Raw genomic sequence first — 123,168 nt, forward strand, 5'->3', positions numbered from 1 at the left:
TCCAATTCCACCATTTTCTTTCCTGCTTGTGTAAAAATATATCTTTATGCTCTTGATTGTATCTGTTGAAATAATTTAAATATAGGTCTGTTACATTAACGACACTGATGTCAGCCCCACAGATATGGAGGGAGGTATATACAAGTACACAGGCGTTAGGCGCATGGTGGGATAAACTTCAGGTCATCGGTTCCTGAGAATCGACCCTTGACCATTACGCTAGAGATGTCATGCGCCCACCGTCTGCGCTATGTCATGGAGGCATATGTTAAAATAATTTAAGGTATGCATTCCAGTAAGAAAATTTTCTGGACACTTTTTCCATATTTAGCTGGCTATTGTTTATCTTATAAAAATGAATCTTGGCTAATTCCATATCCTTGTCCAATGTTCAATGAGTTAGATCCTCTGATCCATAAAAAAGTAAATCAGGGAATGAATTACTTATAATTGTGGTTGGATCATGGTCGTGATCAGGTCGTAATTGATTGTGATCTCTCCCTGGTTTCACTGTCCCCTCAGGTTATAGTTTGGGTCGGGGTGGGTGACTGGAGGCCGCCGACGGTGGGCAAGTGGCCAGGCAGCCTAGCGCCAAGCGGGGGGTCGTCTCCATGTGGCCTCTGATCACCCGTCCCGACCCAAACTATAATCTGGAGGGGACGGTAAACCTAGGAAGGGATCGCAACCAATTACAACCGGATCACGGATACGATCCTACCGTAATTATAAGTGGTCCATCCCCTGGTCCACTTTTTTATGGACCAGGAGATCTGGACAACGAGTTAGACTAGGATAGTTGTGAGTTGATTAGATCTATAATTTTATAGGACCTTTTCATAGGCCCTCCTGGATATATATGAATGGAGAAGAGGTGGAAGAGGGAAGCTCCATTGTGAATAAGACTTTAGTCCCACATTGGGAGCTTCAAGGCATATTGGTTTGTTTATATTGATTCACATACATTGGTTATGTGAATAAATGCATGGGGAGAGACTCTCTCTCACGCATGGGTGCGCAGGGAGGGTGCGAATCCAGGGCCCAGATTACATTCAACTAAGTTGACTCGTGTGCGAGCACGACCTACGCGTGTCGAATGCATGACCGGTAGTGGTGAAGGCGCAGGAATCCCGTTCTGTTTAAATTTCCCTATACAAAAATTTACAAGAACAGAACTTTTCCTAACAACCCACAATTTCAATCAGACATGTGTTTGATCAATCAAGCAAGTTCTTGACGGATCAAAGCACACCTTGATGAAGTACAAGATCGCTGGCCTCGTGTTGGTTTTCAAGATCGATACAAAGAACTAGTTGTACCTTTCTTCGTAGCTAAAGACCTCTTGATCTTCTGCTGTATTCCTCTCCTCTTCTTGGACGTCGTGTGGGCGATGATCTACCAAGACAACATCACCCTCATTCTCTTCTCGATTTCCAAACCATCTGCTACAAAAGGAGGCTCTAGGATGGGGTACTTTCTTTTCTTCTTCCTCTTCTTCAAGCCACCGTCCACCAAGGAGTAGAAGAGGGGGGCGCCGGTCTTAGAAAGGAGGGGGTCGCCAGCCCTAGCAACGAGAGGGGTCGCTGGCTCTTAGCAAGGGAGAAGGGGAGGGGAGGGGCGCCAGCCCTATGTGAGGAGGAAAGGGAGGGGCGCCGACCACAAGGAGGAGAAGTGAGAAAATTATCTTTTAGGAGCCACCATCTACTCCTTTTTATAGGCTTGCCATCGGTTACAAAGAAAGAAAAATAACAGAATTATGTTTGGAAAAAAATCTCCCTTTCAATAACCAAGTTAAACCAAACCGGATGGGTGGATGCGAGGCTTTATATAGAGGCTACAACAAGGACCTAGAGGAGGAATTGGTTTAGGCCTCCTGATGGGCTTGACTTCCTGTGTTCGGCCCGAACACCCAACCCAAGTCCATCAATAATAACTCATACCACTAAAGGGTTATTATTGAACTACCGCACCAATCCCATATTACAATATGGACTCCTTATTATCATGAGTGCATTAATCTCCCCGTGTTTAAGATATCATATGTCCGTTAATTAATTGAGTTACTGATAATCCAATTAATTAACATCTGATTCCAAGAGTAGTACCACTCAACTTTATTATTATGCTGGACTAAGTCCACCTGCAGGGTTTACATGATAATCCTTATGAGCTCCTCAAGGGGACATCATCAACCTAAATAATTAGGACATAGTTTCCTTCTATAATCAACAACATATCATATAAACAGTATTATTTCCCAACTCATCAGACCTATTGATTTAATGAATAAATCTCACCCATTGATAAGTCAAAGAAATAAATACTAAGTATACATGATTGTTATTATATAGAAATTAAGACGCATATCCATAATAACAGAGGCTCTGTTCTTTTATATAGTCAGTCCAAATTGAAGAACATCAAACGGTCCTGCTCAATACACACATAGTGTACTAGTGTAATTTTATAGTTAAGACAGACTAATACTAAATTACACTACAACCGTTCCAATGGTTTGTCTCAATCCATCTTAGTTGTGAGTCACTATTTATAATTTATAAGGAATCGATAACATGATCTTCTATGTGGCACCACACATTATGTTATCTATAATATAAATTAAATGGGTGACATATATATATATATAATGCAAACATTTAACCAAACTGATTCTCATAAAATATTTCAAAATAGATGTTCATACAAAAGCTAGGCTTATAGTATAGATCCCAACAATCTCCCACTTATACTAAAAGACTATGATGCATAAATGCTGCCATACATCTGATTCCTATCCCCTCAACATGCCTATCAAAAGCTCTCGTCAGAAAGGCCTTAGTGAAGGGATCTACCAGGTTATCTATTGATATAATCTTGGCGACAACAACCTCTCCTCGTTTTACGATGTCTCGTATCAGGTGGTACTTGCGCTCAATGTGTTTGCTTATCTTATGGGCTCATGGTTCCTTCGAGTTTGCTACTACACCACTATTATCACAATAAATTATGATAATTTTAGGCAAACCAGGAATCACATCTAAGTCCATCAAGAATTTTCTGAGTCATACAACTTCTTTGGCAGCCTCAAAGGCTGCCACATACTCAGCTTCCATGGTGGAGTCCGAAATGCATTTCTGCTTAACACTCCTCCATGTTATGGCTCCATCTCCCAAAGTAAACACATACCCCGAGGTTGATTTACTACTGTCCCTATCTGATTGGAAGTCAGAATCCGTGTAACCCACGGGGAACAAATCATCTGCCTAGTAAACTAGCATATAATCTCTAGTCCTTCTCATGTACTTCAATATATGCTTTACGGTAGTCCAATGTCCCTGTCCTGGATTACTTTGATATCTGCTAACCATGCCCATGGTAAAATAGATATCCGGTCTCGTGCATAGCATCGCATACATTAGGCTTCCTACAGCCGAAGCATAAGGAACAACATCCATCTCCTCTATCTCCTTTGATGTCTTAGGACACATCTCTTTAGATAAAGGTACTCCATGCCGAAAAGGTAGAAAACCTTTCTTGGAGTTTTGCATGCTAAAATGAGCTAAGATAGTATCGATGTATGAAGCTTGGGATAAGCACATCATCCTTTTCTTGTGATCCCTTATTACTTTGATCCCAAAAATATGTCCACATTCTCTCAAGTCCTTCATATCAAACTGCTTGGACATCCATACTCTTACGTCTGACAACACTTTGACATTATTGCTAATGAGCAAAATGTCATCTACGTATAGCACAAGAAATACCACCATATATCCATCATTTTTCTTGTATATACAAGACTCATCTGAACACTGAATGAATCTATAAGACTGGATAAATTCATCAAACCATATGTTCCAAGATCTCAAAGCTTGCATCAGTCCATAAATAGACCGATTGAGCTTACATACAAGATGCTCTTTGCCCTTCGCAATGGATCCCTATGGTTGTTTCATATAAATATTTTCTTCAAGACTTCCGTTAAGGAAAGCTGTCTTGACATCCATTTACCAAACCTCATAATCCATATGAGTAGCAATAGCTAAAAGAATCCAGATAGACTTAAGCATGGCTACCGGCGAAAAAGTTTCCTCATAATTGATTCCCTCTTTCTAAGTATACCCCTTCGCAACAAGTCTCGCTCTAAAGGTTTCCACCTTTCCGTCTATTCCTCTTTTCCTTTTGTAGACTCATTTACATCCAATGGCTTTTACACCATTTGGTGGTTCTACAAGCTCCCAGACTTGATTAAAATGCACATATTATATTTCAGAGTTCATTGCACTTTGCCAAGATGCTGCATCTTTATCTTGGAGTGTTTTATCATATGTCCAGGGATCAGCTTCATGTTCACCAGGGATCATGTCCGAAGACTCTCAAAAACATGAATCTTTCAGGTTGTTTAACAACCCTCCCACTATGACGAGGCACTACCTGTAATTGTGCATCATTTGTAACACGTGTTGCAATTACTTGTAGTATCTTCTCTTGCACCGTTAGTACTAAAGTAGAAGTGTCCTCTCTTATTTCCTCAAGAACAATTTTACTCATGGGTGTGTGGTTCATTACATAGTCCTCTTCTAAAAATCGGGCATTGGTGCTAACAATGAACTTCTGATATTTAGGACTATAAAACAAACCACCTTTCGTTCCTCTAGGATATCCCATGAACAAGCAAACTTCTGTACGTGATTCCAACTTATCAGTGTCTCCCTTCAGCACATGTGATGGACTACCCTAAATCTAAATGTGTTTCAAACTAGGCTTATGCCCATTCCATAATTTTGTGGGAGTAGAGGGTACTGACTTAGAAGGTACCAAGTTCAGAATGTACGTCGTCGTTTCTAGAGCATATTCCCAAAACGAATTTGGTAATTCTCAATAACTCATCATTGATTTAACAATTTCCATAAGAGTCATATTCCTTCGTTCCGCCACACCATTCTGTTGGCGTGTACCAGGTGCAGACAATTGTGATTGAATCCCAACCTCTGATAAGTAACTCCTAAACTCTCTTAAGAGGTACTCTCCACCACGATTAGACCGTAGTATCTTGATACTTTTACCATGATGTTTCTCCACATCAGCCTTGTACTCTTTGAACATATCAAAGCACTCAGACTTGCGGCGCATCAAGTAAATGTACCAATATCTTGAATAATTATCTATAAAATAGACAAAATATTCGAAACCACCTCTTACCTGGATAGTCATAGGCCCACACAAATCAGAATGAACCAAGTCCAACACTTCTTTGGCTCTATACCCCTTTACCTTAAAAGGTCTTTTGGTCATTTTTCCTTCCAAGCAAGACTCGCAGGTCGGAAAGTTTTCCACTACCAATGAACCCAAAGGTCCATCTGTAACACCCCGCCCCCTCCTGCTAGTGGAGGCGGTGTTACTTTCTACAAACATAACGTACGTACATGAATTTCTAAACAGCGGAAGTAATCGTTCATTTTTTTTTATTTACAACTAATCATACTAGCATGCTCAGCATAGTTACAACTTAAAGAGTCATAATATCCATATCTTAACATAAGCATAAGTAAAGTGATCATGCAAGTCATCAACATAAAATAAGCATAGTTCATATCAATCCTAAATCAACATAAGTAGGTCTTTCTTTCTTAGCCAAGCCACCACCACACACATCTCCTGCCCCTACTGCTGCTCCTTTAGTTTATCTATCCTTTACCTTTATCTGTGGTACAAGGAAAGTAACTATAAACACACAAGGCTTAGTGAGATCCTTTCCTACTCACAAAAACCATATGTCATAACATAATCATTCAACATAATACAGTTAGCATGGACATACTGAACATCTAAACCACATATTTTTGTAAGAGTAATCATATCACATATCATAGCATACATGAACATCATATCATAGCATGAATGTAAATGGAATTCATACCATAGCATAAATGGAAATCATATCATGGCATAAATGAAAATCATATCATAGCATAAAGGAAACATCATAGCATAAAGGAGCATCATAGCATGACATATGAAAGCATCAAGTCATATCATATCATATCATGAAAAGAAATAAGCATCATGACATATCCTATCATAGCATAAAGAACATCATATCATAGCATAAATGTAAGCATCATATCATATCATTTCATAACCATACATGCAAGATGTCCTTTAAAACATGGGTAATGTCATGTGTAAGATGCTTTTCAAAAACATGCTTCATGTCATGGTGCAAGATGTCTTAAAAATAATATAATATAGTACTTGAAAATAATCTCAACATGAGGGGGCCCGGCTTAGTACCACATACATACATAAATGTGCGCATCCTAAGTAGACCCAAGGTAGCTAGTCTTGAACCTACTAGGAAACTAGGCCCGTAGCTCGACCTAGGGGCGCGTAAGGAGCCCACCCTTTACTAGGCCCGTACTTCGACCTAGGGGCGCATAAGGAGCCCACCCTTTTGGTACAAGACATACAAAGTAAAATAACATGTCATATAATCGTAGCATATCATGTTCATGTCATTCATAGCATATCATGTACATGTCATCCATAGCATATCATGTTCAAGTCATTCATAATTCATCATGTTCATGTCATTCATAACTTAACTTAGCATGAAGAGTGCTCTTAGTGCCACTTGATAGGGAAGCAACTCTTAGGCCTTTCACTTAGCATATCATATAGAGTGCTCTTAGTCTCAACACATAGGGAAGCATCTCTTAGGCCTTTACTTGTCATTTCATAAGCATACATACTTGAGCATATAGCACGTCATAGGAGATCTTTTAAATGCATGATTCATAAGCATACATAAATGAGCATATATCATATCATGGGAACATAATCATGCATGACACATAAGTTAACATCTCCTAAATCATATCATGGCATGTGAAACACATAAAGAGTCATAATTGGGTCTCAATCATCAATCCCTCATTGGTGGCCGAAACATGCAAGGGTCACCTAATTTTGTAAGCAATCATATAAACATATGAACCCTGAACCAATTTCATAACATTTATCATAAGGAACATTATGAGCATATTTAGTTTAGGTTCTAAGCTTCCTAGGTCCAAAATTTATGATGTGGCCGAAACATGCAAAGGTCTAAACCTAGGTTACAAGTAGCATATAAACATGTGAAACCTAACCAATCCCATATCATTTATCATAAGGACCAACATTAGCATATTTAATTTAGGTACTAAGTTTCATAAGTCTAAACTCATGATGTGGCCGAAAGTCATGAAGAGTGGAATTAAATTCTAAACCAACCACAAGCATAAGAAGATCATGGTAACTTCATATCATATCATAGGGAAGAACATGAGCATGTTAGAGTTGAGTTTAAGCTTGCCTAGGCCTTCAAACTTATCTTGGCCGAAAGTTCAAACATGAAAACCTAGTTCTAAACAACATGAAAACCATAAGTACATCAAGTTATCTTCCTATCATATTATAAGGGAGATCATAAGCATGTTAGTTTTGAGTTAAAGCTATCCTATGCTTTTGGACTTGTCATGGCCGAAACCCTAAGATGGGGTTCACTTAATTCCAAGTAACATACAAGCATGTAAACACCAAGGAAATATTCACATCATATCATAGGAAAGATCCTAAGCATGTTAGATTTGAGTCTAAGCTTTCCAAGATTTTTTTTTTTAAATATCTTCATGGCCGAAACCCTAAGGTGGGGTTTATCTAATTCCAAGCAATATACAAGTATGAAACACCAAGGAAATATGCATATCGTATCATAAGAAAAATCATAAGCAAGTTAGTTTTGAGTTTAAGCTTTCCTATACCTTTAAACTTGTGATGGCCGAAACCCTAAGGTGGGGTTTATCTAATTCCAAGCAACATACAAGTATGAAACACCAAGGAAATATGCATATCGTATCATAAGAAAAATCATAAGCAAGTTAGTTTTGAGTTTAAGCTTTCCTATGCTTTAAAACTTCTCATAGCCGAATCCTACCAGGACATCCTTAAGTTTTTTTTTTCTTTCCTTACCATTCAAGTTTATAGAAAAACCATAAACCACTTGTACCACAGGTGAGGGGATACTCACCTCCTTTTGCTTGGTCTTTTCTTAAGAGAAGGTACCCTTGTGGAGAAGAAGAAGAGAGCTCCTCCTTCTAGTATTCCTTTTTGCCCTTCTTGCTTGTAAGAAGTAGATCTTGAGGACTTCTTCTTGTGGTTTAGTTTTCTTAGGGAGAAAACTTAGTTGGATTTTGGAATTTGGGAGAGGGGAGGCTCTAGGTTTCGGCAATGGTGAGGAAGGAGGAAGAAGAAAGGAATAAAAATGGTACTCTCCTTTCTTATTTATCCTTAATGATAAAATAAAGGGAAAATGTCCTTATGCATCCCCCTTGATTCCTCAAATCCCTCTCCTCATTAACTCCCACGAAAATAGAAGAAAGAAAGAAAAGAAAAGAACACAAGGAGAAGGCAACTTATCTTTTGCTTATTCTTTTCTTAATCAAGAGAAGAGGAGGTAAGCTACTTGGTTTTCTCTTGTTCCTTTACTTAACTATCTTCTCACTCTTAACTAACATTTCCATTCTTTTCTATTCACATATTATTCATTACTCTAGTGGTTACCATACACCAACTTAATTCTATCATTTGTGGAAGGTTCAAGGTTCAATCTTTGACCTCACCCTTTCATTCATTTTTTTGTTTCTATTTCCATTTCTTTTTTTTTTCTTTTATTCTAAAAGAAAAATACTCATAGGTATAGCTTATCGTTTCGTGGGTGTTACACCATCGGCTATTAACTTTTGAATCCTACTCAAGTTAATATGACCCAACCTTATATGCCAAAGATATGTTTGGTTCATTTCCGAAGGTTGCTTTCTCTTATTAGAATTAAAAGATGTGTTATTAATTTCCATTTGTTGCATCGTGTGAGTTATTGGATTAAGAGTATGCAAATTTCCAACCAACGCACCAGAACAGATAACCACCCTATTTTTCTTGACAACAACTTTATCATCAAAAGAAACAGAATATTCATCCATAAATAATTTAGAAACTGAAATCAAGTTCTTTCTAAAACATGATACATAAAGATAATTTTTCAAAATCAAAGTTTTATTCCTATCAAAAAATAGATAAACATCTCCCACTGCAACAGCCACCACTCTGGTAGCATTGCTCATGTAGACGGTGATCTCCCCTTCATGTAGTCGTCGGGTTTCCTGGAACCCCTGCAATGAATTGCAGACATGATCAGTGGCTCCCGTATCTACACACCAGGTACTGGTAGATAACACCGCTAAACATGTTTCAACAAATAATGAATAAGATATACTTTTATTGTTCTCCTTTTTACAAGGACAGTCCACCTTCCAATGTCCAGACTGCTTGCATGTGAAGCACTTGCCTTTCGGCTTCTTCACACCTACCTGCGGCCCAGTCCCTAGAGGTTGAATCACTTTCTTTGCCAAACCAACTTATTTCTTCTTCTTTTTTCCGCCTTTCAGCTTAGAGGCAGAAACGTTTTCAGCAATGTGAACTTGAGAACTTTAACCAAATAGCCCTTCTATCGCTTGGAGTTCTGTCAGAAGTTCTGCCAACGAATAAACCATTTTGTTCATGTTGTAATTCAGGCAGATCTGCTCACAACTTTTGGGTAGCGTTTGGAGAATGATATCGACCTGAGTTTCCCTATCGATTTCAGCTCCAAGGACTTCCATCTCATTTAAATGAGTCATCATCTTGAGGATATGATCCCTTACGGGTATCCCCTCAGTCATGGTGGTCGTCATTAAGTTTCTCATGGTATCCTGCCTGGCAGCCCGATTCTGGTGTTCGAAGAGTTCCTTGAGATTGAGCATCATGTCATAGGCAGTGGGTAGGGTCTGATGCTGATGTTGCAGCATATTTGACATAGAAGCCAAAATGTAACACCGCGTCATCTCATCTGTCTTGACCTATTTCCTTTGTCTCTCTACCTCCTCTTCACTAGAATCCTTATCAGGCACGCTAGGACAGACCTCAAAAACTATGAACTTGTATTTTTTAGCAGTTAAGACAATGTCCAAGTTCCATTTCCAATCAATATAATTTGGACCAGTAAGTTTGTTTTCTTTTAAAATAACAGCAAGAGGATTGAAAGCCATTTTAAAATCTTGAGAATCACAAAATAAAATATTTGGTCAAAACTTTAGAATTTAAAATAATATTGATTCCTCAAACAATATAATTTAAATTCACCAACACCTCAAAACACTGTGAATTTTGTATGCCACGATAATGTGGACGTATACTAATTCAAACATTTGTAAGAGGAGGTTTTACCCATTAATTTTATTATCTTGTCAACCTAACTTTATGACAAATAAAATTAATAGTTGGTTCATCTTCGGTCACACAAATAATAGCAGTGACTCCGATGGGGAGGATACTATTAAATGCGCCTAAGTATATATCATTACTTGATACTTAGTTAATTAATTAGGATTGTGTTCCTTCAGATGGAGAAGATCACACATAGCTAAATAATTTCTTATAATCATCCATAGAGGAAGTTTGATCTAGTGATCCGTAAACAAACTCATCCGATATGGAGGAAGACACTTAAAACCAACGCGCAAGTTTAAATGCATCACTTACAACCCAATAATGGAGACCATAAAATTTATTTAAATAATCTCTCTCCTACTTAGTTATTTAAATTGAGGAATTTTAACATGCACACACATCACAGCACATAAAACCTGTTGGTGCAACATCCCTCAGGTCAAGGTTAACCTGGTTAACCAAGCTGAGTCTTGGTTTGGGTTTAGATGTTTGACAATAAGATACTAATTGAAGAAGAGTCAAGTAGGTCAAGAGTGATCGGATACTTGACTGGGAAGTCCTAACTGGGAAGTTAGGCAGAAGGGAAGTCCTGGTGAGTGAAGCCAGGCAGAAGGAAAGTCCTGGTGAGTGAAGCCAGGCAGAAGGAAAATCCTAGTGAGTGAAGCTAGGTGAAAGTCCTAGTGAGTGAAGCTAGGTGAAAGTCCTGGTGAGTGAAGCCAGGCAGAAGGAAAGTCCTGGTGAGTGAAGCCAGGCAGAAGGAAAATCCTAGTGAGTGAAGCTAGGTGAAAGTCCTGGTGAGTGAAGCCAGGTGAAAATCCTAGTGAGTGAAGCTAGGTGAAAGTCCTGGTGAGTGAAGCCAGGTGAAAGTCCTAGTGAGTGAAGCTAGGCAGATGAAAGTCCTGGTGAGTAAAGCCAGGCAAGGGAAAATCCAGATGGATCAAGAATGATCGGACATCTGGTGTTGGGAAGTCCAAGTAGGTCAAAGGATTGACTGGATACTTGGCACGAGGAAATCCAGATGGGTCAAAGGGATTGACCAGACATCTGGTGGAAGTCCAAGTAGGTCAAGGGAGTGATCGAATACTTGGCACGAAGATAAAAGTCCAAGTGGGTCAAAGGGATTGACCGAACACTTGGTGGGGAGTCCTAACAGGTCAAGGGAGTGACCAGATGCTAGGCATGATGTACCAACATGTTAAGATTGACCGGATGTTGGTTTGGGAGGTTTGGGACTTGGTTTGGGCAAAAACCAAGTGCTGGATCGATCAGTGGATCGATTCAGGCTCTGGATCGATTAGTGGATCGATCCAGACCTGTCCCAGCGAACAGAAAGCCACTGGATCGATCGGTGGATCGATCCAAGCTTTCCCCAGCGAACAGAAAGCCTTTGGATCGATCAGTGGATCGATCCAGAGGTCCCAATCGATCAGTGGATCGATTGGGACGCTACTGCTTCGCACGATAAGCGCTGGATCGATTCATGAATTGATCCAGGCATTTTTCCAGAGCACAGAGGCGCTCTGGATCGATCCGTGGATCGATCCAAAGCCTCCCCGATCGATTGGGAATAATCGAATCGATCGGGATCCGACCGTTGGCATCGATAAAGGCCGCAGGCGCACGATTCCTTTGGTAGTTCTTTACCGATTCATTCCAGCTCTCTCGTCAGCTCCTCCACAGCACTCACAAAGCTCAAATCGCCAGTTCTTGAAGGATCTTGGAGGCTCTCCAAGTCAAGAGGCGAATCAAAGCCAAGAAGAGAAGCTAGGGCTAGGGTTTTGTACTCATTGTAAGCTTGTAAGCTTGTATTTCTTGTATCCTTTCCCTCTCTTCTTGTATTGAGTCTTGTAGGGCTTCTCCGCCCTTGGTAGTTACCATAAAGGAGAGTTTTTACTAGTGGAGGGTGTGTGCGTTGGTGTGGATCCTTGGATTAGTCACCTCTTGTGAGGTGGATACCAAGTAAACCAACCGTGTTAGCGTGTGTGATTGTTTCTGTTATTTTCCGCTGCATATCCTTGAAGAAACAAGCAACGCCGAGCGACGAGCACGCGACGAGCACGCGACGAGCTATTCACCCCCCCCCCCCCTCTAGCTACTTTTGGTCCTAACAAGTGGTATCAGAGCGAGGCCGCTCTTCACCGAAATCATCGCCGGAAGGGTCAAGCATAACAAGAAGAGCTAGAGGGTGAAGAAGTTGAAGCAAAGTTGTCAAAGTCAAAGAAATTCAAAAGCTCAACTTCTACAATGGAATTTCGAGATGGGCTCGGATTCGACACGAGGGTGGCTCCTCCATACACTTCCACGAGCTTCGATTCTTGGAAATCAAGAATCGAAAATTTTCTTATGATGGAGATAGAGCAATGGTTTGCTCTTATGGAAGGCTTCAAGACTCCAACAAACTCAAAGGGCAAAGTTCTCAAGAGGAGCAAGTGGAGCCAAGAGCAAGTCCAAAGGTGCGAGGCCAGTGACAAAGTGACCAAGCTTTTGGTCAATTTATTGCCAAGCACCATCCTTTGCAAAATTGGAGAAGTTGAAGATGCAAAAGAATTATGGAGTAAATTGGCCAAGCTTCATGAAGAGATCCCCTCCACTGTACCTAACCAAGAAGAATCCAAAGAGGGTGACTCATTGGAGCAAGATCAAGAGGAGGACTCCGAAGTTGAGAGATGCTCAACTTCCGAAGAAGAGGAAATCCAAGAAGCTTCATCCTCAAGGGAATGCATCGAAGGGAACAAGGAGGGAGCATACTCCTTGTTTCATATTCAAGATGATGAAGCCTCCACCTCTAGGATTGAGGGGGAGCGATCATTGGTGACGCCGGATCAAGAAGAAGGAGAAGCCTCTACATCCGGGTCAAGAGACAAAGAGGAGGAAGAAGATTCTACCTCCACAAGTCAAGACAAATCAAATGGAGGGGGATCAAGGTTCAATCAAGAGGAAGCTTCCACCTCCGGATCCAAAGGAAAAGTTGCCACCCCTACAAGCAAAGGTATAAATATTTCAATTAATAATAAAAATCATATTATATGCTTTGAATGTAGGGAACATGGGCACTACAAGAGCAAGTGCCCTAAATTGGCCAAGAAGAAGGGCCAAGTGACACAAAAGGGCAAGGTGAAGCCCAAGGAGACCATCCCCAACACAAAGAAGAGCAAGGAGCATATTATATGCTTCTCTTGCAGTCAAAAGGGGCATTACCGTAGTCAATGCCCCAAGGGGAAGAAGATGGTCAAAGCTCAAGGAGGCACTAGTCAAGAGGGAGCCTCCAAGGTAAAAAGAAAGGTAACCTTCATTGAGCCTACTTCTTTAAATTATGGTAAAAAGCATGATAGTTCTAGGTTTTATCATTTTAATGCAATTTACCATAAGAATAGAAAGCATGAGGGCTTTAAGGAAAAGCATGTGGCCCTACATGCCAAAACTACACCTAAGGTTAGGAATGTAGGTAAAAATCTAGGCAATAACACTAAGGATTTAATGATAGAAAATCAAGTCTTGAGGTCAAGACTTGATAAAATGGAAAAGACCCTAAAAATGATGGAAAATATCCTAAAAGGGCAAAATGAGCAATACCTAGGGCTAGGAAAATCAAAGTCATCCAATGGCCATAGAGGTTTGGGATACAAACCAAAGGCTAAGAAGGATGTGCCCTCTTACCATAGAGTTCCATATAGTTATGGAACAAACCCTAGGTCTAGTGGTCAAGTCAAAAATACTAGGGAGGTCATCCCTAAGAGTATTTTTGCAATTAATGTGACTAAAACTTCTAAGAAGTCTAAGAAAGTCACTAACAAGGTCACAAGGGAGGCTATCCCTAGAGTTGACCTAGAAAATGTGACCAAGGCTTCTAAGAAGTCAAACAAGGTCACTAGGAAGGTATCTAGGGAAGTTATCCCTAGTGAATACCTAGAGCATCCAAGGAGCACCAATAGGTGTTGGGTTCCTAGGAGCATTTTCTCTACCCCATAGATGGGTTAGAGAGTGTCAACTCCGATTAGAAGGGTAGTTAACCCAACTTTGAGGAAATTGACACTCAAGGAGCATTTTCAAGGTTTTTGTTCACCTTTGAAAATGAAACGGACCTAGTGTTTACTCCTTGAAAGAGTAAAATGTGCCTATTGGTGGAAAATTTGATTTTATCTTAAAATGGCACAAATTGGGAAAACCATAAGAACTACCAAGTTGGGATTTTGGTATGTTCTTAGGAAATTTAAGGCGATCCGGGCCTTAATTTAAAGGTGCTCACTCTTGAGGGAAAATGGAATATGCCAACACTTGAGAAATATTTTAAATTTCTAATTGGCATAATTAATTCAAGAGATTAAAGAAATGTCAAGTTGGGTTTTGACATTTTCTTAAGGAAATTGGGCGATCTAGGGTTATACTTTGTGATTTAGCTGAGTGGTTAAGGATACTTAGATAGGTAATCTAGGTATATTTTATTTATGCTAAATCTTGCCATGATTGTTTGCCCATCATATGCCATGACATCATGTCTATTTTTGCATTCATGTTTTATTATGAAAAATCCAAAAATACCATGTCATGGCATTCATACATCATGTAGTTATAGGAATCTTTCTTTTGAAAGTTATTTTATTTTGATGTATGCCATAACATTATCATGCATTAGTCTAATTCCTTGTAATTAAGGACAAATGGCATTTAACAACACTTATTAACAAGTGACATCCTAGGTGGATGTCTAATATCTCTAAAATGCCTAGATAGATATGCATGATCCCTAGATTAGGGCAAAACCAAAATCTACATCTCACAAAGACTATAAGGTGACTTGTATGTGTTTTTAGTGCACATTAGATACAAGTGAGATGTTAGGATGATGAACAAAGCTCAAGATGTTGATTTAGTGCATTCTTTTGAGTTTTTAGGTTCATCAAAACACATAGTTATGTGTTTTCCCATCATTGGGAAAGCTAATGTACAAGTCATGTGCATTATGCCCAAGGAACATGATGGGATATTGTTTTTGAAAATGTTTTTAAAAATGATTTTGGAAAACCTTGGTGAAGGCTATCTTTTGATAGTGATCACCATTGAATAGTTAGACACAAACTTGAAGAAAACACTAAAGTTTTTGCAGGTTTTCAAGTTTGTGTCAATCTTTGAAAATATGATGTATTTTCATAGAAAACTATTTTTCCTTGATAGTATATGCCCTAAATAATGCCTACACAAAATTTCATGATTTTTGGATTTTTGTAGAATTTTCTAGGGGTTTCTGAAGTTGGCTGATTTGGAAATTCAGCAACTATCAGAGCTCCGATCGATCCATGGATCGATTGGAGTGCCTGAATCGATCCATGGATCGATTCAGAGGCTAGTCTCCCGCGAGCAGAAGCTCGCTGGATTGATCAGCCGATCGATCCAGGAAGTCTGAATCGATCAGTGGATCGATTCAGATAGGTTCGATCGATTGGAACCCAACTCCAATCGATCCAAGTTGCTGATTTTGGCTGGGAAGGCCTGATTTCAGCATCTTTAAACCTCTTTGAGTCTAGGTAACCATTCCAAACCCCTAAAATACATTTGTATACATACAAAGGGTGTTTTCATGTGAAAACAAGGATGGATTGGTTAAGGAAGACTAAATTGAAGTTTAGGTTGAGGTTTGTTTCAAATTTTGAATATTTGAACCTCAAAACTTCTAAAATTGGGTTTCCTAAAGTTTTGGGGATTCCAAGTCATTGTTGGTGCAATGACAGAAGTTACCACCATGTCTTTAGGGGGAGGGACTCTTTAAAGACATGAAAATTATTTTTCATGAACCTTAAAAGGTGGTCAACCTTCCGTTAAGAACATGCTCAAGGTTGAGCATTTGAACTTTAATGGGGAGTGGATATCCCCATTGTTAAACTGGCTTCAAGTGGATAATGCTCAAGGATGGGCATTTGCCTACATTGGGGGAGAATGTAGGGTTAAGGTTAATGAAGGGTATGAGACCTTCATTATCGTGTTGGTCACAACGAGTGAAGTTGTGAACAACGATGAGCAACTCTTCAGGGGGAGAGTTTTCAACAATGGGGCATTTGTTGAAGAGTGCCCAAAATTGAGGCACGGGTTGATGTGTGCTCAAAGATGGTTTTATGTGTGCCAATAGGGGGAGAATGAAAGGACTTATGAAAGGGGATAAGTTAGGCTTTCAGTACCTAAGAAGGAGTTTGCCCTCTTAGGGGGAGAATGAAGAGCTTAACTTATGCTTTCATTACCTAGTGGCATGAAGAATGAGGCTATGGGATTAGCCTAACTTACATGTGGGATTGTAAGTGTTATTGTGGTATTGTCAGACATCAAAAAGGGGGAGATTGTTGGTGCAACATCCCTCAGGTCAAGGTTGACCTGGTTAACCAAGCTGAGTCTTGGTTTGGGTTTAGATGTTTGACAATAAGATACTGATTGAAGAAGAGTCAAGTAGGTCAAGAGTGATCGGATACTTGACTGGGAAGTCCTAACTGGGAAGTTAGGCAGAAGGGAAGTCCTGGTGAGTGAAGCCGGGCAGAAGGAAAGTCCTGGTGAGTGAAGCCAGGCAGAAGGAAAGTCCTGGTGAGTGAAGCCAGGCAGAAGGAAAATCCTAGTGAGTGAAGCTAGGTGAAAGTCCTAGTGAGTGAAGCTAGGTGAAAGTCCTGGTGAGTGAAGCCAGGCAGAAGGAAAGTCCTGGTGAGTGAAGCCAGGCAGAAGGAAAATCCTAGTGAGTGAAGTTAGGTGAAAGTCCTGGTGAGTGAAGCCAGGTGAAAATCCTAGTGAGTGAAGCTAGGTGAAAGTCCTGGTGAGTGAAGCCAGGTGAAAGTCCTAGTGAGTGAAGCTAGGCAGATGAAAGTCCTAGTGAGTGAAGCCAGGCAAGGGAAAATCCAGATGGATCAAGAATGATCGGACATCTGGTGTTGGGAAGTCCAAGTAGGTCAAAGGATTGACTGGATACTTGGCACGAGGAAATCCAGATGGGTCAAAGGGATTGACCAGACATCTGGTGGAAGTCCAAGTAGGTCAAGGGAGTGATCGAATACTTGGCACGAAGATAAAAGTCCAAGTGGGTCAAAGGGATTGACCGAACACTTGGTGGGGAGTCCTAACAGGTCAAGGGAGTGACCAGATGCTAGGCATGATGTACCAACAGGTTAAGATTGACCGGATGTTAGTTTGGGAGGTTTGGGACTTGGTTTGGGCAAAAACCAAGTGCTGGATCGATCAGTGGATCGATTCAGGCTCTGGATCGATTAGTGGATCGATCCAGACCTGTCCCAGCGAACAGAAAGCCACTGGATCGATCGGTGGATCGATCCAAGCTTTCCCCAGCGAACAGAAAGCCTTTGGATCGATCAGTGGATCGATCCAGAGGTCCCAATCGATCAGTGGATCGATTGGGACGCTACTGCTTCGCACGATAAGCGCTGGATCGATTCATGAATTGATCCAGGCATTTTTCCAGAGCACAGAGGCGCTCTGGATCGATCCGTGGATCGATCCAAAGCCTCCCCGATCGATTGGGAATAATCGAATCGATCGGGATCCGACCGTTGGCATCGATAAAGGCCGCAGGCGCACGATTCCTTTGGTAGTTCTTTACCGATTCATTCCAGCTCTCTCGTCAGCTCCTCCACAGCACTCACAAAGCTCAAATCGCCAGTTCTTGAAGGATCTTGGAGGCTCTCCAAGTCAAGAGGCGAATCAAAGCCAAGAAGAGAAGCTAGGGCTAGGGTTTTGTACTCATTGTAAGCTTGTAAGCTTGTATTTCTTGTATCCTTTCCCTCTCTTCTTGTATTGAGTCTTGTAGGGCTTCTCCGCCCTTGGTAGTTACCATAAAGGAGAGTTTTTACTAGTGGAGGGTGTGTGCGTTGGTGTGGATCCTTGGATTAGTCACCTCTTGTGAGGTGGATACCAAGTAAACCAACCGTGTTAGCGTGTGTGATTGTTTCTGTTATTTTCCGCTGCATATCCTTGAAGAAACAAGCAACGCCGAGCGACGAGCACGCGACGAGCTATTCACCCCCCCCCCCTCTAGCTACTTTTGGTCCTAACAAAACCATCATCACAGCACACACAAACAACATATAAAGGCAATAAATATGAAAATAAAATTTTTAACTATTATGGCTTCATCCAACGTTGTCCTCCAATATGTCGCCAATGGATCAAGTCATCGCATCTATCTCGCTTCCTTCTCCGCCGCACCTCCGGTCCTCAAAATAGCACCACGAATAGCAAGGATACAAGCCGCAACAAAAAGAAATAAAAATTTTATATTTATCGATCTTATATTCCACAAAGGAATTTACATGTAATCTAGATCGAACAAATATAAAAATAATACGACAACCGGTCATATTTAATTATTACAATCATGCACACACAAACAACCTCGACATGCCCGAGGGTTCAAATCATGCACAAACACACAAAGCCATAATAGTTGAATCTAGTATGTCTACAACCACGGAGTTAATCTTTCTAGCACATCCTACTATTATCCTGCCTAAACTTATATATGGTCGTGATCAAGTCGTAATTGATTGTGATCTCTCCCTGGGTTCACTGTCCCCTCAGGTTATAGTTTGGGTCGGGATGGGTAGTTGGAGGCCACCGACGGTGGGCAAGTTGTTAGTATTAGCCCTAGTACCAATTATGAGATGATTGTAAAAAGCTCATTTTGTATCATATATCATTATTAATATAAAACAAAGTTGGTTATTATATTTATTTTAGTTCAGTGTCAATTGAATAAGTATAATATTGTCCTTGGGTAGTAGGTTCTTATCTACAGTATATTAATTGGTTGAATTGATAGTGAGATATTGTGTTGGACCCCGTGGTAGTTTTGATGTGATCAACCAAGTTTATTAGGTCCTGCTTTTGTGTTTGATCCCTGTGTCTGAGTGTGCAGGAGCTTAGGAGCACAGGAAGTCGAGCGGAAGACGCAGCTAGCGAGAAGGACGGCACTGGAAGGGAGCTGACGGGCTCGGTGCGTTCGAAGGATGAGAGAGCTGCGGAAGAGTACTCCGGTGGCCGTGAAGAATGTGCGCGGTGTTCGAGGGACGTTAATCCGGGATGGAAGGCTGCTCGAGGAGAAGGTTGGGAATTGGGTTCGAGTGAGCCCTATTCCGGTTGGCCGCAATCACCCAAAAGAACAGAGCTTCGGAAGCCAAAGCGAAGAAGAAAATGAGTCAAAAGAGGCTGGAAATTACTGTAGCAGGAAGTTACTGTAGCTTGAAGGCGCCTTGAACATGCATTGAAGGTGCCTTCAACATTGAAGGCGCCTTCAGTGCTTGTTGAAGGCGCCTTGAGCCAGGTCAGAATGACCGTTCGAGCACCGGATAGAATTCTATCCACTCACCGAGCTAGAGGCGCCTTGGACCTTGTTGGAGGCGCCTTGGACCCTCGGGATAGAATTTTCAGAGGCTATTTAAAGGCCCCTGGAGCTAGGAATTAAACAACAACTTCTACATTCAACTCTGTAAGCAATTCCTATCAATAGTTCTAAGTCGTTAGAGTGTAAAAGGCTTCTCCGCCTTCAGCAAAGGAGAATTTTCTTAGTGTGCTTTCTTACTTCCCTGGATTAACAACCCTCTTGGTTGTAACCAGGTTAAATTCGGGTTCTATTTTTATTTCTACCTTTATTTTATTTACTATTGCATTAATTGAGTTGAAGGAACGAGGAGAGTAGTTTTTATTTTTGTTTTCAGCAATTCACCCCCCTCTTGCCGGCCTCCGCTGCACCTACAGAGAACACTACTCTTAACTGTTCCTAGTCGAGCATTAATATACAAGGACAATATTAATGTGTTGAGACTAGCATGTAGGTCAACGGATGACTTGATCTCACAAGTCATGAATATAAGATATCATATTGACACATGCGTATATATTAGAGAATATATACTGAATGACCCACCATAAGAATGCTTCATGGATCGTTATATGAGTGTCATAAACATTCTCATGTGACTATTAGTATGAATAGTCCTTAGACATGAAGTCGCTACGGTTCCCTACATAAGGAGTTGTGTACTTTGGTATTGGCAAACGTCACCTGTAACAAGGTGGACAATAAAATCAATCACTGGGTATGCAATGAATTATGCGGAGGGATGTGAGTAATTTAGATGGGATCTATCCCTTCCATTTGACGGAAGCGAAATCTGTGGGCCCCTTGATTAGTAGGACACAAAGAAAGCATGACCATACTCAAATGAGTCAATATGAGATATTGAGCTTATTTGATTGAGTGTGTCTACTTAGAGATCAAGAAACACAAAGGTTGATAAGAGGATTACACAGTCTATGCCTTATTGATCAATCTAGATATCAAGGATAGATGGACCAAGTCATACAAGATAATAGCCACGGACAGGTTAGGTCGGATCTTAACCTTCTCATCACTTGGGTAGCAATGATGCCTTGCTAGATGTCACTCATTGCTTATGTATCTAAATGTTGATTTGGGTACTTTACCAACATTGCGAGAACCAATTGGGTCACACACAAAGAACAAGTAGATTTGGAGATGGGTTCATATGATGAATCATTGGATTAAGTCTAATTCGAATTGGACTTATTGAGTTGGACTCAATTAGATCTAATTGTTGGATTAAATCCAATTTAAACTAGACTCAAGGAGTAAATTTGAATTAATGAAATAGTGATTCATTAAATTTGAATTACATGAGCATTAATTGAGTAAGACTCGATTAAATTATACTTGAGTTAGACTCAAGTGAATTAGACTTGAGTTAGACTCAAGTGAGGAGACTTGAGTTAGACTCAAGTGAGGATTAATGAGACATTCATTGAATTTCAAAATTCAATGATACATTTGATTCAATTTTTGAAATTGAAATGAGGAGTTATTTGAAATGAGGAGTTACAAGTGTGTGGTCCTTAATGGAGTGTAAATGCTCATTAAGGCTATTAATGTTAATTAAGTGTTTTCATTGGATGAAAATACTTAAGTGTTTTTCTCTTCATTTTGGCTTACTTCTTCACTCTCATTGCTCCTCTCCTCTCTTGGCCGAAATCCACTCCATAGGTTGCTAGCACAACCTTTCTCCATTTTGTGAGTTTGTGAGACAAACGAACGCTTATTCGTGTGGATACCATAAAGGCGCGAACGTGAGATCGTGCTGTGATCCGAGCTGTCGGGAGTCTGTGAGCACGCACCAAAGGTATAATCTCTCATGTTAGAAAACTTAGTATATGTAGGAATTTTTCTTTCCCTTCGCATGGATCTTCTGGAGGAAATATGTTTTTCTGTTGCGCGTTTACGTGTTTAGCAACATATTTCCTTACACAAGTGGCTAGGCATCCTAGCACCAAGCGAGGGGCAGTCTCCGTGTGGCCTCTGATCACCCGTCCTGACCCAAACTATAATATGGAGGGTACGGTGAACCTAGGAAGGGATCACAACCAATTACGACCGGATCACGGATACAATCCTATCGTAATTATAAGTGGTCCATCCCCTGGTCCACTTTTTTATCGACCAAGAGATCTGAGTTAATTAGATCTATAATTTTATAGGACCTTTTCATAGGCCCTGTTGGATATATGTAAATGGAGAAGAGGTGGAAGAGGGAAGCTCCATTATGAATGAGACTTTAGTCCCACATTGGGAGCTTCAAGGCATATTGGTTTGTTTATATTGATTCACATACATTGGTGATGTGAATAAATGCATGGGAAGAGGCTCTCTCTCACGCATGGGTGCCAGGGAGGGTGCGAATCCAGGGCCCAGATTGCATTCAACTAAGTTGACTCGTGTGCGAGCACGACCTACACGTGTCGAATGCAGGACCGATAGTGGAACAACCAACGTTTTGCTACGTAAATATTTTTGCTATTTGTGTAATAGATGCATTAAAGCAAGATTAATGTAGAATCAAAATAGCCGAAAGAAACGCTGACGTTTCGCAGCTCGGGGGCGTAATGATCATTAATCGATCATTAACATTGTTGTTCATCTGAGCTCCTATATAAGAAGGTTACGATCATAGGTGGAGTCACGAAAATACACACAAACAAAAGCTCTCCACCTTCATTCCCCTTCTCCTCTGTCGTGCAACTCCTACTCGGCGAAGTACCTGTGATAGCAGCCGGGTACAACTCAGTTCACCATGACCGTCAGTGCTTGGTGCGCGTCATAGTTAACCGTTGTATCTTAGGAAACAGACTCGTGTGTGAGCACGACCTGCGCGCGCCGAATGCAAGACCAGTCAGGGCAAAATTTACCCAAGTGGAACAACCAACGTTTTGCCACATAACCCTTTATGTTGCTTGTGTAACAGATGCATTAAAGCAAGATTAATGCAGAATCAAAATGGTCGAATGAAACACTGGCATTTCACAGCTTAGTGCGTAATGATCATTAATCGATCATTAACATTGTCGTTCATCTGAGCTCCTATATAAGAAGGTTGCGATCATAGGTGGAGGCACGAAAATACACACAAGCAGAAACTCTCCACCTTCGTTCCCCTCCTTCTATGTCATGTAATTCCTGCTCGGCAGAGTACCCGTGATAGCAGTCGGGTACCACTCAGTTCGCCGTGACCGCCAGTACTTGGTGCGCGTCACGGTTAACGGTTATATCCTGGGAAACAGACGACCCGAGAAAACTTCAAAGCATAGCCGGAGGTGGGCGAATATGTTTCAAGGAAACTACGACTCTTACAGGCCTTGGTCCATTCGCCCGTGTGGATTCTTAGGCTACACGGTTTCTCTGGTCGCTCAGCCTGTCTGCTCGCCCAACCGGCAACTCGCTCACTTGCTCAGCGTCCTCGAACCCGCTCGGCGTCTCTGTCTGATCGTACGTTTGCTCGGTCGGATGTTTGGCCTTTTCGCTTGACTGCTCACTGACTCGGTAGCAAGTTCCGCTTGGCCGCTCAGCTGCTCACTTACTCGGCAGCAAGTCTTCTCGACAGCAAGTTTCGCTCGGTCGCTCGGTTTCCCACTCACTCAGAAGCAAGTTCCACTCGGCCGCTCAGTTGTTCACTCGCTTGGCAGCAAGCTCGCTCGGCCTATCTACCCGGTTGTCCTCCAATTCACTTAGCATTTTTGCCCGGCTGCTCAGCTCCTCACTCGCGCGCCCGCAAGCTTGCTCGGCTTCTCTGCCCGGCCAGCCACAAGCTTGCTGGAGAACTGTTTGCTCGCTCGGTCAATTCGCCCCGCCGATCTCTCTCCTCGCTCGGCCGCCCATCCGCTCATTCGGCCGCTCAGTCTCTCTGCTCACCCGATAGGTTGTAAGACCGCTCGGTCTCTTGGGTATACGCCCATTCGGTCGCACACTCTCTCGGCTACTACGCCCGGCCAACCTCAATCTCGCTCAGGAGCTCGCCCGCTCAGTTGCTCACTCGCTCAGCCGAACATCCACTCGTCTTGATAGCTCGCTTGGCCGCTATGCAGTCTGGGTGCAAAGAAGAAGCAGAAACCAGCCCTTGCTGGCAACCTGAGATTATCCGCTCAGGTCATCTCAACAGATAAGTTGAATTTATTTTGATAAATTTAAATTCAGTTAATTCCCAAATATCGCAGGCAACCTATTGTTTTGTCCAACAGCCCTAGTATTATTAGATGGTGGAATTAATATCCATAAGTAACTTATGGCGACCTTGACATGCTAAATAATTTTTTTTAGTGTTGTTTTGATGTTGGGACCATTTTTCACATAGTTAAGGAGTTTGCCTCCATGCACGGAGTGTATCTGCTTCTCTACTAATGGAAATCTTTCTCAAATTAGGGATCGTGCTCCTCCACCAAGACAGAGCAATTCTGAATGATCATACTCCGATTCTCCTAGTCTTTGCAAGGTATTAACATCATGTTGTGTACACACTCGTGTTTAACACTTCTTCAATGTACCACACCACTCACAGTTCTAAATCAAGAAGTCGCAATCCTGTAAGGTAAAATGTTTTCACATTTGTACTTTCACCATTCAATTTTGTCCATGTTGGCATAAAGAAAATGACAGTATCTTTGACATGTTAGGCCGCACAAACGGATATGGGTTGTACTGGGCTCTAGCCCAGCCCTATTTCCAAGCCATTATTTATTTATTATTAATATTTTTAAAAAAAAAAATTAGGTTTCTTTCTTTCCGTATCAGAGTCATGGTCTAGATCAGATGTAATGTGGAACAAAGTTGTGGGTGGGCCTGGAGTAGGTCAGGTTGACCGGATGCTCACGGGGAGGTCCGGAGCGGATCGGATGCTCACGGGGAGGCCCGAAGCATGTCAAGAGTGACCAAATGCTCGCGGGGAGACCAGACCATAAGAGTAATTGTGGTCTTTCGTTTGAGGTTCAATAAGTCCCACATTGGAAAGAGATGGTGAAGATCATGGGTTTAAAAGGATGTAGGATATCTCTATTGACATGAGGGCTTTTGGAGAGAGCCCAAGAGCAAAGTCATGAGGACCTAGGCCCAAAGTGAACAATATCATGCCAATATCATTCTGTATTTTCAGGAAAGATTGTGTGTTCCTGAATCACATTCCGTGAAGGAAGACCTACTCCAGGAGACACGCCGGTCCAGATTTGCGATTCATCCTAGTGGTACACTCATGTATAGGGATCTGAGACGTTCATATTGGTGGGTTGGCATGAAGAAAGATATTGTGGATTTCATTGCGCAATGTCTTGTGTGTCAGCAAGTGAAGGTCGAACATTAGAGGCCAGCTGGTTTGCTCCAGAAGATACAGATACCAGAATGGAAATGGGAGCTTATCACGATGGTTTTCGTTGTGGGGTTGCCTAAGACACGGAGAGCGCATGATACGATTTGGGTAATCATTGATCGATTAACGAAATCTGCTCATTTTCTACCAATACGTAGGTCAGATTCATTGGATCGACTAGCAGAATTGTATTGTAGCGAGATTATCAGACTTCACGGTGTACGCCTAAGTATTATTTCGGATAGGGATCCACGGTTTACTTCACGGTTCAGGCAGAGTCTACAGCAGGATACAGATTTACGATTTAGTACGACTTTCCACCCCCATACAGATGGTCAGTTAGAGTGTACCATACAGACGTTAGAGGACCTACTAAGATCATGTGTCATGGACTTCGGAGATAGTTGGGAGGATCATTTACATCTAATAGAATTCGCCTATAACAACAGTTATCATTCAGCGATACAGATGTCACCTTACGAGGCGTTGTATGGCAGAGCATGTAGATCTCCCACCTTATGGGAAGAAGTTGGGGAATCGCATATCTTGGGGCCATAGAGCATTCAGTGTGATGCAGAGATGGTTTGTACTATCAGGCGCAAGATGTCAAAAGCTCAGGATCGACAAAAAGTTATGCAGAGACGGAGACCTTTGGGGTGCATTTGGTTGGAGGTTATCCTTGATAACCTTGGTTATTCATCCAAGGTTATCAACGAAAACTCTGTTTGGTTTAGGTAATCGATGATTCCCGAGTAATGTTCTGACACATTAGTAAAAGGGGAATGCAACTCGAAATCAGAAAACCTTGGAAAAACTGAGGTTTTTCTTGATTCCTGGATTAACAAAAAAATTTTACCAAAAATACCCTCTTATAAGAAAAAAAATATAAAAAAAAAAAGAAAAATGTAAAGAAAAAAAATTAATAAAAAACAAAAAAGACGTAAACAAATAAAAAATAAAAAAGACGTAAAAAATTTAAAAAAAAACAAAAAAGAAAAAAGACAAAATAAAAAAGAAAAAGAAAAAAATAAGTAAAAATAAGTATAAAAATTAAAAAACACATAAAAATGTGGGAAAAACACATAAAAACGAAAAGTAAAAATAAAATAAAAAAACACAAAAAAAAAATATAAAAAAAAAGAAAGAAAAAGAAACGTAAAAAAAAAGAAAAAAGAAAAACGTGTGAAAGAAAAATGAAAAAAAATATAAAATGATTGTTTTTTAAGGGAGGATAATACAGTAAAATATAAACTAAGTTATTCATTCACATTTTTAAACAAATAAATTTTGATTACATTATCTAGATTGAATCACACAATATTTGATTATATTTTATTCCTCCTAATCTTAGTTATGTGATTATCTAGTAATCATATAATCAAGGTTATATATGATAACTTGAACCAAACACACCTTTGGAATTTTCCACAGATATTATGTATTCTTACGGGTGTTCCCTACTAAAGGTGTTAAAAGGTTTGGGTTGAAGGATAAATTAGCTCCTCGCTATATTGGGCCCTTCCAAATTCTCAAGATGATAGGTGAGGTAACATATCAGCTGGCGCTACCACCATCACTCACTGGGTGCATGATATGTTCTATGTGTCTATGTTGACGAGGTACGTATCGCACCCTTCGCATATTCTCACAGATGTATCGGTTGCATTTCAACCAGATGTATCTTATGAGGAGGTTCCTATATGGATTTTGGACCGCAACGAGCGTCGATTGCATAATAAGACGATCTAACAAATAAAGGTTAGATTGCAGCACCATTCGGATGAGGAAACCACTTGGGAATTGGAAGATAAGATCCGGACTTGATACCCGTACTTATTTACCGAAGGTGTGTAAAGTTTATTTCAATAACTATAATGAGTTTATATACTATTTCTTACTTTTAGTGGGTAGTCGTAAGTTTAGAGATTAAATTTTTATTTGTAAATGAGAACGTGAGATATACAAATTTATTAATAAATATTATCTTGGAATAATTTATGAAATTTTTAAGATTTTTTAGAAATTTTTTTTTTTTTTGATTTAAATAGATGTCGTATGAGCCGTTTAAAACCTACGTAGCTATAAAGAGCTCATCTCACGGGAACCCAAAACCCGATTTCTTTTCTTCTTTCCTCTCACGCGAGTAATCCATCGACGACAAAGCTCTTCCTCCTTCTCCGATCTCTCCCTCACCGACGTCATCTGGGGAATCGCCGCCAGATATCGACGGTACCGGCGTTGTCCAGGCCATCACTGCTGAGCGGTCACCTCTGGCCTTTCTTGTTCGCGATCGTCGGCGGTTCGGCATCCTAGGGCACCGCCGTGTTCTTGACTCGTGTCGTCCCCAGCAGATCAACCACTGGCGTTCTTCTTGTCGACGTGTTCTTAGAGTAGCGATCTGTACCATCACCGAGAAGCGATCAATCTAGGTATGCTTCGTCTGAATTTATAGCTAGCTTAATCTATTTTTTTTCTTTATTTTTTTTTTCACTGCTGCCTAAAGAAAAAAGAAGCTATATTGAAATTATTATTATGTCTTATTATCCATTTGAATTTTTGTTTCTTGCACTCATTTTTGTCTTTTGCACTCTAGTCTTTAAATTGTGAACACCGGTGTGATCTTAGTTGGGCATCGCTTTATTACTTTGGATTTTAACCTCAGAAAAGTAAGTTCTTTTATCTTTTTCACACATTGTTTGTAATTTTGTTATTTTCTAGTATGAGTTGTGATCAATTTCTATATTCATGCTAAATATTATGATTTATATATTATTGTAATGTAATGAGATGGGTAATTAAGGATCATTTTTCTAGTTATAATCAATTAAGTGATTTATATGTTAATGGTTTACTTTGAAGACATTTTGTATAAACTAGGATAGATTTTTTTATTATTCCGGTTCCCTTTTTCCTTTTTTTTTTTTTTTTTTGCAGTTATAAAGGATGGTTGAAGACAATTATTGGAATTCAGCCATAGAGATTATGAAAAACTTTCAGTTTGCATATGAGCAGACTAAAAAATTGGAGCAGAAGTTAAAAAACTTTGAAAAAGAGCTGAAACTGAAAAATATAGAGATGGAAAAGAAAAATTAAGAGCTTCAAAAACTCAAAGAGATGCTGAAGGGGAAAACAAAGGAGAATGAAGATGCTGAAAACATTGGTGAACGATCTCCTCTTCCTCCTAGGAGGCGGTAAGTCAATGAAATTTGTTCACACTTGTTTAGATCACACATAATTTACTCATTGGTTAAACTTAACCATATATAAACATTTACCCTTTTTTTTCTTCCTTCAGCCAAATATCTTATAAAATTACTATAGGATATCCTACTTTTTGTCTAAATCAACAGCACAATTTGTTGCAACTAGAACCCCAATTTTTCTTTCCAGTCAAGCAGTGAATGTAACCTTTTAATGTTTATACAAGTTGAACAAGAATTTTCTCTCTCCTCAATTCTTCATTATTTTGTAATGTGAGGAATCCTTAATCTAATTTCTACAACAATTTCTGCTTATCTGCACGAGATAGTCCGTTTATTTGGTATTCATGTCATGTTTGCTCCTGGAAAGTTCATTTTCATGCATAGCATTTCTAAATGAGAGGCCTGAAATTTTAGCTACTCTTCTGTGAGTGAGGTAGTTTTCTATTATTTTCATGATGGAAAATTTTGTCAAACTGAAGAATCATAGTATATGCCTGATTGACTGTTTTGGCATATTCTTTATGTTTATTTCATAGAAGATTTGTTGTTGAGTTGCAGTTATGCTGCTACTTAACAATATCATTGGCTGGGAAACTACCAGAAGAATTGGAGATGTGAGTTTCTCCCTTTGGAACGAAGATGGGAGCTGAAGAAGATGGAAGGACGAACAGGAAGAAGAGAGGAAAAAGGATTTGTATCTTGGAGGAAGAGAAGAATATTAAGTGCAGTGAGAATCTAAAGAGAATAATAGCAGTAGAGGGAGAGATGAAGGGAGTAGAATGAGAAAGTGGGAAGTTAAAACTGGAAATGAGAGCAGGGGAAGATCAAGAAGTGAAGTGAACAACAGAGGAGAAGAGGAGGAAGATCCAGAAAAGAGAGGAGGAATAAGAAGACAAGGAAGGCTAAAAGGATGAAAATTAAAGTCAATCAATTAAATGTTATAACGGACAAAAATGCTTAGAGAATTACCAGGATAGTGAGAGGTCAAAGAGAGAAACTGGGAGAAGAGGGACGACATCGGATAGATCCATTGTTTCCACCTGACATCCTTGCTCAATACAATCGACTCACTTGAATAAGAATTAGGCCAAAAGAAGCATCCTAAACAGCACCAATTAATATTAAGTGCAGTGCGAATCTAAAGAGAATAGTAGCAGTAGAGGGAGAGGGAGAGACGAAGGGAGTAGAATGAGAAAGTGGGAAGTTAAAACTGGAAATGAGAGCAGAGGAAAATCAATAAGTGAAGTGAACAACAGAGGGGAAGAGGAGGAAGATCCAGAAAGGAGAGGAGGAATAAGAAGACGAGGAAGGCTAACAGGATGAAAAGTCAATCAATTAAATGTTATAACGTACAAAAATGTTGAGAGAACTACCAGGATAGTGAGAGGTCAAAGAGAGAAACTGGGAGAAGACTCATCCTTGCTCAATACAATAGACTCACTTGAATAAGAATTAGGCCAAAGGAAGCATCCTAAACTGCACCAATTAATACCCATATTAGCTATCTGTTCCCTAATGCTTCAAGTCATCAACCATAAATCTCTTCCATGCCTTTTAAGAATAAGCCTCAAGTTGCTAGCTGTATCAATCCTATCCCACCATTGAATCAGCAGACATGATAAGGATCCATATTTATACTATTTTTAACATTATATTATGCTATCTGCCAAGGTCTAACACCATCCTCGATTTTTTACATTTGGGCTTGAGATTGGTATTGGTGGTTTTCCTTGCCTTTTAACATTATTTTATTAATATGATTGGCACTAACGATGCAGTTACTTGAATTTTTGGAATTCCCTTGCATCCAAAATTGTATGCAGGTGTAACTTCTGCCTGTACTCTAATCAGATTATTCAAGTTTATTCTCCTTGCCCTCGTTGGCAAATATGGCCAGTTTTGTTAAAAGTCTGTGCCAAGAAATTAATCCATACACCATAATTTACAAGAAGTTACATGATTACTGAAAACTTGTATAAAGAGGCTACATATTATACTCAACAAACATAAAATTGTGTGATAAGGAAAAGGAAATATTGCATAAATAATATGCTGACATGCTCTAAATTATATCTTTTTTTTGGCTATATATATCTAATTTTGTAACAATTAAAGTCTTAAAAGTATCATGTTAGCGTATGATCATTTCCTCAATGGAATTTCTTTTTCAGATCACCTCCTAGGCACGGAAGGAGCCCATCAAGGAGGTCACCTCCTCTACATCGACATCATAGCCGTTCGCCAATGAGGTGATCTCTACATTCTAATTCTAGACCAATATCTCTCACAGGTTTTGGCAGTGCTTCCCCTTTCCCTTTTTGAACTTGCATGTATGAACCCTCTTATTCTTCATTGCTAATTTACAATTCCACCATTTTCATTCCTGCTTGTGTAAAAAATATATCTTTATGCTCTTGATTTGATCTCTTGAAATAATTTAAGGTATGCCATATTTTGGCCAGTATGAAAAAGTCTTGGACATTTTTTCCATATTTAGTTGGCTATTTTTTTTATCTTATAAAAATGAATCTTGGCTAATTCCATATCCTTGTCCAATGTTCATAGTGTTAGTCTAGGGCTGCTGTGAGTTGATTGGATCTACAATTTTGGTAGGACCTTTTAATAAGCCTAGTATCACTAGATGGAGGAATTAATATCCACAAGTAATTTTAGTGTCCTTTTGATGTTGGATCCATTTTTTCCCACATAGTCCAAGGAGTTTGTCTCCATATACCGAGTGTATTTGCTTCTCTACTAATGGAAATTTTTCTCAATGTAGGGGTCGTTCTCCTTCACCAAGGTGGGGTAACTCTAAAGCATCATACTCGGGTTCTTCTAGTCCTCACAAGGTATTTAACAGCATGTTGTATACACACTTGTGTTAAACACTTCTTCAGGATACCACACCACCTCCAAATCTAACTTCTTCTGTTTTCCAGGGAGCTCGAAGAAGAACAAGAAGTCGCAGTCCTAGAAGGTAAAATGTTTTCACATTTGTACTTTCACCATTCAACTTTGCCCACATTAACATAAAATGACAAGAGTAATTTAAATTTACTTACCTAATGGAGAATATAGTTTTTTCCTCATATTTCCCCCTGGAAACTGAAAACTTAGTGAAAAGATGATATTTTGTTTTATCATTTAACACTAGGAATTGATTGTTACATTTTAGGCCTGATAAAGGTAGAAGCCACAGCAACAACGGGAGCAACCGCTCTCCTCTGCGTAGAGGCAAGTAACCACATTGCAGGGACAGTGCTTTGCTACATTTCTATCTGGTTGATCATCGTGGAACCTAGACCTTGAACTGTTGTTTTTTTTCCCCATGAAAGACCGTGTTTTTAAGCTGAGCATTTCTCCTTGTTTTCTTCTTTGGATATCTCCAATGAATTTCTATCTGGGTTTTTTTTTGTTTTAGCATTACCTTGTTTTCATTTTGCCCTTACAGCAAAGGTATTGAGTATGACAATGAATGCATTTGATGTAATTTCCTTGACTCTGATCATGTAATTTTGATTTAGTTAAGTTCTATTTAGTTGTTGCTAGTGTAGGATCATAGTGCACGTAGGGGGTGGTGAATTACATGATTTTAAAAATAGTCCTTTTTGAAAACTTAATAAAAAGTGCTGCGGAAAAGATAGAAATAGAAATGAAAAAGAACGAACACAATCACTTGAGGAGTTACTTGGTTCTAAGCCTTTGGTGATTTCTACTCCAAGATCCAGGTCTCGTGTACTTATCGTTAGATGATCTACTAATGATCTCTTTTGGAACCTCTGGAAGAGGAAATTAAGTATAATAAAATCGAAGATAAGTATACCAAAATACATTTTCCTTTAAGCAGTAATTAAATACAAAAATATTCATTACCCAACACTTTTGAAGATAGTCAAATCGAGCTTGGTGTTGGGTGGCTTCTTAATAGTAGTCGGGTGTAGCAACGTTGCAGTACACCGGGAGGATGAAGTCGAAGCTATTGAAATCTCGAAAGATTGTGTGTATGAGTTGTAAGTGAATTTTGTCTTTGAGCATTGGTCGAACAACCCTTTTAAAGAGCATTACAGGTGCCTCCAATCCCACTAGAGGTGCATTCAACCCTTTAAATTTTATCTCGAGTAAGTCGTTCCTTATCGTCGCCGAAGTCTTCTACGTTATCCGACTGAAAGCGCCTTCAAGGCTCTCCAAGGAGCCTTCGAATGTCAAGCTCAAGGTGCCTTCAAATGCTTTGAAGGTGCCTCCGCGCCCTCCCGCACGGATAATGAGGTGAGCTTGCTCTAGAACTTGAGTCTAGTCATTCGATTATACCTCCTTCGACTAGACTTGAATGAGAGGCTAGTGATATGGGTTATAATAACCGGTCCCAGGAGATGACGTGGAATTAGGATTATAATAAGGGAGTTGAAGGTAGGAGATAGCAAGATTGGTTATCTGGTTTTGCTAATCACCCTATATCAAAGGTCTTGGAATTACGCCCGGAAGTCCCTTAAACAGAGTATTTGATTAGGTTAACCAGTTATAAGCCCGACCAAATATGAGTATCAAGCTTTACAATAAAGAAATAATATACTCAGTTAGTTGATTAGACACTTGTTGATCGAGTAGAAGGTTCTGTGTATACATTCAGTCAAGTTAAGCCCGGACGAGCTCAAGGGCACTTAGCCTTGTATGGAGTCTTTAGAATGCGATCGGTCGAGTGAAGGCAGAATGAATATAAAACTCTATGTGTACGCTCCGTCGGACAAGATCCAAACGAGTTAAAGGCATTTAGCCTTATATAAAGTCTTTAGCATGTGATCGGTCGAGCGAAGGCCGAACAAATATAAGACTCTATGTGTACGCTTAGTCGGACAAGATCCAAATGAGTTAAAGGCATTTAGCCTTATATAAAGTCTTTAGCATGCGATCGGTCGAGTGAAGCCCGAACGAATATAAGACTTTGCATATACGCTCGGTTGGACAAGATACGGACGAGTTAAAGGCATTTAGCCTTATATAAAGTCTTTAATATATGATCGGTTGAGCAAAAGCCGAGCGAATAAGGTCTTGTGTATACGCTCGATTGGGCAAGACCCGTACAAGCTTAAGTGCACTTAGCCTTGCCTAAAGACTTTAATATATGATCAATCGAGCAAAGGTCGAGCGAATAAAAGGTTTTGTGTACGCACTCAGTCGGGTGAAGCCTGGATGAACTTAAAGATGCTTAAATAAAGTCCTTAATATATAATTGGTCGAACAATGGTTAAACCAACAGGAGGTTCTAGTAACGATCGATTTAATGACCGGTCAAAATGAGTTTCCTAGAAGATATTATCAATGGATGAGCGGTTTAACGACCAATCGAAATGAGTTCCTCAGAAGATATTCTTAATGAACAACCGGCTTAACGACCGGTCGAAATGGGTTCCTTAGAAGGCATTAAGTCTTCATTCTTAATGAATGAGCGTCTTAACGACCGGTCGAAATGGGTTCCTCAGAAGGTATTCTTAATGAATGACCGGCTTAACGACCGGTCGAAATGAGTTCCTCAGAAGGTATTCTTAATGAACGACCGGCTCAACGACCGATCGAAATGGGTTCTTCAGATCTTAATACATGACTGACTCATTGTCTGGCTGAGATGTGCCTAACAACAACAGTCGACAGCGTTCCGATGATGTGGCACAACCTATCGAGGAATATTCTCTAATAACCCACCTCAGATGATAGTAAATTACAACAAACTGAATGATGATGGCAGCAAGCGTTCGTGGCTAGCTTCAACCATGATATGTTAAAGAAACGACAAAAAAAGGTATATCTATGGATAACTAAAAGATTCCTCGAAGAATTATGACAAAAAACACCGACTGTACTTTCTCCTTCACCTAACAAACTCTAACAATTCTGGGATTGTTGGTTGCTACTCGGAAAACCTAGAAGTTCCACTGTACAAAAATTTTGTACAAAGGTCTGAACCTTTTCCTAGCTACCATGTGTTCTTTTAAATTAAATTTTGGATCGCCTGCGGAACTTAACACGTTTGATCCAAAACTTAATCTATTTGTTCTTTTAGGTTTTGACTTGGATCTCCTGTGGAACTTAACACGTTCGACCCAAATCACCTTAAGTTATTAATTCCATTAAATATTAATTTCCATAATTGGTTCCCAGTACTGACGTGGCGAGGCACATGGCCTTCTTGGATATGGGAGCAACCACCACCGACTAGACAAAACCTTTTATAGAAAGCTAATATTTAATTTCCTAAAATAACTTTAGGTTAACCGAAAAGAACAATCAAATCACAAGGGAAAAAAAAACAAAACAAAAGAACACAACTTCGAAAAACATATTCGAAATACTAGAACGTAAGCCTCTTGTATTTGGTATTATTTCCATAAATAACTAGCATGATGCGGAAAGAAAAATTACTAGTTATACCTTTTAGAAAGACCTCTTGATCTTCTACCGTATTCCTCTTCTAACATCGGATGTTGTGTGGGCAACGATCTTCCGAGATGAGAACCACCAAGCACCTTCTTCTTCCTTACAAGTTTCGGCCATCAAAACTTCTCCTAGGATGAAGAGGTTCGGCCACCACCACCATGCTCCAAGGGATGCTAGAAAAGAGGCTTCTTTTCTCTCCTTCTTCTCCTTCTTAGATCCGGCCACCAAAGCTATCTCCACCATGAGAAGGTTTCGGCCACACAAAGGAGAGGAGAGGAAAGAAAGGGCCGGCCACACCCAAGGAGAAAAGAGAGGAAAAATATAATAGAGCCGTTCACTTTGAAGCCTCCTCTATCCTCTCTTTTATAATCCTTGGTCTTGGCAAATAAGGAAAATTTAATAAAAACTTCCTTAATTCTTTTGCCATTGAAAAGGAAAATTTATTTAATTAAAATAATTTTCTCTTTTCAAATTATAATGGCCGGCCACTCTTCTCCCCAAAACAAGGAGAGTTTTAATTAAACAAAAATTAAAACTTCCTAATTTGTTTCTAGAAATTTATAAAAATTTCTCCAATAATTTTAATTGGTTAATAAAAAGAAATTTTATAAATTAAAATCTTTCTTTTAAACATGTGGATAATTTCCAAAAAGGAAAGTTATCTCTAAAAATTAAAATCTCCTTTCAATCTACAAATAAGGAAAGATATTAAATATTTTCTTAATCTTTTGTAGAAACTAATAAAAGAGAATTTTTAATTTTTAAACTTTCTTTTAAATCATGAATATAATTAAAAGGAAAGTTTTTACCAAAATTAAAATCAACCTTTTAATCTACAAATAAGGAAAGAGATTTTAACTCTTCTCTTAATCTTTTGTAGAATCTTATAAAAGGAAGGATTTAAATTTTTAAACTCTCTTTTAAATTATATTATCCACATAAGAAAAATTTTAAAATTAAAATTCCTTTTTATTTAATAGGGCCGGCCACATGAATTCACCCATGAACATACCCATGGCCGACCCTAGCTTGGTCTCCAAGCTAGCTTGGCCGACCCCTATAGGATGGGTAAGAAGGTGGGTATGCGGTGGGTATAAATCTCTATATACTAAAGGCTACGATAGGGACCGAGAGGAGGAATTGGTTTTGGTCTCCTGATAAAATTAAGCATCCCGTGTTCGCCCCGAACACACAACTTAATTTTATCAATAATAATTTATTCCACTAAAGAACTATTATTGAACTACCGCACCAATCCCAAATTACATTTTTGGGCTCCTTCTTATTATGAGTGTGTTAGTCTCCCTGTGTTTAAGATAACAAATGTCCACTAATTAAGTAAGTTACTGACAACTTGCTTAATTAATATCTAGCTCCAAGAGTAGTACCACTCAACTTCATCGTCATGTCGGACTAAGTCCACCTGCAGGGTTTAACATGACAATCTTTATGAGCTCCTCTTGGGGACATTCTCAACCTAGATTACTAGGACACAGTTTCCTTCTATAATCAACAACACACACTATAAGTGATATCATTTCCCAACTTATCGGGCTTATTGATTCATCGAACTAAATCTCACCCATTGATAAATTAAAGAAATAAATATCAAATATATGTGCTTGTTATTATATTAGGATTAAGAGCACACACTTCCATAATAACTGAGGTGTTTGTTCCTTTATAAAGTCAGTATAAAAAGAACGACCTCAAATGATCCTACTCAATACACTCTAAGTGTACTAGTGTAATTATATAGTTAAGATAAACTAACACCTAATTACACTACGACCTTCCAATGGTTTGTTCCTTTCCATTATGGTCGTGAGCTACTGTTTATAATTTATAAGGTACTTATAACATGATCCTCTGTGTGTGACACCACACACCATGTTATCTACAATATAAATTAATTGAACAACTACATTTATCATAAATATAGACATTTGACCAATGTGATTCTTATTTCTAGATAAATGTTTATACCAAAAGCTAGGCTTTTAGTATACACTCTAACAGGGACCACCTCACGATCGCAGAGGTTGTGTGAGGTGGTATAAAAAGAGGGATCCTCTTCACTGGCAAGGTACAGAAATTCTGCATCTGAAACTCTAATTCCACTGCTCTGTTTCTTCTTGGACTCGCCTTCAAAAGACTAACTTAAGTATCGGAGGGTCTTGCCAAGGATCCCCACCCCGGACTTTGGTCACTGATGTTTTGTCGGCTCGTCTTTGTGTGTGTAGATCCCTGAAGGAGTGTTCATCGTTCGTCAGAAGATCCTCTAGCACCGTTCGGAGCACAGCGCGCCATCTCAGATTTTCAAACAGGATTAGTCCACATTAACATACAAAAAATGACAAAGTAACTTAAATTTACTTACCTTATGGAGAATATAGTTTTTTCCTCAAATTTTCCCTCGATAACTGACAACTTAGTGAAAAAAATGATATTTTGTTTTTCTATTTAACATTAGGAATCGATTGTTACATGTCAAGCCTGATAAAAGAGGAAGCTCCAGAAATAACAGGAGCAACCACTCCCCTCTGCGAAGAGGCAAGTAACAATTTATTGCAGGGACAGTGCTTTGCTACACTTTGAAAGTTGAAATAATTTATCTCACTACAAAAATTTTTTGGTTTAACGACGGAATTTTTCATCGCCAATCTGTTGGTATATCCGCTTTCCGACGGAATTCTGACGGGAAAGCATATGTTGGAATATTATTTATCGGAACGAGGAGTTCCAACGGAAGTCTAATTTCTGTCGGTATTTTTCCGACGGAATATTTGCTCCATCGGTACATACCCGTCGGGAACACTGTGTGCCGCAGCCAGCATTACAGATGGAAACGATAGTTCCGTCAGTCATTATCGACAGAACTACTATTTCCGTTGGTAATTACAAACTAGAATTATATAGTTGATGCACTTTCTAGGAAATCGTTGCAATATATAGTTACTGAGATATTGTTGTAGTAATGCTTTTATGAATTTGTCGTTTAAAACTAGCTTTGTAGTGAATTTTCTAGGTGTTGATGCCGACAATCTTGCATCGATGGCAATCTGGTGGAAAAGGGAGAGATAAGATTTGTGTAGTTGATGATGACTAATACTTTGATGATATCCCATGAGACGTTAATTTAATTTTCAATACCTTGGTGGTCATTTCTTCACTGCTATAGTAGACTGGTAAAAAATGTATTGCAATTACATAGTGCTTAGTTTAAAGTTAGTTTCATAGTTAAATTCTTAAATTTCAAAAATAGAATAATTTTTTTTTGAAAAAAAAAAGTTTTCTCTAAAAATATGGTATGAAAACTTTAAGTGCTAAAAATTTCATGATTTTTTTCAAAATTTTAAATTTTCTCATAATTTTTTTGAATGAAATCATCTAGGATGGACTCAATTTTATGTTATAATCTTAAAAATTGATATGTATTTTTCATTATACATATTTTTATGTGAAAATATGGCAGCCAAAATTTTTGAAGTTTATAAAATTTTAAATGATTTTTTGAAAAATTGATATACCCAGGGGAATGTTCAATTTTGAAAATTAATATTTACAAATTAAACTCCAAAATTAACTCCAAGATTATTTGGATGTCAATTTTTGATATTGTCAAAGGGAGAGAAGTAGGTTAAATCATGACAAAGAAAATTGGAAAGTTGACCTGGGGGAGAATGAATGCAAGGGGAACCTACATATTTGTTGTACTTGATTATAAAGTAATCTTTATTTTCTTGTTCATTTATCCTTAAATAATTTTTTCAAATATTAAAAAGAAAGAAAGTGATTGTTAATACCTCGAGCGGTTTGGCTATGATTTTAATTGTTGAACAAAAAATTTAAGTAAGGCCTTAAATTATGATTTAATGTGTGCTAAGTGCATAGGAACTTAGTAATATACACAAATATATTCGATAACGAAGGGTTCACAAAAGAACAAAGAAGGATGGTATGAGACACTTGAGGGACCAAAAAAAAGTAACGAATGTAGGTACATATGGAGTAAGCGAGAGAGAAAGATAACACGGGAATGGAGCCGATAGGCTCAATGCACCTAAGGGAAGAAAAGCTTGATAAAATAGTACACCAATAAAGCAAGAAGAAAACATGAGAAGTGAACTAGAGAAGTTGGTGCATCCAAATGACGAGAAGCTGAGTAGAAGCCTACATAAGGTAAACTGTTGTGAAATGGGAGTTAAGTGAATTTATACTTAGACAAAGGGTAGACCTCAACCTCAACCTAGGGGAACCTAGCCTTAGTAGGCTAGAGTGAAAGTTGTGAACGACCTAAACTATGGGCAATCAAAATATAGGTTTGGGCAACTAGAGCACACTATAAGCGTGCGTTTGGTTAAAAGTTGTCGTTGATAATCTTGGTTATTTATCTAAGGTTATCAATAAAAATCTTGTTTGGTTTAGGTAATGAGCGATTTCCGAGTCATTGATGTATGTCTAACACGTCGTGAAATGGGGGCATGCAATTAGGAATGGGACAACCTTGAAAAGGTGAGATTTTTCTTGATTCTGGGATTAACAAAATTTTCTCTCCAAAATGATCCTCCGATATTTACCCCTTGGGATAAAAATACTTCTAAAAATTTATTAAATGACAATCAGACCATACTTATTCCCAATTTTGTCGACTCATGAAGTCACGATCGCGGAGGCGTCCCAACTCGCGAAACCCTAGCAGAGTCTTTCTCGTCCTGCGAAACCCTACTTTGGCATTCGAAGGCATCCCCACTCCATGAAGAACCCTAGCGGTGTTTCACTCGTGAAGGCGTCCCAGTCACAAAGGCGCGACTTTCTCGACTCGCCATCATGAAGAACCCTGGCGACATCCTTCATAGGTATATATTTTGATTAATAGCAAGATTTTGGGATTTTGTTTATTCAACACAGAGCCATTTTTGTCTGGTTGGTCGTCGTGGAACCTAGACCTTGAACTGTTATTTTTTCCTCATGGAAAAAATGTGTTTTTAAGCTGAGCATTTCTCCCTGTTTTCTTCCTTGGATATCTTTGTCGGGGACTATTTGTTTTAGCATTGTCGTATTTCCATTTTGCCCTTTTATTGTAAATGTCGTCGTTGCCAACAGGAAAGCACACTATTAGTTATCATTGAGTATATAAGATCAAAATTAAATCTGATAGATCTATCGAACGATACAAAGTTTGTCTTGTTGCTAAATGTTATTCTTAGGAGTATAACATGGATTATGAGGAAACATTTGTTCCCTGATCTTATCCGAGGTGTCGAGGCAATGGATGCTGGGGGGACATGTCGCTCCCATTGACCGCTGGTGAACTTCGAGCTGGAGGATCCTGCAATCACAGCAGCGTCAGTGCCGAGCCAGGGAGGGGCTCCCCAGCAATAACCCTCCGATGCTCAAGTCAGTCTTCATCGATGTATAAGCAAAGAAGCGGAGAAGCAGAATAATAGTACAACTACAGTAGAAATTATGCATACCTCAGTTAAAGTTTGGTGCTCCTTATATAGGGCTATCGGGAGCGCATGTGAACACTTTTCGAGGCGTGCACTCTTCCCAAAGCTTTCCCTGAAAAGACATGTCGGGAAAGCGTCTCTAGCACCATACCTCAATGACCCGAGCATATCTCTGACATGACAGTGGAAGCTTCTATTGTACGATCCTCTGCCTAGCCATGCCGCCAACCATACCTTCTGTCGGTGGCGCGCATTCCCACAAAGATATCGGCTTATCCTCCTTTTGTCTGTTAGTGGGCCGAGCGGGGTGGCCACTCGGCCTGCCCTCAACTAAGTGAAGTGGTTGTTCGGCCAACATTCCACTGTCTGAGCTCCATTGTTGTATCGAGCTATATCTAAGTGACTACTCGGTTGCACTCCCGTTTCACCGGTTCTGAGGTTTGACTTAAGTCCGAGCGAGCTAGCCGCTCGGCATGTGCCTCGCTAGCACATGATTTTTTTAGAGTCGGAAACTTGGTATGCGACCGAGCTGTGGTAACGTCGGGTTGATATCAGCCTTGCTATCCTTCACCCCGGTCAGACAAGTGGATTGTCCGACCGGCCAGCGACACAGGGGCACTGACCGCCTAGACTTTGACTTCCACCGTGGCAACACCCCTCTGAGGGGTGGACCCTTTTCACCGGATTACTCCCGTTACAAAAATGATGATTGTTCGTACTCTGATTGTTGTTGCTTCTTTTTGTTGATGGAGAATATCTCAGATGGATGTAGAGAATACATTTCTAAATGGTGATCTTTATGAATAATTTTATATGACACCTTCTCCTGGTATTTCACATCAACCTGGTAAAGTTTGTAGGCTTCGTAAAGCGCTTTATGATCTCAAACAAGCATCTCGTTCTTAGTTTGAGAAGTTTTCTACAGTGATTATTTCGCTTGATTTTCATCTTAGTAATCATGATTCAGTATTATTTGTCAGATGTACGAGTGTAGGTCATATTCTTTTATCATTATATGTTGATGACATGATTATTACTAGTGATGATTCTGATAGAATTGCTTCCTTGAAGTTTGAGTTGACTTGTTATTTTGCTATGAAAGACTTGGGTTTACTACGCTACTTTCTAGGCATTAAGGTTGCTTATTTCTCAAAAGGTTATCTTTTATCCCAGTCAAAGTATATATCTAATCTATTTGAGCATACTCATCTTACTGATAATAGAGTCGTTAATACTCCTATTGAGACTAATGTTCAATATTCTCCATCAGATTGCTCACCTTTGGCAGATCTTAATTTGTATAAAATTATTGTTGGAAGCTTGGTTTATCTCACTATGACTCGTCCAGATATTACGTATGTTGTTTATGTGATTAGTTAATTTATCATTGCACCAACTACCATGCATTGGGCTACTATTCTTCATATTCTCAAGTATCTTTGAGGTACTCAATTTCAGAGTATTTTATTTCCTTCTACTTCATCTCTGGAGCTGCATGCGTACCCTAATGCTGATTGGACTAGTGATCCTAGGGATCGCAAATCTACCACTGACTTCTACGTTTTTCTTGGTAATTCTTTCATTTCTTCGAAAAGTAAGAAATACGATGTTATTTCTAGATCTTTCATAGAAATTGAGTATCGTGTCATGACCTCAACTACTTGTAAGATAGTTTGGTTGTGTTAGTTGCTCGCGGATATGAGTATCTCTCTTCATCAACCTACTTCGTTATATTGTGATAATCAAAGTGCTATTCAAATTACGTGCAATTTAGTTTTTTATGAGCAGATGAAACATATTGAAATTGATTGTCACATTGCTCATCATCATCTTCAGATTGATATCATTACATTACCTTTTGTTCCTTCATATCTATAGATTGTCGATATGTTTATCAAGATACATTCCGCTTCACGCTTTCATTTCTTAGCTGACAAACTCTCAATACTTCTAGCTGTAGCATTGTGAGTTTGAGTGAGAATGTTATATATATATATATATAGCTTTTAGGATAATTTGATATTTTCCTTTTTATATTTAGGGTTTCTTAACTTAACTATATAAGGATTTATATTCTATATTTCTGATTATGAATTTTGGAAGGGGAGTCTTGGCGTAACGATAAATTTGTTGTCATGTGACCAAAAGGTCACGGGTTCGAATCTTGGAAATAACCTCTTGCAAAAAGTAGAGTAAGGCTACGTACAATGGATCTTTCTCCGGGACCCCGCATGGTGAGAGCTTCGTGCACCGGGCTGTCTTTTTTTGAAGGGAAGCCTTGGCGCAATGGTAAAGTTGTTGCTTTACGACCAAAAGGTCACGGGTTCGAATCCTGGAAATAACCTCTTGTAAAAAGTAGAGTAAGACTGCGTAAAATGGATCCTTCCCCGGGACCTCATATAGCGGGCGCTTTGTGCACCGTGCTGCCTTTTTTTATTTCTGATTATAAATTTTAGATTCAATAATATGATTTTTTTTTTTCTTAATTTCTACAAAAGCAATGATAAAAAAGATGGAATCCATCCCTTTAGCAACTCCATAAAATCTGTTTGAAATTATGGTTAACTATTATAAGGGAAGATTTTTCATTCGGTTTTATTGAAAATTGACCTTTTGCTCATTATAGTGAATTTTGTCCTATAGTAACCAACTCAATTTTACATTAAGGCTTTAAAAAAAATCCATGTGAAGACTATTGAGATGGTTATTATTTATATCAAAGCACGTGCATTGTGACATATTTTTTTATTTGATGGAATAGATTAAAGTTTTACGGCCTTTTTGTCCGTCAAATAATTTTGACTTAAAACTGGATCAAATTGGGATTGCTACTTTCTCTCACACAGACCACACAAAAAAAAACACGCACGCACATCAGAAAACCATCAACCTGATGGTCTTCCTCATTATTCAATAACATTGGAAGAAACTAAATTAAAAGTCAAAGTAAGTCAACATGTGTAAGGATATTTCTATCTATTTTATCGAGATTCAATCACATCTAAGCACGTACTCAAGGTTTATTATAGGATGGAGTCATGGAGATATAACAATGAAGAGAGTATATACCTCCCAGCGCCCTCGTTAATATATCTCAGGATCAATATGGAGAAGATAAATCACGAATGGTTACTAGTCTTTGGAATAGTGACTAGCACATAAGGGAGACATTTACTTCAGCTTTGCCGAGATTTAAACCTCAGACCTTATGATGGTAACACCTCATGTGTTAGTCACTAGACACATCCGAGGGGACGTTTTATATGGAATACATGACCATCTAGCCTAAAGCATTTGAGAGATTATTAGTTATGATAGATAGTAGAATATATATATATATATATATATATATATATAAAAGACAATTGTAAAAACAAGTAGCTATCTTATTGTATGACCCCTAGTCATAAATGAGATAGGACATCAATTTCATATTACGACCAATACCTTACTATATTTCAACAGAGCAATGATGCATACAAGAAAAAAATATCAAGAAAATACTCAAAGATAGACATATAAATTCATAATCCACTATTTTACTTTTTATGTATCTATTATTATTAAGTATTTATTTGAGATTCTTTTCCTAAGTATATCATTTTTCATTTCTACAATATGAAAGCAATAAGCAGGGGTGAAACTAGAAATTTTTTTATAGGGGGGCTAAATCCACGTTGCGCAGGCCATCCGTCATTGCCGTCGCATGCGCAGGCGTGCTCCAACGTGTCATTTTGGGTGGAAAGAAGGATGAGGAGGGGACGGGAGGTGGAAGACCTGAAGCTCAGGTTGGCTCCATTTCTCCACCAACACCATCCACTTCATCACCTCCTGTATAAAAGTCCACCTGAGAAGAAGATTGAGGATTGCAAAATCAGCTCCCACAATTAGAAGCCACCATACTAGACGATTCCGACAAACTCGAGGAGGAGGAAGGGGGAGGGGGGGCTTTCCCTTGTCGATCCACCCCTGACAGTAAACGATCTCACACTTATAAACATGTTAATATTTAAACAAGCGCCTAGGTAAGATATTAGAGAATAAGCCATTAGATATCAACTAGTATCTATCTTACATTATATATTACAATTCTATAACACGCAAAACTTTGAAAACTAATCTATTCAACATAGATATATTTATTTTTCGATTTCAAAATTTTATTTAATTAAAAATAAAAAATTGCAAATTTTATTTTCTTTTAAGAATTAGGTTTTAGTTATGTATTTAGTTCTTTAAATATTCTTTAGTTTACTTATTTCAAAAAATATAAAGGCATTCCCCTATTCTTTTTATATAATTTTTCTATTCATTTTTTTTGAATATGGAGAATATTGATCTGCTTTAACAACTAAAAAGATTATATTAATATATCTTTTCAATTTTTTTCTATTAAGAAAAGGAAGTAAAATAAAAATGAGAGATTTTTTTTTTTTTTCACAATCGACACAGCTGAAATATCTGGAGGATTTAGAACGTTGTTTATATTTTGAAGGATTCGAATTAGGGTTCGTGCATTCGCCCGCCTTGCTCACTCTGCCTTTTAATTTTCTCCGGCAACTTCTACCTGGAGGTGAAGATGAAGCCAATGAGCTCGCCGATGGAGGTTTCGCACCACCACCCCCACGAAGATGCCGATCGTGGCATGTCGGAGGCCATATCTGGGCAACCCCAGCTCGCCTCTCTGTCGATCCCCGTCGCAGATGAGAAGGTCCTTGTGTCGGGTAATCACATTAACCTCCTCCTCCTCCTCCTTTTACAGGCTTGGATATTTCCCTCCTTGATCCGATTTTTTTGGATACGCAGTCGAGGTCTGCTTGAAACCATCGAGCACGGCACAGCCCGATGATATACGCACTGCAGTAGAAAGGTCCTCTTTCACTCTATTCTGCATTAAGTCGGCATTTCCAAAGGCATAAGCCTTATTTTGTTTTTTTTTTCCTTGAAAGTTCAAATTGGATATTTTGAGCTACTTATACAAGCGAGGCATACTAGGGCCCTTTAATACGCTAATATGCCTTGTGGATAACCTCACTCATTTTACCAGGGGAAAAAAAAAATATAATGTGAATGGAATTGTCAGCTGATTTGAGATTTGCAGTTATGAGAGTCATACATTTTGTCCAAATTAAAGTTTTTGATGAACTAAACAAATTGATCAATATTTCACGGTAAATTCCTGCCTGACCTTCTTTAAAGATAAATGATATTGTTTAATCTATATGGATATTGCTAAGTTGGTTCATGAAATTTTGACATGGAGTCTTGGTCTCACATTCATGGTAAGAGTTATGCTTTGATCCAGTGAAGCTTTTTGGTTAAAAAATGCATCAGCAGTTTTTTTCTTCACTTCTATCACGTAATGGATCTGGATAAATAAGTATGAAATCCATAAAAGTTTACCAAAGAGTTCATATGCCCTCAAAATTCTGAAAGTAATCAGCGTTATAGATAGTGCATTTACTGATTCCTACTTCTTATTTCTATGTAGTATATTGATGATAGCTGATAATTTACCCAGACCTTTATTTGTCTATGGTCTGCACCTAATGTTTAATTCTCTCATCTGCGTGACCTGATCTTAGAGTTGTTTGGTTTTCATTTTTTTCTTAAATGCTTAGTTTTTGATACGTATGACATAACTTGTTGCATTTTCTGTGAATCAGGATGCTGGAGAAGAGGAGCATGACGTATGTGGATGGACCCATTCCAGTGCCTACTGATGATCTTTTTCTTCTTGAAAATGTTAAAAGAATCTTGATTTGTGATACAGGTTGAACAAGTAATCAGAAGACTCTTAGAATTTTCTTTAACTTTTTCTTGATTTCTTGAGTTCTAATGTATATCTATTCTCTAATGTAGATGAATGGGTGGAGAATCATAAGGTCCTACTGTTTTGGCAAGTCAAACCAGTTGTGCATGTTTATCAGGTATTACTTTCCTGTTGGCCTTTTGATTTGTTTTTCTCTAATGAATTGACATTATATGAGAAAAAATGCATAGCTATCAGAACCGGACCAGATATCAAACCGGAAAAGCTCCAGATTATTCATTGGTTGAATCAATGGGTGGTCAAATTACCTACCAAACTAGAAACTGACTTGGTCAAGCTAACTGGAACTGAGAATCAGGAACTAAGAAATTAATTGATATAAATATATCTAATTTCTAGAACATAAAAAATAAATATTGAATACATAAACTAAAAGTGTGCAATTTTGAAATCATACTTACTACAGGCAACTTGAAAATTAGTTAAGAAATCAAATGAAGTTGTAAACCATACAGCTCAAGTATAAGGAATTTACAACTTTCATTAAAGATTATTATTACAAAATAAGACAAGTTATAAAGGTATATTAAGCTATGCATAACCATCCTAACATCTTATACATCTTAAGTTTATTTCCATCAAAATATAACCATTAAAAACCATCAAAACCCTACCTAACCATCAAAGTATTGATGGCACCCCAAGGTAGTTTTAATGTGATCAAACAAGTTAAGTTATGTCATGTTGTGTTTAACCTTGTGTCTAAGTGTACAGGAACTTAGGAGCACAGGGCGTTGAGCGAAAGACGCAGCTAGCGAGAAGGACGACACGGGAGAGAGCCGACGGGCTCGATGCGTTTGAGGGACGAGGTGCTGCGGAAGAGTATACCGGTGGACAAGAAGGGAGCGTGCGGTGTTTCCGAGGGATGAGAAGCTGGAGCGGAAGATTGCTCAAGGAGCAAAAGACGTAGTTGTCCGAGGGATGAAAAGCTGTGGAAGAGTATGCTGGCGGACGAGAAGGAAGCAAGCAGTGATTCTGAGGGACTAGAAGCCGGAGCGGAAGTTTGCTCGAGAAGGCCGGAAGTTGGGTTCGAGTGCGTCTTATTCTGGATGGTCGAAATCTCCTAAGTGAGCGGAGCAGAAGACCCAGACCGAGGCGAACGAAACCGAAGGAGGCCTGAACCAAAAGTCAACAAAAGGCTAACTTCTGATGCTCGGGGTGCCCAAATCAATCCGGGGCCGGACCAGTCCGGGGCGCCCGGACCAGTCCGGGGCGCCCGGAACCATTCCGAGCGGCCGGAACCCGATTTTTATCCAGAGCGACGCAGCTTTTGATTGTTGCGTCAGGGATAGATTTCTATCCCATTCCAAGCGCCTGGAACGCTTCCAAGCGCCCCGAGCTGGGCTATATAAGTAGCCCTGCTCTCAGAAGCTAACAAGAAGAAGAAATACTCAAACAACACTTGTGATTCATTCTAGTTTTGTTTTGTTTTGTAATTGAGTACTTCAACTGTTGTAAGAGACTTCTCCGCCTCAAGGAGATTGTTTACCGAGCTCCAACTTCCTTGGATTAACAACCTCCCTGGTTGTAACCAAGTAACCCTTTCGTGCCTCTTTTCTTTCAGTCATTTATTTTATTTATGCAAGTGTTAGATTAATTAAGCCGTAAATTCGAGAAAGGTTTCTTTTATTTGTCAGGGTTATTCACTCCCTCTAGCTGACCGCCAACAGTCCTACAAGTATCTCAAGTATCAAAACGTAACTATATAAACCATCAAAACCATTTTAAGTATCAAGACATTACCATCAGACCTTACATAACCAAGAATTTTTGGACCATAAGTAACCTTCAAAACATAATTAGCATAATTCACATACAAACCAAGTTACAGAGTTTTCATAGTTTACAAGATTGTTTGTTGGAACATTGGAACACTAGTTTGGCTGTTCCATCTTTTGGAGACAAGCCCACGTTTGGAAACTTAGAGACAAAATTGGCAATTGCTTGAGACTTCTTTGGAGCTCGTAGTCTATTTTTACTCTAAAACTTGCTAAGCTTGATTGACTAGTTCAGGAATCTCTCAATTGGTATGGCTTAATCAAGATATACTGTAATGGTTGATCAGTCATGATCTCTGTGGCATGAGCCTGAAAGAAATACTGGAGCCTCCAAGTTGCCATCAACAGAGAATATATTAATTTTTAAAGAAGAAAGTACCTTGTTTTGATGACTTTTAGTACATGACTAACAAGTAGATAGAGTTTTGTACTTGCTTTCTTTCTTTACTAGACTGAATTTATCCCCAAGTTTATAATTGTTAAGTATAACAAAGGAAATCTCTGTTAGAAGGACATTAACACTAAGGATTGGGTCAGATAGTGCTGCTACTCAACGGAAGTTTTATCACAAGCTTTGTCTCAGACAAAAACCATCTAATTCTTTGCTTTGATGCTCTCAAAGGATGGCAGCCACATTTTAGCTGATTATAAAAGGAACTGGTTCAGCACAACCACTTGCAGTTAGACTCTACTTCTTGAATGTTGGTTGGGGTCTATGTATCTTAAATTGGTTGTATCTTGAAGGGATTGGCTTCAGCCCCCTGATAAATTTGTGAAAACTTGTATTGAAGGCATACTTCTCCAGGTTCAACCACAGAATATCTCTTCATCTCAAATGTTCCTTAAAGATCTTCTACATGGTCTTTGCCAGCTTTTGCAAATCATGTCATTTGACTTCCCATATTCCTCTTATCTAGTCATGGAATAACAACTTTATTGTCCTTTGATATGTATAACTGACTTTTTCAGACCGAAACATCACCTTGTATTAATAAGTTTCAGGGCTAACTGCAGTTGAAGTTTGCTCATCCCCCTTTAGGATTTCATATACAAGCCCTGCTAGATTGTTGGAATCGATAATACTATCTAGCATATTCGTGTCAAGACAGGTGTTCTATATCATCAGTAATTGAACCTGAAATGGAATCATCAAAATCAATACACATCATAATGCTTTAGATTTAATGCACATCATGACGCTTCACAAATTTTAATTCTTATCATTACTTTTGATTTCACAACACATTATTATTATTATTTTTGCTCTTGTTACATTTTGGATGAGGATTACGTCCCTTAGATGTTCAGCTTTTCAATTAAGGTTGAAATATTCAGATTTCAGATTTATTTTCAACATGGTTTTCCCATGCATTTATTCTAATAGAGTAACATATTTAGCTTAGTGAAGAGGGGCCAGGAGAGGAACCAAGCGGAGATGATATGCTTGCTAGCTTCAATGAGTGGATTCTACCAGCAAAGGAATTTGATGGATTGTGGCCAAGGTTCATGACTTCGACCATTTTATTGGTGTCTTAGCCTGCTATGTTTAAATTGAATTAGATAGTCATTGTTTCCACAGCTTAATTTATGAAACTGGTCTCAAGCAGCGATTGTTGCGATATGCTGCAACTGCACTTTTGTTTACGGAAAGAGGTGTAGATCCTTGCCTTGTGTCATGGAATAGGTGAGCAAATTTCATTTTAAGATACAGAATATAGCATTGTGTTTCGTTTCTTGTTAAATTTTAACTTGATCCGGCTTCAAAACACGGAGTGGTAATTTATATGAAGGTTCATCTTTCATTGGAATGCCTTTTTCCCAAATATCTTAATAGGGCTGAATTGACCCCTTTGTTCATTCATTATTACAAATAAGACCATCATGCTAGTGCTGGTCATGGTTTATTATTGCAGAATCATTCTGCATAATGACTAATGAGGTTGGAACTTCTACTTTTATTACTGTTATATACTATGGTTTCTGTTTTAATGATCCTTATATAAAATTATGCAAGGAATTTATTCTATTCCATTTCCCACCTATGAAAGTTATTTCAAATAAATCAAACGTATTGAAAAAGAAACCACCTAGTTTGTATTTAAATAAAGAAGTCAATGTTGAACTGCTAATATTTATTATGATTCTTCCATATTTAGAAAACTAAATTTCAAGCATAAATAGCAAAGTCTAACATTGTATATGAAAAGACCTGGCGTGACATGCCTCTTAATGTCAATCTATGGTTGTCAAAGTCAATATTGTTTTGGGTATTCCAAAAATTAGATATTGACCTTCTCAGAAAAATTAATGTTAGAATAAGTATAGGGGTAGTTTGGTCTTTTGGTTCATTTCTTCTTTTCTATATAAAGGCCTAACTCGTGGTTCCTAAAGACACGAGATTTTAGGTTTTACTTTGTTCATGGTATCAGAGCCAGGTTAAAACCCTAAACCTAATTTCCTTATCCCTCCCGCGCCAACCCTAACTTCCTTTCTTTGCGCCGCTGCGTCACTGCCGCCGCTACCTCACGACGCATCTACCCAGCAACGCCGCAACCTCGGCGACGCTTCTTATCTCTCGCCGCGCCTCTCCCTCGTCAGCGCCGCGCATCTCCCTCGCCGCGAGCAACTCGCTGCGCCCGATCTTCCTCCGGTCCCAGCCAGCGACGACAGCGCGAGCTTTCCCTCGTCGCGCCTCTCTCGCAGCACCTCTGCGCTGCCGCCGCCTTCTGTTCTCTGTGCCGCCGCCGCCTTCTGTTCTCACATTTATTCTCACACGAAGCTAGGGCCCGCCCGCGAGCTTTCCCTGCGCCACCTCCTCTTTCTTTCTTCTCTCCGGCCGGAGGCTTCTTCTGCTCTCTCGCGAGTTGCGCTGTGCAAGGAGAAAAAAACGCAATCTTTTGGCGATCCGCTGCTGGTACGCCTCCCACCAGATCCTTCCCGACGGCGAGTTCTTCCCCCGAGACCAGAAGAGGGTTCTCCAACCAGTACTCTGCCCCCCCGCCCGTTCTCCTCCAACCAGTACTCAGAACAGATCCGTTTGCCGCTGTTGGTTCTCCTGCAAAAGCCTTTCCAAAACAGATCCGTCTGGTTCACAGCTCTATTCATGGCTGCATCTGGCGCCCCAAAGCCAGATACCTCAATCTTTACCAACCATATAATTGCACCTCTTTCTTCCGAGCAGTTGGATGATAAAAATTATATCTCTTGGGCATCTCACATTGAGCTTTGGCTTGTTGGACAAGGTTATGAGACACATCTCACTCAAACTGAAGAAGATGTTCAAGTCGCCGATCGTCCTCTGTGGAAGAAGGTTGACGCTCAGTTATGTTGTATTATCCGAGCCACCATCCATTCATCTCTTAGGAATGTCTTTCGTACTCACAAAACCTGCAAAGCTGTTTGGACACAAGCTCAACAACTCTTTACAAACACATCTCGGCGACTCTATCAAGTTTGTGAAGATCTCATGACCATCCTGAGCGCCCATCAGATTAAGGATTCAATGTCGACGTATCTGGGTTCAGTGTCTAGCCTTCTTTGTGACTTCAATGAACTGCTCCCACCTGCGGCCGATCCTGTTGAAGAGCTTGAAAATCGGAAGAAATTTTTTATGTCTTTGGCTTTATATGGTCTGCCCACATATTATTCTCATGTCCGTGACCAGATCCTGGGCAGCCCCACAGAAGCTACCATGGAAAATACTTGGGCGACTCTTCTCCGTGTCCCGACAAAAGTCTTGACGATGCCTTCTTCTGTTCCTGTCGACTCGTCAGCTTTGGTCTCTCGACACAAAGGACCTCCACCTCGCAAGGGTGGCAAAGGACGCCCTTGGTGTGATCATTGCCACCGACCGGGACACACGATTGATAAATGCTGGAGTTTACATGGTCGTCCTCCTCGTGTTGCAAAGATTGTTCAGAGTTCTGTTGCTCCTTCAGCTTCCACTTCACAGTTAACACCTGATTCGACTTCAACACCTTCTTATACTGACTTTCTGAAATGGTTTGAGGATCGACAGGCTTCGGGTTCCACTGCTACCATTGCAGACGCTGGTACTTCCTTTGCTGGCATATCTCATTCTTCGGGTCCTTGGGTTCTTGATTCTGGGGCCACCGATCATATCACTGGTAATAAATCCCTTTTTTCCTCTCTCACTACTTCTGGTAATTTACCAATGGTCACCATGGCCAATGGTTCCCAAACTCAATCCCAGGGTATTGGTATTGTTCATCCTTCTTCATCTCTTTCAATTCATAATGTTCTTTATGTTCCCGGCGCTCTTTTTAATCTATTGTCGATAACTCAACTTACTCGATCTCTTGATTGCGTCATTTCTTTTACTAACACGTCTGTTTCCTTACAGGACCGGAGGACGGGGAGGATGATTGGCTTCGGATGTGAATCTCATGGCCTATATCGGCTTCAACAACCCTCTTTTGTTGGTTCGGCGGCGGCATCTCCACTTCTTATCCATGCTCAGTTGGGACATCCAGGTCTTAATAAGTTGAAACAGTTACATCCTAGTCTTTCTCACTTAGAGTCTTTATCTTGTGTGTCGTGTCAATTAGGCAAGCATGTTCGTAGTTCTTTTTCTCCTCGTATTGAAAGTCGGGCTATGTCTCCTTTTGCTTTGGTTCATTCTGATGTTTGGGGTCCGAGTCGTGTTTCTTCTACAATGGGGGCAAGGTATTTTGTTACTTTTATAGACGATTTTTCCCGTTGTACATGGTTATATCTAATGAAGGATCGTTCAGAATTATTTTCTATTTTTGAATCCTTTTTCTTTGAAATAAAAACTCAATTTGGTACTTCCCTTCGAACTTTACAAAGTGATAATGCATGCGAGTATTTGTCTACTCAGTTTCGTATCTTCTTGACATCTCATGGTGTGCTGCATCGCACGTTTTGCCCTCATACCCCTCAACAGAATGGGGTTGCAGAACGCAAGAATCGTCATCTCCTTGAAACCACTCGGACTCTTCTTCTCCATTCTCATGTCCCTCATCAGTTTTAGGGTGATGTCATACTTACTGCGTGTTATCTCATCAATCGCATGCCTTCATCCACTCTTCAGGGTAAAATACCTCATCAGGTACTTTATCCACATCAGTCTCTTCATCCTTTCCCACCTCGGGTCTTTGGTTCTGTATGTTTTGCTCATGCTCTTGATCCCGACATTGACAAACTCTCTCCTCGGTCTCATAAGTGTGTCTTCCTTGGGTACCCACGGTCTCAGAAAGAGTACAAGTGTTATTCCCCTACTCTTCGTCGGTACTTCATCTCTGCTGATGTCACATTCTTTAACTCGGTTTCTTTTTTTGGGCCTTCCGCTTCACAGGCCGAGGTTTCTCCCTCTCCACCTGCACTAGTAACTATCTTTTGTCCTCCGGAGCCGCCTCTATCACCTCCAGCCTCATCTCCTCCTTTGCAGGTTTATCAGCATCGTCCTCGTTCTGCTTTGCCACCGACCAACACTGACACTGCCGTGGGCACATCTTTGGAGCCAAGTCCTTCGCCATTTCCTCCGGTCTCATCTCTTGACTCTGATGTTCCTATTGCACTTCGAAAGGGTATGCGCTCCACTCGTAATCCTTCTCCTCACTATGTTTCTTTGAGCTATCATCGTCTTTCTCCATCCTATTATTATTGTCTGTCTTCCTTGTCGTCTATTTCTCTTCCAAAGACTACAGGTGATGTCTTTGCCCATCCAGGATGGAAACAGGCTATGCTTGATGAAATGAGTGCCTTACAGAGCAGTGGGACTTGGAACCTCGTTCCTCTACCTCCTGGGAAGTCAGTGGTTGGTTGTCGATGGGTGTTTACGGTGAAAGTTGGTGTAGACGGCACTGTTGATCGGCTTAAGGCTCGTCTCGTTGCTAAAGGTTATACTCAGGTATTTGGATTGGATTATGGAGACACTTTTTCTCCTGTTGCCAAGATGTCTTCTGTATGTCTTTTCCTGTCTATTGCTGCAATTCGTCATTGGCCCCTTCATCAATTGGACATCAAAAATGCATTCTTACATGGTGACCTGCTTGAGGAAGTCTACATGGAGCAACCTCCGTGTTTTGTTGCTAGGGGGAGTCTTCTGGACTTGTATGTCGCTTGCGGAAATCTTTATATGGTCTCAAGCAGTCACCCAGAGCATGGTTCAGTAGATTTAGTACCGTAATTCAGCAGTTTGGCATGAATCAAAGCGAGACTGATCATTCTGTTTTTTATCGCCACTCGTTTACTGGTTGCATCTATGTAGTGGTTTATGTTGATGATATTGTCATCACAGGTAATGATCATCTTGGGATTTCACAAGTAAAACAACATCTTTTCAAACATTTCCAGACAAAGGATCTTGGCAAACTCAAATATTTTCTAGGGATAGAAGTGGCACAGTCTAAAGATGGGATCATTATATCCCAAAGGAAGTATGCAATGGATATTTTGGAAGAAATAGAAATGTTAAACTCAAAGATAGTCGACAATCCCATGGATCCTAATGTCAAGCTCCTACCAAATCAGGAGAAGCCTTTTTCAGATCCTGAACGGTATAGGCGATTGGTAGGGAAACTAAGCTACCTTACTGTCACTCGTCCAGATATCTCATTTGCAGTGAGTGTAGTAAGTCAGTTTCTTAGCTCTCCATGCAAAGAACATTGGGATGCAGTGACTTGTATTGTTCGATATATCAGGGGTGCACCAGGAAAGGGTCTTCTATATGAAGACAAAGGACATACTCAAGTCGTGAGATATTCTGATGCAGATTGGGCAGGATCTCCCTCTGATAGAAGATCCACTTCTGGATTTTGTATATTTGTCGGAGGTAACCTTGTTTCTTGGAAAAGCAAAAAAACAGAATGTTGTGGCAAGATCCAGTGCAGAGGCAGAATATCGAGCTATGACTGTTGCTAGTCAAGAACTTATATGGTTAAAACAGTTGATTCAGGAATTAAGGTTTGGAGAAGTTACACAAATGTCACTCATATGAGACAACCAGACCGCTATGCATATTGCCTCAAATCCAGTCTTCCATGAGAGAACAAAGCATATTGAAGTTGACTGTCACTTTGTCAGAGAGATAGTCATATCTGGAGAAATATCTACTAGCTTTGTCAACTCAAATGATCAGCTAGCAGATATATTCACTAAATCACTTAGAGGTCCTCGGATTGACTGCATATGTAACAAGCTTGGTGTATGTGATCTATATTCTCAAGCTTGAGGGGGAGTGTTAGAATAAGTATAGGGGTAGTTTGGTCTTTTGGTTCATTTCTTCTTTTCTATATAAAGGCCTAACTCGTGGTTCCTAAAGACACGAGATTTTAGGTTTTACTTTATTCAATTAAAAATAAAAAAAAAATGATAAAATGAAATAAAATTGAATAATTAGTGTCCTGTCCTCTTGCACATCACATAATAATCGATTAATCATTATTAATAATATCAAATGATTATCCGATATTGATTATTTAAAATTAATTCAGATGGGTATAATATAATACTAAATTAGTAATATTAAGAATAATCATATATCAGTTGTAAATAATTAATATATCATTACTGATAAATTATTTTTATACATAATTTAATTATTATTTATCTAACTCATAGTTAAATACTAATAATAGTTATACAATTAGTAATATTCTGAATTTCTATTTTTTTTTTAAATTGGTAAATTTTATTTTTTAAATGTTTTAATTTTTTTATTGTTTCTGAAGTTTTGTTAAATTTTCTAATTTTTTTTGCATTTTTAATTTTTTATATTATAATAAAATTTAATATAATTATTTTGTCAATCAATATTTCAAATTTTTTTTTATTATAATTCAATGTTAATTAAAATATTGATGATACTAATACTGCAGATTCATTTGTTATTAGTACTATTAATCAAATAACTTCTAACTAGTTATGTATTTTCAAATATCTTAATATCTATGTATTATAGCTATCTTAACAATTAATACACATTATTTATTGCTTGATAAAGTTAATAATAATTAATCAAACTGTAATCATTACTAGCCCCTAATTTTATTATTATCTATATTTAATATTTTATGTTAATTAAAAATAAATAATATAGCCTTAATACTATTTAAATATTACGTTTTTTGAATTGCTACCAATTAGTAGTATTTTTATAGATATACCATTAAATTACTATAATTATACAACTAAATTTTTATCATGTCGTTATTAATTATTTTTTATTATGTGTCCATAAGTTTATTTATGTTTTATCAAACAAAATATAAAAACAAATTGATATTTAATGCTAAATGTCTTTATCAGATGATCATAAATAAGTTTCAAATATAATTACATCTGTACTCATAAAAATATGTGTCCATTTCAAACAAAATTACATCATCAACAGATTCTTGGGTTTGAACTTGCTCTAGCGTTGTAGAATTTAAAAACAAACTATGTTCTTATTTATAGAGTATCAGAGAGGGACTTATTTTCTTGTTAGTCATTCCAACGTTCTACTTGTGAAAGTTGAATTGATTATAAATGTAAATTATTATAAAAAAGAAAGAGATATATAGTTTACAAGTGACTAAAGTTAAAAATTTAAATTTAAATGATTGTAAGCATTTTTTATTCTGAAAATTGAGGTGTTCAAATTAGATATAAACATAAGAATAAACATGTGTGAGCAATCTAATTGATTATTAAGTAAATAATTATTACAATAAAAATTTAACTAAAAGCTACAATTATATTAAGTAAAATTAACCTTGTTACGATACAACAACAACTAAGCCTTATCCCACTAGGCGGGGTCGGCTATATGGATCCTTTTACGCTATTGAGCTCTATCTCCTACTATATCATCATCTATACTTAAATAAATTTTATCTTATTTTATTGTTGCTAACTAAGTCTTTTTTGGTCTTCCTCTTCCTCATTTGATATTCGTGTTTGTCATAGTTTCACATCGCCTAACTGGAGCACTTATTCGTACATGCCGTACTATCTTAAACGTGTCTCTCAGAGTTTTCATTCAATAGATACAACTCCGACTTTCTTTTTAATGCTCTCATTTCTTATTCTGTCCATTCTTGTATATTCATACATCTACCTTAATATTCTCATCTCTGCAATTCTCATCTTCTGCTCATGTACTTGAGTCATAGTCCAACATTCAGCTCCATATAACATAGCAAGTCTAATTACGGTTTTGTAGAATTTTTCTTTAAATTTTAGAGGTACTTTACGGTCACATAAAACACCCAACGCTCTCCTCTATTTCAACCAACCTGCTTGTATTCTATGTAAGACATCTCTCTCAATCCCCCATTTCGCAAAAATAATCTTTAATATCAAAAGCTCTCGGTTCTGGATAACTCGTCATCTCCTATCTTAACAATTGTCTTATTATGTCTAATATTGTTAAACTTAAATTCCATATATTCTGTCTTTATTCTACTAAGCCTAAAATCTTTCCCTTCTAGTGTTTCCCGCCAAGATTCTAGTTTAGCATTTACTCCTTCGGTGTTTCATCTACTAAAATAATATCATCTGTAAATAACACGCACTATGGTACCATGTCTTGAATATGTGCAGACATAATTGTTATGATCATAATTTGATTAAATAAATATAAAAATTGTATTGCCATGACATGACAAAAGGGCAGCCCGGTGCACGAAACTCCCATCATGCGGGGTCCTGGGGAAGGATCCATTATACGCAGCCTTACCCTGCTTTTTGCAAGAGGCTGTTTCCAGGATTCGAACCCGTAACCTTTTGATTATATGATAGCAATTTTACCGTTGCGCCAAGGCTCCCCTTCATTGGCATGACATGACATTTATCAAAATGGCATTATTCCTGTTAAACACCAAAATTCCGACATCATTCAAGATTTTAAACCTTAAACCAAACTCACTTCTAGACTTGCTTTTTTTTAATTGCCTTTTTTCAGTTTGTTGGTTCTTATTGCAGTTGTTGCAGTTTTTCTCTAGAAACCTTCAATGTAGTTGTAAATGTCATGTGGACCTTGAAGAATGGTCCTCTTCCTACTATTATTTTTGTGCATGTACAGTGGTGCACATTTGGAATTGTGAAACACGGTTCTTCAAGTGGATAATGACATTTTAGGTTGCAGCTTGATGCTTCACTTAAGTAGTTAAATGCAGTTAATCTCATTTGGAGAATAGGTGTTAATTCCAAGTTGTTGTTTTCAGGAACTCCCCTTTGTGGGGCTATGATAATAGTGCGGACAGAGGTCTCCTGGTCCTCTATGTGATAGCCCTACTCTTATTTTAGGGGGAACATGGTTGTAGTTTCTAGAACATGAGGGAGATGCTTACTTCATCAATCCTTCCTAGACAATGGGGATAAATCTGGGATTAGTTAATAATGAAAGCGGATGTCAAAGATAATTTAGTCAGTTAGCAACATTAGACATGTAGCTATAAGGCGGAAGAAAATTAATTCCTACACTTTAGAACTAATCATGTTGTTATATACTCTATGGATAAGCTACCAGTTAATCTCCATGATTGGTTGTTTTGCATGTTGTGTAACTGTGAAGTCATCAGCATAATCGTTTCAAAAGCATCACTTACAAAAGAGTTGGAAGTTTACTCGTACTGAAATGTGTGTTACAGGATTGTCCTTTTACATGGGCCTCCAGGAACGGGCAAGACATCTTTGTGTAAAGCATTGGCTCAAAAGCTTTCTATACGTTTCAAGTCAAGGTTTGATGGTGTAACAACTCATTTTATGCCTATTGCTCAGAGTCTTTGGCTATGCTGATATTTGAGTTGATGCTACCAATTCCTTGTAATAAGGTATCCCTTGTGCCAGCTGGTAGAAGTCAACGCGCACTCATTATTTAGTAAATGGTTTTCAGAAAGTGGGAAATTGGTATGTTCTGTCAATTTCATTAAAATGCATGTCTGTCCATAATTTTTCATAGAAATTATTATATATACAGACTGCATTTGGAGTATAAATATCAATTCAAAAATTGTCTTTTCCCTCATTGCTTTAATGAGGTGATTTTCAATTAGCTTTTCTTGGTACTCTTCCAGGTTGCTAAGCTTTTTCAGAAAATTCAGGAAATGGTGGAAGAAGAAAATAACCTTGTGTTCGTCTTGATTGGTTAGATTCGTTTTTGTCTATTTACATCTTCTTTTTGATACTTAGCAAGTTTTGAATGATCATTCATCAAATTATTGTTATCCAAGGTTCTAAAAGGTATCATTGATGGCATGTCATCTGAGCACATGTGTTGCTATTAGAACCATATTTACAATTGGTGTTGTGCATAGAAAAGTATTGTTTAAATAATTTTAATGACTTAATCATGATAAACAATGTGATGAAGTGGGTTTGCATCTACTACCTACTGAATAATAAACAACAATTTGGATTGAAATTTCTAACATCTACCAATATGACATTAAGCAAATATATGCATATGAAAAAGTTTATAAGATCAGTGCACCAAATTGTTAATTGAGCATAGCGCTCATATGTTTTAACTCTCTCTCTCTCTCTCTCTCTGATTTTATTATTGCTTTATTAACTTGATTATGCACCAAAATCAATTATCTTCATGTAGTCTGTTCCTTCATACCCAATGTGGTCTTGACTTATTTGCATGGACGAGGTGGTATAATTGAAAATAGCCATATGAGGTTGCATGTGGTTATGCAGCATGCATAATTTATTAATCATGCTACTTCATTGTAGAGCATATAACGTGCTATGTCATACATAACATGTTGGCTACATGAATTTACTTTACAAAATAATATTTTGGTTTGCATTTATTTTATGATATGCATGATGAACATACTTTGGAATCCTAAACTGGAACTCCAGTCTTTCAATTCAAATAAAATCAATTTAACAACTTTATCAAATAAACTACAGTAATCTAACTAGGCATATTTCAATTTCTGTCTCACATGCATATTTTGTTTCTTCATTATGATAGTAGATATCATCATATTTTTTATACTAGGGAGTCACAATAATGTATCAGAAGCAAAAACAAGCACATCAAAAAAATCCATGTGTTGTTGACCCTTCATTTTAATTATTGGTTTTTGTTGGGTAAAAATGGATAGATGTTATACAATGTTTTAACCATCAGACCTTTGTTTTATTTTTAATGCTTCATCCTGCCCATTACAATCTTCAGTGTGTGCACATAACATATTTGCATCCTTAATTTCCTTAAAAGTCACCCATCCCAGGTCTTGTTACTCTAATAGTAATGTTCAATCTCCAACTAATGGCAGTTTACTATACACGTCCATTATTTTACAAATTGTAACACTCTGTATGGGTCATAATCAGTAACTTTCTTACCACTTGTTGAATACTCAATACTCTTATTCCCTTAATTAAATCTTACTCCAAAACTGTTTTTTTTTTAATGTGTAGATGAAGTTGAAAGTCTTGCAGCTGCTAGACAAGCAGCCTTGTCCGGTTCAGAACCATCAGACTCCATACGGGTGATACTTAAGAACTTGATTTCTAACACTTCTGGTTTCCAATATTGGGTCATCATAGCTCTGATGTTTTCTTTTCTTCCTTCTATTATGTGCTACTTACTTATATTACCTGTTGTATACCAGGTTGTGAATGCATTGCTTACTCAAATGGATAGATTGAAATCTTGGCCTAATGTGATAATTCTGACTACATCAAACATAACAACAGCCATTGGTAACTGGTTCATGTTTTTTTTCTACATTGGTTGGATCAGCAATTATATGTTATGAAGTGACACTTGTGAATTTGATTATATACTACCTTGAACAATTTGTGTTTTTTCACAATTTGCCGTAAACCACTTGATGTTTCCTTTGCACAAATTAAACATCATCTGTCAACTACCCGCCTGTAGAAACTTTATTAAACAATTCATGGCTTGCTGCAATATAACTGCATCATAGACCCCTCTAGAAACTAGGGGAGAGAATTGCTGCAATGAAGGCCCATGTTCCTTAAAAGAGAACCAAGTAGATAGACAAATGCAAGTTCTCATGCATTTTTCTCTCAGCTAAAAATACTTAGATACAATTAAAATAAATGTGAAAGAATAGACAGTTTTGTATCTTGTGATGTTGCAAAACAGTTCACATTTACTGTGTGAAAATTAACTTCATGCAGGACTGAGAATGATTAGTGTATTAATGGGTACAAGTGTAAGCTCAAATTGTTTTGCCTGAAGCTTCATGAATTTCAGAAAATTGGTGACTGATTTAAGTGATTTCGCTCTTGGCAAATTCAAGATATGAAGAATTTATACTATGTGCTTCTGGATTTTGATATCCATGCAGAACACATGTCATGAATAATGATACATGGGGTCTGCAGATCATGTTGGAACCCCAAGGTGTTTTGATGTGATCAAACAAGCTAAGTTAGGTCCTGCGTTTGTTTAACCCTTGTGTCTAAGTGTGCCGGAGCTTAGGAACACAGGAAGTCGAGCGGAAGGCGCGGCTAGCGAGAAGGACGGCACGGGGAGAGAGCCGACGGGCTCGGTGCGTTCGAGTGACGAGGTGACCGCGGAAGAGTACACCGGTGGACGAGAAGAACGTGCGCGGCGTTCGAGGGACGAGAAACCGGGAAGGAAGGCTGCTCGAGGAGAAGGCCGGAACATGGGTTCGGGTGAGCCCTATTCCGGAAGGCCGAGATCACCCAAACTAGCGGAGCCGGAGCGAACAGACCCGGACCAAGACGAGCCGAACTGAGATGAGCTGAACCGGAGCAGAGAGCCTGGACCAGAGTCAACTTTGTTGACTTGATAGGTTCGGGCGCCCGGATCAATTCCGGGCGCCCGGGGGTTCATATTTGACCAGATCGAAGCTGATCGCGAGCTGACCGTTGGGGGATAAAATTTATCCCCCCGGGGGCGCCCGGAACCCCTTCCAGGCGCCCGGACCAGTACTATAAATAAAGTACTGATCCGTACATTCAACAAAATGAACTTGTAATCAATTCCTTCCGTGCTTTCAATTCTGTTCTTTTCATTTGTGCTGTCAACGTTGTAAAGAGGCTACTCCGCCCAGAGGAGAATCAGATAGTGCGCTTACATTCCTTGGATTAGCAATCCCCTGATTGCAAACCAAGTAAAACTCTGGTGTCTGCTTTTCTTTACTTAGTCTCTTTTATTTATTTATTACAAGTGTTTATTATATAGTTGAAATCTGAGAAAGGTTCGAGTTTTATTTTGTAGGGCAATTCACCCCTCCCCTCTTGCCGGCCTCCAAAGGGACCTACAAGTGGTATCAGAGCCAAGGCGCTTCAGGAGGACTAACCGCCGATCGAAGCAACAAAGATGGCCGGACCAAGCATTGTTCCACCAAAATTCGAGGGGAACTTCGCAGACTGGAAGCGTCGTATGGAGGTATTCCTAAAAACAGATTTTGAAATTCGGTTTATTATGAAATATGGTTTTGTAGCTCCAATAGATAAAGATGGAAAAGAAAAAGAAGAGAGCGATTGGACAAAGAAGGAGCAGAATGAGTCGGTAGCAAACAGCCGTGCGGAACATCACCTGCTGAGCGTGTTACCGCCTCAAGAGGTCAACCACATCGGAAACTATTTATCTGCTAAAGAACTTTGGGAGAAGTTCTTGGAACTCCACGAAGGCACGTCCGAAGCAAAGCTCGCTAGAAGGGACATCCTCCGCAACAAACTGATGAATATCCGTCTGGAGAAAGGTGAGAAAGTAGCCGGTCTACATGCAAAGGTAAAAGAACTAGTTACTGGTCTCGAAAACCTTGGTGAAACGGTAACAAACCGGGACACTATACGCTACGCGCTCAACGCGTTTCCAAGAACTCCGGAGTGGACATCAATCGTCGATGCTTACTACATCTCAAAAGATCTGGAGGTAAGTACTTTAGAAGAGTTGTTTTCTACCCTTGAATTACACGAAACTAGATATGCAGAGATATCAAAGGACACAACTCAGACTATGGCGCTGAACGCAACCAATAAGGATGAACCTGAGTTAGACTCCGAAGACGATCAAGAAGCGTACATGGTAAAAAACTTTAAAAAGTTTTTTAGATCTAATAAATTTAAAATGCAGAATCAAAAAGGTAGAAGAAAGGTACGGTGCTATCAGTGTCAGAAGGAGGGACACCTAAGGGAAGACTGCCCAGAACTCAAGAAGGTGAAAATGAAGACACCCAAGAAATACAACCTAAAAGCAACTTGGGATGACACTTCTTCATCTGAATCAGAAGCTCAAGAATATGCGGGGATTGCACTGATGGCAAGCCACGAAGGACAAAGTACATCAGAACCCAGCATTGATGAAGGGGGGGGCGACCTCAGATGGAAGTAGCGAAGCAGGGGGAGATTCAGGCTTCAAGTCTGATATGGTAAGTGAGGTATGCCTCTTACCCCCTGATGAACTTTACTTTGGTATCAAAGCTATGACTAAATCCATGTATAAATTGGAAAATAAAAATGCCAAATTAGAAAATGAAATTTTAGAAACAAAGAGAATTTTGGCAAAATCATGTCTTATAGAGGATTTTGAAAAATTGAAAATTGAAAATGAAAAACTAAAAGAAGAAATAGAAAGATTGAAAAAATCTAATGGTTCAAATATTTCTACTTTTAGAAATTATAAATGTTTAAATTGGTATTATAGATTTCATCAAAGTCAAATTAGAAATATATCAAAAATCTATATACCTAGGAAATACTTGGTTAATCCTGTAGGTAGGAACCTCTATTGGGTTCCAAAAACCTATTTAATTTAAAATTAAAAATTAGACTTAGCATTTTTAGCAAGGAAATTAAACAACTAATTTCTTTATGAGGTTTTGTCTAAGGAAGTGGTTGTTGCTCCAATAACCAAGAAGGCCTAGTGCCTCGCCACGACCTGGAAGCCAAGTATCGAAATGAAAAGTTTAATTGACTAACTGAAAAAGCATTAATTTAAATTACTTGATGCTTTAAAAGAGTTATTCAATTTGTGTTAAAAAATATTTAATTAATTTTTTTTAAATTTTTTTTATTATTTTAGAAAATTGACTTAGAAATTTTTTTAAGTTATCTTAGAATTTTGTTTATGATAATATTGCCTTATAATTTTTTAAAAATTGACTTAGAATTGTTTCTTATGAATATTAACTTAGAATTTTTTTTAGAAATAATTTTTGGGGATGCTGAGATAAGTTTCAAACTTAAAATTTTTTTAACACTTATGACTATTTTATCTGAAAAATGTTTTACATAAATTTTTTTTTTTCGAAAGGAAAATTATTAAATTTTTTTTCTTGGACATTATTAAATATTTTACACTTAAAGTTTTTGTTTGAATTTACCTTAGACTTATTTATAACCCCAATTTTTATGTGATCAAAGGGGGAGAAGTATGTTAAGTCTAGGGGGAGGTACTATAATTTTTCAATTGAAAAATATTTGGACTTATTGGAATATAAATCGTTTTTATTGCATATGGTTACCCTAACTTAACTTGGGTTGCTCACATCAAAAAGGGGGAGATTGTTGGAACCCCAAGGTGTTTTGATGTGATCAAACAAGCTAAGTTAGGTCCTGCGTTTGTTTAACCCTTGTGTCTAAGTGTGCAGGAGCTTAGGAACACAGGAAGTCGAGCGGAAGACGCGGCTAGCAAGAAGGACGGCACGAGGAGAGAGCCGACGAGCTCGGTGCGTCCGAGGGACGAGGTGACCGCGGAAGAGTACACCGGTGGACGAGAAGAACGTGTGCGGCGTTCGAGGGACGAGAAACCGGGAAGGAAGGCTGCTCGAGGAGAAGGCCGGAACATGGGTTCGGGTGAGCCCTATTCCAGAAGGCCGAGATCACCCAAACTAGCGGAGCCGGAGCGAACAGACCCGGACCAAGACGAGCCGAACTGAGACGAGCTGAACCGGAGCAGAGAGCCTGGACCAGAGTCAACTTTGTTGACTTGACAGGTCCGGGCGCCCGGATCAATTCCGAGTGCCCGGGGGTTCATATTTGACCAGATCGAAGCTGATCGCGAGCTGACCGTTGGGGGATAAAATTTATCCCCCCGGGGGCGCCCGGAACCCCTTTCAGGCGCCCGGACCAGTACTATAAATAAAGTATTGATCCGTACATTCAACAAAATGAACTTGTAATCAATTCCTTCTGTGCTTTCAATTCTGTTCTTTTCATTTGTGCTGTCAACGTTGTAAAGAGGCTACTCCGCCCAGAGGAGAATCAGATAGTGCGCTTACATTCCTTGGATTAGCAATCCCCTGATTGCAAACCAAGTAAAACTCTGGTGTCTGCTTTTCTTTACTTAGTCTCTTTTATTTATTTATTACAAGTGTTTATTATATAGTTGAAATCCGAGAAAGGTTCGAATTTTATTTTGTAGGGCAATTCACCCCTCCCCTCTTGCCGGCCTCCAAAGGGACCTACAGATCATATAAACATATAGAAATATCCCTAAACCTCTTTGGCTCTTTCTGTTCTGCTGCATAAGGACTAGTTGCTTCCATACGCCAATCCATGTAAAACTTCACTCTGTTTAACAATAGAAGTCTATCATACTATTCCTGTAAAAAAAATTCATATTTGTGAGCTTACCTGCAAAAACACACCCTTGGAGTTGAAAATGTCACCTTCTATTTTTTGTACAGAAATAAATTTAAAATGTATTGCATATTGATTATTTGTTACAAAGCATATCTCAAGGTTCTTTTCTAGAAATACTAAAGATGTGGAATACTGAGCTCATTCTACTTTGTTTTATAGATCATAGTAAAAGTTATTATGGAATCTTTTATGATCCTTATGGACCTTTCCAAACTAAGCAAATATGTACTTCTGTTTATACCTTTAGGGGTTGAATAGCATTTACAAAGTCATTCAAAGAAAATAAAAGAAATGAGGGCATGATAGATGGTTCAATAACTAGTACCATTTCTTGTCTGTCTAAGAATGTTATGGTCACACATCTGATGTTTTATGAAACTCTTCTTAATTTGGGTGTTAAAGCCAGAATTTGGGGATCTGGAGATGAAACACAATAACACATATAACGAGTGATCGCATCAGGGTTCATATTGGTGATCCCCTATCCAATTTGGATGCAGGTCCTATATATATGGTGCATATGCAATGGCATGGAGGATTATGTCTCCATTTTTTATTTTTTTTTTGTACATTTGAGAACCAGACGAGTTACTTTCTTTGCTAATAAGCCTTGTATGTTGACAAAAAAAAATGGTGAGGATGATCTATTTATCCTTTGTAGCTGGTCTAGTTGTGTAAATATTGCTGGAAGCAATAGATTGGAAGCATAGAACAAACTCCCAAATTATAGTCTGTTTTCTTGTGGATTTTTCTTGTAACATAAGAACTAGTTGAACCTAAGGTTTGTTTTTGCTGAAGTTCTTGTTAACAAAATGCAGTCATGGCTCAAATCAACTGGTCTAGGTTTATCCTTGACAGTAGAGGAATGAACTAAATAATCAGTCAAATTGGATGGTCAATGCAAGTAATTCTGTAACTACTTGTCAACAACTACTCGTTCTTGCTATGTTTGATAGCTTAGACATATTAACTATATGGTTTAAGTTGTTTAGTGGTTTCCACTGTCAAATATATAAGCTCACCTTTGTTTAGGTTGCAGATATTGCTTTTGTTGACCGAGCGGATATCAAGGCTTATGTAGGCCCTCCTACACTGGAAGCACGATATGAAATATTAAGGTCATGCCTAGAAGAATTATTGCGAGCTGGGATTGTTTCATATCCTCCTCAGGTACAATTTTTAATTTAAGATCTCATAATGCATAAAATTTTACATGGCATATGCAAGCTGCATGAGCTAGCATCACCATAAAATCAATATTCATTGTGGAAGGGCAGTGTCCATATGCTACCATGGTTGAGAAATTAATTAAGTGTTTAACATTAATTTTATTCATTCAGAGAATGTTTAACATATCTCAGGCTTCTCTAACAAAAATCGCTTTTATAGGAAAAGTTCTTAGTTAGCATGGTCTTTGAAAAAAAAACCTAAGGTGTTTCAATAAAGCTGAAAACATTGCTTAAACTTACAAAAAATACTTGCTCTATTAATCAGGAGCCATAATTCTTCCACAATTTTTTTCAAATTAAAATATTAATTATTTGGCTACTTGTTTATCTTCCAATTTTGTTCTGTTAATTATTCTCTTTGTACTAGTGAAGTCATAATTTTGATGTCAAAGAGCAACACACTAGAAACAACTCAACATCATTTAATAGTAGTATTCCTGGCCCCGCAAGTTGACACAGTTGCTAACTACATGAGTGATTGTTCCAATAGGGGGTCAATTCCCAGCGGGTACAAAATACCCTGTTGGGTGCCTAACCTCTCCATGTAAAGGACCGCTGTGCTAGGGCAAAATCCCCCTTGTGATTTACCTGCTCGTATCTAGCCGGCCAACGATAATAGACCGCCTAAGTGAGCGTTATCACCTTTTGCTCCAATAGTAGTATTCCTGGTTGTGGAACCTTGGTGAGGAACTAGGAGCAATTATTGACTAAATGATGAGATGTTTGAAGTTATTAGTTCCAAATGAATAACTTGTTCTTTTTTTATTTTGGCTTTTTAATATGTATATATCTTTGTTATTAGAGTCTTGAAGAGAATGCATCATACTTATAAACCTTGATTGACTCAACTGTTGGTCTAAAAAAATGAGAACCCAGATTCTTATTGGGCTAGTTTCTCTCAAAGATTAGATATAAAAAAGGGGGAAAAACGGATTTGATACTTTAATCTCAACTACATAAGGCAGAAGGATATATTTGACTTTTGAATCAATGAATTAATTAGTAAATCTTTTATATAATGAAAATATAAAACATCAAAATTTCATCCAATATTACCTATTACCTTTGACTCCTATAATCATTAAACTCACTTGTCGGTCATCTCTCCTAATCTTAATTTGGCAGTCCTTGCCATTGATCTTTGATGCCCGACAAAATAACAATTATTCTAGAGGCTCGTTTTCATAGAGGGATTTCAAAGAAGAAACAAGAAATCGCCAAAACATAGAGACGTCGTCTCTAGGTTTAACCGAATAAAATTGATTCAAAACAAAAAATAATGACCTAACATCAACTAAACAATTGTTTAAATAGATATAAAACCCTACAACAACAACAATCAAGCCTTATCCTACTAGGTGGGATTGGCTATATGAATCCTTTTACGTTATTGAGTTCTATTTCCTAATATATCATCATTATACTTAAATAAATTTAATCTTGTTTTATTGTTGCTAATCAAATCTTTTTTGATCTTTCTCTTCCTCGTTTGATATGTGTAGTTTATCATAGTTTCACATCGCATAACTAGAGCATTTATTGGTCTAAGTACATGTCCATACCATCTTAAATGTGTCATTCGGAATTTTCCCTCAATAGATGCAAGACTTTCTCTCTAATGCTCTCATTTCTTATTCTGTCCATCCTCGTATGTCTACACATCCACCTTAACATCCTCATCTCTGTAACTCTCATTTTCTGCTCACGTGTTTGAGCCATAGCCCAACATTCAACTCCATATAACATAGTAGGTCTAATTGTGATTTTGTAGAACTTTCCTTTAAGTTTTAGAAGTACTTTACGGTCATATAAAACACCCGACAATCTCCTCCATTTCAACCATCCTGCTTGTATTTTATGTAAGACATTTCTCTCAATCCCTCTATCGTTTTGCAAAAATAATCCTAAATATTTAAGGCTTTCGGTTTCGGGCAACTCGTCATCTACTATCTTAACAATTATCTCATTACATTTAATATTGCTAAACTTAAATTTTATATATTTTGTCTTTATTCTACTAAGCCTAAAATCTTTCTCTTCTAGTGTTTCCCGCTAATATTCTAGTTTGGCATTGACTCCACCAAAAAGGCAAAATCTTTGAAGCCACCGAAAAGGATTTCACCAAGTAACCAATTATAGATCTCTAAACGAGCTTCGATTTGATATATTAAGGTCACGTGGTTCAACCAAGTCAAAAGTTATGGCCTCTTAAAACTTGGATCCTCCTGCATTAATCTTCCATCATTATTCTATATCCTAGGCCTTTGGTGCAGATTGTTGGTCCATTGTTGGTCCTCCATTCTTTTAATCCTTGATGCAATCAAGTGTAGGTTCTCTATGCTACAATCCCCACTCATGTATTTCACAGTCCACAACCACATTAAGAGCACTAACAAACTACAAATTATAGAGTTTGTGATGTGAAATATGTTTATATGACACAACATATTAGTCTTCTTCATTACTTAAATATATGATTTATGAATAGAACAAATAAATTTGCAGTTTAACAGTTGAGCGAGCATAGTCATTCCAACCAATGGATTAGCTGGGTCAATGTTTGGGTAGACATGTGGTTCAACTAATGAATCAACCGGTTTGACCTCTAGATCAGTGATTCAAAACTTGTCTTGTTTAATTTCCAGTTTGATTTTTATAACTAAGGGAACATGGAACACAAATTTTCTGTTTTGCTATATGGTAACCCGTTATTGCATCAAACTTAGAGAACTGTGCTTAATGGAAGGTGTCAAGATCTATGGCATTCACTACTACAACAGTAGAACCACATTAATCCATTAGTGAGGTGGGTAAATTTGCATATAAGCCTGAAGTGGATGGCCTTGAACATTTTCCATTAGCAAGCAACAATCTAAGTTCATAACTTTATTTGCTTGGGTTGTTAAATGGCAGCCAATTTTTGCCACTTGAACTTGACATTGGTGAGAGTAGTGATGTGCAACTTGGACTCATAAGTGCAAATCCTCATGTCCCTTGTATATTGCATGAGATGTTAGTCCTTGATGAGCGTTGTGAGATAGGATTGCCTTTTTGAAAGATGAGCAACTGAGGTAGAGCATGTGGTCATGGTTGTGGTTTTATGGCTGCCACAGATAAAATTCCTTGCAAACCAAAGTCGTAGTCCTTAAATAAATGGGAGTGGTTCTTTTGAATCATAACCATTTATGTATGTGCTCCTTGACGTAGATATAATCATTTTGTAAGAAGATCTCAAGTCAATTGTGTGATGAGAATATTCCTATTGCACATGCTATAAATCTTTCTCACTTTAAGTTATGAACCATTCAGAGTTTTTGACATTGTCTATGAAATCTGTTTAACAACCTTTAATAATAACAAATTAATAATCATCTTTACCTAATAATATGACTATTGATTAAATGATATCATCAAACATTAACTTAATAAGCAATTTTTAAATCACAATATAAATTTTAACCAAAACTAACATTACCCTAACTAAATTATTGGCCACACAACCTTACCTAGTTATCAATTAAATTAATGAAGGCATATCACCTATTAACTTAACTAAATTAATATTTCTTCCATATTCATTTCATTCCCCTTTATGTTGCTCCATCTTGAAACTCTTCTTCCACATGCTCATGCAACTCCTCCATTCTGAGACTACACACAATGAGAAATCAAAGAACAACAATGGAAGGATGGGATGATCGTAATCAGGACAACAATGTCCATTAAGCTCTCTACTTTCATCACTAAATTGAATGGAACCTGGGCTGGGACTCTCCATGTTGTTGGCTTCATCTCTTATTCACTTGATGTATTTGAAAAGCTGTTAACGTCATTCTGGTTTCAATAATAGGTTTTTCCTCTTGGGTACATTAAATATGCTTCAGACGTCTGTCTGACTTCTCTTTTGGCAAGATTCTAGTCTCACTTGCCTCTGTGCAAGGTTCTTTCTCTCTCTTTTGATATTATTTAAAATTTTAGCAAAGGAATTTGTGGGGTTGGCCTTTCTACTCACGTCAATGTTCCACCTTGTTCCGCGACTAAAGATGTTTAAATCGTTTTAGGTGTATCATGGAATAATATTATGCGAAGGGGAGTCTTGACACAACGGTAAAGTTGTTGTCATGTGACCAAAAGGTCACAGGTTCGAATCCTGGAAACAACCTCTTGTAAAAAGCAGGGTAAGGTTGCGTACAATGGATCCTTCCCCGGGACCCCGCATAACGGGAGCTTCGTGCACCAGGCTGTCCTTTATGGAATAATATCATGCCTTAATATAATGTTTAAAAGTGCCCACCAACTGCCCGGGCTAGCTTTTATTGTATGGTTTTGGTTCTCCAGGTTTGTGTTGGTGCTCTGCTGTTAAGCTATTCAGCACTGAAAGAGACACTCCATACATCTCAGATGGATGAATCTGATGGGCCCTTTGACCACTCCAGTCTACTTCTTGATGCTGCAAAAGCATGTGAGGTAATTGAATGTTTCTTTATTGGTAAGGATTTATATAAAAATTCCAATTAATTGTAATATCTATTACTGAATTGTCCAGGGATTAAGTGGAAGAGGTTTGAGAAAGCTGCCTTTCTTGGCTCATGCAGCTCTTAAGGACCCATATAATTGTGATTCAAATAAGTTTTTGCTCATGTTAATAGAAACCGCAGTGCGAGAACTTTCTGAATCGAAAACATAATCTCTCATCTTCAACTTTGTGGATAGTTGGCAATGACAGAATGTCATTTCATGTGATAATTTTTGCTCAGTGCTGTGCCATCTTTACATTACCAGAATAGGACACTCAAGACAGCTGAACCATAAATGTACTGGAAAAAGTTTTAGATTGATCTCAATTGAGTATGTTGATTATCTTGTATCAAGTTTGTTATGATTTCATCAATAATATTGCTGGAAATATGTAAATAAGCAGCATGGCTACAATCTTCTCAATCTATGCAAGATGCAACACTGGAAATGTTCTTCATTTGGCCAAATGAGTTGTTCATTTGCAGGTAACTAGTTTATACGACTGGAACCAACACAAAGGGAACTGCTGAGGTTGGAATGGGTTAACCTTGTGATGAGGTTCGTTTTCATCATTTAGCATTGGAAGTTCTCATGCATTACACCTGCCTCGATTAGAAAATTGTGTGCTTCATGGTCTCTCTGTTTGCCATCTCTTTTTCCACAGAGATGTCAAACAGGGTTGCTTGATGGTTTATTATTGTACCCTCTCTTAAAAGCGTCCTTTGTCATTGTTGAACTTGCTAGCTCAGAATTTATTGCCATGATCAGTAGGAATTTTGATGATAGAACTCCTATCTGTTGCTTGAAAATTGCAACCACAAGTAGAATTTGTTACTTGCTCTCATCTATCCGAAGAGTTGTTTCTCGGGGAAGTTTCTTTAGTTGGTATCTCTTGTTGCCTGCCTCTCTTCTTGGTACATTGACTTCGATGGGATGGAGGTCAAAGGTGGTGAAACTGCATAAGCATATTACCAACTCCCTGCAGACTCCATGAACACAGAAGTAATATAAACAAAAGTCATTACCTCTTCATGTACATGGGACCATAACAAGTCCCTGAAGGAAAGATGTAGTCTTTTATGAACAGGAGACCATAACAAATATAAAGTGGCCTGCCAAAGAAGACTAGATGGTCTGTAGTACGAGTTGTCGATCTCACACAAGTTGTTACCTCTTCAGGACCTACTATAGGAGATCCCTTGCTTGATGATTCAGAGTTTGCTATAGGCAAGTTGTTACCTCTTCGCACAAGTTGTTGTTCACACAACTTGGAATTCCATTCGCCATAGGAGTTATACCTTGTCTGGGACGTGTGGCACAAAAAATGATTAATCAGGTTGGGTAACATCGAATATGGGTTGATCGATCTGGTCCCATGGAAATTTCCCATCAACTATCAGGATAAATCGGGAAGCGCTTGTAGCGGACAGCCTAAGAGTTTAGCATTTTTTAGTCACGTGTCTCATTTAGAGAATTTTTTTTTATAAATTCATCGTAACTGAAACTCGAATCGTGAATATTTAGATAATAATTTAAATATCTTGTTGTTGTATCATAGCGCCGGAGGCATAGGACGTGTGGAACAAACATTGATATAATGTGTTTGCATACAGTGGATCCATTGTTCACTAATCCGTTATTTGTTGCTCTGATAGCTGTCAAGATGCTATTTTTTTTTATTTTAATCTAGATGTCCAAATCAATACTGACCCAATAAATCCTGAAGATGATTGGCCCTCCTCCATAGTTGGCCTGATAAATCCGAAAGTGCTTATGACAGTACATTGGCAGCTGACTTCCACAGGCCATTCATTGCTGTAGGGTTGCATGTGTCCCGAATTGAGTATTCGAATCGTGTATACCTCAACAAAGTTTTTTCTATCAAATTAAGTGTCCATGCCTGTCGCAATCAAGGACTGATTCATGTTGCTCTAAGAATTCACATTGAGACCTTACTGCTACATCGTGCTCATGGAGGTAGCTACTCCTCTATTGGTTGTATTTGTTGTATTCACACTGCTACATTCAACCGTAGACAAACAATTGGATTATTAAAAAAATCAAAGCTTGATGTGGGTTTTTTGTGGTTTTCATACACCAAATTTTAACAAATTACATGCATGGTATGATTTCAAGTTGACGGATCCTAATTAACTATGAATCAATCAATTCTCATCCTAATATTGGGATTTAATCCTTAATTATAAGTTGATTTCTTACCTTCTAATGGTCTCATGAGAATTAATAATTACGCATATTCAAGATTCATGTACATGTATTTTTTATGAGCTTCGCTAGTATTGGAGCTAATATCTTCATTTGATCAAAATAGACAATCCTTAATAATTTTAGATTTTAATTTCTCATTCATTTGAAAAATTAATTTATGATGATTTAACTAATTAGTTTTAATCAATTTTCAATAGCTATATATATATATAAAGCAAAAGGTTTATCATTTTTATTTCCATTTCTATATTAAGAAAGCAAAGCTTGACTATATATCCATTTCCCAAGTCTTTTTAAACTCACTTGGTGGAATTTGCTTGACTTCTTTTCTTGTTTTATTGGTTGACTGGGAGCATCGACCTATTATTATGCTTAATTATTATTTCTATCTCCTTAATTGTATATATATTAAAAAAGATGCATGGTATATAGAGAACTTTAATTAAAATACTGCAAAGCTTGAGATTCAACCACTTGGCTATTCCATATACTATTAGAACTAAATATCGAAGGTTAGTTAACATACAGTAATATAATAAGATACCAGATTTAGGAGATGCTATAATCATCCATATTTGTTGATTTATTCTGATGACTAATAAAATTTTTTTATACTACCGAACATTTACTAGAACTAGAATAATATTGAAGGTTAAGTTAACATTAAGTAATATAACAAAATACAAGTTTTAGGAGATGTTATGATCATCCATATTTTTTGTTTATCTTGATAATCAATAGAATTTTTTTATAAGACTAGATCGGTTAATTCTAAACTTAATCGGATTATAAGAGTTGAATATTTAGATTATCGAAGTTTTAAACTACACAAAGTATGGTACGATGGTAAAACAGTGGGGCTCCTTTGCACACAGCGATAGTTCCCATCTCATACTGGGCATTGTTGTAACTAGTGACAAACTAGGGTCCCCTCCAAAGTCTACCTATGTTTTTTGAATTTATTCTATAGGCTTGTAAAAAAAATTTTAGGGTCAAATTAATTATTTTTAAAATTAGTCAGAATAGTTAGATACATATTATAAAAAAAGTTTTAAGTCCAAAATAAGAATAGGAAAATATTTATGGTTCATTTGTTAAAATCAAAGAACTAACAATTTAAGGGTACCTCCAATGGGAGATTTTTAAAGAGATTTGTGAAATAAAAAATTTGAAGAAAAAAACTCACTTATTATGAATGCAAGATTTGAGATTTTAATGATGCATTAAAAAGTTAATAATGTAGGTATAGAAAAAAAGTTATAGGATTTTTTTTTATTGGGAAGAGAGCAATATGCTTTTGATATGAAATTGAGACGGTATACTAAAGACTGAAAAAAAGTCGTTCTGACTATTAAGAGTTAAGTATAATATTCTTATAAAATGTCTCTCCTCACCGTACAAACACATTCAAACACTTCAAGTGCGTCGAGAAGACTGTTGAGATAAGCTGCTACATTTATGAATTTGTGATGACCTAAGTCACAGGTCTGTTCATTCTGAAAGATGGATGAAAAAAAAAAGATAGACTGCCCTATAGTTTTAAAAAAACATAATCAAAATGATATGTAGACGGATTCTAATTGCTATGAACTAATTTTTAATCATTTTCCCATCCATTAGGAAATTGAATAGAATTTTTATCCTCCATCTTAAACACTCATAGTAAACTCGGAGTGATAAACTCCCGAGCTAACAACCACCAATCAGCCAAACTCGCATCGCAAGTCACTCCCGTGGCTTGCCATGAATCGCGATCACAACATCAACGATCAAATCATTAATTGTTCACTATTTGATTGGGATCATCTCGATCATGATAGTTGCAAACTCGCGGCCACAATGGGCACTAGTTCATTGCCCGGCCTAAAATCACTCCCAATCTATTCACAAATCATAGCCACTAGCACACGGTCATGGTATTAATCATGAGCTCCAACTTAGCCTTGAATCCAAGCGACTATGACCAAAAAAAAAAAAGGAATAAATTGAGAAAACTTGCATAAAGTCAGATGAAATAATTGAGAGGAAAAACAAAAACATCTAGAACCAAATCTAAAATAGTCATGGGCGCACACTTTGTCATGTGTCCGATTGCGTTAGGAATGGATGCAACTTCCACTCACCTTGCCGTCCCTACCACACCCCAAAGGTCAATACGCTTTAAGAACAATACATCACTTTCTGGAAAAGGCAAAAACAAATGGCCAACCCAATTTTGGCCACACGATCGAAGCCGAAATGAGGTTAAAGAGCCAAATATTCCTTTGACTACTATTTCTCTTTTCCATTTGTTTTTCTTTTCCTTGTTAATGGACAATGGTGGTGGAAAATTCAACTTAAATGGGTCTTCCTCCTTCCCTATGGTCAAATTTGAGAGGAGGGGTCGTTTTCAAAATCACACTCCTTTCTTTTTCTTCTTTTTTTATTTTTTACTCTTGTCTTAACCACTCTAATGGTGGTAATGATGACCCATTTATTTTTCTCTCTCTTTATTTAAACTAAAATTATTTTAATATTGATTCAAGCTATTACAATATTAATTTAAATTATTCTTAATTTGATCAAAATGATTTAATTTATCAAAATGGGTAATTTTGACCAAGACTACTATGATGTGGAGTGACTCATTGGTCGAAATTATTTGATCATCAACTTGGATTAAAACTTTTATATTAGAACAATTTTATTTTAAGTTGTTTTAAAATTTAAAGTAAATTTGACTAAAACTACTATAATAACATTGGACAAGGATATTTTTAAAATATGAGATGCATTATATATATATATATATATATATATATATATATATTTAAATAAAACATCATTTTGGTTTGATGATAATAGAAATAAATTTTTTTTTTTTTTAAATGTTTACCCTAAAACTACTTAAGCATATCAACTAATTAGCTGTAAGAAAACTAGGTCCGTCCAATGATGGAGAAGTTTGCAAAAACGAGTAAGTCTTAAGTAAAATAGAAGGAAGGTTAACTCCCATTAATAGTGGTGTAATTAATCTAATTCTATATTAGAAAACCCTATTCCTTATACAAAATAAGAGATAGATGCCCCGTGAGCAAGGTGTCGTGGTAGTTAAGACCTTTCAGTGATAAATAAAATATCTAGAGTTTAGGTAAATAAATGTAACTAAAATTATTAAACCTTTTGATATATAAAGAAAAAAAAGGCCCATAGGCCCACCACTCGGAATTGCACTCGCATTTGCCAAACTACCTCGTTCCTCGCAATTTCTCGATTAGCCGCCTCCTCCCTGCACCAGTCGTCCTCTCCACTTCCGTCGACTCCTCTCTTTGCTTCTTCCTCTCTTTCCTACACTCTTTCTGCTACGCCGCTATAAGATCGGGAAAGGGAGGAGGAAGCACCAGCGTAGCCCAAGGCAAAAAGAGCAACAGCCATGGAAGCGGTGGCTTTATCTAGTAGGTTCCCCAACGCCGCTACCTGCCCTACTTGCAACCACAACCCTATTTCTCACCTTCTGCCTCTTCCGCGTTCCGCCCGATGCCGCCCGCACCTGCCCGCTCGGCCTCTCGCCGTCCGCTGCCTTCACACCCCCAACCCCATCCCTGCCGCCCCTCGCCCCTGCTCCGCCGTGGCCTATGACCGCGCCGCGCCCCCCACCCCAGTCGGCCACCGCCTCGGCCTCCTCGTGGATGAGTTCCGCTCCCTTCCGGAGTCTCTCGATCGCGTCAAGCGCCTCCTCGCATGCGCCTCCTCCCTTCCGGCCTTCCCCGAGTCCGACCGCGTCCCCGCCAACCGTGTCATGGGCTGCACCGCCCAGGTCTGGCTCTCCGTGGCCATGGATGGCCTCGGCCGCATGAGGTTCGCCGCCGACTCCGATTCCGAGATAACCAAGGGTTTCTGCGCCTGCCTCATCTCAGTGCTCGATGGCGCGCTGCCCGAGGAGGTGTTGGGTATGACGCCGGACGATTTTGGAGATCTGAACGTGGTCGGGTTGTCGGTCCGGGCGCCCTCGAGGGTTAACACGTGGCACAATTTGCTGATTAGCATGCAGAAGAGGACCAAAGCTTTGATCGCTAAGGAAGAAGGTCGCCCGCCAGTTGAGCCATTTCCATCCTTGATCATTGGCGCTGATGGGATCGAGGCCAAGGGGAGCTACGCCGAAGCCCAGGTGAGCAGTTTTTCCGCCAATTGTAACTGACATGTTCACCGATAAAATCTTACCTTAAAAGTGTTCCTGTTTTTGTCTGGACATGATTCAAGTTATTTATGTTTCTCCTGTATGTCGTTGTGTAGATTGGACGCCATGGTGTTTCTTTTACTCATGCGAGTTAGGAGTTACGTTTTCATAAAGTTATTTCATATGCTGTTTGCGCATATGCCAGTTTTGCTTGATGACTGTTTTTGGTTTCCATTTGTTAGTGAAAATGAATTGGTAAAGCCTTTCATTTGTCATCGTCATTGATGTCGTTCCAATTCATTGTCAACCTAGATTACAGTAGCATAATTAATCAATGTTTTTTGATCCAAAATTGTTCATGGCCATTAAATGAATACTATACCTTGGGACCTGCTTACGTGCATAAATGTGTAGAATCAAACTAGCTATTTTTTGTATATGTGATTTTTTTTAATGATTTTTCAAATGTTTTTGTATGGCGTCCGTAAAGTTATATCTTTTTATTTGACACATTTTCTGACTCATTATTGGGTTTGCAGTTGATCTCTATATGCAAAGTCCTTTCAGTTGGCTTTTCTTGAGTTTGCACAGTGGTAATTTATTATTGGATATCCTTGATTGCTACAGTGGCATTCGCCTGCTTATTCTTCTTTCGATCAACAATGTCTTGAACTTTATTGCCCTGTCTACTCTGAAGAAATGGAACAGGAAAACAATGGATTGCTCATGAGTCAAGACACTTTCCTCTATTTACTTCACTTAAAATTAAAGAAAGGACGGATCTAAAATCTGTCCACTGATTGATTTTTGCGTATTTTAGTGTACATCCAAAATCAGATAGAACAAGTTTTATTTCTTTTCTAATAAAAAAACTCCAGCAAATCAATAGTCTGAACCTCTTTCGACAATTCCAAAACCCCCACTAAGTTTGTGAACTTGTGGTAAGCTCTAAGCTCAAAGACTAGCCACGAGCTGTGGCCTTGTGATTCGCAGCTGCGGCTTGGCTGCGAACTTGCGGTCGCAGTCTAGTTGTGACAGCTGCAACTTCCTTGTTTCCCCTTTCCTCCTTTTCCTCCCTTCTTTTCCCTTTTCACCATTGATCCTTCTCCACCGATACTCGTTTCTCTCTTCTATCCACTCTCTAGGGTAAATAGAGCCTATATGGCACATCCAGAATTTATTAAATATAGATGTTTTGCATTACATTTGAATAATATTCATAACATGAATACAGGGAAGTTGTAGTTGGGTACCTGCGGTTTAAATGCTCATTGATATTAGAATGTCTTCTACAGCTTGAATGCCCCTTGATATTATAATAAGTTTTCTACAGTGCATATCTTAACTTCAGCTGGCAAGTGAGTAACATAATCCTTACTGTCATTTATTTTCACAATGCAAAGGGACTAGTAGAGTAAGTCTGAATTTTTTGAATGTGTTTTGGAAAGTATTATGCAAGTCACATATAAAATGTGAAATTCACTCCTACTCAATTAATAAAATTTTTCTTTTGATATTGGCATTAACCTCTCTAGTACACTCAATAAAACTCTTACAAATTTAGATGGGTGGAAAAATTGGTAGAGCAATTAAATCACTAGGTTGACGAATTTAGATGCATAAACAACTTCAAAATAACATCTACAAGTTGATCTATTATAGAATTCTTGGAAGTAAATTCCACAATTGACAATTAGAATCTCAAATCCACTAAACAACTAAATGGCCTTCCTAAGCTAGGCTATGGCATAATAAATGCATATACTAACTTAAGTGTGTACTAAATAAATGTGATTATTAAATTTGACGTTCCTATTGACTATAAATACTAATACGCGCAATCTAACAATTTTTTATTGAACCATTAAGGTATATGATATGTATTCTAAGTTTTTCATGAGATGATGTGTCATTTTGGAAAATCTATGGATGATCACCATAATAGAATCTTGATTTTGATTAGTTCTATATAGCCCTAAAATAAAATTCACAGTAGAATGTGGGAAGATATGATTTTGTAACCATGTATATCTCTAAAAATTAGGTTGCAAATATTCCATAAATCATGAAAGAAATTATGATTACGTAAATTATGGGTTATGATAGCATAGTTAGATTTCATAAAAAATTGATTAGTTTATTTTAGAAAAGTTGAGTTTAGGATTGTAAATGAACCAAATGTTCATGAGCAAGCTTCAACTCGATAAGAGCTTGTTTATGTTTGTTTAATATATACAATATCAATTAAATGAACAAGTTTGAACAACTCATTAAACTAAATGAATAAGCTCGAACACGTATGTGTAGCTCGTTAATGTTCATGAATAGAGCCTTTTGTGAATAATGTTTATAAACAATGTCCATGACTATAGTTTGTGAATCATGTTCATCGATAAAACTCTTATTAAACTTGCAAATAAACAAAAAAAAAAACCTCTCAAAATAGACAAACAAATATCAAACTCACTAACCAACTAAACAAGCTTAAAAAATATAAAAGTTTCAAACCATCAAACAAACTCGAATTGAGAGCTCGATAACATCTAAACAAGCAAAGCTCAAGCTTGTAAAAAAAGAAATCAAGTCAAGTTTAAACAATCATTTCAACGTCTTAGTTAATTTTACGCTTAACTTGGCTTGGTTACGTTATCAAACAAGCTTTAACAATCCAAAGCTTGGTTCGGCTTGGCATATTTACAACCCTAGTCATGTTATTAATTTATAAAAAGGATTAGAATTTTATTTATTGGATAAGTTTTGAGGTAATATAATTTGCAATTTACGGCAAGGTTCCAGAGCATTAGGTTTAGTTTTGGATTTCCTCCTTCAACCTTTATCAGTGTTCTTTTGTTTTGTTTTGTTTTGTTCTGATTTCTAAAGACAAAATAGAATATTTTTCATAATTTTTTTTACCAGCCTTCATGGCGTAATTCCTTTCTTTATTCTTCATCATTGACGGTTTATCTTTTTTGGACCACTTACAAAAATGCCAAAAGTTGTAGAAACAACTGCTACTGCACGATTAGAGGAGGTCGTTCGATCTCAATAATTTGGAGATAAAATATCCAGGTTGCTTATAAATTGACTGAAAATAACTATCTCAAGTGGTCTTAGCTTATTCGTACTGTGCTTAAAGGAAAAGGAAAGTTATGTCATCTTATGGGTATAGGACCAAATCTCGGAGATCCTCTGTTTAACGTATGGGATGAAGAACATTCAATGATTATGACATGGCTATGGAATTGAATGGTTTATGAGATTAGTGAGACGTGTATGTTCTTGGCAACTATTAAGGACATTTGGGATGCAATGCAATAAATATATTCAAAAGCAAGAGATGCTTCTCAAGTATACAAGGTGAAGTTGAAAACAATAGGTGCTATACAAGACAGTATATGCCAATTAATAGAAAAACTTATGAGAAGAACTAAATTTTCTTTTAAGACAATCCATAATTTAATTAAGTGGAATCAAGATTTGTGGTATTTTTTGTGCTTTAATGAAGTGGTTGCACTGGTTCGAGGGGAGGAAAGCAGAAGAAGACTTATGCTCAAATCTCAAAGCACGGGAAGCTCCACTATGGTAGCTAGTGGTGCAATAATTCAACCACAAACACGGAAAAAAACTCAATTTCCTAAAAGTAGAAGACTTGAACAACTAAAGGCTCATCATTGTGATAGTTTATGGTGCACCTATTGTAAAAAAGACACACTATACTCATAAAGGAGAATAAATAAGGATCAATGTTCAAATGCATATTACAAATACACAATAAAATGAAGTACCACCAAAAGAGTTGTATGGACCCAACAAGAGGTTGAGAGGCTGAGCTCTCTTATTGGTAATTTAGCAAGCTTTTTGGTACTTGTACAATGGTGTACTCAGGTAAGTTTTCATCCGCTATTGAATTAAATGTCTTTGATATAACCCTTTTCAAACCCTTGGATCATGGATTTAGAGCTACTAATTGTATCACCCACTCATCAAGTGTCTTTTCCATTTACTCTCCAAATCAAATAGCCACGACCGATGGTTCTTTGACTAAGGTAGCAGGTGCAATAGATGCCAACATAAGCTCATTATTAATCTTAAGAAAATGTTTTTATGTCTCCAAATTATCCACAAACCTTATCTTTATCTAAAAGCTTAAGATTTATGTTCCAATGTGATTTTTCATTGTAGTTATTTTGTATTTCAGGACAAGAATTCTGGGAAATGATTGGACATGCTTAAGAAAGAGATGAGCTTTACTATCTTGAGACACTGGGTCAATCAACATTACCTTTCTTGCCTCTTTAGCTTCATAACTTTATTTGTCTAATAATGATAAGATTTGACTTCACCACCACCACCGACTTGGACATCCATCTTTTAGAACCATTTAAATTTTGTTTCCATCTTTATTCCAAAGTATAAATGTTGAGATTTCTATTGTGAAGTGTGTGAATTTGCTAAATACGAATGTGTGTCTCTTCCATTTTCCTTTAAGTAATAAAAGAAGCTCTTTTCCTTCTTTTTTTTTTTAAATCTCATTCATAGTAATATTTAGGGTCTACTAATGCTTATGGAGCAAAATGGCTTGTGTCCTTTATCTATGATTGTACTTGTGTTACTTAGATTTTTTTTACTGAAACATAAATATGATGTTAATAATATCTTTCCAATTTTTTATTCTGTGATTAAAAATTAATTTGGAGTTAATATCAAAAGATTTAAAACAAATAATGCTAGGAATTATTTCAATCGAATCCTAGCTCCTTGTTTTTTTTAATAAAAAGAATAGTATATGAATTATCTTGTGTTAATACATCACAATTTAACCGAATTGTAGGAAACAAAAATGATCATCTCCTACAATCAATCTATGTCCTTTTATTCTTAAAAAAAATATGCCTGAATCTTATTTGGGGACATACTTTTGATGGTTGTTCATCTTATAAATTGTTTGCCTTTTAAAATCTTGGATTCAAGAGTCTAAGGGAAAAGACTCAACATTCTATCCAAATATACATACTAAAGATAATCCATCTCTTGAATATTTGAGTGTGTCATTTGTTCATGTACATAGTTAAAATAGAGGAAAGCTAGACCCAAGGGCATTAAAATCCGTATTTATAGATTGTTCCTTAGTTTAAAAAGGGTACAAATGTTATCATCCTCTATTAAAGAAGTTCTATGTGACGACAGATGGAGGATGTTATTTTCAATCAACAATATATGTCTTACTTCACCACACTTAATCTTCTTCAAAGGTAGAATTCTATATTAGAAGATAATGACGACAATTTCTTGCTCGAGTTGTAATTACTTCCGATGTTTAAGTCAATGTCTGAATTTACTCCAAATTTGTGTCATATCTATTCTGTGTAGATTCTGAGAATAAGTTAACAATTTTTAATTCTTTATTGCAAGTTGAAACTTAAATCTCATGTAGGTGATGAGGACCTAAACCTTCCCATTGCTATTAAGAAAGGACCTAGAGAGTGCACAAAACAACTTTTATATCACCTTGCGAACTTTTTATCTTGTAAACATTTTTCAACATCACATAAAATCTTCTTGGTTAATGTCAACATCATTGTCATACCTAACCCCATATCCGAGGCATTATCCAGTGAGAAATGGAAATAAATTATGAATAAAGAAATGGAGGCATTAGAGAAGAACAAAACATGGGAATGAGTAAAGTTGCAAGTAGCAAAGAAATTTATAGGGTGTAAATGAGTATACAGTGAAATATAGAGTTGATGGATTAATAAAAAGATACAAGGCAGGATTGGTAGTCAAGGGCTATATTTAAACCTATGGGATTAATTGATTATGTAGAGACTTTAGCTCCAACTGCAAAAATGAATACTGTTACAATTCTAGTGTCATTGACAACTAATTATAATTTGGAGTCATAATAATTTGATGCTAAGAATGTATTTTTGCACAGAGAACTGGAGAAAGAAATTTAAATAATAGTCCCACCAAGATATAGAAATAATTTGGATGCTCATATAGTATGTAAATTGAAAAAGCCTTGTATGGACTTGAGTAATCACCACCAACATGGTTTGGCAAATTTGTGAAAATGATCATCATGGGGTATACAGAAAGTCAAGAGGATCACATATTATTTATTAAACACTTTTCTTCAAGGGGAGTCAAATTTATATGATAGTCCCACCAGAGTATCGCAATAATTGGATGCTTATATAATATGTAAATTGAAGAAAGCCTTATATGAACTTAAGTAATAATTGTTGAAACTGATTGTAAGAGGGCACATCATTAAATGGACTCCAGATTACATATGATGACTGTGCTGGTCCAGTATCATATTGAATTTGACATTTATGCTATGCCTTTTGGGTGTGCATGTAGGCACACCCTTACCCAGATGGATTTGTAGTGCATGTTTTCCAATATTTAGTGTTGATCTGTGCTTGTGAAATATGGGTACTTTCTATTTGTGAAGTTGTAATTTCTGTTATTTTAAATTTCATCCTGTCCTGTTTTCTAGTAAAAGCTATAATATGTTGTGCTGTTCTTCCATTGACATAATTGGTAATTTGAGAATTTCTCATCCATCCGTAGCCTTAATTCCAGGCAATGTTCTTATCTCCTGATGGTTCAAAGATCCAAGAATTGGTGAATGTGCTAAGAAAAAAGAAAATTGGGGTAGTAGCACACTTTTACATGGATCCAGAGGTTCAAGGCATTTTAACTGCAGCCCAAAAGTTGTGGCCCCACATTCACATATCTGATTCCTTGGTAATGGCAGATAGTGCTGTTAAGATGGCAGAAGCTGGATGTGACTATATCACAGTCCTTGGAGTGGACTTCATGTCTGAAAATGTTCGTGCAATACTTGATCAGGCTGGTTTTGAGAAGGTAATGTGATTTTCTTTAGTTGTTTTAAATGAACATTTGTGCAATAATCCTAATATAAATATGGTTTTGATTTCCAAACCTGTATACTGCATTCCGATTCTTCAAACTAATGTTAAAATCAACAGTGGCTGATTATGTTTATGTAGAGGTTAAGGGAAAAATTAGGGTTCTTCACCCATAGCAGTAAATATTCATTAATGTAAAATTACACTTTAAATCTTATAATATATCATATTTATAATTAGATTCTTAATAACATAACAGTTGATTATGCTTTGGCAGAAGTTCAACAACAACAACCAAGTATTTTCCCACTAGGTGAGGTCTACGTCATTGGGTTCTACGTCTACTATATTATCATCTATATTTAAATAAATGTTATCTTGTTTTATGTTGCTAACTAAGTTTTTTTTTCTTCCTCGTTTGATGTGCGTATTTGTCATACTTTCACATCACTAAATTGGAGCATTTATTGCCGTCTAAGTACATGCCCATACTATCTTAAATATTTCTCTCTAATGTTATCATTTCTTATCCTGCTCATTCTTGTATGCCCATACATCCCCCTTAACATCCTCGTCTCTACAACTCTCATTTTTTGCTTATGTGCTCGAGCCAACATTCTACTCCATGTAACATAACAGGTCTAACCGTCATTTTGTAAAACTTCCTTTTAATTTTTAGAAGTACTTTACGATCACATAAAACATTCGGCGCTCTCATCCATTTTAACCATCCTACTTGTCTATGTAAGACATCTCTCTCAATCCCTTCATTCTTCCATTCTTTTACTAAAATGATCCTAAATACTTAAAGCTGTTAGTTCTAAGTAATTTGTCATCTCTTATCTTAATAATTGTCTCATTATATTTAATATTGTTAAATTTAAATTTCATATATTCTGCCATTACTCTACTAAACCTAAAACTTGCCCGGATTCGAATTTAGCATTTATTCATTCACGTGTTTCATCTAACAAAACAATATCATCTACAAATAACATGCACCATGATACCATGTCTTGAATATGTCCAGTGAGTTTGTCCATGTAAAAAGATAAGGACTTAAAGTTGATCATTAATGTAACCCTATCTTTATAGGTTAATCCGCCTGAAATCTTCACTCTTGTCATTACATCCTCATATATGTCTAATTATTTCAATAGATGTTACGCTAACATTTTTTTTTTTTAGAATTTTTCATATAATTTCTAGGTCAACAAATACCATGTGTAAATCTTATTTTTGTTCCCGATATTTTTTAATTAGTTGCTTGAGAAGTTATATAATTTCTATTGTCGACCTTCCAGGTATGAATTCAAATTAATTTTCGGTCATCGTAGTCTCTTTCTATAATTTTTTTAAATTATTGTTTCCCAAAGTTTCATATTCTTCATCTACACTCAGTGATTTAAATTTTGTGAGCGGAATTTACCGTTTTGCCTGTTGATCGACACCATATCACCATCGCACCGTGAGGTTGTTGTGACCATGCGATGACCTTGTGAGGTTGCGGAGGGTGCTATGACCCCTGCGGCAATTCGCGACCGTCACCTTGGGGGCGCAACACATGGCAACATTTTTTTATTTTTTATTTTTTATTTTTTAATTATTTTTTAGGCAGGTATTTCTTTTTCTCCATTTTTTTCTTTCTTATTAATTTTTTTTCTTTTTTTTCTTTATTATTTTTTCCACTGTCAAAATAAACAAAGATAAAAAAAAACCTTTTAAGGTAAATAGAGGAAATACAAAACTTCTTCACCTCTTTAAAGATGATTTTCCTTTTTCATAAACATAGAGAAAAAACTTATTAAAGAAGCAAATTATTAATAAAGTAAAAAAAAAATAAATATATTTCTAATTTTAAAAAATATATAACTACTAATGAACTAAATTATTTTATATATAAATTGGATTTAATTTTAAATTGATCTAAATAAATTTAAATTAAATATAGCTTAAACTATTTGATGATCTTCAATTAACCTAAATCGACTTTTACTTAATAGGCATCAAACATTTCACGAGATAATATTAAAACTTAAACTCAAAATTCAACATCTCAAATATAATTTAATAATAAGCATCTATAGCGACCAAATATTAATAAAAATAATTTTAATTAATGTATTTTATATTTTAAAAGTATCAAACTTGTATCAACACGACATATTACGGTACTGAAATTATATGCACGGTATGATAAAAAAAAAAAGGGCAGTCCGGTGCACGAAGCTCCCGCTATGCAGGGTCTCGGAGAAGGATCCATTGTACGCAGCCTTACCTTGCTTTTTGCAAGAGGCTGTTTCCAAGCTTTGAACCCGTGATACGGTACCAAAATCGTATCATTCCGGATATAAATTGAAATTCTGGCACGGCTTGAACTTTTAAACCTTATCTACACTATTGCTCTTTACCTATATTTATTATGCATCAACATAAAATTATTTCTTATACCTTATATTGTATGATATTTTAGATTCTTAATAAATTCCTTTACAAGCATTCTTAAAGATATTATGAAAATCTCAGTTTGGTAAATGTACTCAATTTTTGAACCATAAGAGTTTAGTTAGTAAATCCATTTTCTTGTTGAAATAACAATCAATCTCAATGGATTTTTAGAAGAGCTACCAATCATGCTCCTCTATGACTAGTTTCTAACAAACCAACAACTCAATCAACAATTAAAAAGGAGTTTGAAGGATTGCCTTAGTAGGAAGCTATTGATGATGCATATATCCTTAAGGCTTCACCCGCAAAAGCCTCACCCATAATGAAATTGCAAGTAAGGTTTCACCCGCAAAAGCCTCACCCATAATGAAATTGCAAGTGTGTCCTTTTGCCTTTCTACAATACAATTTTGCCATGGTTCTCCAACCATCAAATATTGAATCATAATGCTGCCTTGTTTGCGAAGATACCTGACAAATGAATCTAATTTCTTTCCCATCCTTGTATACCTACCACAATACTCTCTTCCACAATTTACCTCACATTTTAAACCTTTATATATACCTGCTTGATATTCTACTACTTCTTGATAAATGCTAAATGCATTTAGTATTTCAGGTGAATGTATGTATAATCATCAATCAATGTGACAAAGTATTTGTGATCATCTAAAATGGAAGTGTACAATGAACCACATACATTAGTGCGCATGATTTCTAAAATATCCCTAGTTCCTTTGGCACTTTTATAATGGTTTTCTTACTCTTGAGCAATCTATTTAAGTATTGAAGTTAGAGAAATATCTTTAAAGACACCTCCATTTATTAACTTTATTCTATTGATGGAGATATGTCCAAGTATCTAGTGTCACAATATTGACGAATTTCATTGACAATGCCACATTTATTACCATGCAACGTAAAACCATAGTTTAAAATATCATACCAATTCGAGTGAAACGATCAAAGTATCATTCTGATAAATTATCGGAATTCGATTGTAGTTGGTACAGACAATGTATTATGGGTCGTTGTATCATTATGTTGGAGAGTTTCGCTTCATACTAACACTCAACGCTCTTTGCCACACTAAAACATAGGGCCTCCTTCTACCTCCAATTTTCCACCAACAATACTAAAATAGTATCCGTCTAGTTAAAGAGTATCGTTCTAGTTAAAGTTTGAAACAATGGTGGCTTGAGAGCTTGAACTTTGAGTAAAACAATTATCCTCAATAGGAAAATTCAAATATAAAGAGAATAAACTATTTACTAAATCTAAGAAATTTCACTACTAACTTTAATAATAAAAAAAAGAGTTTCTATGGTTTGCTCAATAGGGCATTTATAATCACTATCTAAAGAACAAGCTGCTTTGGCCACACTCATTCTAAAGACATTATAATTTAGCCTCCTAAATTAAAGAGATTAATGGAAATACCTCATAGAAATTATGCCTAAATGCAAATCAACATTTATATAGTTAATTATGGCATTAAAATGTACATGCCAATTTACTTAATGATTTGCTTTATGACGAACGGTTTAATAATTTAATCTGTGAAACTGAATTTATGAAAACATGACTATCAAATAAGTCTTATTAACACTAAATTTTAAATAAACGATAAATTAGGCTTTAATACTGTGCTAGTTAATAAATAGGAATTTAATTAATTTAAAACTTGGCTCTGTTTGATTAAATCTTTATTAATTTGATTGATCTAATTTTGCTAAGAAATTGGTAGTCCCAAAATTACAATATTTGGTACCAAGTCAATCCCTCACATTGGATTCAATCATTTAAGTTAATTTAATCATTTAAAATTTAGTTGATTTAATCAAGTAAATTATTATTTGGGAGGCACTTTCATGGAGAAGTTGAGAAGGTTCCATGACATTTCATAATGCCAATGTTCCATTTACCTTTTAATCCAAACATTTAATTAATTAACAAGTCTCATTGATGCCTATATATGTAATCAAACTATCTTATTAATCAAACCTTGATTACTAATTCACAAACATCTTAATTAATTAAAACTCAATATATCCCGTGGAGGCATCAACATGATCGGGTCTTTGCTTGGCGGAGGAAAATAGCAAAGAAGCAATGACAACGACCTCTGATGTCAAATTTAAATCCTCCTTGGAGATGTTCAATTAATAAATCATTTAATCACTGGATATTAATGATAAAATTGAAGGGAGCCTTGGCATAATGGTGAAGTTGCTGTCATGTGACCTAGAGGTCATGGGTTTGAGTAGCGAAAATAGCCTCATGTAAAGTAGGGTAAGACTGCGTACAATAGTCCCTTCCAGGACCTCGCATTTAATGATAAAATTAATTAATTAAAATTCAACTAACACAAGGATTATAAATATTTTTTTGATCAAGCAATATTTATTATTCTATAAAAATTCTTAATAACTGAAGTCATAAAACTAAATAGATTGTAACATGATCAAATGCAAAATATAAAATAATTTTAATCATAAAAAATCTTCATGCTATCATGTGATATGGATGTAGCTTTTTTCTAAAAGCATTAAACATGCATAAAACAATGTCTCTGATCCCACTAAAGAAATAAAATAAAATGTTTAGCATGATTTAACAAATAAACTAGTCTGCATGAATCTAATTTGCATAAATTAAAGGTGTTCCTGAATCTATATGGCTACCTTATGAAATTGACATGGAAGAAAAGAAATAGTAGATGGTAGACATGTTCTAATTCCTGAAATCCTTAATTTCTGAAATCATTGATGGATCACAAGCTGAGAACACATCAATAACTCATCCCTCTAGGGTTTGGGAACCCATATTTATACTAGTCATATTCTTTCTTATTCCATCATTACTAAAGAACAGGTCAATCGGTAATAAAAATTCTCCGATAGGAACATTTAATTGTCTCATTAAAATGTTTGACAGCTTTCATAGCCAATTTCAGGCATCTTATGATTTTTCCCAAGGATAAATTGAATTTCACTTATTAGTCTTATTTTCTGGAAGACTTAAACCTGTGTAGGTTTCATACAGGTTGGTGTCTACAGAATGTCCAGCGACATAATTGGTTGCTCTTTAGCGGATGCAGCAGCTAGTCCAACATATATGCATTTTCTGGAGGCAGCATCAAATTCACCTCCTTCGTTACATGTGATTTACATAAATACTTCCTTGGAGACAAAGGCTTATGTACATGAGCTAGTGCCAACAATCACTTGTACTTCATCTAATGTTGTCAAGACTATATTGCAGGTTGGCAATCCTTGGAACACATTAGTCATTTTTCTGATTAATTAATCTCATGTTTTTATGGAAAGATTTTTAATTAGTTTTAACAATTTTTCTAGGCATTTGCTCAGATACCATATTTGAATGTTTGGTATGGTCCTGATTCCTACATGGGAGCAAACATTGTGGAGTTGTTTCGTCAAATGGCTGACATGACAGATGAAGAGATATCAAGAATACATCAAGATCACAATAGAGACTCTATAAGATCCTTACTAAGCAGGCTTTTCTACTATCAGGTTTGTGAAGCATTCTAGTGTTGGTACATTCTTCGACAGCAGTTTGTGAAGTATAATTTATCAGATTTTTGCTATTGGTTATAATATTTTTGGATAATCTTGTTAGGAATGTGTTTTTTTTTTAACATGTTTAGTTGTAAAAATTTACAGAAAATTGAAACATAACTAATAAAGTTAGCTTCTTTATGATGTATTTCTTTGTTGTTTCCATACCTGCAATAAATCTGATAATGTGAACGTGTTTGAGCTAGTTGAAGTGGATAAACAAATGGTGTTATTGATCAATGGATAATTGGTGTAATTGAGACTTAGGTTTCCCAACCAGTTGATAGATATTATAAGATTGTGAACATCAACTAACAGATATTGTAGATCTTCAAAATCACTTTCGGATGTAGCTTCTAATCAGGTATAGTTGTCATAGCAACTGGTCTGTGATCGAGTAGCATCTCCAAAAAATAAAACACACATTTCCGCTGAGAAAGAAGTCCATTCACATTGCAAATTGTTTCAGCGCCCGTTACTGAGATTGTGTCATTTTTTTAAATAATAAATTGATCCTTCAGATGTTTTTAATTCCTAGGATTTCTTCCTGTTTTACTTATACAACAATTGACCAAAAGGCACACATAAAGTTGCAGAATTCCCATAAGGCGCACCTAACTTTCAGATTTCCCAAAGGGTGCACTTGTTTCCCATTTTACTCCTTCCGTCAACCACTGTAGTGTTGCATTTAAATAACAACACCACAGGATTTCAAAGAACAGCATCATTGTGGTACTGTATTTCAAAGAACAGCACCACATGGTGCTGCATTTCAAAGAACAACACCATTGTGGTGCTGGTTTTCAAAATATGTTGGTTTCAGGGTTTATGCAGCACCACGTATTTTGAAATCCAGCACCACGGTGTTGTTAAAACTATGCCCATGATGAACCAATCATGGCTGGTCCCAAGCCTGGATAAAGGAGAAGAGTTGTGTTAGGTTACTAGCCAACGCTAAAACTATGACAAATGTTCAGTGAATGAATCCATTAAACTATTGTGCTAATGCTAGGTCCTTCTCGGGAAGATGAACAGCCCGGATCCTCTGGACCGCAAACCCTGGTCCGCTCCTGGACCAGGGGTTGCTGATAGGTGGGATCTCATGGACCCTACCTGTATAACAGGTAGGGTCCATGATTTTTCACCTATGAATGAAGTGGTCCATCCTCTAGACCGCACTTTGCGGTCCAGAGGATCCGGACTATAACGTCTCGGCAAGGACCACTACATCTCCAGAACTCAGGTGTAGTGCTAAATATGCAAGAATTTGCGTTGCAGAATCCGACTGTAACATATCAGCAAAGATCACTACATCTTCGTGAGAACTTAGGTGTAGTGTTAAATAGGCAAGTGTTCTCACACTATAAGTTGGATAAGAACAAATATGATAGAAAAACTAATAGTCTAAGATTTGGAATATGGAACATAGGAACCCTCACTGGTAAATCAATGGAGGTAGTAAATACGATAATTAGGAGAAGAATTAGTATTTTCTGTGTACAAGAGACAAAATGGGTAGGCGAGAAGGCAAAGATGATAGAGAACTCGGGTTTTAAATTATGGTACACAGGAAAGAGTAAAGTAAAAAATGAAGTGGGTATTGTTGTAGATAGTTCGTTAAAGGATGAAATTGTATGAGCAGTTAGAAAAGGAGATAGAATTATAGTCCTTAAAATAATAGTGGTGACAGAAACTATGAATATAATTAGCGTATATGCACCACAAGTAAGATTAGATGAAGCTACCAAATTAAGATTTTGGGACAACTTAGATGAAGTATTACAAAACATTTCGCCAAATGAAATGATTTTAATAGGTGATCTAAATGAGCATGTCGGAGTGAAAAATGAGAAAATATGAGAGGGTATATCGGATTGTGTTTGGAACGAGAAATGAAGAAGAGAAATTATATTAGATTTTGCGATAGCATATGACCTTATATTAGCTAATATATTTTTTAAGAAAAGAGAACACTTAGTCACGTTCAAAAGTGGAAATAATAAATCGCAAATTAACTTTCTTATGGCTAGGAAGAAGGATAAAAAAATTTGTAAAAATTGTAAAGTCATCCTTGGAGAAAGCTTAACTACCCAACATAGATTAGTAGTGTTGGATATACGTCTAAGCATAGTATCAATATAAAAAAATATATACGACTCCTATAATTAAGAGGTGGAAGTTAAATGATGGGAAGCAAAATATATTTAAGGAGAAGGTAGGAGTACTAGGTGAAATATATGGTTACTCTAATACGACATAGGATAAAATGGTATCAAAGTTGAAAATAGTAGCTAAGAGTGTATTCGATGAGTCAAAGGGGCATGCACCACCAAGTAAGGAATCTTAGTGGTGGAATGAGAAAGTACAAGAGAAAGTGAAGGAAAAATAAACCGTTTATAAAGAATTATATATTTGTAAAAATGAGGAAAACTTTAAAAAAATATACAATAGCCAAGAAAGAGGCTAAGAAAGTAGTGAATGAAGCAAATAATGAAACTTTTGAACGATTATATCAAAAATTGGATACAAAAGAAGGGGAAAGAGACATTTATAGAATAGCTAAAGTGAGAGAAAGGAAGGCAAGATCTCTTATTCAAATAAAATGTATTAAACATGAATGTAATAGGGTATTAGTAAACGATGGAGAAATAGAAGAGGATAGAAAAGGTATTTTCATCAACTTTTTAATGAAGGTTTAGGTGGCTAACATAACTTAGGTAATTTAAGTAGGTCAAATGAGTATAAAAATTTAAATTTTTATCGTGGAATTCAAACTTCAGAAGTAAAACAAACTTTAAATGAGATGCACAATGGAAAAGTCATTGGATCATATGATATTCCGATAGAGGGACTGAGAGAAATGTCTTACATAGAATACAAGCATGATGGTTGAAATGGAGGAGAGCGTCGGATGTTTTATGTGACCGTAAAGCATCTCTAAAACTTAAAGAAAAGTTCTACAAAATCCCAGTTAGATCTCCTATATTATATGAAGCTGAATGTTGGGCTATGACTCGAGCACATGAGCAGAAGATGGAGTTACAGAGATGAGGATGTTAAGATGGATGTATGGACATACGAGGATGGACAGAATAAGAAATGAGAGCATTAGAGAGAGTCGGAGTTGCATCTATTGAGGGAAAACTCCAAGAGTCACGTTGAAGACGGTACAGTACGAGCATGTACTTAGATGATTAATAAATGCTGACAAACACACATATCAAACGAGGAAGAGAAAGACTAAAAAAAAACTTGATTAGCAACAATAAAACAAGATAAAGTTTATTTAACTATAGATGATGATATAGTAGGAGATAGAGGTCAATGACATAAAAGGATCCATATAGCTGACCCCATCTAATGGGATAGAACTTGGTTTTTGTTTTTATTTTTGTTGTAACACCATAGTGGTGTTGTTCTTTGAATGCAACACCATAGTAGTTGGTGGGAGGGGTAACATGGGAAATAAGTGTCCTTTGGAAAATCTGAAAGTTTGGTGCGTCTTTTGAGAATTATGCAACTTTAAGTGTGCCCTTTGATCAGTTGCCCTTATAGTTACAAAAAGGAGCAATCCATGATGAAGCTTAATAGAGTTCTACGCTTTACTGTGTCAAAGTTCAATCTTTGTAGCTTCTTGATTTTGCATTGATACTTGAAACCTCTGAGTCGAAGACCAAATACTAACTCTATTGTCTCACCAGGATTCAGAGCATTTATTCACCTAGAATTATAACCTCCTGATAAGATCTGTTTATAGAAATAGCATAGACAAACATCTCACAAAGAGCAAGATATCAGTCGTAAAAAGAAACAAAACTAGAGTAAGAGAGTGACAGCTCCTTGATCCTTTACCATCATGAAGGGAAATAAGTAAACCAGAGTAGGACAAGGGGACTGCTGAGTCTATCAGTGGAGGTGTCTATTGTAGGTGGGTGCTACCTATGTACACCTATAGAGGCGTATCTAAAATGAGGGTGGTGTCAGTTAGGGATGCCAAAGATACTGATGTATCTAATTTGTACCAAAGATTGAACCAACCTGACCTGACCTAACCTAAAAAATGTGAATTTTTTGGGTTTTGAGTTGGGTTTTGGTATTCAAAATATTTTACTTTGGGTTTGGGCCAAGTTTTTGGGTTTCTATATAAGACCAAAGAAACTTGATTTGAACCATTATGTTAGATATCTTTTATATCAATAATAATCATAGAGTTAATTGATAACTATATATTCTATATGTAATATGTTATTAAACATCTGATCGTAGAAATGCAGGGGTTTTGGGGGGGTTTGGGTTGGGTTTTGAGGATTCAAAATTTTTTGACTTCGGATTTTGTTTTTTTTTTTTTGTTTTAAACATGACCTGACATAATGTAATCATATATACCATACTAATTAAATTATATTTCACATAATTAATTATTAGTTATTCTACATCTAATATGATATTGAATACCAACTGTACATATATAACTAATAATAACCTAGTTAATTTTAAAGGGGACTTGCTTTGCTTCCCCTTTCCACTTCGAGTTCCTATTCTGTCTTTGATCAGTCCGTGAGCTCATGAGATTGGTTGATTTGTCTCTATCATGCACCCACTTTGTCTTCACTGTTTTTCCCTATCATCGCTGTCCCTTCTCCTTTTTACCTCGGCTACTCGATGTGGAAGGTGTCCAACATCCCATTTGCCTTCCATAATCTTATGAGATTGCCACTTGCATCTTTCCCGTTTAGCATCCTTGCTAACCTCCCTTCTTCCTTCCACAATGAGGTTGTGACTTATTCCAACCATTGTCTCTTCTTCTACATTGACAACAAATCTTCTTAATAGCCTTTGTATCATCCCTTGCTGACATTTTCATTTAAGATGGTTACAATCAATAGTAAATAGTTGATATGTTTGAAGAAGAATTATTGATCTATCAATATTGTTGTCTTATAAAGCTGTTATTATATAGTTCTAATATAGTTTTATGTATAGTTCCTATGAGTTGCAACTCTTGCATTCAATTCAATATTTATTAAGATATTACCAATAATTTTTTTATTAAATATCTAAACTGGTACTATAAGAAATTTTAAATTTGGTGTTAATAATCACACTGAATAATAATCCTACTGAATACTGATTTATTATAGTTGGTAAGTAGAATTTTGGACTCGTCAATATTGATACGGATTCTGACTTTGCCAACTATGATTATATAATGATTGAATGTTGGCCTTCAAAGTTCATTTTAGCAACTAACAGCACCTTCAGAAAAGAAATTCCAAAACCTTGTCCTTCAGATGACAACATAGACAATAAATGTTCAATCAAGGATTGAATTTATCAAGTCATATTGATCTTCCCATATTTCAATACGTTTTTTTTAAATTCAAAATCTTTACATCGATTCTGATCTTGCCAATCCAATACAGCTAATACCTGAGTTTTTGTAACTTCTAATACTAACAACCATGCTTCTTTGCTTTAATGTGCACCCATATTGTGATTGTCCAAGGATATTAGATTTGTATGGTCTGGATTGATAAGCTTGGAATAAAAAAGAAACTGCAATTTATGAATGAAAAAAATAGTTCATATCTTCATCTTATACTTTTCTAGTCACTAGCTATGTATGATAATGGTATATATATGATTTAGTTCCAGTTTATCTGCTTCTCACTCGGAATAGGTGAAAAGTTCCGTCCTAAAAGTGATCAAGGGTTGTTGGTTTAATGGAGCGCGAGAAATCTTTAATGTATGTGCTTGTAGATTTTGTGAAAGAAAAGTTATATGTGGGAATTGTTGAATGCATAATTATTTTCACAAAGCTGCTGCAAGTTTTGTAATAGGCAATCTGGTGTTTAATGGTAAAGGGAAACAATAATGATAGTATGTGCATGGAGCTTCTCTTATATGTGTGGCCTTTGTTTTGAACAATAATAGTATTCTATCCCCCTCTCTTTATATGCCCCCAACCTTGCTCCCTTTTGAAAGATTCTAGGCAATAATTGGTTGATTTGTATTGGTTCCCAGATGCTGATCCTTATCCTAAATATTTAACCTGGATTATAATATCCTATGTTTGGTGGTATATTAGTAAATTTAAGAGATCTGAGTCTTCAAATTTAACCAATTTTTTAAATAGTAGTTGCTATGATGAAATTAAGGAAATTTATAGTCCTGTTTATAGCTGTTTTCCCACTTGCTGCTTGCTCAAATAGATTTTGTTCCATTCTAGTCATTGTCTTTTGCATTTCCAAACAAGATTTGTACATTCTTATTGATAAGTTTTAACCTGCAGGATGGTAACTGCATTGTGCACCATCTCTTTGGTCATGAAGTTGTGGAGAGGATAAAAGAACTTTATTGTGATGCTTTTCTAACAGCTCATTTTGAAGTCCCTGGAGAAATGTTTTCTTTGGCAATGGAAGCAAAGAGGAGAGGAATGGGAATCGTAGGCTCCACCCAGAACATTTTAGATTTTATTAAAGCTCAGTTACAGGAAGCTTTGGATAGAGATGTTGATGATCATCTGCAGTTTGTACTAGGAACTGAATCAGGAATGGTGACTTCCATAGTTGCTGCAGTTCGTGATCTCCTGAATTCAAAGAGATTCAGTGCCAATATCAAAGTCGAGATTGTTTTCCCTGTCTCATCAGATTCAGTATCAAGGACTTCTCCAAATGGTTCTCAGGGTCTAAATTATTCTATAGCATACGATCATGCCAAACTTGCTATTGTTCCTGGTGTAACAGCGGGTGAAGGTTGCTCTATCCATGGAGGTTGTGCTTCTTGTCCATATATGAAGGTTAGACACTTATTTTTAATATATCTGAGAGGATGATGCTATAGTGTTCTTTAGACTCTGCCCGGCCCAAAAACTGATGTTTGTTAGATCTTCATATTCTGAAATGAATGTTGTCTATTGCTTTAACTTGCATATGTTAACAGGTATATCTACTTCAAGTTGCTCTAAAGTTTGTCTTGTATGCAGATGAACTCTCTGAGATCCCTTTTGAGTGTTTGCCATCAACTTCCTGACAAAGATAACATTATTCATGCCTATGAAGCAAGCAGATTTAATTCATCAACCCCTGGTGGAAAGTCAGTTGCAGATATTGGCTGTGAACCAATTCTGCACATGAGGCACTTCCAGGTTTGCTTTTTTCCTTCCACCATCTTAAGTTCTTTTGTACATGATTCTAAGGATTGCAATAAGGAGAAGGTTGGTAATTAACTTCACATCTCTTCCTTGCCATTGGTGCAAGCTTGGGTATAGATCATTATGCTGTTCCCTATCTCCCTTGCAAAATCTCAACCCCATCCGTGCTTCTTCCAAGTTGTTGTATGCAATTTCTCTTCTAATTTCTGTCAATAGTATAGGAGCCAAACGCTGTCTCAGTGGGGATGGTTTAGTTGTGGCTCTTTATTGTTATTTGTAAAACTTCCCATGAACTTTGCAAGTATCCTTTACTAATCTTCAAACTTCTGCGCTGATGTGTTTAGACTTCGTGTAGTTACAATTCCTTATGTGGTCCTAAATTTATATTTGCCCGGCTTTCTTGTGAATTTGTGGCTGCCATAAAATTATGATATCTTTAACACAATTCTGCCGCAGTTAGTTCAGGGGCCATCTGACATAATTTCTCTTTTGCTTCAGGCAACAGGGAAATTACCTGAAAAACTCATTAATCAGATCCTTCATTCAGCATGATGGAGTAGCAGCAAGTATAGGTATTATCTCTGGAGGTCTTTGCATATTTCTCATGGAGTATTATTCCATCTTCACTTTAACTGGAGAACACTTGCCGTGCCCAACATGTTTATCTGAGTTTTACTTGTTTGTTGTTTTCTATACCATCATGAAGTTCATACAAGATTCAATGGATTAGCTTCTTCCATACCTATTGGTTACCATTTTTTTTAGGTCATACAGATAGATAAACCCTTTTAAATAATTTATTTTTTTTCTAAAAAAGAAATATTATGTAATGGAAGAATTTATGTATTCTTACAATTTATTCTAGGACAATTAGTTATCAAAATGAGGCCCTATCATCTTGGTCTCCATTCAGTTTGACTTTCAAATGTTGCTTTGTATTCAAGTTCTCTTTTCGCAGAGTTGTAGATAATTTTCTGACTTTTCTTGATCAAGTCAAATTGATGCATTTGGTAACATGCACCATCAATAATTGCAGAATCATAACATCCTACGCAGACTCATTCAAAGGTATAGGTTGGAGCTCAATAAAGGGTTTGGAATGAAGACTCTGAAGTTGTCAAACTTGGGCCAACTATTAGAATTAAATGAATGCAGACGAACTAAATCAGAAATAAATTTTTAATCAGTTTGATTTGGAAGTCTATCCATCTCGGTTTCAATTTGAAAATATTTAATATTTTTTTACTTTAATTGAAATTTACATGTTGTATCATATCTAATGGCTAAATAGGAGAACATGGAGTGAGGAATAATAGTAAACAATGTATATGCCCAAGGGCAATATATTGATCTCACTCTTTATTTTTTGAATTTACTAGGTGCTCTTATGTATTTATTTATTTATCATCGTGGACCTCTCTTTTATGTTAGGCCTACCTCTTAATTCAAAGTTAGTTTGAGAATTAGTTTGCCTAAGTTAATTTCATGAAATCAACTTGTGATGATATTTTCACTTGTAATTATGTTTGAGTTATTTTCCATGTAAAGCAGGTACTTTGAGATATTCACATACTAATGGCTCATCAATGTCATTTTTAAAATTAGCTCTTGATAAAATTTCCACCTGAAATCATGTGATTGATTTCAACCTACAATGGTTATTTGAGTTTTCACATCCCATTGATGTTTAAATAACTTACTTTGGTCGAACAAGTTAATAGATTAAGCTCCCTTGGGGGCATATTTAATAGAGTAACAAATAAGTGAATTTCAAACTCATTTCCTTTGGTCTTCATGCATACCCACATACGAAAGGTGAATCATTTTTACCCTACTAAGCTCATTCTAAAATTAGCTCCTGATATAATCTGTGAGACATTTGAAATGGAATGAGAAAATGGAAAAGAAAAAAAGCATGCAAAATATGTTTTGGTAAAGGTTTCTTTAAATCCAAAAAATAAGACATTTTTTTTGATAAATTACTCATGTACAAAATCTATTATATGTATAAGCGCGTGCATTTGTATTATGTATTTGTGTGGGTTGAATGTTGTGTGAATGTTTGCTCTAATGTGTTTGATGTACATTTGTATGTGCCTATGCTAATATATGTATTGTTTGCCCTCGTGCTAGTATGTGCTTGTGATCGTTTGCGCTATTGTCTTGTGTTTGTTGTTTGCAAGCACATACGCTATATGGGTTGTGTTGTGTTGGTGTCTATGCTATAGTGTGTTTGTTGTGTGTCGTGCTAATGTGTTGTTTGTGCCAATGTGTTTTGTGTTGTTTGTGTGCTAATATATATGTTTGCACTAATATATGTATGTGTTCGTCTATGTTAGTTTTATGTGCGCACATAATTCATGCATGTGAAAGAATTGCATTCTCGTATCTTAACCAAACATTCTTATCTCATTAATGTCTCCTGAGTCTGAAATGTAAAGAAACACTAAAGATATTGCATGTCTTGCTTTCTCATCTCTCCACAAAAGTTTGAGAAGATCATGTTCAAAAATGAATCCTCAAAAAGTGTTTCATCTTCCTTCACCCCTATCTTTTGTAATTTTCTTATTCTCTGCAGTGCATGAGACAAATATATGCATTCAATATGATTTACTAGATTTTTAGATGAGAATACAATGAAAATATATTTTTATCCTTCAATTTTCTTTTTCTTTTTAACTATCATCATGTATTCAATTATTTTAACCGATTAATTTCGGGATGAGTGGTTAGGTCTTATGTAATTTTTTTTTATTTGCTATCAGGTAAATGTGAAAGTGTTCCCATCTGATGGTTTAGTAATTTAACATCTCAAGTTTATTATTTTATTAGAGAAAAACACTTTGTAGTGTAAAGTGATTGAAAATTGAACCGCGAAGGCATCCTTCAATATTCTATGTTATACTTACACGTTGAAAAGTATACAATCTTCACAGTGGGATCCTATTTTTTTTTTTCAAATTTAATGGCATGATTTATTATTCTTTATAAAACAATTATTTTTTAATAAAATTTAAATTTTACTAATAAAATTTGGTATATATTTAAAAAAACTAAATAAGTTTTGAAAATTATAATAAATTATAAAAATTAATGACTTAAATAATTTTTAATATATTTAATTTTTTTATTGTGTTATTTTTCTTAAGAATTTGAGTATTATTGAGAAAAAGTGATTATGCTCAATCCAGGAGTTTTTTACCGTCTATCTTTAAGTTATGTGAGAAGAGGTAAATCATAAGATTATTTTATAATCAACCGATGCCAAATTAGTTAGAAGGTGGAAGGAATTTTTTTTTCCGAAGATATGTGTCCATCGAAAATTAATCCTTTGTCATATTATAATAAATCTGTCGCCTTCTAATTAACTGAGCATCTTAATTATATTTGTGAAAAAAAAAAGTTGAGTAGGCCAAATAATAAGATAGAGATAATTTTTAAGTCGAATCACTGTTGGTTGATTTCTTCCATCATTAACTTTTCTATGCTCATGTGTTTGCATTATTTTTATCCACTGAGGATAACTCAACTCCGAGCAATTTGAGTTTTCTTCCTGAATCATCTAGTTCGAGTGTCATCAATGAGAGTATAGGAGTCAACCCTAATGGTGACATGAAAGAATTTGGATGTTCGTTGTCGGATAACCTTTGTTGTCTCCAAGTCCAAAGAATAGGTTATGATTAGTGAGCCAAAAAATATACCTCATTCTTTGATCGTCATTATCCCTTTATAGCTTTACTGAGTAGTGATATATTCCTTTTGTAACGGTCGTCAACCTCCGTTAATGGACCCTCCTAATGGCTCCAACGGTCTCCCCCCTCCATCTAATGATCAATGTGTTTTATTTTTGATTGCCTTTACTACCCATCATCCCTTCCTAAAATGTTTCATTTCCAGATTTATCTAATGGCCAATAAAAAAACTTCTATTAGGTTGGATTGGTCAGTGGTCATCTCAGGGCTAGTAGTAGGGGTGATCATGGATCAGATTGGTTCGGTTATTGGGGTAAAAAATTATCCGACCCTATTAGATCAGATAATGTAAAATTGGGACCTACATCCGGTCCTATATCCGGCGGTTCTTATGTTTCAGATATCCGACGGATTATCAGTTATTTGGATATCCGACCCTATATCCAATGAAATATAAAATATAAATATAAATATAACAAAAAAAAATAAATTTTTTTAAAATGATAATAGACATTACTCATTACACGTTATAGCAGCTAATCGGAAATAAATATTACAACGTGTAACAGCTTATCGGCAGTAGTTACTACAACGTATAACAGCTTATCAACATTAGTTGTTACAAGTAGGGGTGATCGGATCGGGTTGGTTCGGTTATTGGGATAAAACACTATCCGGCCCTACTAGATCAGATAATGCAATATTAGGACCCTACATCCGGCCCTATATCCGGCGGATCATTTTTTCGGTTCGGTTCGGGTCGGTATAAGCGGGTTGGTCGGTTTGACGGATTGACTGCTCACCCCTAGCTAGCAGTAACTGGATCTATATTTTTTTTTTCATTTTCAGATTAAGCCTTCGTCCGCATACATTCCTAAACTCCCCGAGTCCCAAGTGTCAGAGTGCCCAATGATCATCAATATATACACTTGAGTTTCGAGCACCAAAGCCAGCGCGATCCCAAGCACTCACTCGCCCAAGACTCGAGTGTTGAGCACCGTATTCTCCCCCTCTCTAGGCCCAACTCAGTCGGACCCATCTTTCAACACAACCCATATATCTCATATGGGATCCTCTGGTCACGTCTACCCTGGTCTGCCTCTGGACCAGGGGGAGTGATTTGAGAGATTCAATGGTCCCCACTTGTTTAACAAGCGAGGACCATTAAATCTCTCCAATCAGTATAGTGGACTAAGACCTAGTTCGCTAAAAGTGGACTAGATGATCCTTACTCCATATATCCTAACTTCTCAAGCTTCCCTACATCATGAAATAATACCTTAGGTGGAAGTAGAGTGAGGATATTACATCTTTGATCTCGGAGAGCCCCAAGGGTGGAGGCGAAGGGGCAAGAAACTCGAGCATTCTTCAAGTCTTAAGAAGAGGGAGTTTTCTAACCAAAAGGTCGAAAATGAGAAAGGAGTGGTCGGTCGGTAGGGCAAAGAAAAGTATATTCTTCCACTCTTATGGGAAGAGGGCATATATGCCAGTTAAAATTTGACAGCCGGGATGGATTTTTGCCATTTTTAGTTGGCACAAAAGTGGAAGAGGACGACGAATAAGAGGAGGCTGAGATGTTTGAAGACAATACTTACTAGGGTTGGAAGGAAGGCAGTTGTTGAGGGGAGGCGAAAGTCGAAAGCTAGGCAAAAAAGAATTGCAGAGAGAGAAAAGACAAGGGGTTTAGGTTTTCGAAGGAAGAAAAAGACGAGTGCGTGGGTAAGTACGAACAGTGAGTGTTGGGTGCAAATCTCGAAGGGATCGAAGGCAGATTTATAGTTGGGAGGCGGAGGATGCGTCAAGTTTGGATTGTCAGAGCAGATGAATCTACTAAATGCGTTCAGATACTACTGTTAAAACTTACGTTCAGATTCTACAATTAAATTAGATTTGTAACTTACCATGTGCCTAGCACGGGGGGACTCATGATAACCCGTATTAATCCATGATTGAGTTGCGAAGGCTGAGAAGTTAGGATACGTGGGTCATGCTGAAAGATGGATCTAGCCGAGTGGAGCCTAGAGGGAGGGGGAAGGATATGGTGTTCGACACCAGAGCCGAAGGGCCCATTATACACACGTTATATATGTATATATGTTAACATTTTTTTCTCTTATCTTTCATAAACATTTTTCTTGCCCTCGACAAATCCCTCGCCAAAGCCTTCATCGAACACCAACCGTTCTCCTCGCCGAAGTGTCGATTCTCCTCGCCACGCCCTCGCGATTCTCCTCACCGAAGCCCTCCTCACCGCGTCTTCCCTCTCTCGCTGCGACAACTACGGGCCCTCTCTGGCTCTCTCAAAGGCACTGAAGCCCTCTTCGTAGAGCCTTCCCTCCCTCATTGCGACGACGACAGGCCTCTCTAGCTCTCTCAAAGGCGTGCCTCACTACCTTGTTACTTCACTCTTCTATAAACCCTAAAAGGTCATCATCTTTGCTTTCTATTTTGATCTCTTCTATTTCGATCAAACTTTACAACTTTGAATTAAAGATAGGGTTTGTGCAATTGTGCTCCCATAAGGCCAATTTTAGTCATTAAACATAATAGTGAAAACAATGGTATAGGATGTCAATAAAAAAAATAAACAATACATTAATTTGATGAATATACTGTGCACAATTTTGTATCAAAAAGATGTCTATTGTAGGTGTGTGGTTCAATAGCAAACAAATGGACATGTATAGGCCTATGACAACCAAGTTTGGTGAGGTTAGGGATTGATGATTAGGCAAATGATTTAAATAAGGGGTTATTCCAAGAAAGCTTCTAGATATTAGGGATAAGAACGAATTGAATCACATATTACAATCAGAGTCTTATAACTCTCAATTATAATATGTGTCAAATGAATCAAGTATATACTCTCAATTATAAGATGATTTTTGGTGAAATGTTTCATTAGGAGTTATAATCCTTAGGAACGAATTGATGATTTTTTGTGAGAGTATATACTCTCAATCATTAGGAGTTATAATCCTTGTTATAGACATTTGAACACAGAGACAATTTCATATTAAGGTAGATGCATGTTTCATAATTTCACATAATAACTCTCTAATTTTTTTTATTGTATTCAACTATTCAAGCTTAATATAAAAAAATTAGTATTTCTTGAAAATCTTATTCTATTTATAATTTCTGAAATGATGGATATTATTTTAATAAATAACCTAGTTAACTTCATTGAGTGGTTAGAATACTTCTTTCATAATTATTTGTTAAAATCCAATAGCAAATAATATATAGCAACTTAACCACGGAAATTTAGTTGACTTTAGTATTATCTTTTTTTTAAAAAACCTTATTTTACTACTATTTTTAATTATACGAATAAGGTCATAACTCCTAAACAATTGAATTATATTTTTTTTATACACTTGCAGGATATCTGTATAAAGTCTTGTATAAGTGGATTTTGAATCAAAAGAAAATTCTCCATAACAGGTTTTATTGTTCTTTGTTTATAGTTTTTTGTTCATAATTATTTATATCATGAAACAACTCTCTGGATATCAAAAAGATAAAAAACAAAAAAGAAGAAGAGATGCCCAAAACTTAAGAGGTTCATTGAATAAATATTTTGGTAAAGAATCACATAATACAATGAAAAGTTTAGTTCATATTTTAACTAATGATTCAAATGTTAATGAAGATTTTGTTGAAAACTAGAATGATGAAAATAAAGAATTTGTGAGAAATGAAACTAATGAGAATGAGAAAGTTATAGAAAATGAGAATGAAGAGAATACAGGTTTTAATGATTTGGATGAAATTGAAATTGACAAAACTAAAAATATTGATAAGTGTTGTGATGATGAGCATACAAACAAATATCAGTGTTTGACACCTAAATATGATTTAAACATATTTGATCCAAGAGTTTGGGATCTCTTGATACAAAAATGAGGGATTTACTTGTGGAAAGAGGACCTAAAAGAGAAGATGTTCTCAAGTTTCCTTTAGATAAAGAATCTTGACATTTTTCACATACTTATTATGTTCAAATATTACCAAATGGTGAGACTCGTGATCGAAAATGGTTAGTGTACTTTGATCCTATCTGAGAAACTTGACAAAATTTACAAAGTATTTTGTATTTATTGTAAGTTGTTTAAAGTAATACACACCAAAAGTAATTTAGCAAGAGAAAGAGTTAATGACTAGAAACATTTATGTGACAAACTTAAACAACATGAAAATAGTGTTGAACACCTCACTAATCTAAGAGCTTTTGTTGAACTACAAATGAGATTAAAGAAAACATTGACACTTGATAAGGAAATACAAGAACAAATTAAAAATGACACAAAACATTAGAAACATGTTATGCTAAGAATAGTTGTTGTTGTCAAATGTCTTACTATGCATAATTTGACATTTCGTGGTATACATGACAAAATTTATAAAGATGGTAATGATAATTTTTTAGGTTTACTTGAAATAATTACAGACAAAATGGACAAAGTATTTTGTATTTATTATAAGTTGTTTAAAGTAATACACACCAAAAGTAATTTAGCAAGAAAAAGAGTTAATGACTGGAAACATTTATGTGACAAACTTAAACAACATGAAAATAGTGTTGAACACCTCACTAATCTAAGAGCTTTTGTTGAACTACAAATGAGATTAAAGAAAACATTGACACTTGATAAGGAAATACAAGAACAAATTAAAAATGACACAAAACATTGGAAACACATTATTCTAAGAATAGTTGTTGTTGTTGTCAAACGTCTTACTATACATAATTTGGCATTTCGTGGTATACATGACAAAATTTATAAATATGGTAATGGTAATTTTTGAGGTTTACTTGAAATAATTGCAAATTTTGATCCAATAATACAAGAACATTTTCAACTCATTCAAGATAAAAAAAAATTGTTATCATTATCTTAGTCATAAAATTCAAAACGAGTTAATATCTATTCTAACCTCGAAAGTCAAGATGCAATAATTTAAAAAGTAAAGAGATAAAATATTTTTCAGTAATTCTTGATTGTACACCGGAAACAAGTCATAAAGAACAAATGACTCTCATATTAAGATGTGTAGATGTTTCAGAGACTCCAATTAAAATAGAGGAGTATTTCTTAGAATTTATAAATGTAGAAGATACAACTGATTTAGGTCTTTTCAATGAATTAAAATTTATTTTACAATCTTTAGAACTTGATATTGATAATGTGAGAGGGCAAAGTTATGATAATGTATCTAATATGAAAAGCAAAAATCAAGGTGTGGAAAAAAGATTGCTTGACATTAATCCTAGAGCATTTTGCATGTCATGTGGTTCTCATTCTCTTAACCTAGTTGTTTGTGACATGACAAATTCTTGTGCTAAAGCAAAATCATTTTTTGGAGCATGTCAATGTATGTACATCGTGTTCTCTAACTCAACAAAAAGAGGGAATGTTTTACTTGAATATATTGATGGATTAACTTTAAAATCATTGTCAACTACAAGATGAGAAAACGATATTGAAACAATCAAAACAATACTATCTCAAGCTTCCCAAATTAGAGAAGCTTTGTTCAAATTAGTAGAAATAAGTTAACATAGCAAATTAAGTAGAGATACTAAAACGTTAGCATCTGATGAACTTTCAAGTTTTGAATTTATATTAAGTCTTATTATTATATTTTGCATAAAATTAACTTAGTTAGTAAAAAATTACAGTCATAGGATATGCGTCTTGATGTTGTTGTAAAACAATTGTCTGGTCTTATTTCTTTTTGGAAAAATATAGAGAAAATTGTTTTGCTTCTACTATGGTTGATGCAAAAAAAAATAGCATCTGATATGGAAGTTGAGCATGTATTTCATACAAAACGTAAAATTAGTAGAAAGAGACATTTTGATAAGATTGCTAATACTGAAAGGGAAAATCAATCACCAGAAGAATCTTTTCTAATAGATTCTTAATGGTCGAATATTGTTGTTGGGCAATTGAAAAGTATGTTTGAACAGTTACAATATTTTGAATCTATATTTGGATTCTTGTATGATGTTGTAAAATTAGATTCAATGGATGATAATAAATTGATGAGTGCTTGTGTGAATCTTGAAAATACTTTAAAAAATGTTGACTTCTGATATTCATGCAAAATATATGTTTTCAGAATTACAAGTGTTGCAAGTAATTAGGGGTGTAATCGAGTCAAGTCGAGCCAAACTCTTGAATATTTGAGTTTGGCTCATTTATAATCAAGCCTAGCTCGAGTTTTATTTAACGAATATATTCATGGTTCACGAGCTTATTCGAGATTTTATCGAGCTTAAACGAGCTTAATAAACATACATTATAAATTTAAATATTCATTAAAAACTAAATTATATATTTAGAGAAAATTATAATATTTTTATTAAAATTTATAATTGTATTCTAATAAATAAATTTAATATATTTGTCTATATGTTTCATAAGTGGAGTGTAAAATCTATAAATTCAATATCAAAACTATTTTTTTTTTAATTTAAGAGTTAATTCATGAGTTTAACGAACATGTTCACGAGCTAACGAGCCGAATATTATGAAGCTTGAGCTTAGTTTTTTATCTTAACAAGCCTCATTAAATAAGCTCAAACGAGCTTTTATCGAATCGAGCTTTGAATAGCTCATGAGCGGCTTGCTTTATTTACACCCCTACAAGTAATGTTACCAAGTGAATCTTATGAAACAAGTAAAAAATAGTCTTCCATACAAATATTAGAGTTTTTACAAATAATGGATATGTTTCCAAATGTGATGATTGCTTATAGGATATTATTGACAATATCCGTGACAGTGACATCTGTTGAAAAAGGTTTTTCAAAATTAAAATTAATAAAATCTTATTTACGGGTCACAATGACTCAAGATAGGTTAAATGGATTAGCAATTTTATGCATTGAAAAGAATATTTTAGAAAATATTGAATATAATGATATTATTGATGATTTTGCCTTTAAAAGTGCATCACGAAGACACTTTAAATAAGTTATCTCTGTATTTTTTTATAGGTGTATTACAGCATTCACTCTCTTTTTTTCTTCTGATCTAGTGAGGAGGAAGCGAAGAAGAAGGTTTACAACGCCTGTGAGCGATATTTTGGATTTAGATGTGAAATTAACGAGGAGACATCCAACAAGTTGAAAGCTTTGTGTTAATTTTGATGAACTAACATTTTAAGTTTTTATAAACTAAAATTTATTTTACTTTTTGTACTGAGTAACCAAGTAGGTCATTCTCCATGGAAAGTTTTTACTCATCGTATGATGCCTTAGTCAATTTGAAAATTTATAGTATTTTTAATTTTTGTTATTGCTACGATTCCAACATAAAATTTAATTCATTTATAATAAGTTTTAATTTTTCTTATCAAATAAAGTATATAAGCAATGTAACTTTTTTTTTCTCAACATCAAGTCAGCTCTAACACCCAACTTGCCTTAACTACTATAACAATTGGAATATTTAGGAAAACTAATAATTTAGCTACTATGAAGAAAGTTGATCAGATCTTGCTGAGAAAATGTTTTTTGGATATTCATTGTTTTTTGTGGTTACTGCCGTAACGCCCCAAATTTCCTCAATTAGAGTCCTAAAAGTAATTTAAAAATATTTAAAAATGCTATACAAATATTCTAGGGATTTTTAGAAATTTTTAGAGTATTTTTATGTAATTTTTGGATGTCGTTTGGTATTTTTACAAAACGAAGGAAGTTTCGACAAAAAAATGTCCAAGCCGAGAATTGAACCCATGACCTTTGACTCGGTCAAAACCCGGCTGACCAGGTGTGCAAACAGATTTTTCTGTTTAGAAAAGGTAGCGAATTTATTTAAGATAGTTAACAGAATATTGGATTATAAAAGGGATAAGTTGATCTTGGATTTGTTTGTTTAGAAAAGGTAGCGAATTTATTTAAGATAGTTAACAGAATATTATAAAAGGGATAAGTTGATGTTGGATTTGTTTGTTTAGAAAAAATAGTAAATTTATTTAAGATAATTAACAGAATATTGGATTATAAAAGGGATAAGTTGATGTTGGATTTGTTTGTTTAGAAAAAGTAGAAAATTTATTTAAGATAATTAATAGAATATTGGATTATAAAAGGGATAAGTTGATGTTGGATTTGTCTGTTTAGAAAAGATAGCGAATTTATTTAAGGAGTTAACAGAAATATTAAGTTATAAAAAGAAATAAGTTGATGCTCTGTTTTCCCGTGACTTAAACCATTCTCTCCTTCTCTTCTGCGTACGATGGCGGAGCTCGGGCAGAAAATGAAAGGGAGTTAGGGTATCATCTCCGGCGGCCGACCAAGGTCCTAGATGCCCTTTTTGTTCGATTGTGAGTCCAAGAATCAAGGTAAGTGCTTCTCACCTGCAGTAGGAGTAGTTTCGGACCTTTGTTCTTCTTGAATTCGAAGCATAAGAAGCGCTTATAGTGCAGATTTTTAATTAAGCTTATAGTGCAGATTTTAATTAAGCCTATAGTGCAGATTTTAATTAAGATTATAGTGCAGATTTTTAATTAGGCTTATAGTGCAGATTTAAATTAAGCCTATAGTATAGATTTTTAATTAAGTTTATAGTGCTAATTTTAATTAAACCTATAGTGCAGATTTTAATTAAGTTTATAGTGCAGATTTTTAATTAAGCCTATAGTGCAAATTTTAATTAAGCTTATAGTGCAGATTTTTATGTAGGCTTATAGTGCAGATTTCTTAGAGGTTAAAATGCAGATTTCTTTAGAGCTTGTAGTGCAGATTTTTGGTGGAATTTATAGTGCAGATTTTTGGTGGAATTTATAGTGCAGATTTTTTGTGGAACTTGTAGTACAGATTTTTGGTAGAACTTATAGTGCAGTTTTTAAAGAAAAAGATTATAGTGCAGTTTGGTTAAGTATTATAGTGCAGAATTTATGTTTGCATAGTATGCAGAAATAGTGTAGCATAGAATGTAGAATCTTGATTAGTATAGTATGCAGAATTTTGACTAGCATAGTATGCAGATTTTAGATAAGCTTAGTATGCAAATTTTAGATAAGCTTAATAGGCAGATTTTAGTTAAGCTTAATATGCAGATTTCTGTTTAAACTTGTATGCAGATTTTGTTTAAGCATTTCAGTGTTAGAATTTGTTTAAACATTTCAGTTTTGTAAGAAGCATTCTTTTAAAGAAAAGTATAAGAAAGATAAAGAAAAAAAAAAAGAAAAGGCCGAGGCCTTAAGTAGATCCCAAAGTCAAGACTTTAGGGATTTTAGGCACACAAGGTGCCTATTAAAATGCCAAGGCATTTAAAGAAGAAGTAATTAAGATTATAAGTATTTTACTTTTAAGAAGAGGCTAGTACCCGACTTCCGAGGTTGTCGTTAAACAAATCCAGGTCTTGGCCCTGGTAGACCGAGGTCTGCTCTTTTAGGATTGGTGGCTCGCTACCCCAACCTATTAGGGAACGCGCATAAGATGGTACTATGCCTGGGCCCAAGAAGAAGTTGATTATTATTTTGAAGTATTATAAGTATAAGTTTTTGAACAAGTAAAATGAGTTTTACATAAACATAAAGTATTAAAGATTAAGTTAGAACAAATGAAATAAGTTTCATATAGTTCTGAAAATCAGTAAGTTTAGTTCTTTATTCTACCATGTTTATCTAGTGGATGAGTAGTTTTCATGTTTACCTATTAGATGAGTAGCATGATTAGCTATTAGAATTACATGAGTAGATTCCTTAGTTTTTCTTTATTATTAGTTTGACATGAGCAGTTATGTTTATGCTTTATTTCTTTTTAGAGCATATAGTTTCTAGTTCTTTTCGTATACATGCACATTCGTGATTTTGTGAGTTAGATAGCGCTTACTAAGCAAATTTTGCTTATAGATTGCACTTCCTCTTACTGCAAATAAAGGAAAGGAAAAGTTATAGCAAAGGAAGGCAACAAGGAGGTGCGGATGGATGTGTGATGCCTGGACTAAATAAGCCTTGGGACCTAGCATAAGAATTTATTAACAAAGAGTTGAGTAGAATGTATTAGATGAGTCATTTAATCTTCCGCTGCTAGTTAATTGTATGTTTTGAGTTTCTCTGAGAGTTTTAGGAATTTCTATCAACATGCGATCAAGGATAGTTAAGTAAAGTTAGTAGTCCAGTAGCCCTCTGCCCTCACAGACCAGTAGTGAGGAGGGTGGGGTGTTACAACTGCTTAAGCTATAGTGATAGAAAGTTTATGCATAAGAAAATTGCCATCTAATGAGACATGTTTGTTAAGTGCAATCTTTTAAATCATGGATGGTTAGCTCAGGAAGTTTATTTTTTTAACTTAACTTTGACATTGCATGTGACAGATTTTAATTCAATAAAATTACTTTGGATTTTACTATTTGTGCATGTCTCTATATGGCTACATAAATCCCTAAACTTGGCCCGTCGATCCGTTTGGACTTCGTGCCAACTATCCGGTCAGTCCGTCGACCTAGCTGGGCTTCGTGCCAGACATCCGGTCAGTCCGTCGACCTGTCTAGACTTCTCCTGCACACTCGGTCAGAGTGTTAGATCAACAATAGAACTAACTTAACCTATTTTGTCATTCATCAAAACCTGGGTTAGACCGTTAGTGCTAACCGCAACAACACTCATATCGATAGACAATGTTAATGATCATTACTCCTCGAGTTGTGAAATGCCAACGTTTCACTCGGCCATTTAAATTCTGCATCAATCTTTAATTTAATACATCCGTTACACACTTAAATAAGCAGCAAAAAGATTTATGTGGTAAAATATTAGTTGTTCCACTTGGGTAAATTTTACCCTGATCGGTCCGGCATTCGACGCCGCAGGTCGTGCTTACACACGAGTCAACTTGGTTCAGTTCAATCCGAACCCTAGATTTGCACCGTCGGTCACCCACGAGTGAGAGAGTCTCTCCCCATGCATTTATTCACATTATCAATATATGTGAATCAATATAAATCAATCAATATACCTTAAAACTTCCAATGTGAGACTAAAGTCTCATTCACAATGAAACTTCTTTCTTCTTCCATCTCTTCTCCATTCACATATATCCAACAAACGTCCCCTCGGGATGGACTAGTAGCTAGTGCATGGGGTGTTGCCACAATGAGGTCTGGAGGTCAAATCCTGACTAGTAGCCCCCGTGATTTACCTCCTCCGTGTTGACCTAGGGATAGGTTGACGGAGACGCTGGGACGAACGAATCACCTTTTACCGCAACATATATCCAACAAGCCAATCCTCTTTAATAAGCTTACAGGCTCCATAACACTACAAAAAAATACAACTTTGGGGACAAACGTTTGGAACGAAAAAAATTCGTCCCAAAATTGGAACAAATTTAGGGTCGAAAATAAATTTCGACCCAAATAACCAACAAAACTTGCAACAAAAAAATTTCGTTTCAAGTTTGCAACATAAAAATAATTCGTTGCTAAATTCGTCCCCAAATCTGGAACGAAAAAATAATTTGTCCCAAATTTAGGGATAAATATTGGATTCGTCCCAAATTTAGGAACGAATCGAAGATTCATCCCAAATTCTGGGACGAATCTAGGATTCGTCCCAAAATTTGGGACGAATCTAGGATTCGTCCCAAACCTAAAAATATTTTTAAATAAATAAAATGAAACATGTAAGGCTTAAATATGGACCTAGAGACCTCGGAATTTGATGAAACAAGTTTCTATGCATTCGTATCGTTGAGCTGATCATAAATACGTCATCATCCATAATTTTTAATTATTATTTTCAGTGATTTGAATTTTTACCACCAAATTAGGTCAAATTAGGATTAAAAAAATTCCAAATATATATATATTTGGTAAAAAATATTTTTATTGATAGATTTATGATCATGACAATGAGACGAGCACATAGAAACTTATTTCATCAAATTCCGATGTCTCTAGGTCCGTATTTAAGTCGTCCAAGTTTGTTTATTTTTTAAAAAAATGATTAAATTTTTGGGAGCCCCAAATTTTGGGACGAATTCCTGGATTCGTCCCAAAATTTGGGACGAATCCAGAATTCGTCCCAAACCTAAAATTATTTTTAAATAATTAAAATGAAACATGTAAGGCTTAAATATGGACCTAGAGACCTCGGAATTTGATGAAACAAGTTTCTATGCATTCGTATCGTTGAGCTGATCGTAAATACGTCATCATCCATAATTTTTAATTATTATTTTCAGTAATTTGAATTTTTAACACCAAATTAGGTCAAATTAGGATTAAAAAATTCCAAATATATATATATTTGGTAAAAAATATTTTTATTGATAGATTTATGATCATGACAATGAGGCGAGCACATAGAAACTTGTTTCATCAAATTCCGATATCTCTATGTAGATATTTTTTAAAACATCTATAGATTGATACTAACTAAAAATGTGTTGTGTACTGAACGTTTGTAAATTAGTGTCCGAAAACTTAAATAAGGACCTAGAGACCTCGGAATTTGATGAAACAAGTTTCTATGCATCCGTATCGTTGAGCTGATCGTAAATACATCATCATCCATAATTTTTAATTATTATTTTCAGTGATTTGAATTTTTAACACCAAATTAGGTCAAATTGGGATTAAAAAATTCCAAATATATATATTTGGTAAAAAATATTTTTATTGATAGATTTATGATCATGACAATGAGGCGAGCACATAGAAACTTGTTTCATCAAATTCCGATATCTCTATGTAGATATTTATTAAAACATCTATAGATTGATACTAACTAAAAATGTGTTGTGTACTGAACGTTTGTAAATTAGTGTCCGAAAACTTAAATAAGGACCAAGAGACCTCGGAATTTGATGAAACAAGTTTCTATGCATCCGTATCATTGAGCTAATCGTAAATACATCATCATCCATAATTTTTAATTATTATTTTCAGTGATTTGAATTTTTAACACCAAATTAGGTCAAATTGGGATTAAAAAATTCCAAATATATATATATTTGGTAAAAAATATTTTTATTGATAGATTTATGATCATGACAATGAGACGAGCACATAGAAACTTGTTTCATCAAATTCCGATGTCTCTAGGTCCGTATTTAAGCCGTCCAAGTTTGTTTATTTAAATTTTGGGACGAATCTCTGAATTCGTCCCAAATTTTGGGACGAATCCAGAGATTCGTCCCAAACTTTGGGACGAATCCAGAATTCGTCCCAAACCTAAAATTATTTTTAAATAATTAAAATGAAACATGTAAGGCTTAAATATGGACCTAGAGACCTCGGAATTTGATGAAACAAGTTTCTATGCATTGGTATCGTTGAGCTAATCGTAAATACGTCATCATCCATAATTTTTAATTATTATTTTCAGTAATTTGAATTTTTAACACCAAATAAGGTCAAATTGGGATTAAAAAATTCCAAATATATATATATTTGTTAAAAAATATTTTTATTGATAGATTTATGATCATGACAATGAGACGAGCACATAGAAACTTGTTTCATCAAATTCCGATGTCTCTAGGTCCGTATTTAAGCCGTCCAAGTTTGTTTATTTTTAATAAAATGATTAAATTTTCACTGGATTCGTCCCAAATTTTGGGACAATTCGAATTCGTCCCAAACCTAAAATTATTTTAAATAATTAAAATGAAACATGTAAGGCTTAAATATGGACCTAGAGACCTGAATTTGATGAAACAAGTTTCTATGCATTCATATCATCATTGAGGTGATCGTAAATACGTCATCATCCATAATTTTTATTTATTATTTTCAGTAATTTGAATTTTTAACACCAAATTAGGTCAAATTAGGATTAAAAAATTCCATATATATATATATTTGGTAAAAAATATTTTTATTGATAGATTTATGATCATGACAATGAGGCGAGCACATAGAAACTTGTTTCATCAAATTCCAATATCTCTATGTAGATATTTTTTAAAACATCTATAGATTGATACTAACTAAAAATGTGTTGTGTACTGAACGTTTGTAAATTAGTGTCCGAAAACTTAAATAAGGACCTAGAGACCTCGGAATTTGATGAAACAAGTTTCTATGCATCCGTATCGTTGAGCTGATCGTAAATACATCATCATCCATAATTTTTAATTATTATTTTCAGTGATTTGAATTTTTAACACCAAATTAGGTCAAATTAGGATTAAAAAATTCCAAATATATATATATTTGGTAAAAAATATTTTTATTGATAGATTTATGATCATGACAATGAGGCGAGTACATAGAAACTTGTTTCATCAAATTCCGATATCTCTATGTAGATATTTTTTAAAACATCTATAGATTGATACTAACTAAAAATGTGTTGTGTACTGAACGTTTGTAAATTAGTGTCCGAAAACTTAAATAAGGACCTAGAGACCTCAGAATTTGATGAAACAAGTTTCTATGCATCCGTATCGTTGAGCTGATCGTAAATACATCATCATCCATAATTTTTAATTATTATTTTCAGTGATTTGAATTTTTAACACCAAATTAGGTCAAATTGGGATTAAAAAATTCCAAATATATATATATTTGGTAAAAAATATTTTTATTGATAGATTTATGATCATGACAATGAGACGAGCACATAGAAACTTGTTTCATCAAATTCCGATGTCTCTAGGTCCGTATTTAAGCCGTCCAAGTTTTTTTTTAAAAATGATTAAATTTTTGGGACGAATCTGATTCGTCACAAATTTTGGGACGAATCCAGAGATTCGTCCCAAACTTTGGGACGAATCCAGAATTCGTCCCAAACCTAAAATTATTTTTAAATAATTAAAATGAAACATGTAAGGCTTAAATATGGACCTAGAGACCTCGGAATTTGATGAAACAAGCTTCTATGCATTGCTATCGTTGAGCTAATCGTAAATACGTCATCATCCATAATTTTTAATTATTATTTTCAGTAATTTGAATTTTTAACACCAAATAAGGTCAAATTGGGATTAAAAAATTCCAAATATATATATATTTGTTAAAAAATATTTTTATTGATAGATTTATGATCATGACAATGAGACGAGCACATAGAAACTTGTTTCATCAAATTCCGATGTCTCTAGGTCCGTATTTAAGCCGTCCAAGTTTTTTTTTAATAAAATGATTAAATTTTTGGGTCGTTACATTAAATTTTTGGGACGAATTCCTGGATTCGTCCCAAAATTTGGGACGAATCCAGAATTCGTCCCAAACCTAAAATTATTTTTAAATAATTAAAATGAAACATGTAAGGCTTAAATATGGACCTAGAGACCTCGGAATTTGATGAAACAAGTTTCTATGCATTCGTATCGTTGAGCTGATCGTAAATACGTCATCATCCATAATTTTTAATTATTATTTTCAGTAATTTGAATTTTTAACACCAAATTAGGTCAAATTAGGATTAAAAAATTCCATATATTATTTGGTAAAAAATATTTTTATTGATAGATTTATGATCATGACAATGAGGCGAGCACATAGAAACTTGTTTCATCAAATTCCGATATCTCTATGTAGATATTTTTTAAAACATCTATACATTGATACTAACTAAAAATGTGTTGTGTACTGAACGTTTGTAAATTAGTGTCCGAAAACTTAAATAAGGACCTAGAGACCTTGGAATTTGATGAAACAAGTTTCTATGCATCCGTATCGTTGAGCTGATCGTAAATACATCATCATCCATAATTTTTAATTATTATTTTCAGTGATTTGAATTTTTAACACCAAATTAAGTCAAATTGGGATTAAAAAATTCCAAATATATATATATTTGTTAAAAAATATTTTTATTGATAGATTTATGATCATGACAATGAGACGAGCACATAGAAACTTGTTTCATCAAATTCCGATATCTCTAGGTCCGTATTTATGCCGTCCAAGTTTGTTTATGTTTTAATAAAATGATTAAATTTTTGGGACGAATGCTGGATACGTCCCAAAATTTGGGACGAATCCAGAATTCGTCCCAAACCTTAAATTATTTTTAAATAATTAAAATGAAACATGTAAGGCTTAAATATGGACCTAGAGACCTCGGAATTTGATGAAACAAGTTTCTATGTATTCGTATCGTTGAGCTGATCGTAAATACGTCATCATCCATAATTTTTAATTATTATTTTCAGTAATTTGAATTTTTAACACCAAATTAGGTCAAATTGGGATTAAAAAAATTCCAAATATATATATATATTTGATAAAAAATATTTTTATTGATAGATTTATGATCATGACAATGAGATGAGCATATAGAAACTTATTTCATCAAATTCCGATGTCTCTAGGTCCGTATTTAAGTCGTCCAAGTTTGTTTATTTTTTAAAAATGATTAAATTTTGGGGACGAATTCTGGATTCGTCCCAAATTTTGGGACGAATCCAGAATTCGTCCCAAACCTAAAATTATTTTTAAATAATTAAAATGAAACATGTAAGGCTTAAATATGGACCTAGAGACCTCGGAATTTGATGAAACAAGTTTCTATGCATTCGTATCGTTGAGCTGATCGTAAATACGTCATCATCCATAATTTTTAATTATTATTTTCAGTAATTTGAATTTTTAACACCAAATAAGGTCAAATTGGGATTAAAATTTCCAAATATATATATATTTGGTAAAAATATTTTATTGATAGATTTCCTTTTGATTTTTTCCCTTTTTTATTAAAAAAAAAATAAATTCTGGGATGAATCCTGGATTCGTCCCAGATTTTGGGACGAATCCAGGATTCGTCCCAGATTAGGGTCGAAATTGGGAACAAAAAAATTTTGATGCTAATAACCCTATGTCTATATCCCATTCCGATTCTTGTTTTCTTCCCCATTTCTTTCTCCCCCGTTCCCCTTCCAACCTGCGATTTCCAGGGTTTCAGCCACATCTCCAACCGACGATGGCGGCGTGATATGCGACGACCGCTTGATCTCCGGCCGTGGAAGGTTTTCGATTGGTAAGCCCACTGCTCTCGAATCTCCCTCTCTCGGATCTCCCTCTCTCCGGCGCGTGCTGGCCGCCGCCAGGCGCTACCTACCCGGCGGTGCTGCCTGGCCGCCGCCAGGCCGTGGCTGGCCGGCACCGGCGTGTGGCTGGCCGCTGCCAGGCGCAGCCTGGCCGGCATCTGTCCGCCGGCGTGGGCCTTGCCGTGGCTAACCGCCGTCTCCCTCTGCAGTTGAAGAAGAAGCCCAAGATCATGCAGCAGCATCTTGATGTAAGTTTCCTATAAAAACATGCTTGTTTTCCTAAATTTGGTTTGATTTCTCGCACTTGACTTAGGATTGATCTCTTTTCTGCTCTTTACCATTGATATGCGCCTTCTCTTATGCTTGATTTGCCTCTGCAGTATTGTTTCCCTGGTTTATGGCTATCCAAGATAACTCCTCGATCCTACAAAGCCAATGAATAAGGTTAGTTTTATTTGTCCTCGATTCTGCAAGGGTTAGAGATCGTTGATGAGGGTTTTAGTTCTAGAAACTAGTAAGAGCTCAGTTAAATGATTTTAGATTTGCCATTTATTTATTAAGAATCGTTTCAGATAACTCAGAGACTCTTTGACGAGATGACTAATCAAAATGGTATATCCAAATCTTTGCTAAGAAATCAACACCAAGTACATTGTTCAGGATTTCATTGTGATTTCTTCAATAATATGTTTTTAATTTTTAGTTTCTATTTTTTTTAATGAAATGAGAATTGAATTATTTGTAGAAAATATTGACTTTCATGCGTATTAATCAGTACATGTTTTCAATTGCAGACATGTGTTCTTATAGTCCGTATACATTGTGAAGGTTGTAAGGATAGGTCAGGAAGAAGGTGCAGAAGGTTCAAGGTAAGTTGTGGGGTTCAGTTGTATTTTATTCGTTGTTTAATTGGTTTATTGTTTGGTTGGGTTCATGTGGTACATGGAAGCAATAAATAACATATTGTTGTAGGAGCTTTGTTGATTCTTTGAAAATGTGAACTCAATTTTACTCTGTTTCAATTATGTTTCATATTCTGTTATTTACTTGAGTTATGCTTGTATTGTAATTCAAAGAAGGAAAATGTTTGTCTGGCAAACTCTATATCTGAAATGCATAAATTTGGAGCAATCTATAATATCAAATGGTTCTCATACTTTGGCACATGAATCCAATGATTTGGGTAAAAAAGATAAAAAGAAGAAAGGAACAAAAAGAGGAAGGCACTTTGATAGAGATTCTCGAGCTACTAATCCAGAGGTTCGTTTGGAGTCTCTAACTAGGCAATATGAATGAAGTCTCTAATACTCTAACTTTATTTTTGTCCTGATTTGATAATGTTGTTTGTGCAGGTCTCAATTTGGTGTGATCTCACTGTAGTTGAAGACAATTGTATTTGTTCACCTCTTTTCGGTATTCCTAAGTTCATTAATATGCATTTACTGATCTATATATACAGTTAGCTTTAAATAATTATGTTATAGTTGTTTAATTATATAAAGTTAACTTTAAATAATTATGTTAAAGTTAGCTTTAAATAGTTGTTTAATTGTGTTCCTTCTTTTGATAAGTTGCTCTTTCTTGTTTTGTCTTCAATGATAATGATGCATAAAAGTTCTGAATTTGATCTATGTACAGTCTCAAAACTATATAGATACATAAAAGTTCTATATTTCATCTAGAATTACATCACACTATTCTAAAATTCTTTACTAGATAACGATGCATCCTCCTACCTTAATATTTTGTAAAGAGTTGTTAAAAATGTGCTAAAGTTATTCATATGAAATTGTCAACTAGTTAACACAATGAAAGGAACAATTATTTTAAACATCCTTTAGTTTACATTAAATACCAACCAAAGACAAAACTATAAATTCAGCAAATTAAAATGAAAAATAAAGTTAACTAAGTGAGAAAATTTGAACCCTAATACCATACTTCACAAGATCTCTCTCTTTTTCTCTCTATATGATGTGCCAATTATATTAGGTTGTATCATAGTTACGATACATGTACTTAGCTTCAAAATAATGCTTATAATTTTATTTACCGTTGCTATGACATGGATGATTCATATCGTTGGTAAATATGACTTTTATTAGAATTAGGGCTTTTATTAGAATGTTTAAGGAATTTCACATTTATGTTTTGTTTCCAATTATTCTTTTTACATGGCCATATCGTATACTATTTACAATCTTTCTTGTTACACATAATCTAGTTTATTTGTTTGTTGTTATGTAGGCAAAGTAGATTTGATGGGGATCAAAGATTTTGTGGCACACGAAGATGACTATATGTATTCTTAGTGTTGTTGGATGGATGATGGACTTATAAAACATTGGGTTGTTGAACTTGTAAACTTTGTTGAACAAGATGGATTTTATAAACTTTGTTGAACAAGATGGATTTTATAAACTTTGTTGAAATCTTTATATTTTTTGAATTATGAGTTGATGTGTTGAATGTTAAATTAGGATGTGTTGAATGTTAAATTAGGATGTGTTGAATGCATATTATTTGTTATTTGAATTTGGTTTTTATGTATTTGGATTGTATTGCAGAAATAAATTGAAGCTGGAAAAAATATTTGATATAGGGACGAATTTGGCAACGAAAATGATTTGTCCCAATTCTATCGTAATTTGGGATAAAATTATTTTCGTCCCAGATTCTGGGACAAATTCTGGGACGAATCCACAAAATTCGTCCCAAAATTTGTCCCAGAATCTGGGACGAATCTACAAAATTCGTCCCAAAATTTGTCCCAGAATCTGGGACGAAAATTGATCTTATGATTATCAAAGAATTTGGCAAGTTTTTGTTGCCAAATTCGTTGCCAGTTTTGCAACAAATTTATTATTCGTTGCAAACTTAGGAACAAAAATGGCAACAAAAAAAATTTTGTCACCGAATTTGTCCCCAAGACAAATTCGTTGCAATATTAGGGACAAATTTGGCAACAAAATATAATTTGTCACCGAATTCGTCCCCAAATTTGTTGCAAAAATAGAGACAAATTTGGCAGAAAATTTATGTGAATTCGTCCCCAAATTTGTTCCTAAGTTTGCAACAAAAATAATCTTCGTTGCAAATTTGTATATTTTTTTGCAACGAATTTGGGGACGAAAATTTTATTCGTCGCCAAATTCGTCCCCAAATTCGTTCCCAAATTTGCAACAATCCCTAATTCGTTCCAAAAGTTGGCATCAACCATTTTGGGACGAAAAAATTTTCGTCCCAAATTTTGTCCTTAAAATTTTTGCAACGAATTTTTTTTTAAAATTCGTCCCTAATTTTGTCCCAAAATGTCTTATTTTTTGTAGTGATAAGCTACCCTAAAGTTCAGGGACCTAAGCCATTGATAGAAAATATGACTAGGGAACACCTTTAGGAATTCATAATTAACCATGTCAATCTACAACTCTCTACCAAAGAAATTTTAGGTAGACAAAAAATACTTTGAAACAATAGCCCATAGGAGGACCCAACTCGACGATTCTGCCAAGTCACAAGGCGTTAAAGAAATACACAAGTTATAGGTAACTCTAGTCTCTATCTAGGTCATCATACATCAATATATCATTTACCCAAATTACAACATCACAAAATAAAAGGTGCAAATAGTCTTTGGGTTGATAAGGAATCTCCACGCTCGACATGCACACAATTTCAATGACAACTCTGCAGGGCTTTGCTCGCATAAAAATCTATATCAAGCAGTCGTACACTCTTATGAAAATTATATGAACAAAAATATTGTCTTAACCTGCACAATTATCACTAATCACAAGGACTCAACACTATTGATAGTGATCTATTATGATGGATAGTTTGCTATCTGTGACGGCTAAAGCCATTGCAAATACCATAATCTTTTTAGTGACCCTTCTTCTCCACCTTTTTTCACCCAAGTATCATAATTCCTCTTGTATCCATCGAGTAAAAATTGGATAAAAGAAATTTCATTTGGCCATTTAACATCTGCACCTTTCCATCCATCTTATTTTTCAGTAAACTGAGTACAAACAAGAAAACGCAGGGATTCTATTTCCTGTTCAATTCAGAAGCAGCAATGAGGAAATGGTGTGTTCATGAGGAAGCAATTAGATGGACACTTAACCGGATCAGTGTAAGGTAGAACCTGTAGGCATCTGAAAAGTTGAAATGTTGTGGAAAGCCCACCAACCGCTGCTAGGAAATGCTTTCAGATGAGATCGAGAATGTCATCCATGTGAGGTAAGACTCACCTGGGGACTCATTGATTGTGCTTAGACTAGAATTGGATGAAAATGAACTATTTAAAGGAATGATTCATTCTATTCTATCCATTTCATACTTCACCAAGTGAACAACTTTGCTCCACCTTTATTAGATATAATATTTATTGATAAATTATTATTTAGATCTAAATAAAAATAAATAAATTGGGTGAACTAGACAAATTTGGCGGGTTGATCATGCAGAGTAGACACAATGAACATATTGGGATGTACGTCCCCTAAGTGGTCCAATGTGACCGCGAGTTTTGACGTTTTGGCCTTACGTTTGTGTTTGATATGTGTGTGAGTGCGCAAAGATTTAGATATACACACATGGAGATGACTTAACATGGCCAAGGTCATGGGTACTCGATGACTTAAAAGTTTGTGAAGATAAAAAAACAGATGGGATAAGATGCCCAAGTAGGAAATGGACAATGTATCTGGAGCGAGAAGGATGACATAGGGAAAAAGTCGAGGATTTGGTATATTTGAAGGACGAAAAGCTTGATGTGAGATGGCCAGAGGTGCACCATGTAAGCTAACGAGTTGAAAGTTCAATGCATCCAAAGGATAAGAAGCTCGATGGGAGGCCTCACAGTGGAAGATAACTATAGATGAGCTAAGGGTTGAGAGCAAATGTACTGGGACGAGGGTAGCTTTCAATCTAGGCAGACTCAACCATTAGATGGACCGTAGTCGACATATTAGTCATCTAAAGAAGACTTTTAATTGATTGATGTTTGAATTGATTAGGCAGTCAAGAAACTAACGGAATAGTGTTTC

At 36.3% G+C, this 123,168-nt stretch overlaps 3 protein-coding genes and 1 long non-coding RNA gene across 5 annotated transcripts; all 4 read left to right on the plus strand.

Annotated features, from left to right (window-relative positions):
- Nucleotides 1–27,078: 27,078 nt before the first annotated feature.
- On the plus strand, nucleotides 27,079–31,736 carry LOC121971788 (serine/arginine-rich splicing factor SR45-like). Of its 2 annotated transcripts, XM_042523220.1 has the most exons (7): nucleotides 27,079–27,418; nucleotides 27,583–27,655; nucleotides 27,924–28,180; nucleotides 30,364–30,441; nucleotides 30,972–31,041; nucleotides 31,132–31,169; nucleotides 31,368–31,736. In XM_042523220.1, the coding sequence occupies exons 3-7, from the start codon at nucleotides 28,104–28,106 to the stop codon at nucleotides 31,432–31,434; spliced, it is 330 nt and encodes a 109-aa protein (XP_042379154.1). In that variant the 5' UTR covers nucleotides 27,079–27,418; nucleotides 27,583–27,655; nucleotides 27,924–28,103; the 3' UTR covers nucleotides 31,435–31,736. The 2 variants fall into 2 exon arrangements, with proteins under 2 accessions (XP_042379154.1, XP_042379155.1); XM_042523221.1 differs by lacking the exon at nucleotides 27,583–27,655.
- Nucleotides 31,737–44,540: 12,804 nt separating this feature from the next.
- Nucleotides 44,541–71,345, plus strand: LOC121971789 (pachytene checkpoint protein 2 homolog). Its single transcript, XM_042523222.1, has 14 exons — nucleotides 44,541–44,798; nucleotides 44,881–44,944; nucleotides 45,741–45,847; nucleotides 45,937–46,004; nucleotides 49,084–49,187; nucleotides 49,265–49,369; nucleotides 58,305–58,394; nucleotides 58,488–58,563; nucleotides 58,731–58,800; nucleotides 60,094–60,164; nucleotides 60,288–60,378; nucleotides 66,305–66,435; nucleotides 70,833–70,961; nucleotides 71,041–71,345. Exons 1-14 carry the CDS (start codon nucleotides 44,654–44,656, stop codon nucleotides 71,179–71,181), a joined length of 1,392 nt encoding a protein of 463 aa, XP_042379156.1. The 5' UTR covers nucleotides 44,541–44,653; the 3' UTR covers nucleotides 71,182–71,345.
- Nucleotides 71,346–76,437: 5,092 nt separating this feature from the next.
- LOC121971790 (quinolinate synthase, chloroplastic-like) lies at nucleotides 76,438–98,931 on the plus strand. The gene is made up of 8 exons (XM_042523223.1): nucleotides 76,438–77,388; nucleotides 83,992–84,276; nucleotides 89,774–89,992; nucleotides 90,088–90,267; nucleotides 96,605–97,111; nucleotides 97,298–97,459; nucleotides 97,964–98,037; nucleotides 98,502–98,931. The coding sequence occupies exons 1-7, from the start codon at nucleotides 76,654–76,656 to the stop codon at nucleotides 98,015–98,017; spliced, it is 2,142 nt and encodes a 713-aa protein (XP_042379157.1). The 5' UTR covers nucleotides 76,438–76,653; the 3' UTR covers nucleotides 98,018–98,037; nucleotides 98,502–98,931.
- Nucleotides 98,932–118,007: 19,076 nt separating this feature from the next.
- Nucleotides 118,008–119,506, plus strand: LOC121973823. The gene is made up of 6 exons (XR_006109771.1): nucleotides 118,008–118,107; nucleotides 118,327–118,365; nucleotides 118,498–118,561; nucleotides 118,912–118,986; nucleotides 119,194–119,377; nucleotides 119,470–119,506. It is a non-coding gene; the product is annotated as an uncharacterized LOC121973823 (long non-coding RNA).
- Nucleotides 119,507–123,168: the final 3,662 nt, after the last annotated feature.

The sequence above is a fragment of the Zingiber officinale genome, chromosome 4A (assembly GCF_018446385.1).
Source record: "Zingiber officinale cultivar Zhangliang chromosome 4A, Zo_v1.1, whole genome shotgun sequence".
Classification (NCBI taxonomy): Eukaryota; Viridiplantae; Streptophyta; class Magnoliopsida; order Zingiberales; family Zingiberaceae; genus Zingiber; species Zingiber officinale.

Coding starts and splice junctions, on each gene's coding strand:
- LOC121971788 (XM_042523220.1), top strand. CDS start 28,104: ATGCTGAAGGGGAAAACAAAGGAGAATGAAGATGCTGAAAACATTGGT. Junction 28,181..30,363: donor CCTCTTCCTCCTAGGAGGCG/GTAAGTCAATGA, acceptor TTTCTTTTTCAG/ATCACCTCCTAGGCACGGAA. Junction 31,170..31,367: donor AGAAGTCGCAGTCCTAGAAG/GTAAAATGTTTT, acceptor GTTACATTTTAG/GCCTGATAAAGGTAGAAGCC.
- LOC121971789 (XM_042523222.1), top strand. CDS start 44,654: ATGAAGCCAATGAGCTCGCCGATGGAGGTTTCGCACCACCACCCCCAC. Junction 49,188..49,264: donor TTTGATGGATTGTGGCCAAG/GTTCATGACTTC, acceptor TTGTTTCCACAG/CTTAATTTATGAAACTGGTC. Junction 58,801..60,093: donor CCTTGTGTTCGTCTTGATTG/GTTAGATTCGTT, acceptor TTTAATGTGTAG/ATGAAGTTGAAAGTCTTGCA.
- LOC121971790 (XM_042523223.1), top strand. CDS start 76,654: ATGGAAGCGGTGGCTTTATCTAGTAGGTTCCCCAACGCCGCTACCTGC. Junction 77,389..83,991: donor GGAGCTACGCCGAAGCCCAG/GTGAGCAGTTTT, acceptor CCTTAATTCCAG/GCAATGTTCTTATCTCCTGA. Junction 97,112..97,297: donor CTTCTTGTCCATATATGAAG/GTTAGACACTTA, acceptor TCTTGTATGCAG/ATGAACTCTCTGAGATCCCT.